The sequence below is a fragment of the Curcuma longa genome, chromosome 7 (assembly GCF_044706935.1).
Source record: "Curcuma longa cultivar G26 ecotype Majalengka, Jawa Barat chromosome 7, ITB_CL_G26_1.1, whole genome shotgun sequence".
In the NCBI taxonomy this organism is placed as follows: domain Eukaryota; kingdom Viridiplantae; phylum Streptophyta; class Magnoliopsida; order Zingiberales; family Zingiberaceae; genus Curcuma; species Curcuma longa.
The window spans coordinates 12,040,508-12,184,686 of record NC_133867.1 but is presented as its reverse complement, the minus strand read 5'-3'; the positions used below and the strand labels follow the sequence as shown (position 1 = coordinate 12,184,686).

Genomic DNA, 144,179 nt, shown 5'->3' with positions numbered 1-144,179 from the left:
GACCAATTCTAGCTCCTTGGCCTTCAGTTCGGCCACCTGCCTCTCCAAAGATTGGAGATCCCGGAAGTTGCTGGGCATTCGGTTGTGCATTTCCAAATGTTCGGCTAGGGTCTGCACCACATTCGCCGAGATGGTCAGTTTATGGTGAGAAAGAACATAGGAGCATGAAGGGACTTACCCGAACCAGATTGTAGACGTTGCGGCTCGACAGGTCCGAGAACGTCAAGGGGGCATAGTACGCAAAGCCCCGAAGCGCACGAGTGCATTTGAAGACCTCATCTAAATCCTCCCGCCTGAATGGAGCGTCCGCAGCGATAGGGGGCAGACGTGCATCGGCCGGAGGAAATAAGCCTCCCGGATAGATCCCCGCTGAACCGAAGGGGCAGTCGGCTTCTTGATAAACAACCGAGCGTGACGGAGCCTTCCCGGTAGAACGACGGCCCTGCTTCCTCGACGCCGGACGTGGATCTGCAACAGTGACCTCATCCGACGCCAGTGTGATGAGGGGAGCAGATAGCATTGGTCCTTCGGGCGCCATTTCCGCAAGCTCCTCCTCCTGCGCCTCTTCATCAGGACCTACCACAGGAGCCGTCGAAGGCTCCTCCTCAACATTTACTACTGGCGCCCTCCCTTCAGCCCTCCCTTCAGATAGCGGCTCTGAGGGCGCCGGCCTTGACTCCTCTGGAGTCACTTCGAATAAAGCCACCATGGCCTACAGGGTGGGTTTCGCATCCGGCATGGTAGCCGGCTCCACAGTTGCTAAGACGGGGACTCCGGTTGGCGCCCCCGAATCACCATCTGATCCGGCCACGGGCCGTACAGCCGGCTCGGCCCTCTCCCGGGACGTCTGCGACGCCACTCGTCCTTCCGCCTGCCAGCTCAACTCGATGCCGGGTGTGGCCTTAGGCGCCTTAGCTGGAGGTGGCTGCTTCTTCTTCTTCGCCGGGGCAGGTGGTTCAGGCCTCGCCTTCTTCTTCAGCTTTCCCTCCTCGGCTACAGGGGGACGCTTCTTGAACGTCATCTCTTCAGAAGGCTCGTTGATTGTTAGAGCCTTAGTCTTGGGAGCCCGCTCTCGTCGCTCCTCCGATTGAGACCTCGTTTCGGATCCGGCCGCGGCCGAATGGCTACCAGTTGAGGACGCGGGCACAGGGGTTTCCTCCTAATGACTGGGCGGCTACAGCTTCTTGAAGGACGCCCAGTCCCACTTCACGAACTTGTTCATTGAGGCAGCGAACCAAAGATCCTCTGCGTAAGACCGAGACGCATAAAATTAGCTATTAACAAACTAAGGTAAACTTAATATCTTACCGAGTGGCTGTGACAGCTTTGCAGCTATCGGGCTCAGGCCCGCCCTGAAGAGTAGACCTTCCTCGCCGACTAGCCGCTCGACGTTGAACTGCAAGTCGTCCAACGCCTTTGAAGCCAGAGAATAGGCAGTATTCGTCTTGTAATCCCTCAGGCGGGGCGGAATTGGGAGCTCGTACTGCCACTCGGATACACGTAGCGGAGTCGGGGAGTGGACAAAGAAGAACTTAGTCTTCCAAAACTTGTGGGAAGTTGGGTACTTGTCCAAAAGGTTCAGTCCGGCTCGGGCAATGAAGTAAAAAACTCCGTCTTCCTTCTTCTTCGGGTAGAAGAAATAATGGAAGACAGTTGGGTTTAAGGGGATCCCGTAGACCTGAAACACTATGGCAACACTGCAGAGAAGACGAAAGGAGTTGGGGGCTAATTGGTTTACAGAAATTCTAAAATACCCCGAAACCCTTAGGAAAAACTCTGGGATAGGGAATCGGAGACCTCCCTCTAGCTGACCTTGGAAAAATGTCTGATAGCCATCTGGTGGCAAGTGTGGCGTGGTGACTCTCAGGGACCTTAATCCCATATGTAAGGGGGATTTCGTATCGGAGTCGCACCGCCAACCTAGAATCCTTATCAAACGCCGACACCATGGACTCAAACCATAGACCCTCAGACTCCATTCCTACTAACCTAGGACCTGAACTAGCAAGAAAAAACTCAGAAAGGAAGCGAAGAAGGGTGGAGCTTGTTAGAGTATACTGAAAAGCCTAGCTCTTTTGTATATAAACATTTTATGAAATAAAGAATCATGTTTTGGTCAAATGATTGCAATAGTGTGTTTTGCAATAAGTCCTCTTAATTTACATTGTAGATGACATGGTGTCTGTGAGACACAAAAGATCATGATTATCAGCTCCTTGTAAATTATAAACTAAGGCTCACAACCAAGATGACTTTGGACAAACCATCGGAACGGTTGTAGTGTAATTTGGTGTCAGTCTATTTTGACTGTAGAATTACACTAGTACACTTTGTGTGTATTGAGTAGGACCATTGAGGTTGTTCAATTTACACTGACTCACAAATTGAACAAGACCTCTGTTATTATACTTATCCACTCTTAATCCCGATATAATAAACGGGCACATATATTTAGTAATCATCACTTTGATTTACCAATGGGTGAGATCTTTTCGTCAGATCAAATATTCTCGGTAAGTTGGGTGGTGTTGCTATTTATATAGTGTGTCGTTAATTATAGAAGGAATCCGTGTCCCAGTAGGGCTGATGATGTCCCCTTGAAGAGCTCATAAGGATTGTCTTGTCAAATCTTGCAAGTGGACTTTGTCCGACAAGATAATAAGGTTGAGTGGTACTATTCAAGGACATAGATGTCGATTATTGAGTTGTCAGCAAACTCATATAATTGATGGACATACGATATCTTAAACACGGGGAGCAATGCATAAAATAATAAGAAGGAACCCATAACGTAATTTGGGGATTGGATTGGTAGTGCAATAATGATCCTCTAGTGGAATGGATCGTTATTGACGGATGTAGGTGTGTATTCGGGGTAGAATACGGGATCCGAAACCCATCAGAAGGCCAGATCCAATACCTCCTCGAGGTCCCTGCTGTAGCCTAAAGACATCTCCAAAAGATGCAACCAAACGGATGAGATTAGTTCTCAGCCGTCGGATTAGATTTAATCTCGACCGTTGGATGAGATTGGTTCTCGACCGTATGATGAGTTAGTGGATGAGATCAACTTGTATCCATGGGATTAGATCAAGTTGCATACGTTGGATCGAAATAAATAAAGAGCATTGAAAGAGATTATATTAGAACCGTTGGATGAGATCAAGTTGCGTCCGATGGACGAGATCTCTTCGGTTCGGTTTTAAATCTCTTTAAATGCAAAAACTAGTTCACGAAGTGAACCAAGGTTGGTTCTCTATAGCCCACGCCCAAGCCATCTGATTGTAGCCGTTGGATCGGAGCAATCAAGTTGTATTAAAGAAGATTATATTAGAACCGTTAGATGAGGTTAAGTCGCATCCGATGGATGAGATCTCTTCGGTTCGGTTTTAATTCTCTTTAATACAAAGTTTGGTTCACGAATTGAACCAAACCCATGGAGTGGCCGGCGCCTTTCTAGATAAGGATTGGAATTATTTTTTAAACCAATTCCAAAAGGATCTAACGGTGGGAAACCAAACAAGCCAATCCAAGTGTGGGCGCCTATTACAAATAAGGAAATTGGAATTGGTTTTGGAAACCAAGTCCAATCAATTCCTAATTGATAGGGGGCGGCCAAGGAAAGGGTTGGGGCGTGGGAGGCTATAAAAGGAGGGGAGGGGGGGGGGGACGGCAAGAGCACTCCAAGAAGAATAGCATACGAGATCTAATCGATTTCGCAATTGCTCTCTTTTTCTTTCTCTCTTGTGGCCGGCTACTCTTCCCCTTCTTCTTCTTCTTCCTCTGTTGTTTTCTTCTTTCTCTCTTGGTGGCCGAATCTCCTTCTAGTGGTGGTGGCCGGATCCAAGGTGGAAGGCAAGGAAGAGCGAAGTTGCTTCAAGAAGAAGCAAGGCGATCCAAGGCGTCATCCAGTGGTGGTTGAAGTTTCTTTGCTCCCGGAGGATCGTTGCCCACACAGCGTCCGGGAAGGAGATAGGAATACAACAGAAGATTTCGAGGTCTAATTCGGGTTCGGGTATGAATTTATTTTCCGCAGTTTTTTTTCATACTTAGAATTAGATAATAAAATCATAGTTAGTAATTTAGAATCGGCGATCCTGTGGATCGATTGACTTAGTCTTTTGTAGACTTTGTCAATTGATCCGGGCGGGATAAAATTTTTGTCCTGTGGAGTTCTATGCTTCTCGGAGCGGATAGAATTCAGAACATAAGACGGAGATCCAAAACGCCAACAGAGCTTACACGAATAAATCGCCGGAGAAGAAAAGGGTTGGAGAACGGAGTGGACGGCGCAGACAGCAATGCAACACTCGAAGACGAACGAAGCAAATGTCTCGCCGCTGTCTTATACCACCCGTATATATACATAAACCCTATCTAGCCTCAGCCGTCCGATCAGGCGGCGGAGAAACGGCGGGATTCAACGACCGCCGTCTGATGATCACAACTACCCAGACCGATTTGCTGACGTCACAAAGGCGATTCACAAATCCCGTCGATCAGCACGCCTCCTTAAATGCCTGCCTCGGAAAAGACAACGACCCCTCTCCGCGCGTGGCCACCGCCATACCACGCCGCTGACGCAACCAATAACGCATCACACGTGTCCGCCGACGGTTAGCCTATCCCCCTTCGATGACATTACTTACTTATCCGGCTCAACGGACCAGACTCGAGCCTGACTCGGTCTAGTCCGTCCGACTTCCTCTCCACGCGACTAGACTAGCGGGACGCTTAGAGAAGCCACCGATTAACACTTCCTTCGGCCCGGTATGAATAAGCCGCCGAATCGCCCACTCGGTTCGCTCACCAGTCAGTCGCCCATTCGGCTATACGCCTCTTCGGCTATACGCCTATGTGGCTGTACGCCTCTGCGGCTATACGTCCATCCGGCTATACGCCCTTACGGTTACACTACCCTCAGAATATGCCGGTGCACCAAACTTAGTTGTTGTTCAAGCAAAATTCATTCATTAAAGATAAATTTATTACATCCATTACACCTAAGGTTACACTGTTGAAGAAAATAAACGCTACTCCTGGCTGTCAGACGACTCCTCCTCGGAAATAGGCTGGATTGCCTGCAGCGCCGATTTTACATCCCAGGATAGCTTCTTCAGGTAGTATTCAGCTGAGGACAAGGATCCCTCCACGTGCTCAGCTATGACGCTATCGCGTTGCGCCATGTCCCTTATAACAGCCTGCAGCCGCTGATTCTCCAGTTTCTCTTGGACTACCACCGCTTCGGCCCGTCATGCTCTCTCTTCCGCTGCCCTCGCCCGCCTGTGAAGCACAGTGACTAGGGTCTCCATCTCCCTCAGCGGATCGGGGTGAGAAGTAGACCCTGTGTCAGACCCGCTACCCTCGCTCTCCATGACTACCTTCTCCCTTGGTAATAACCCTTTGCACGAACACAAACTAAGGAGAAGTGCAAGACGTTCTCCTACGGTCCTTCTCATCTTTATTTATACTCCGCAACCAGGGATCATTAAGGGTCAGATCTTACCCTTGAGAAGGAGCCAATCCCAATACACGCTGGCGGGAGGAATACGAAGAGTTTTTCAGCGCGTCCCTCAAAGCAGATACGCCGCTTGAAGGTGATGATTCTCCTGTCCCATCGGACACCTTACCGGCACGTCTTCCTTTATGACGCCTCGTAACTAACTCCGCCACGTCACCAACACTTGATGACCTTGATGACACAACGAACCACGAGGACTGCCAGCGGGATCGCGTGTAGCACCGCACGCGTAACTGGACTCCAACTTGACTTATGCTCGCTCGCTGCAGATGCCGGTCTAGTCAGTCGACTGGTCTGCTCCTTCGACTAGACTAGCGGGGAGGCTTAATGTTACGGAGATAAGCCCTTAGATCCCCTGGTTCGACTCAAGTTCGACTTAAGTTCCACCCCAAGGGTCCATCGGCTGGCTTGATTGACCAAGTACCCCCCAATATGGTCCTCAACGTGAATGACCGAATGGTCTCCCCACTTGGTTGGTGACAAGTTAGCCGCCGAACCGCCATCCGGATGCGCACCTCCATTCGGTTCGCCCGTCAGCCGAACTGCTATCCAGATGTGCACCTCCAGTCAATTTGCCCGTCCGCTGAACTGCCATCCGGATGCACACCTCCATTCGGTTCACCCGTCAGCTGAACCGCCATCCGGATGCACACCTCCATTCGGTTCGCCCGTCAACCGAACCGCCATCCGGATGCGCACCTCCAGTCAGTTTGCCCGTCAGCCAAACCGCCATCCGGATGCGCACCTCCAGTCAGTTCGCCCGTCCGCCAAACAGCCATCCAGATACGCATCCTTATTCGGTTTGCCCACCAGCCGAACCGCCATCCGGATACACACGTCCATTCGAAGCGCCTGCCAACCGAATTACCTTTCGGTTATAGCCTTATTCGGCGTCCCCCTTCGCCTGAATCGCCCTATAGTGCCCTGGCATGTCCCATCGTGACTTCTGACAGACCCATACGCTCATTTATTATCGCCATCCCTCTGACACCCACGTGGGCTACAACAAGATTGTTACTTTACCGTTGATAGAACAAGGAACTTGATTGTTCCTGACATCTCCTTAACTCTGATGGGACATTCCTTAATGATGACGTGACAGATATACACGCTCATCCCTCCTTATAATGACCACTCCTTCCTCAGCAGGTAAGTTTTTCCTCTTCTCTTCAACGCTCAAGTCCCTTTACTGTTCATCTCCTTCTCCCTCTCGCCGTTGCTAACTTGAGTGTCGGAGTGGTCGCGCCAGGACACCCCCTGGCCTTCCTACTGACGTTTCTGTGCTTTCAAGCGCCTCAGAGCTAGCAGCATCACCAAATCCTCTTCCTGCTTCATCCTCACTCCAGCTCAGGTCCGGTGATTTGTCCAGGAGCCCGTCTCAATCGGAACAAGTATTATCCAAAATGATTAGAATTGATGAAGAAAATTAAATTATCATCACAGCTATGTAGTTGTTGATGTGATATATAGGAGAAGTTTGAGAACAATATAAGGCTAGCTAATTTAGTTGCGTTTGCTTTTGATGTTGTAAATGGTCTTATTGTATTTTTTTTGTATCTCGTATGCCCATATAAATATCATCTATTTTTGGTTCACGTATTCTAGGTGCATGCATATAAATATCATCTGTTTTTGGAAGCTATATACTATAAACTTAAAATAATTTGTCCATTTGCTTTACATGCAATAGTTTATCGTCCATTGAGATGTAGAGAAGAAAGTAATTTTTGTTAAAAGAAATTATTTAACAAAACACTAAGCCTGTTTACCAAAGCGAGCCTTAAGATCCAAGTACAACAGAAAAAAAAAATCCATTTATAACAAACTATCACATAGCATGCATATATTTCTTAATTAGAATTTCTTGTAGACTGAGCGTAGAATTTCATGACTTCATGTTAACTTAAGACAAAGAGAATAAGCAAATCTTGTATTCAGTATTCACAAAAGATTAATAGAGATTAAATAAGCTTCTAAAATTATGAGCATAAATCTACGTACTTGGGAGCAGGTGGCTTCTCATGAGCATCAGTGGCCTTGTTTTCTTTCTCGGTGGACACTAATTTTTTGATCATTGACTTTGACCGTTGATTTTGATCAGACTTAGACTTGACGTGGCTTTTGAAAAAAAAAAGAAAATATAATTAAGTTTTTATCTTTTATTATAAAAAGATAAATACTTAATAAAATTAATTTTTATTAAGGATAATTCTCTTTATCTTTTATTAAAGATAAAGGTTATCCTTATTTAATCAACGACTACGGATCAAAGCCTATCTCCGATCAACAGTTAGGATCGTATCAACGGATCAACGATCCAGATCTATTCTCTTGGGCTATAAATAAGACTTAGAGTTTTAAAAGTTAGATCATTCAATACATTCTATTTCTTTTCTCTTCTAAGTCTGTGAGCTGTAATATTCTGTAAAAGGCTTCTCCGCCTTCAACGAAGGAGATCGTCATATTGCGCTTCAACCGCCTTGGATCTACAACCATCTAGGTTTAGACCAAGTAAACTCCGGTGTTAGTCTTTTACTAGTTTTAATTATACTCTTTCAATTAATGTTTGTTTTAAACATGAAAATTTTTTAGGTCTCATTCCATTAGCTTTACAAAATCTACCCCATTGTTTCATCATAGATGGATGAGACCATAAATATGAAATTGTGATTTTAATTGGTTTAATATAATTTTCTAAAAGTCTTAATCCATCTTAAACACATAAATTTAAAACATGACATACACAACGAATATGAAAAAATAAACCACCAATAACAGATTGGCAAATAAATTTTAGTTCATCTATAGAAGCGGTATTAGAACTAGCATTATCTAATGATATTGAAAATATTTTATGAGTTAATCCATATTCTTCTAAAATTAAACATAATAATTGTACAATGTTATAGGCAATATGTGATTCATCAAAAATTCTATAAGCTATCAACCTTTTTTGGAGGATCTAAGAGCTATCAATCCAATAGGCAAGTCACATCCATATAAGAATGAGTTTGCCAATGATCACTCCAAATATCGGCACATAAAGAAACTTTATTATTTAATTTACTAAATTCATCAATTAAATTCTTTTTTCCTTGTTTTACTAATTTTTTAATTGTACGAGTAAGTGTAGTCCTAGGAACACGTTTAGCACATGGATTAAGAGATTCTTTACAAAAATCTTCAAATGTGCATTTAAATCCAAAACTAAAAGAAAGATGTTCTGCGGAAATAAATTTAGCTAATGACTCTCTTAATTTATTATCAAAATATAAAAATAAATCAGAATCAGTACTACTACCGCTAGAAAATCTAGATAATTGTGTTTGAGAACAGTCGAGTCCATATTCTGTCGGGTGCTTTGTTTCTACATGTCGTTTTAACGATCCATAGCCGCTGCCGGCTTGGAATTTGTAGGAAACATTGCAATGCTTGCATTTTACACTCATTTCTCCCGATGGAAGAGTGACCTTCTCAAAATATTTAGTGGAAATAGAAGATTTTAGAGGAGGATGTTCCCGAACCTTAGAAGTAATTGCATCAGTATTTCCTTGTGTTTCGGGCGTCGGAAGGTGTTGGGTCTCGGTCTCATCATCAGTGGATTGAATGTGGGGGTCCTCGTGCGCTATTTCTTTTCTCCTCCGAGATCGATGTGAAGAACTTCCACCACGGCCTCCTTCCATTGTAGTCGAAAGAGGAGTCGGAACTCGGAAACGCGTAGAGATTAGAGAATGCGAACTTGCGAAGTTGAGAATGAAAGTTAGAGAATAGAGAAAGTATGTGGAAATGATGAAATGAACTCCCTATTTATAGAATTTGGATCATAACGGACACTAAATCATAGTCATTGATCAAAAAATGATCAAATGATCTTAGCCGTTGAAAAAAAAATCAAAAAATCAAAAAAAACCCCAACGGCTCCGAACCTTCCAACAGGAAAACGAAAAAATTAAAATTTTGAATCGGCGGTTCAACCCGTCGGTTAACCGGCGGGCTGCCGATTTCACACCCTCTTGAACCGGAACCGGCCCGGCATCCTGCCAGGCCGGTTCTGATCAGGCCCGGCTAACCGAGTCAACGGGCCACCCGGCCCGTTGACCCAGGCCGAGTCCGGGCTGGACCCGACCCGTAGTCGGGTCTACTTGGAGAGAGTCCAACAAGCTATTTTTAACTATAATGGTAGGTAGCATGTATTGATTATGTATCACGTATACATAACTATCACATTATACTATCAACTAATTGAATGGTCGCATAAACATCGGGTTGTTAACACATTAACACATATACATCGTATGTATAACACCCGACTTCACCTCTATCCGCATTAACCTTGGAGAGAGTCCAACAAATCAACGCTTCAAGTTAAAGCCAACCCGATAATCGTGAGATCATATCTCGATGGTTCTAATATGTTTAATTTCAAGTCGGGCTTGGAGAGAGTCCAACAATCCAAACAAGAAATTAAACTCCGGTTCTAACCATATTATCGGAAGGTGTTAGCTTTAATTATTTGTAAAGGGATTTCAGGTCTCATCCTCTTTTCATGCAAACAATTAATTATCTACATGACATGACAATAAATGACATGACATAATTAATACAACTAATCATGGCAAATTATATGACATGACATAATTAATGCAACTAATTATGATTATTTCTAGCTATAGTTATCGTAAATCTAATTTAATAAAATATGGTAAAGAATCTGATATCACAAATCAAGATTCTTTAATTAGATTAGGAAATAAATCTCCTTATCTAATCACATATTTTATTTTTAGAAAATATAATCTTTAATTAAGAAAATCTAATTAATTAGAAAATAAATTTCCTAATCGAAATTTCCTAACAAATTAGGAAATTCTAAAATTAGAAATTCAAAATTAAATCTTAATATTTTCTTTTAAGAATTAATTTTAACTAAGAAAATCTAATTATTTAGGAAATAAATTTTCTAATGCGAAATTTTCTAACAAATTAGGAAATTTTTATAATTAGAAATTCTGAATTAAATTATAAAATTCCTCTATTTTAGGAAATAAAATTTAAATTAAGAAAATCTAATTAATTAGGAAACAAATTTCCAAACAAATTAGAATTTTCTATAATTAAAAATTCTAAATTAAAATCTCAAAATTTTCTAAATTAGATCCACGACTAACTACTACGCGTAAACAATTTTACACGGCCTTGCACGACCTAGCTCTGATACCACTGTTGGGATCGTCCCGGTGCAATGCGCGTGTCTACACGTTTCGTAAACGTGCGCAACAAAAATATAACAAATAATTACAACTAATTATTAAACAACACACGCATGGTAAACATGAAATAACATGTACAAGGCATGACAGGAATTTAAAATTTTATAGAATAAAATTATTCTAAGTGCATAATCAAAATTTGCAGAAAATTAAATTCTACGCGTACCTTTCCGATGACGTTTGAACAGTATTGGTATCAATCGAGCGGTCCTCGTCAGAGTTCCGCCTCTACTGATGATCCACGTCAAGCTCCCATCTGGACGGCTTCGGAAGCCACGAGTCGCGTCATCATCTTCGGTACTAGCCGATGATCGATGACAATCGAATCGAGAGAAGCCTTATTTCGAAAATCACGCAACAACGTGTGTCATGATCATTCCGGGATTTTCTGACTATCATCAAGAATCGTATTCTCGATGTAGTTTCGATGGTCAATCATTGATCGCCGATTTAGGATAAATTATTAGAACATTTCCGATAAAGATGGAATAATATCCGAAAGCTTCGTAAGTTCCCGGTTTTGGCAAATCCCGATACCAAAATAAGCTAGTGTCTTGTGACGGTTGTTCCGACAGCGATTTCATAAATCGCGGGAAAGAAAAACAAAACAAACCTTTTCTCTTCCTCTCCCATACAGTCACAACCTAAACAAGAACTCACAAACAATACCATACAACCAAAACAAAGATGGCACAGGTAACATCAGTAAGCTTCCTCCGGCAAACAACCAGCAGCTTCGGCAGCTTCCGGCAAACAACCAGCAGCTCTGGCAGCTTCCGGCAACCAAGCTAGGCTTCTCTTCCTTGCTCTCCAGCGAGTTCACAGCCAGCCACAGAGAAGCAGGGATCGGGTGAAGAACACAGAGCCAAGGTTGTCAAACTCGCGATTCCAGTGTCGACTCGGTTAGGGGTGCACAAACTCGTATCGTAAATTCGTATCGTAAACTCGTACGAGTTTACAGATAATCCAAAAAAGAGTTATAAAATGTCAAATAATATATATTTGATCATAACTTCATAAAAACAATCACTATTTCACATATCTAATAAAAAAGTATAAACATAGTTATCAACAACATATTTTCACATATAAAAAAAGACTAAACATGAAAATTTAACATGAAAAGATACGAAATTTTCAAAATTTATATTTCAACATCAAGTTATAAAATAACAAATTTAAAATTTCATACAAAAATAGTCCAATAGATACACCAAATAAGCTTCCATTGTCCAAATTTGATAAAAGGAAACAACAAACAAAGATTTCCTTTGTTTACCGAGTTTGACCGAGTTGACTCGCGAGTTTACCCAGTTTACCGAGTTGACTCGTGAGTTTACAAGGGGCGTCCGATTTTAAGCTGATTCAACACGAAATTGAAATAATAGTTCATAAACTTGTAAACTCGCCGAGTTGACTCGCGATTTTGACAACCTTGCACAGAGCAGCAGTAGACTTCGGCTTCCGCACGAGCGGTGTGGTTCTCTTCAGAAGGTTGATCGGGAGAAGCTGGCATCGGGAAGCTCCAGCATTCAGCTCCAAACTGTCGGCGACGGCCGGCCTGATCACAGCCGACGGAGGCAGCTCAATCGTGGCCTATGGGATGCTACATCGTGGCCGGATGGGAAGCAAGAATTGCGGCTGGATGGGATGCTCGATCGCAGCCACAGGAGGCTAGATTGTGGCCAACGGAGAGGAAGAATCACGGCCGGTGTTGCTCTCGATCCAGCGACCGGCGGCGCGGCGGCGCGACGAGGGAGAAGGGAGACCCGGGAGGGATGAATCGCGGTGCCTTTTTGGAAGAAAATGGGCAGCCAAGCTATCTTCTTCTTCATCGCAGCCCGTCGTCGCACCCGCCCTAGGGTTTCCCTATGCCACCCACGAACAAGCAGGATCCCCTGCTTTTATCGCGCAAGGAGGATGAGGAAGGAGGATGAGGAAGCAAACTGTAGCGGCGTGTTCGGGTGGAGAAAACCGGAAGCTAAAACCCTAATCCAAGTGCAATACTGTAGCAAACCGAACCAGACCGGGTTCAAAACTTGATTTGCTCGGTTCACTAACCAAACGAACTCCGATTTGACCCAAACCAGTTTTGTCCATTTCATCTTCGCAAGACGAACCTCCTCATCGCATCCTCTCTGCCAAAATCTATTCCATCGCCAACCAAACCAAGTTGGTTCAATTCGGTTTAAAACTGAAACATTTTGTTCACTAACCAAACAGTCTCTGATTTAAACGAAGTCAGTTTCATTCGTTTCGTCTTCGTAATACGAGTTCCATCATTTTGTCCATTGTCTTGGTTCAATCAGACTTTATTTCTCTCGTTCTGAGAATCCAATTCTCAAACTCATTTTAAGTCCTTTGGAGAACTTGTTGTGCGTGTGACCCAATAGGTTCCCGGTTATGTTGGTCGTCCGTAATTAACTATTAATTACAGAACGATCATGAGTGACACCTAGTAGTATATCATGATCCCCAATTGATCAAAAAAATAACGATTAATTCCAGAACAATTCTAAACCCTTCAGCAGTTATACTGAGTCGTGCCTCATTCCTTTCACCGTCTTATACCCGCTTGGTTCAGGACATGGTCTATGTGTCGGTCCCCATTAGGCTGACTACGTCACACCTACCCCAAGCTGCTTTCTTGTCCTATGGATTCAAATTACTCATACACGTATCCAAGAGTATTGTACTCTTAACATGTAATACTTTGGCCAAAGACTTTTAGTAACAATCCTGACAAACGGCCGCAAGGTATATGTCTACTTTTCCAAAGAGCGGTGAATCCTCTGTGGGCTATTCAAACACCTTCGGACACTTCAACTTATACCCAATCATCTCGGATCCACACCTCCTCGGAGATGCTTACTTAAGATGTCAAAGTATAAGCCTCCATGACCAAGGTGACTTGAATACCGTAAGTCAAAGGAAACTCGCACTTAAGCTGCACTGAGATTTTCATTGACATATATATATCGAACCATATGAAGTCTCAAAGCAGGTCACTCTAATGAACTGCTTACCTTTAACCAGCATTCAGGTTTAACTCTCAACATCTAATGTCGACAGTAGTGAGATCAGCTGTTTGGCTAACCAAGGAGTTCAAAACGTGCTAGTCTCGATAGAATCGATGACGTCCGCGCTCATCAATTCCTCGACTAGGGATAATTTCAATACGTTCATAATTACATGTGTAGAGATGCTCACTAGTTGTGATCTAATCATAAATTCTCTCATGCTATGAATCATATTGCGGATATTTAGTATTTGAGTTTAAGATCCAATCAAACATATACGGAATGTGCACTCAAATAGTGAATTGCTATTTATCAAATAAATAGTATAACCGTAAGGTGATTGCCTTAGAATACCCCTCAAATTAATAGCACGGCCATGCCTATATTACATAAAAATGTCTTCTCCAGGTCGTGCCTCATAAGGCATGGTCGTGCCTCATCTTGCCAAGGTCGTGCCTCACTTTTCCAGGACCTGAACACGGTCATGCCTCATTTGGACAGTTCTGCAGACCAAAATTAAAATGGGTATAACTTTTAGCTTCGATGGAACCAGGGTCGTGCTACCTACCACAATGAAGATAACTTCAAGATCTACAACTTTGCTTCGGGGGGTGCAGAAAGAATTCCTCCTCTAGGCCATACTAAAAGGCACAGTCGTGCCTCACTTACAGAAAGCCTCCTATTTTGGGTCGTGCCTATTTTGCAGAGGGGTGCTTGCTCTTGGCCGTGCCAAAGAGGCACGGTCGTGCCTATTTTGTAAAGGGGTGCCTTCTCTAGGTCGTGCCTTGAGACACGGCCGTGTTGCAGGGCTGCTTTTGAGGGGTATAAAAGCTGAATTTTATCAAGATTAGGGTATTCTTCTCTTTGGACCTGATCTAGGGGCTAGCCGCCACTTTCCTTTCACCGTCATCATCATCCACACCCATCACCACCGTCGGAAAGAAGTCAAAGGGATATTTATCTTCAAATCTGACCATCTTCCATCCACCAAGGAGTCAAGGGGATTACTTGTTCTTTCATATCATTTCACCTTCTGCTTTAACCACACAGAGTTTGCATCGGAGTTGGGGGTTTCATCCGTCGCCGCATCCTTCCGTGGAGTTTTGCCGCTTCGCATCCACCTTTGGCCAGAGGCATTGGGAGAGTCATTTTACTGTCCATTTATGAACTTAGATTCAATTCTGCACATTAGATGTTTGTTTAAATTCCCCTTACAGTTTTGGATGTTGATTGTTCTTAGTTTTCCTTTGTTCACTTGTTGATTCATTTATTTACTTTGTTGACGCACTTCCTTACTTCGTTAATGCATTTAATTTATAGCACTTTCATATTTGCAACTCTATTTACAATGCTTAGTGTTCTTTTTGTTCTTTAGATTTAGAACTCAAAACAATAAACTCCCATCCAATACAAAAGAAAATCTAAATCTCCAATTTCAATAACATCTAGAATTGTCGTACATCGACTACAATCGTTTGGGAGACGACTCGAGTTACCATATATTGCTTAGTTAGGGTATTCAGTATAAATTAAGTTGACGTGCTCATTTTATAATAACAATCTGAGCACGCATCACTAACCTAGTTCTCTAAACTTGTTGAACTTTTGCTCAGCATCTGGCCCTCAGCCCTCAGGACTTCCACCGCTAGACATCCGATCATCCAAACCCGCTTAGACTTTCTCGCCTAATGCTTTGATCTACCAAGTCTTCCTGCCCAATCTTCCTGACTAGAATTTTCTTGCCCAGTCTTCCAGACCAAGCCTCCAGACTAGGACTTCCTTGTCCAATCCTCCAGACTAGGACTTCCTTTACCCAGTGCAACTAGGACTTCCTTGTGCTACCTGCACACTCATTTCAGTTTATTAGTCAACTTCACAAGCTTAACTTGAACCCATTGCTATTATCAAAACCCTAGTTCGATCATCTGGTATTCCCTGCACCAACAATACCCTCACTATAGAGATGAACTTAGGCAATGATCCGACTAAAAGGTGTACTCAAATTTTGAAGTCAAGATCAGATAATTGATTAATTGTCTAAAATCGAATCTGCATATGTTATATTGTATCCAGATAAACCTCAGCAGCTGATGTGGCAGAGGATCAGGCTAAGCAGACTCAAATAACAAATATGGTAATGCTGGATTTGACACAACTAGTGTTGGTCTTGGGGGCACTAGTGCTAGTCTTCAGTTGGTGCTAATATTGCAACATCAACACCATAAGCAAGTGTTGGTGTTGATCTTGGTGATGTTGGCATTGGTTCAGGATTCAGTTGTTGTTGGTGCTAATCTTAAGAAACTAGTGTTGTTCTAGAGTCAAGTAAAGTTGTTGGTCGATATGAACACAGGATAAGGCTAACTCAGAGATAAGATCAGATCTAAATTCATATGGAAAGCCAACCAAATCATATAGAAAGCCAATCAAAAAATTCAATGAGGATCCGGATATCAAAGATTAACCAAAGAACTCCAAGATAAAGTAGCTCGATCAAAATTCAAAAAAAATAATTTAATCGAATACACAAAAGAAAAAAACTACAATCATCTTCCTCGAGTGATCAAGAAATCTATCTGGCGATTTTGTGCTCTTCGACAACCTTCAACCTACCTTGAATCTTAAGTTGTCAATAAACTTTATTCTTTGTACATTCATTTCAAAAAGGGATGGTAAAATATTATCGAATCCCTACATTTGTAAGAGGTCTTCTCCGCCTTTGAAAAGTCTTTTGGAAAGGAGAGTTCTAGTGATTACCCACTTAAAGTAATCAAAAATCGAATGACGAGCCTTGGAGTAGTAGTTCAAATAATTGTGAACCAAGTAAAATAAACTTGTGTTTTTGCTTTATTTATTTCTTTTTTCTGTTGCTATAAATTTGATTTACGATAAGAAAAGAAAAAGTTTTAAAAGAGAATTTTAAAAATGATATTCAACCCCCCTCTTCTATCATTTTCTCAATCTTTCAAATGGTATCAGAGCGGGGGCATTTAGAATTAGGATAACCACCATTCAAGCATTGTCTTCTTCTTTTATTTATACGATTTTTATTTCCAATCACACCGTTTACCCAAGACCAAGTCTTGGAATAATTTATTTTTAGCTCTATTTTTGCAAGATACTGATGGCTCATCAAGAAGGCTATAGCACAGTTTATCCACTCGTATTCAATGGAGAAGACTTCAGTTATTGAAAAAGACAGATGAAGTGCTACCTAAAAATAGAGATTGACATGTGGTTCAGCATCAAGAAGGGACACACATCGGTTGATGATCTTAGAGAACCATTAGATCTAGAGAAGTGGACTTCAAACATCAAGAAAAGAGCATAAGCCAATTTTAACGCTATGAACACATTGTAATATGGACTAACCAAGTAGGAACTCAATCGAGTCAGACCCTTTGAAATTGCTAAAGAACTTTGGGACAAGTTGGTCAAACTTCACAAGGAAACCAATGATTCAAAGGTTAAAGAGATCTCTTATTAAATCAACATTTAATTGTAAAATGTAGGAAGGTGAGATCACAAGCCAACTACATACATGGATAAAGGACATAATAAATAAGTTTCATTCGATCGATCATCAAATGAAAAATTGGGATATAATCAAGCATGCATTGAAATCATTCCCCCGAAATTCTTTGTGAGCATCTACGGTAGATGCATACAAAGTTTCTAGGGATCTTTCCATTATAAAGTTAGAGGAAATATTTTGCAAGTTTGAGTTACGTGAGCATGCTAACTTGAGTCAAACTAAGAAAGGTATTACTTGTAGGGATCTTTTATGAAAAATAATAAATAAATGCAGTGGAACAAAATTGATCCCTTTAGAGATCCATATGAATGTAGTATACATGTATGATCGAGTTGTCACCTTTGTTGCGTGAACGGAATAATCTCTGTTGGATCTCTTGGACATCGGCTAGAGAGGGGGGTGTGAATAGCCGGTCACACTTTTCCCTTTTCTTGCTTCGTCTTCGATTAATGCAGCGGAATGAATAATCAGAGAACACGAAGACTGGAATCAGCACGCTAACACAATGATTTACGAGGTTCAGAGATGATGCTCCTACTCCTCGACGTGTCCGTAAGGTGGACGATCCCTCGATCTTTCGGCAGATCAGACCCCGGTAACACCGGCTATATCCATTCTCCTTCTCGATGGAGGAACCTCTCCACAGCTTTGTCTCAACAGATATGAAATACAGCACAAGACAAGGAGAACTAGAATGACTCAAAAACTAGGAATCAGAAAAACAACAAGAACAACTTGCAGCTCAAGCCTGTCCCTCCAAAAAATCAGGACATTGCTCTTCTTCTTCCTCTTGCTTTGACTTTCAGATGAAGCTCAAAGTTTTTTGAAAGCGCTTGCAGAAGGATGGTGATTCCAGAGCTCAAAGAGCAAGCGTTGAGAAGAATTTGAGAACTGTTCAAAAGTTGTTCCTCAGCGTCTTTTCTATCTTCTTTATACTTCTGCTTGATTCCAGTGCTCAACGGACATCTGCCAAAAGCTGCAGCTTCCATTCCCTGCCACCCGCAGTTGCTGCCACCAGCTTGCATCCGTCGATTACCTGAAATTCTTTTTTCAGAAAGGACAGCTCGAAAGTTGCCTTGGAACTTTCATTGTTCATTTGAATTTTTCCCGCAAACTTGTCATGTATACCTGCACACTCAAGAGCAACATTAGAACATTCCAATATCAGGACAGAATATGGGAAAAACCAATGTAATCGTTATGCTCATAGTAACAGAACAACCCGATCATTTTCGGCAGTCGACCACTTGGTCGATCACCAACAATAGTAATGGGTAATTCCTTAGTCCCGAGCCTAGCTACCAAAGCGTTCTCGGACCAATCAGGTTCTGAGCCACCAAGGCTCCCTGAACACTCAGCTGAGCCACCAAGGCTCCCTGAGGAATCTGGTTCTGAGCCACCAAGGCTCCCAGAGAAATTCGGTTCAGAGCCACCAAGGCTCTCGGACTGTCCCAGGCCATCAGCACCAAGCTCCCGGCCAATCAGATTCTGCGCCACCAAGGCTCCCTGAAGAATCTGGTTCTGAGCCACCAAGGCTCCCAGAGCAATCCGATTTAGAGCCACCAAAGCTCCCGGACTATCCTGGCCATCAACACCAAGCTCACGGCCAATCAGGTTCTGAGCCACTAAGGCTCCCTGAAGAATCTGGTTATGAGCCACCAAGGCTCCCAGAGCAATCTGGTTCAGAGCCACCAAGGCTCCCGGACTATCCTGGCCATCAGCACCAAGCTCCCGGCCAATCAGGTTCTGAGCCACCAAGGCTCCCTGAAGAATCTGGTTCTGAGCCACCAAAGCTCCCAGAGCAATCCGGTTCAGAGCCACCAAGGCTCCCGAACTATCCCGTCCATCAGCACCAAGCTCCCGGCTAAGTTTCCTTCACCTCAACCCAAACCAAGCATTGAGTGGTCGACCATGTGGTCGACCACAAGGACTTGGTCGACCACGTGATCGACCACACAAGGTCTGGTTGACCACGTGGTCGACCAAGAGGACCATGGTCGACCATGTTCTTTCACGGGTAAATGTTAGGATAATTTCCAGGGTTAATTTCTCCCTCTCGCTCCTGGGTAAGCTTCTCTCTCCAAGCCAGGGTAAGCTCTCGCTCCCGGGTAAACTTCTCTCTCAAAACCAGGGTAAGCTCCTGTTCCTGGGTAAGCTTCTCTATCCAGGGTAAGCTGGCCAGGATAAACTCCTGTTCTCGGGTAAGTTTTTCTCCCGGCCAACCTTCTCTAGACTCGGGACAAACTCAACATAATCAGTTTAATCATGGCCAAGCTAGGATAACCATATCTCGGCCAGGCCAGGGTAAACGTGTAAGGTGTTCTCTTGGCCAAGGTAAAACTCTCCCGCGAAACTCACCATATAACCCTGGAACTAAACGAACTGCTCGAAAATCAGCTATCCCGGGCAAGTTGTCAATTATTACCAAGGGGTTTTGGCTAGCCTGGGTAAACTTCATCTTACCTTGCCTAGCCCAACTAGCCCGGATAAAACTAAACTTAAATCTTTTGCATTTAATCTGACTTTACTTGTCAAACAACAAAACAGACTCAAATCTGATCGGATCAGACTGCATTAATAATCTCCCCCTTTTTGTTGTTTGACAACCCCTTTAAGTTTAGCCTGGGTAGATCTTTGACAACCCGATTAGCCCGGGTAGATCTTTAACCAACTCTCCCCCTTATCTAAACAACTCTCCCCCTTTATTATGCTTAACTAACTCTTCCCCTTAAAGATTCAAGTTTAGCCCGGGTAGAACCTTTTCTAAACTTAACCAACTCTTACCCTTTGTCAAACACCAATAAGACTCGCGTTGGTGGGGAGTAGTATAAAGGTCTTCAGTAGGAGAATTAAAATCCTCCCCCTGAATCTCAGTTTCATTTTCTTCCGGACCTACTCTCTCCCCCTTAATCTCTCCTGGGTCAGACGACCCACCTAACAGGTCGACTCGGGTCAGCCAAATCAACGTATGGGTCGGGATTAATATCTTAACAGAAAAATAGTATCACAGAGAGAAAGCACAAAGTAGGAAAATGACTATATATAATCAAGCTTCCATAACAAAAGGGTGGACATAAAATGAAAACAAACATCACACAGTCCTAGCTGCTCTACTGCATATAGTCGGGAGGCGGAGGATCATCACTGGGAGGAGCACTCTGACCAACCATCCAAGACCGCATTATGTCGTACATCTCTATCTGGCGGGCCTCGAATGAGGTGAAGCAGCTCTCGAGCGAGGTATAATGTCCTCGCAACTCTGCAAAGCCTGAGTCCATGCGCTCCCCCAGAGCCTGGATCTGCGCCCATATATCTGGATCCTCCTCGTAGTCGGGGTCCGCAGCATCCTTGTCCTCGGCATCAGCCGGCTCCTTAGGATCCTCAAGAAGCTCTACTGGAGCAGCAACCTGTCGGGGCAGCTGACCTACAGCCCTGCCGTCTGTCCACTGGACTCCCCCGTGTCGAACAACTATCTTGGACTTCACAAACGATGAAAGTCCAAGTCGGAAAATTTTTTTGGTCAAGCGTTCTATCTTTCCCTGTGTGATATCTACCCCGACTAACTCTAACCACCTAGTAATGACATTCCCAAAGGGCATGTAGACTTTCTTATTCACGGGTTGACTATGATGGATAATGGAGGAGTAGACATGCTCTGCGATATCAATATCCAGACGCTGATGCAGAGCATACAGTATGAATAGATGGGGAGGTCGGATAACGGCTAGTCCTCGGGTAGTGATCGGTAGGATACAGTGGACTATGACCTTATACAGGACATAATTAGCTGCAGACATAGCCAGAGCAGGAAAGGAAGATGCAGAACCCTGAATCCTATCAGGGCGGGGACGGTGAAAGAAATGCTGATGCATGAGATCAATGGTAATATACTCAAATGGAGGTGGAAGCTCTGCGGGTAACTGGGGAAAACAAGTAAAATCTACCACTGCTAGTCGGCAGCCCAGTAATCACTAAGAATAGAGTAGGTAAACTCAAGTGATTTCTTGGCTACCCGAGTCCTAAAGTTTACCCCATTAGTGGTATGTAGGTTGTTATAAAATTCGGTCACTAAGTCAATGTTGACGTCCCTCTCACAGTAAATTAAGGAATGCAGCCGGTAGTACTCTATGATATCAAAGGTATTAGGACAGTAGTCATGCATGAATTTTTTGTCAACATACCGCGGAGTGATAGTCTCAAAGGAGTGATTGCTGAAGGATCACTCAAGGAATGCATTGGGGAATCTAGAACTAGATGGTGGTTGACACCTAGAAGGAGACGTAGGCTAAGCTCGGGAAGATCCTTCCCCCTGCCCGGCCTTGGATTTCTTCCTATGGGTGGTTACAAGCCAAAGTCGGCCACACACACGGGCAAGAAAAACACAAATACATAAGTAGATGGGTTAGTAAAACAGATAAACACCATAGGATGAAGTTGGATGATATACCGAGGTGCCATGCGCACGATGACGGCCAAGAACTCTCGGTAGCTGAGGGAGTTGTACTGGGAAGGATGGATCTTGTGCTACCACTTGGCCTGCCGAGATGAACTGGAGAAACAGCAGACCAAGCCGAGAAGGAGAAGCCCTCTTGGTAAAGTAGCTGAGGGAGATACTCAGGCTGAGAGGTAATGTACTCAGCTGTGAGAAGCCGGGAAGGAGAGAGGCTCAGCCGAGTAACAAAACACTCAACAGAGAGACACGAGCTGGCAGAGGAAAAGATTTGGTTGTGAGGAGGAAAGGTGACGGCCGAGAGGAAGAGGAGGTAGGGTTTTTTGAAGGGGAGTACCTAGAGTTAGGGTTTACCAAGGTTAAGGATGAGAGCTTGAGCGGAGCGGCTTAACGGGGGTTAGAGTTTAACTAGGGTTAGAGTTAAGCGGTGAGATGCTGTGGTCGATCACGTGGTCGACCACAAGGACATGGTCGACCACGTGGTCGACCATGGAGAGGCTGGTCGACCACGTGGTCAACCACGGAGCCTGGTCGACCACGTAGTCGACCACAAGTTCCTGGTCGACCACCTGGTCGACTAGGGCTTGGTTCCATTCCTCCTCCTAACCTCCTACTTTTCCTAAGGTTTAAACGTTTAATAAGAGTCCTAACCTCCTACTTCTCCTGAAGTTTTCTTACAACGTATAAAGATTAATCCACATTTAACAATGAAATTCCAATCAATTTATTTGATTAGAATGTATAAGCATGATCTAGGAACCAAATATACATGAATTATGCATTGGTCTTCCTCATGCTTGATTATTAGTGTATCGTCAACCTTATTATTCAAGGGATGCATAATATATTTTGAATAATTCGGTTGATCCTAACATCTCACCCTATCTCTAGAAATACAAAAGTATTTTGTTAACCCTTATAGTTTGTGTGAGATGTTCCCGGTTTCCTAAAATTTTTCCTGTTTCTCTTGTCATGTTTAAAGTCCTTAATGATCTCGGAGGAGCTTATTCTTGTGCAAGACACATACCTAATTCTCTCCTTAAATGACTGAACTCAATTTCAGGGAGAGATTTTGTGAAGATATCGGCTAGGTTAGATTTTAACTCAACATGGTTGAGCACAATATCTCCCCGAGCCACATGATCTCTAATGAAGTGATGTCTCACTTCAATGTGTTTTGTCCTAGAATGGTGGACTGGATTTTTGGTTAGATTAATTGTGCTTATGTTGTCACACAACACTTGCACACCCGTGTAGCTTAAACCATAGTCCTTCAATGTATGTATCATCCACAACAATTGTGATACACTCTCTCCCATTGCTATATATTCAGCTTCAGTTGTGGAAAGAGCAACATAATGTTGTTTCCGACTTGACCAGCTTACTAAAGCTGATCCTAAGAATTGGCAACCCCCACTTGTGCTTTTCCTATCCAACTTGCATCCGGCATAGTCAGAATCGGTATAGCCAATTAAATCAAATGACTCAGTTCGGGGGTACCACAAACCAACTCGAGTGGTGCCTTTCAGGTATCTCAGAATTCTTTTGACTGCAATCAGGTGAGATTCCTTGGCACACACTTGGTATCTTGCGCACATACCCACAGCAAATAATATGTCAGGTCTACTGGCTGTGAGGTAGAGCAGACTCCCTATCATACTCCTATACTGCTTCAGATCTACTGGTTTGTCATTTTCATCTTTGTCTAGATGAGTGCTCACGGCCATAGGAGTGCTAACTTCCCTAGAGTCATTCATTTTGAATTTTCTGAGCATCTCATGTGTATACTTGGTTTGATGCACATAAATTCCTTCTTTGGTTTGTTTGATCTCGAGTCCGAGAAAGAAAGTCAGTTCTCCCACCAGACTGATACGCCTCCCGCAAGTATACGGGCGTCGTCAAGTAATAAAAGATCGAATCCACAGGGACCGTGGAATTAATTACTATAGCTAGCACAAAAAGAGTGGAGAGAAACTTTAAGCATTGGTTTGTGTGGGGGAGATCGGAGTGTTCGAGAGTACTTTATCCTAACGTCGGAGATAGAAGTCGACTGTGACAGTAATGGGTGAAACGATCCTAGGACTTCGGACTCCTCGGGGTATTGATTGATTGACTTTGATCCTCTACCATTCCTCAATAATTGCACAATTGTAGGGACTCTAACCAAAATATCCAATTAGACCTCGTCAAGTTTCCTCGGAATAAATCATTGGTGTTCCTACGTCACTATTGTTAGATTGAGATGATTCTAGATAGCCTGGTTCAAGGCATTCCCGCTGTCACTCAGGCGCCCCAGAATACTACTAGAATCCTACCCTCTGTCACAGGGTATCTTTTTACGGACCTCACTCTAACAATAAATGACCGCTAGCTATCCCTCATAAAGACTAAGTATGATTTAAGTAATCCCTCGGAACTCGCCCGGTTCAAGACATTCTTCCTGTCACGAAGCGCCCCGGTGTACGGCCTAAGAATTCCTCAAATCACAAATAATCTCTACCCTTATAGATTTATACCACAAGCATATCATCAAATATAGCACAAACACAAATCCACAAGGCAAATGCACAAGACATATCATAGAACATGGTAGATTAACAAATCTCAAAGCACAATCATCCAATACACTCGATTTATCCTACATCCTAGAATCTAGGGAACTACTCCATATCGGGGAGTGTACAATACAAGGAAGAAGTGAAAGAATACATCCTAATCCAAAGAATCTACAAAGAAATATAGGAAATAGGACTTATCGCTGAATATCTTCCTCCTCGGACTGTAATCTCCTTGTAGATGATGCGTAGATGGATGGAGTGCCCGGACGGATGGACGGATCGTCGATTCTCGCTCCGAAATGAGGCGTCGGTGGCTCAAGACAGCTCCGGTGGCTCTCCAAGGTCTCCCCCCTTTGCTAGGGTCTCATAAGGGGCTATTTATAGCTGCTGTCCGACCTAGCAGGCACGCCCCGTCACACGGCCGTGTCTATGAGACACGGCCATGTGTGGCCGCCCAGCTCTGGAAGAGGCACGGTCGTGCCTGTGAGGCACGGCCATGTGCAGTAGCTGCTCTGTTGGGCGGCACGGCCGTGCCTGTGAGGCACGGCACGCTGCTCTGTTGGGCCACGGCGTGCCTAGAGGAGTTGTGGTTCTGTTGGAAGGCACGGTCGTGCCTGTGAGGCACGGCTGAAGGCAAACACTCCTCTGTTTCGGGGGACACGGCCGTGCCTGGGAGGCACGGCCAGCAGCAGAGACCCTTCTGTTGTGAGACACGGCCGTGCCTTTAGGGCACGGCTGGCAGTAGCTGGTCCTCTGGTGGGAGACACGGCCGTGCCTAAGAGGCACGGCCATGCCCTTGCTTGGCTCTGTGGAGGAGACACGGCCGTGTCTGAGAGACACGGCCATGTCTGGCTGCTTCAAGGGGAGGATGTTGGCACGGCCGTGCCTGTGGGGCACGGCCTAGGGCTTGTTGGTCTTCTGTTTGTAGGCACGCCCGTGCCCTTTGAAGCACGGTCCAGGAGGCTAGTAGACACGGCCGTGCCTATGAGGCACGGCCCTGTCTTGCCTTGTCTTCAATGGTTCTTCCGTTTCGCCTATTTTGCTCCGTTCTCCATCCTGAAACACATAAATACAAGAGCAGTCCTCCGAACTAGGAAATGTAGAATATGATGCCTAATGCACAAATAAGGGATGCAATGCACGCAAGATATAACAATAAAACCAGAAAGATGTGCAAATAAAGCATAAATACAAGTATCAACCCTACGCACATCACACCCCCAAACTTAAACATTTGCTTGTCCTCAAGCAAAAACCTAGCGTCTAGATTCAGATTAACTAATGCAAGCAACATAGATATCAATAGTACATCAATCTAATCTTATCAAACACAAGCAATGGTAAGCATGATATTTGAAGTCATTAAAACATGGCCTAAAAATAGTTCTCCGTGCTAAGTGCAAAAGTGACCTAAATCTAATTGGTATCAAAATCCTTACTTCTAGTCAAGTCGTCATGCTACCGAATTCCTAAATGTTCCCGGCCCTAGACACTTACCTGCCACAGGCTTGGTTCATATCTTCCATTGCACAAGGTCTCAAAGGATTGCCTCAAAATCAACGGAATCAAATTATTTATTTCCCCAATAACCGTTTTTGGTCTCAAAGGGGTAAATGAAACGTTTTCACTCTCGAAACTATTTTTTTCATCCTTTAGTTTATATGTTTTGATTTGCAATGTATTTACATTATTGTAAATAGTAGTTTTTTTTAAGGATGTAAGATTTTTCCAAAAGAGCTTTACATGATTTGAGTTGGTCCAGTAACCAAAATGCAATGGAAGATCACTGATAAGCCCTAAACTAGGTGTCACGATAAGGCTTCAAATTAGAATTTATAATCGAAAACCCTAAGCTCACAAACAAATGTAATATAAGGGCCACGAGTCTTATTTTTCCAAGGACTAGTAGAGAGTTTATCTGAATCAAGCTAAGATGTCGTTATTTTTGGGGTTTTCTATGTAAATGGGGGTTTTGGTGTTTTTCAAATAAAATGTAATGAGAATTCAATGTGTTAATGACAAATGCATGAAACCAAGCAATAAAACCTAAACTAGCTAACAATGAAACTTATCATTCCCTAATTATGAAATGCAAGAGTTAAAATACTTAGATTGCAAGAAATCAAAAGCTAAAGCTAAAGAACCCTAAATCAGCAACATGAGATTATTCTTAAGTAATGCAATTAACTAAATGCAAGACAACAATTGAATCTATCTTATCAAATGCAATTAACTAACAACAATGTATAAAACTAATTGAGCTAACCATCTGATACAAGATGCAGTTAAATCTGATACGGAACAGTATGAAATGGAACAGTAATAAGTTCTAAAGAAGCAGATGCAAAGTTAACCTGAAATTTGCAAGTATCAGAAATAGGAACTACAACTAAACAATCACTAAATCACTCCAGAACAAAATTTAAGAAATCAGAAATCAGAATGAATTCAACAATTGAAAATCAGAACTGAGTATCAATCAACTGTTGGTGCAAGATGCACTAAGATCTTGCCTAAGAGTTTCGATGTTTGACAATACACCTAAGTCTGGTCAGTTTGACCAAGGGTTGATCCAAACAGGACGTGATGTTTGGATATGTGGAAGTGAGTAAGAAGATCTAGTCGGTTAGACTAGACAGTGGAAGTCCTAATCTGGAAGATTGGGCAAGGGAAGTCCTGGTGAGAGAAGCTGGGCAAGATAAAGTCCTAGTTGTAGGCTAGGCAAAGGGAAGTCCTGATTTGGAGGATCAGGCGGAAGTCTTGGCAGAGTCAACGTGCACTAGGCAAAGACCTGGACTTGGTCAGGAGGACCAAGTTGCGGAAGGTTGGACTTGGTAAGGAGGATCAAGTTGCAGCGGAGGACTGGACTGATCAGAAGGATCAGTTGCAGTCAAGTAGAAGAGTGGACTGATCAGGAGGATCAATTGCATTCCAAGTCCTGGGGGGCAACGACAGAGCCGAGCACAAGTCCAATAAGTCTGGGTGACTTGGTTGGCACAAATTCTCCAGAATGGAGTGGGTCAGACTAACCTAGGATTTTGGGAGAAATCTGAAGTTAGACTCACAAGGTAAAGTTAGGTTTGCTTCTTTGTATGCATGCTGATTTTTTCAGAAATCATAATGTAGGCTGAACTTCAAAAGGCCATAACTTTTGACTCGGATCTCAAAACGAGACAAACTTAAATGCGTTGGAAAGCTCTTTCAGAGATCTACAAAAAATATTTTTTGAGTTTTTTCGAATTCAGGCTGGAGTCAACCCAGAATGCCACTTGAGTCGACTCAGGCAGCAGATAACGATAAGGATCAAGTTTTATCGCTGGAGTCGACCCAGGAGCAGTATAAAAGAGCATCAACGTGCAAAAGCCACTCATTCAAGTCAATTAACCTCCTTGCTCAATTAGAGGTGCTTCTGAACGTGAACGGGGCCAGACGCTTGCAACCGGGGAAGATCCAGGAGGAGTACGCGGTGCTCGGACTTCCAGATCGGCTGCGTTTTGTTTGGTCATTTCTTTCTTACTTATTCTTGTTATTACGTTTGTATTGTTATCTTTGGACTGTAAGACGGGTTCCTCCGCCTCTGAACACGATTCAGAAAGGAGACCATTAGTGGACGGGCGCCTCCCGTGATTAGGCCTTGGACGTACTAACCCTGGGGGGTTAGGAACCAAGTAAAAATCCCGCATGTCCCCTTGCATTTATTTCTAATCCGCTGCTTAGTGTTTTTAGTTAATCGAACGATTTCGACAAAAATCCATACGCGTTATTCACCCCCCCTCTAGCGCGTATCCCGATCCTACATCAACATGTATCAGAACAAAAGTATAGAAATGAAACTGCAGAAATGAAAAGAACAGAACAGGAATCTCGGTTTCTTCCCTTCACAATCCCAATCCAATCTAGTCGTCACACTAGATCTGGTCTATGATCAGAATTTCAGGAAAACAATGCCAATTCTCAGCTCAATTTCATCTAAATTGCATCTGATCAGCCACAGAAACCCTCCGTGATGAAGCAGAACAGAGACAATCAAGAATCTGAGCATCAAGCTGTGATTCTTCAAATCTCTGGTAAGTTAAAGCTCAGGAAACTTCAATAGCCTTCGACGAACCCCATCCGATGACCATGGTAGCTCCGATCAGCCTGGATTTGAAGATTACAGCCGAAATTTGATCGCGGATTAGAAACTCGGAAGAAACCTCCTCAATGGTTCTGATCGCAATTCATGCCGAACTGATGGTTGAATCGCTTCCTAGAATCTGGAGTTTGGATTGGAAGAAGAAGAACCCGAAGATCCTACGCTAAACCTAAGAAAAACAACGAAGAAAAATGTCGCGGGGACGAAGTTGCTACAGTGTACAGGAGTCACGATTTTAAGCTACAGTGTTTCTTCTCTTTATAACGTGGATTTGAATTCAGCCGGTTCACTCCAATTTAAACCCGGTTCAGCTCCGGTTTGGATCCGGTTCAACTCCAATTAAGCTTGGTTCAGCTCCAATTCAACTCCGGTTTGACTCGAATTCAAATGGGTTCAACTCAAATCAACTTGAATCTTGATCATGATGTATAGGTCAACAGAATTTATCAATCTTGGCTTGACTTGATCCTAATTAGCTTGACCATGGTTCCACTCGAGTCCTACAAAGATTAAAATCAATTAATACCAAATTAACCATCAAAATTATAGAAATTAAATCAATAATCCAATTATACCACATACCACAAATGCAATCAAATTATATCGATTAAACACTTAATTGTTCACACAAAAACCCAAATTGAACCAACAAAATACCATAAAACCCTGGCTTATCAATCACCATGGAAACACTAGTACTAAACAGGTCTCATGAATCATGACTAAGTTCAGAAATCTATCAACCTCCTAGATTAGGTATAAGTGTAAGAGATCCTAAGACCAGGCCAAGTCTCAACTCATTCAAGATATCATAGCTCACTTCCTACTTATGAAGATAAGAAAAGATATAGTCTAGGATATCAATTACTAGCATCAATCATCTTCATCTTAACAAGTGTTACTGTTTTTACATAAGGACAAACATAGAGTTTCTTGGTGACTAATGACATGTTATCTATCGTGCATAAAGCAAATTTCGAAACAAATTTCATAAACAAATTTTAAAGCAAATTTCAATGCAAATTGCGAAAGCAAATTTCAAAGCAAATTACGAAAGCAAATTGCGAAAGCAAATTTCAAAGGTAAATTTCAAAGCAAATTGCAAACTAAATAATGAAAGCAAAGTTCAAAGTAAATTGCAAGATATTTACACTATTCATATTTTTTTTTAGATCCCCCAGACTTGAATTTTTCTACCTCCTTTCGTAATCTGGAGGATGTGGTGGAGGACGAGTCCCAAGAGAAAAATTAGGAAGTCTAGGTAAGTTGCCTAATCTTTCATGGTACTGATAAAGTGCGGCAACTTGTTGGCGAGTTGATTCCATGGACTTCCTAAATTCCTCTTCCTTATTCCACTCCTCATATTAGTGACCCACGAACTCGTTCACCCTAGAATAGAACTCATCTGCCCTGGCATAATGACCCTGTATCTCCTGGTTCTGCTCCCGAGTCATTGCACTATAATCCCCCAATTGACGTTGGTATGATGAGTGCTCTTCATGGAGCGTACCCAAGGCGATACGGAATTCTGAAAAATCGTAGGCTGAGCCTGCCCCACCATATGCAAAAAATTGCCTTGCAGGCTCAGTCTTAGGGTGAGATAGTTCATGGTAAGTTGTTTCTTGGTGAACCGAAGTCTCGTGGGTGTGTTCTAGTTCTGGTTCATGAGAGGAGGGGGAACGACTAGGCACTGGGGCATGTAAAATCCAGTTCTCGGCCTTTCTAATTGTAGTTCTCGGGTGAGGTAATGGAAAAGGAAATCAATTTGGTAAACAAAATCCATACCCACTTTCAATTTTAACTATCATCTTCATCGCTAGGCAAGTGTCAATATCAATCTTAGTGTTGCCTAAAACAACCTCTGACTTATCCAATTCACAACCAACGGCTAAAGCGATGACAGTGATAAGGCCTCCTATGACTATTACCCCAGTAGAAGATTTGGAGATTTTGACCAAGTTTTGTAAAAAGTGAAACCCTGTATTAAATTTGACTTGATGCAACATTGCCCAGATACAATAAAGTACTAACTGTTGATGCAGTCTGACCCTAGTCAGACCCGAGTCAGACCTGAGTCTGTTTTGTTGTTTGACAAAGTACAGTCAGATTAAAAGGATTTAAGTTTAGTCTTACCCGGACTAGTTGGGCTAGGCGAGTCAAGTTGAAGGTAAAGGCACTACCATGAGTTAACTTGATTTCCCATAACATGGAACCATGTTTTAACGATTTATAACAAGTTGTAATAAATTGTTATAAGTTTATTAATTGTAAACATGAAAACATGAAATCACGTTTGAATGCATTATAACAAATAAAATTATTATTTATTTATTTAGAAAATCAAAATCTTGGTCGACCACGTGGTCGATCAGCTTGGTTTGGTCGATCACGTGATCGACCAGGTACATTGTGATAGCGCCTTCTTGACCGGGGAGATACTCCGCTTGGCCGGGGAATTACTACCCGGGAAAATAGTATCTTGGCCAGGAAAGTATCAGGTTTACCCGGGAAGAACTTCATCCTAGTCTAGAGTAGGTTGGCCGGGAAAAAGAGAAGTGAAGAAGAGAAGTAATGTCTGGAGAAGAGTTTCTCGGCCGAAAGCAACAAACTTGACCGGGAACTCGACCAGGAGAAATAAGATCTTGCCCGGGAGAGATATTTCCTAAGTAGTTCGTTTAAGCCCCGGGCTATATGATGAGTTTCCCGGGCAAGAAAACATTCGAGGAAAGTCCCGGGAGAGATGGTTTTAGCTAAGCAGGGGGAATATCGGACTTACCCGGGAGAGGGTTACACTGGTAAGCTTTTGCCCAGGAGAAGTCAGATCATGCCCGGGAAAACATCTTCTTGGCCGGGAAAAATAAGATCTTGCCCGGGAAAGGAGATTACTTACTCGAGAGAAATGAGACCGGGAGAGAACATATACTTAGTATTTATTTCTTTAACTTGTCAAAGGGTGAGATTTATTCGTTAAATCAATAGGTCTGATGAGTTGGGAGATAATACTATGTATATGGTGTGTTGTTGATTATAGAAGGAATCTGTGTCCTAATTATTTAGGCTGATGATACCCCCTTGAGGAGCTCATAAGGATTATCATGTAAACCCTGCAGGTGGACTTAGTCCGCATGATAATAAAGTTGAGTGGTACTACTCTCGGAAATAGAAGTTAATTAATTGAGTTATCAGTAATTCAATTCATTGACGGACATACGATATCTTAAACACAGGGAGATTAATGCACTCATAATAAGAAGGAGCCCATATTGTAATATGGGATTGGTGTGGTAGTTCAATAATAACCCTTTAGTGGTATGAGTTATTATTGATGAACTTGAGTTGGGTGTTCAGGCTGAACACAAGAAGCCCAAGCCCATCAGGAGGCCTAAACCAATTCCTCCTCTAGGTCCCTGTTGTAGCCTCTGGATAAAGTCTTGTATCCATCCAATAGAATTTTTGTTAATTCTGTTATCCAGCAGAATTATGTTAATTTTGTTATCCAATAAAATTCTGTTAATTCTGTTATCCAACAGAATTATGTTAATTTTATTATCCAATAAAATTCTGTAGTTTTTTCCTAAACTTCCTAAGGAGAAAAGGCTATAAAAGAAGAGGAGAGGGGCAGCTAAAGAATATCTTGTGATCTTGGTTCTTGCTAGGGTCAGCGCCCATCTCTTTGTTCTTCTTTACCTAGGGTCGGCGCCACTCTCTAGCTCTCCCTTGTGTTCTCTTCATCTAAGGTCGACGCCCCCTTTGGTGTCTCCCCTTGGTTCTCTTCTCTAGCTAGGGCCGGCCTTCCTTGTCCAAGAATCATCTTGGTGGTCGCCGGTTTGGAGAGGAAGAGAGGAAAAGAAGAAGCGAGGAAGAAGAGAGGAAGAGAGGTGCCCCTTTGCCTTGGTTCTCCTTTGGTAGCCGGCGGCTTGGAAGCAAGAAGGAAGAGGGTGGTTTCTCTTGGTAGATCGTCGTCCACACGACGTCCAAGAAGAGGAGAGGAATACAACAGAAGATCAAGAGGTCTTCGAGTACAAACATCTTCTATACATTCTACAAAGGAAAGGTACAACTAATTTATTTATTCCGCTGCATAAGTTGTTTTTCTTTGTATGGATCCTGAATACCAACACAAGAGTTCCATCGATCTTATGCTTCGATTAAGGTGTGCTTCGATCGGTCAAGAACTTGCTTGATCGATCAAGCACATGTCTGATCGAAGATGTAGGTTGCTTGGAAAGGTTCCGTCCCTATAAAATTTTTGTTTGGCAGAAATTGAATAGGACGGAATTACAGGCACCTTCAATAATGACAATCATTCTAAATGAGGATTTAATAGAGAAAATTTACATGAAATAACTTGGGGGATTTTCTATGTTAAGACATGAAAATAAGATTTGTAGATTGGTGAAGTCATATATGACTTGAAATAAGCTCCAAAGCAGTGGCATGAAATATTTGATAATGTTATGAAGGAAAATGAATTTAAAATCAATGAATGTGATAAATATATCTACATGAAAGACATAGGAAATGACTATGTCATTTTATGTCTTTATATCGACGACATACTTATCATTAGGAGTAATGATAAGATAATCAAATCCACTAAAGATATATTGAACTCAAGATTTGACATGAAAGATATATGCCTAACTAATGTGATTTTAGGAATAAAGATTCTTAAAATATCAGAAGTACTTGTTCTGAGTTGGTCCCATTATATCAATAAGATTCTTGAGAAATTCACTAAAGATGATATTGCGTTGACACGGACTATGATAGATATGACTCAATATCTATCGAAAAATCATGGAGAGAGTATATCTTAAATAGAATACTCTAGAGTAATTAGAAGTCTAATGTACTTGATGAGTTATACACAATCAGACTTAGCATAGGCAATGAGTGAACTGGTTAGATACATGAGTAATCCTGATGTTAAGAATTAGAAAGGGATAACGAGAGTATTGATGTACTTAATGTATACTCATAGTTATGGACACTATATGAGATATCCTGTTGTAATCAAAGGATACAATGATAAAAAGATTCTAAGTTTATGAGTGGATATATATTTGCTTTAGAAGGTGCAACCATTGCATGAAAATCTTCTAAACAAACTGTAATAACCAGATCCACTATAGAATCTGAGTTTATAGCTCTTAACAAATGTGGTGAAGAAGTTTAATGACTATGATAATTTTTAAAAGATGTTCTTAGATGACTGAAACATGTGTCAACAATATGTATACATTGTGATAATCAATCGGTAATTGATTAGACATAGAGTTATCTATATAATGGTAAGTCTAAACATATACATCATAGATATAATATCATTAGACATCTACTCTCAATGGGAGTTATCACTGTTGATTATGTAAAGTTAAATAATAACCTAACAGATCTACTAACCAAAATGTTAAACAACGAGTTAGTTGCAAGTTTATTATGAAGAATGAGCTTGATGTCAATAGAAAAAATTGGTGCCAAGGAAACCTAATCTGTACAGATTGGAGATCCCAAGAACTATGTTCGAATGAATAACCTAACTACACCGACTAAATAGTTCATTGTGAGGGAATGACCCAAAGGATCAGTGAAAGGATGAAGGTCAAGTATGCGACTTTTAATAATTTGATGGAGTAATATAAAATACTCTTGAGAGATCACTTATGTGAAAATAATAAGATTGCTTCGAAGAGAATTAAAGACACAATTCTTAGAACTTCTCACAGAATTAGACATATTCATGATCGAGAATAAACACACCCATGAGAATTGAGTTGTATTAGGGAAAGTCATGGGTAAGATATATCAATGCTTATATAAACAGCAGAACAGTTTAAAGATATCATGTCTACTGTCAACCAATAAGCAAATATATTTTCACAAGGGAAGGTTCAAAGGGTAATACCTACCTATCCTATACATGAATAAACTATTGAATGCTATCACATACTCTGTTTTCATTCATGTGGGGGGATTATTGAAAATAATGTGAATGAAAAAGTGGTGGATGGGAGGAGACTCCATTGTGAATGAGACTTTAGTCCCACATTGAAAGTTTCATGGCAATGAGATTGGTTTATAATGTATCACAACCATTGAAGTTGTGAACATATGCATGGGGGAAGACTCTTTCACATGTGCCTGCGTAAGGGATACAAATCTAGGACCCAAATTACATTAGACCAAAGGTGACTTGAGGTTGAATGTTAGACAGGTCGGGATAAAATTTACCCAAGTGAATGAACTAATATTTTGTCATTTGAGTCAGTATTTTGCTTGCTCAAGTATAAACGGATGAATTAATTACTGATAATGGAGAATTCGTAACCGTCGAGTGAAACAACCAACCATTAATGGTTGATGGTTGACATTTTTATAGCTGAGCGAGTAATGTCCTTTATTCCAGTTATTGTTGCCTCCTATATAAAGAGGCTACGATATGGACAAAGCAAGAGTAAAAGCAATAATAAAAAATCCATCCATTTCGTCCCCTAATTCTTCTTCCTCTTTGCCATGCATTTCCATTCTGTAGAATCATCGTGATAGTGTTCGGGTACCTATTCGCCACGATTGACCCATGCATGTGTTGGCGTTCCGGAGGCTTCTATCCACTCTGAAAAGCATAGAACTCCACAGGACAAAAAATTTTCCCACCTGTATCAATTGACAAAGTCTACAAAGAAGACCAAGTCAATTGATAGCATTCTAAATTACTAACTACGGTTAAAAATCCATGATAATAAAATGCGGAAATTAAATCATACCAGAACCTTATAGAAGACCTCAGAATCTTCTGCCTATCTTCTTCCCGGATGTTGTGTGGGCAACGAACCTTCTTCACCGAATGAAGCTTGGATCACCTTGCCTTCTTCTTGATGCATTTCCATTGGCCAAAGAAGAAGAGAAAGGAAGAACAACGAAATCGATTTGATATCGTAATCATCGTGATACAAGTGGGTCTGATTTGTATTTGTTTCGGGTACAAGGACTTGGCTTTAAAATCGTTTCGCGCCGGCCACCTCAAGAGGGGTTGACCCAACTGCATGTGTTGGCGTTTCACCTCGTGAACCGGGTTTTACATTTAAAGAGAAATAAAACCAAACCGAAGAGATCTCGTCCATCGGACGCAACTTAATCTCATCTAACGGTTCTAATATAATCTCTTTTAATGCAACTTATTAACTACGATCCAACGGATGCAACTTGATCTAATCCCATGGATACAAGTTGATCTATCCACTCTTATCCTGCGATTGAGAACCAATTATTTCATATAAAATGTCTTTATACTACAAAGGGACCTTGAGGAGGTATTGGATCTATGGGTTTCGGATCCCGTATTCAAACCCGAATACACACCTACATCCATCAATAACGATCCATTCCACTAGTCATTATTGCACTACCAATCCAATCCTCAAATTGCATTATCCTAACAGCATGGTGGTGACCTCGATCATCCATTATATCTTTGGAATAGACATCCCACGTAACTTCGAAGCACTATCGAAGGGGACGAATCTATTTTAAGGAAACTATGTCAAACATTTTCTTTCTTGACTTGAAATCGCTGTCTTGACTCGATATAGTGATCCACTTGGGCTTGGAAAATATTCGACAATCGGATAATTAGTTTCTCGACTCGACTTTCTTGACTTTGCATTCGACAGCTTGGTAGCACTCGACGTTGATCTAGAGGCAATTGGCTTCCACTTAGAAGCACTTGACGACTTGGTAGGTCGGGCACTCGATCGACTTGATTGACTGGTACTTTACTGACCTCACACTTCACGACTCGGTAGCTTGACTCTCGGTTTCCCATTCGGGCTCGGGAAGCACTTGGGTCACTCAGACATTGCGATGCTTATAACCACTTGGGAGCACTCAGTTTTGCTTTGTGACATTTCACTCAAACTTGAGAAGTCTCCTAAGAAGCCCAACAGAAGGCGACTTCCCACTTAGGGATGAGAAGCACTTGGGAGCAGTCCAATGACATCTCACTCGAATTCGAGAAGTCTCCTCGGGAGCCCAACAGAAAGTGACTTCCCACTCAAGGACTAGAAGCACTTGGGAGCAACCTAACGATTTTCCACTCAGACTCAGAAAGCACTCAGAGCAACTCATTAGAACTAGGAGCTAGCCTAACAGGGTGAGATTATTCGCTCAGATTATTTTGTAGATAAGTCAGAAATTGATTTATAATTTCAATTCAATAAAATTTTCTTATAACTTTGATAATAATCATGTGGAATAAATTTCAACACATGATCCATCTCCACGTCATAACTTTGGTATGATAAATATAAGATATAAATATGCTAATCTAAATTCTTTAGAAGAAAATACGTAGGCAAAAAGTTCTAACTTAAATAACAAACATAATTTATTTTTTAAATTCTAATATTAAAATTTAACAATTATGTATATGAAATTTGAGATGAAAGATTAACAATTAAATTATTTGGATGTATGTAATATTTAAATTATATTATACTTTTTATTGTGTTAAAAATTAAATCAACGATATAAATTATAATATTATAAATATTTAGTTGATAAAGTTTAACTTTATTGATCTATTCAGCCTAAGTCTTACTCATAATCTTTTAGGATTAACAATTATAGTACATTAAACTTGTTTTTTTTATTTTTAATAAAAAAATTCTATTTTTTTTAATAAAAGGGAAAGGTAAACTCCGTAAATACTCCCAGAAGCCGATTGCAGACCAATATTTGCACTCCGCCGCCTGAATCCTCATTTATTTTATTCGACACGGCGAATTGGTCCTCTCTCACCGCCGCTGATCTCTTTCTTTAACAGTCGTCTCACGGCGGATCTTCTCTGCGCTGAATTCCACTTTGCTCCTCTCGGTTACTCAGGGATACTCTTCCTCAACACGCCCTTCGCCCTTCGCCCTTCGCCCTTCGCCTTCGCCTTCGCCTTCGCCTTCGCAATCTCATAAAGGTTTTTTTTTCTTCCATTTATCCCTCGTTACTCTCCAAATCATGCATCTTTATCTATATTTTCCTCATTGTTAATCGTTTATCGGAGCCTCTTTTGAAGCCTCTTTCCGAGATTTGATCTTTTAGTTTGCTTCGTGAGAGTTGTATATATATATGTCTTGAAATTATTTTAGTGAACAGTTTTGTTATGTTCAATAAACAATTTGGTAGAGTTTTGCATGATGCCAGTTATCTTTCGCCATATTACCATCTCGATCTGGTTCCTTATTTACATTACTTGTTGGGATCTGCCTGTAAATTCATAGCAAGCCTGAGGTTCTAAATTGATCGTATGGATCTTAGGTAAGATTTGTAGAGACTTGCACATATGATACAAATATTATCATTCAAATCACAAATGTTATTCAATTCATTATTCATTTTTGATGCAACCTTATGCTAATACTTTGTAGACTCACATGACCATGCTGCAATAACAAATATCACATGTAGAAAACATTTGGGGTAAAAGTAAAAAAGACGCCCTTGTTTTACCGAATCACTATGTTGATTTTTATCAAAAGGGCACCCACCCCCTTGTAAAATGATATAATTATCCTCCAATACTGTTTTATTTCCTTTCTAAATCCTAAATTGGTCAGATATGTTGTAGCAGCTATGAAGCCGCAACTACTACAATTGAGCTGCCCCACAGTTGTAGCAGCTATGGTTTCGCAGCTACTATATAGTTGTAGTAGCTATGGTTTTGTAATTGCTACATAGTTGTAGCAATTATGGTTTCGTAATTGCTACAATATGGAAAAAAAATTTGGGCAAAAGTGAAAAGGGCGTTCCTTTTGACCAAAATTGTTTGGAGCCTCCAAAAAGGCTTTAAATGATATTTTTTTAGCCTAAAACTTGGCCATTATAGGTTATGTCCTGTAATTAATTGTAGATCTTTGAACGAGCTTCGATTTGATATATTGTGCGTCCCGTGGTTCAACCTGAGTCAAAAGTTATTATTTTTCAAAGTTTAAGATGTAACATTCACGTTGTAGCAGCTATGAAATCATAGCTGCTATAATTGTGTAGTAGCTACGAAATTGTAGCTACTATAACTGTGTGAAAGCATAGTTGTAGCAACTATAACTGTGTGAAAGCATAGTTGTAGCAACTACGAAATCGTAACTACTATACAATTGTAACAACTGTATAGGTTCGTAGTTATAACATGAATATTAAACCCTAAACTTTGAGAGATCATAACTTTTGATTCAGATTGAACCAAAGCTTGTTCAGAAATCTACAACTTGTTACATGACATAATCCGTATTGGGCAGGTTCCATGTTAAAAAAACATTGTTTAAACCTTTTTTGGAGGCTCGAAACAATTTCAATCAAAGGGGCACCCTTTTGACTTTTGTCTAATTTTTTTTTCATGTTGTAGTAGCTACGGAACCGTATCTGCTACAACTGTGTAACAGCTCAGTTGTAGTAGCTACGAAACCGTCGCTGCTACAACTGAGCTGTATTTCGTAGCTGCTATAACTGTGTAACAGCTACGACTTCATTGTTGCTATAACGCACTGGATCAGTTCAAGATTTAGGTGGGAGATGAATAATATTGGAGGATAGTTGTGTCAGTTTACAAGGGCGCGGGGCGTCATTTTGATTAAAAATCAGCATAGAGCGCATTATTGACGATTCAGTAAAAAAGGAAACTTTTTTGACTTTTGCTCAAATATTTGGGTGTCTGTGTCCTTGTTTTCATTCTCACATGTTCTTTTTATCATTTTTTATAGGTAAAGGAGGTTGTCTCAGCAGATCTTGGGTAGGCTCATGGCGAATTTTCGTTCTGTTCTATTGGGGTAAGTGACACTACACTTACATTCAATTATTTCAATGCAAACAATTACAAGGTTCAATTATTTTTGATAAATATTTAGTTACTGCTAGGAAGGTAGAATGGGTCTATTAGCTAAGTCAATGTGTTATTATTATTCCTTTTATGTTAGGTGCAAAACCCACTATTTTTGATACAGTGGGACTACAAATTCTACATTAAATTATCAGTGTTGGTATCTCCTTGAGATACTCCTTTTCCCTTCTTTCCTTTCTTGTCACGATATCACTAACTACAACATTCCATCCCATAGTATGCATGATGGTAGGGGTGGAAAACACATGATTCACCAAGAGAAGCTTTGTATTCTAACTTCAGAAAGTTGTGGAGAGCTCTATATTCCACCTTCACCAGTTTTATACCATCCATCACAAGTCTACGACACTTCGGCACCAAAAAATGCCAACCAACTTCAATGCCAATCCTCTCTGCCGCACAACTACTCTAGTGTCTCTCAATAGAACTCAACCTTACACATGACGGATCAAACTTTTACATGGCAATAGTGATATACTACTGACATAAAAGATCGTAAAACTTTTCTTATTTTTATGCTGTGAAATCTAACACAAGTGCCTTAAACAATTTATTAGCTACTACATTCAATTGGTTGTTTCTTGATCTGATGTCCCATTGCATAGAAGCACCTAGCTCTGAAGGGGTCTCTCAGAGCAGAGCAAGTGTTGGATGTTGCTTTTGTAAATCTGTCCCATGGGTCATGATGACATGTATGCATGATTTAAAAGAGAAATAAGTTGTATGATCTTAAAAAACTGCAGATTTTCAACCACAAACTCATTCAACTTGAGCCTAGGATAATGCTGATAATTTCAACATATTACTCCAATTAATACTTTGTTTATCTTAAATAACATAGAGTTGTCTATTTCCTAAGTCAAAATTTTCATTGTTATTCCTTTTATTTAGAGTGCAAAAGTCTATATATAGCATAGTTGTAATTCAGGAGGTTATGAATTAAATTCCTGATCGGATATGTCTTAAGAGTATTCTTTTCCCCTTGTTTTTCCTTGTTGTGAGATGCTGTCTCACTCTCACATTTGTTAGTTATGATGAGTCGATTTATGTGAATAATCAGATAAGACATTTTTTATGTTATTTTATTTATAGACACCTATAAACAACAACTTCAGCTGTTTGTCTTCAATCTTTTTTTATTTGTTTGTAAATGGTGATAAAATGTCTTTAGTTTCAGTTTTCTGAAATAAATATCTTATGGTGCTAGTTTTTTATTAATAGTTGTTTGACCATATTTTGAAGAGATAAAAGTTGAATAGGAAGATGAATTGAAAAATGTGCTTTTACTATATTGAAATAGATTTAGATTTCCAAAAATTTGAGTACAACTGTGAGAAGCTAAGAGATATTTGTTTTGAAAGTTTCTGACTGTTGAGAAGCGAGCTGAGGGAAGTTGTATGCATATGAAATAAGGGTGGAGGCTTTTTGTAACTGTGTATATTCTCTTATGACTGAAAATTATTGTTGGATTTTTATCACTTGGCTAGTTTCCCATACCAACCTGTACACATGATTCACACACAAAAACACACGGTAAAGGGTGGTCCATGTGTGAATGTTTGTGATGCAACACAAACAGATATAATGAATGTTGGAAGGTTTGCAGAGTAGAAATCTAGGATTAAGTGGTAAAATATTGTAGAGAGATTGTAAAAGCTTAGGTATCACACGTAAGGGTTCTCAGGCATTACACCATGGGAGATTGCATCACACAATTTAAGAGAACTCTCAAGAAACTCAAAATCTATTTCATATCCTAGCATTACAATAGTATACATATTTATACTAGTAGATGGACTCATCAAAAACATAAAGGACTCATAAAGACACATAAGAAACATGAAAGACTCATAAAAATGTTACAATATTCCAAGCATGGGAGTTAATGCAGATTGGAATTGTTGGACATTTAAAGCTGACTTTTTGACTTCAACCCTTTGGAATTGATGAACTTTATATCATTTCTCAAGTAGGTTTTTCATCTTCCAAGGTATGCAAAATTAATAGTTGTGTTTTAGAATTCTTTTTCTGCATTTATAAACTTTTAATGGAGATTGCCACTTGTCTCCATAAACTCTTCCTAGGTGAGAAAAACTTGTACTCGACGAGTTAAAAACATAGAATCTTTCATAATGATCTCAATTCAGCTATTGAAATTCATCATCAATAATCCATGTGCATTCAGAAAGGGGTCGTGCCTTCCATTTGACAAGATACTTTTGATAATTGCCTTCCTTTTCTGATATAACCTGGTGATCATTTACATCTTCAATTTCTTCTTTCAATATTTGAACTGATGGCAAACGAGCATTATGTTCATTACATGCCATAACATCTTCATGTTTAGAATATAAGGCGAGATCCTCAATGTTGAAGATATTGCTAATATCTATGTCTGCTAGTAGATCAAGGACATAAATATTAGAGCATATATTTTTTAAAAATTTTAAAGGGACTAACATTCCTAGAATGAAATTTCTTATAAAACACTTTTGGTTATCGTTCTAGCCTTATACTAACCATAACCATATCACCTTTCTTAAATTCAGCTAATTTTCTTTTCAAATCAGCATGTGATCTATATCTTTCATTGGTTAGAGCAATTTTCGTCTAACCATTATGTATATCTTACCATCATGTATATCTTGTATGTGCTTGCTAAAAGCATCTGCTTCAGCACATGGTCTTGTCTCCAATAGTAAAAGAATCAATTCAATTGGCTTTCTAGGAAGCATATTTGTAATAATTTCAAATGAGTTGCATCTGGTGGATCTATTCACCGAACTATTATATGCAAACTTGGCCATAGGAAGAATTTGATCCCATGTGATAACATGATTTCCAACCAGGCAACGAAGTAAATCACCCAAACTATTATTGAATATCTCTATCTATCCATCTGTTTAAGGGTGGAAAGAAGAAGAAAACTTCAGCTTTGTATTCATTAACTTCCATAAGGTTTACTCGAAGAAACCATTGTTAATGGCAACCCATGAAGACAAATACCTTCCTCGAAGAAAAGTTTAGCAATGCGAACATCTGAAATTTTTGAGCATGGAATGAAGTGAGTCATTTTTGAAAATTGATCCACCACCACAAATATAGAGTCATGTCCTCTAATCATTCTAGGCAAACCAAGCACAAAATTCATGCTTAGATCTTGTCGTAGTTTGTGTGGCATAGACAGTGGCGTATAAAAAAAAGTATTTTTCTTCCTTCCTTTGGATAATTGGCATGTGCGACACCGAGAGACAATTTTAGCCACATTCTTTTTAAGACTAAGCCAATAGAAACTATTTTGAACCATAGCAATAATTTTATCCCTTCCAAAATGACTTTCTATGTCTCCAGCATGTAATTTCCATGCCATTTGTTCACGAAGAAAAGTATTCAGTAAACAAAGTTGGGTTCCTTTAAAGAGATAATCATTATGTAGTGAAAAATATGGGAATTCTCCATGAAGTCCAGCAATCAAAGCAGCAAATATATTGTTGAAATCTTTGCACAAAGGGTAGTCTTGCTTGAGTTGCTCAAATCTGACCACTTGTACGACCATATAAGAAAGAATATATACCACTCTGCTAAGTTCATTAGCTACTTTGTTTTCAACATCGGATTTGTGTTTAATTACGTAGGTATATTCTTACAAGAAAGAGACCCATTTCTCATATCGATTACTTAGTTTTTGTTGAGAGTTGATGTATTGAAGAGCTTGGTGATCAGAATATAGAACAAATTCTTGTGGAAGGAGGTAGTGTTGCCAATAACACAAAGCTTGAACTATTGCATAATTTTTTTTATTATAAGTGGAATACTGTTGTTTATTCTCATTCAACTTCTAATTAAAATATGCAATAGGATGCCCTTCTTGACTTAATATGCCTTTGATTCCAACATTCAATGCATCACACGCCATTTCAAAAATCTTTGAAAAATGTGGTAGTTGAAGTATTGGTGCTTTAACCAATCTTTTTCTTATTTCTTGAAAAAGCTTGTGAAGCTGTGTTGGTCCAAGAAAATTGATTTTTATTCATACAATCAGTTGTAGGAGCTATAATAATGGTAAATTTGCCCCCAGGGGGTAACGCAGACGGTGGAGAAATTGAGGAAGCTTTGGTAGTAGATACTTCTTTGGATTCTTTGATTATAAGAGCATATATAACAGAATGTTCTTTCCTCTCTTGTTGAAAATTTTTCTTGGTCAGAATGGGAAGAGAATTTTCATCATTAGCCGCATTCTTTGCTTTCTCTTGCTTATTTCTTCATTTTAGTAGTTTGCATTGGTTTCAATAATACTTTCTTATTGTTGATTATAAAAGTGTATGTGTTCTCCTTGCCACAATGATGCACATCTCGATCATGCAGCTAAGGGCTCCTAAGAAGTATGAGTTACATTCATAGCGATAATATCGCACCAAATAGAGTCACTATACCTTTCACAAGAAAGAGAAATAAGGCAATATTGTGTTATCGGAATAGACATGCTATCTATCCATCCGACTTTATATGGGTGGGGATGTAGTTGCGTAGGAAGTTTGAGGCGCTCCATTATAGATGTTGAGACAATATTGATGCAACTTCCTTCATTAATGATAAGCTTATGTGCTTGATTCTCACATCGGACCAACATATGAAAAATAGATGTTCGCCACCAATCTTCACCTTCAACTTTTAGAGTAGTAAGAATACACTTAACAATAGTTGTTGTCTTCATCTTCTTTCAAATCATCTTCAATATAAACTCTATAGTTAAAATTTTTTTCATCTCCTTCATCTCTTTGATTTTCTACATCATTTTCATACTCTACTCCAATATGTAAATTCTTTTTAGGACAATTATAAGCCATGTGGCTGGGCTGTTGACACTTAAAACATTTGTTGCCCTTGTTCTTTAACTTGGATTGTTTCATAAATGGTTTTGAGTCACTTTACTGATTAAATGGGTTGACCTTCTGAGATCCTTTTATTCATTGTTGAAACTCCAAGCTTTTTACCAAATGGATAACTAAGTACTCCATATCCAAGGCAACTAGAAAAGCTTGTTCCAGGCTGTAAAGTGGTTGTCTGAATAATTCTCTTTTGATTTCAGGTGTTAATCCAGCTTTAAACCTTGCAAGAGTTTGTCTCGGATCTTCAACAATTTGACTCCTTGTTTTTAACTCATTAAACTTCTGCATATACTCAGTTACTGATAAGTTATTCTGCTTTAAACTAATAAGCTGATCACATAATTTATCATAATAAATTATTGACAAATACTTCTCTCGTAGTTTAGCTTTCATCTCCTGCATGAGTTGATTGGTGGATGCCACAATCTTCTTATGTTTGCTTCAACACCAGTATACCATAGTTTTGCTAAACCCATAAGCTTCATTTGAGTAAATCTTGCTTTTTGATCATATGTCATGTCATACCAATTAAAATTTTCTTCTATTGTTGTAAGCCAATCGACAAATAAAGTAAGGTTCACTTTCCCTCTAAATTTTGGATATTTCCAATAACATCTTGGTAATTGTTTTCCGCTTCAAGAAATCTTCTAGCTCACTCAGACAAAGATTGTTGTTGTTGAAGTGTCAGAAACCCTTCTTGATAGGTTGTTGTTTGCTTGAGATGTTTCTCCTTGCCATTTTGGGGCTTGATCACCTTTAGATTGAGAAATCATGGCTTCAACACCATTTAGACGAATTTGCTTGTCATCAAGTTGTTCCATCATGTGAATAAGTATCTCATCACGTTGACTATTAGTCAACTTTCCTCTAAAGCTTTTCCCAGATCTTGTAGACATAATACCAAATATGATGCAACACAAGAAGATAGACTGAATACTAGAAGCTTTAGGGAGTAGAGACTCATAAAGACATAGCAAACATGAAAGATTCATAAAGATGCTATAATTTTCCAAGCATGGGAAGTCATATTGGAATTGTTTGACATCTAAAGTTGCCTTTTGACTTCAACCCTTTGGAATTGATGAACTTTATATCATTTCTCAAGTAGGTTTATTACCTTCCAAGCTATGCCAAATTAATAGTTGAGCTTTAGAATCATTATTTCTGCATTTATAAACTTTTAATGGAGATTGCCACTTGTCTCTATCAGTTTACTTAGACCAATAAATACTGACTGCTGCCCTAAAGTTACCTATCTCTTTTTTTATATCATTATCCAATCAACTTAAGTTATGAAGTCGAGGCTTGTTTCTGCTATTAATTCTAGAAACTAAATTTAAGACATAAAAGAACTTAAATTATATAACAAATTACAAGTTTTATTATGCAATTATAGGGTGTTATTGCAAAGGGAAATGTATCGGGAATAGAAGTAAGACTTACACATGATATTCATTGACTTAGAAAAAGTTTACGATAGAGCTCCAGGGGAAAGTATAGAGAATTTTAGAAAAGAAAGGTGTTAGCATAGTGTATATTGAATTAATTAAAAATATGCATGAGCATGTAATGACGAGAATGAAGATTTCAGGTGGATTAATTGAAGTCTTTTCCCATAAAGATAGGGTTATATCAAGGATCAATTTTAAGTTCTTATCCTTTTACATTAATCATGGACGAACTTACTGATACATCTACGATACAATATCATGGTGCTTGTTTGTAATTATATTATTTTGGTAGATGAGACACATGAAAGAGTAAATACTAAATTTGAATCTTGTCGGAAACGTTAGAAGTAATAGAGTAAAGATAGAATATATGAATTTAATTTAGTAATATTAGACGTAATGAGATAATTATTAAGATAAGAGATGATGAGTTATCTGTAATTGAGAGTTTTAAGTATTTAAAATCATTTTTGCAAAAGAACGGAGAGATTGAGAGATATTTTATATAGAATACAAGTAGGATGACTGAAATGGAAGAGAGCGTCAAGTATTCTTTGTGATATACTTAAGGTTTAAAAGGATAGTTTTATAAATGATGGTTAGACCTGCTATGTTATATGAAGTTGAATGTTAGGCTATGACTCGAGCACATGAGTAGAAGATGATAGTTACAAAGATGAGGATGTTAAAGCGGATGTACGTACATACAAGGATGAATAAGATAAGAAATGAAAATATTAAAAAGAAAGTCGAGATTGTACTTGGTAAAGGGAAACTTCGGAAGACACATTTAAGATGGTACAAACATTTATTTAGATGACCAATAAATGCTTTAGTTAGGCGATGTAAAATTATGAGAAATATGCACATCAAATGAGGAAGAGGAAGACAAAAAAAGACTTACTTAGAAACAATAAAACAAGATAAAATTTATTTAAATATAAATGATGATATAGTAGGAGACAGAGTCCAATATCGTAGAAAGATTCATATAGTCAATCTTATCTAATGGGATAAGACTTGGTTGTTGTTGTAGAATGTTACTGCTAATTTTCATATAACTTTGGCTTAGATACAAGTGTGTCCTAAGATACTTTAGATTAACAATTATCTCTTTTAGTCTTTTATGAAATCTCATATCGTTCCGGATGAAACAATCGAAACGTATCGTTTCGGTAAATCACCGAAATTTGATACCATCTACACCGATACCACTCTACACCGATGTTCAAAATTTTGAGTCGTGTCATAGTTTCGATTTTTGACTGGAACTAGTATCATGCCAATGCTGATGCATGGTGTTGGTAGGAGATTGGAGATTGGAAGGTGAAGAAGGAAGGAGATGAAACAAATGAAGGAGACATTATTTGTACCGAATGGTATCGAGAATGATATATTTCGACCTTTCGCCGGACATAGTATAAAATTTAAAACCATGTTCCGCATAAACAATGTCTCTTTTCTATGTTTCACTCTTTCAACTCCAATCTATTATTGGCACCATGCATCGAAACATCGGTATGATATCGAAATAGTATTATTAATTTGAGATTTTAAACCTTGCTTTTATCTCTTCACAATTTCATAGGAGGCTCAAGAGATTACAGCTAGTTTTCCTATAACTTATCCTAGATACAAGTGTCTTAAAGATATGTTACATTAATAATTAAATGTGTCTTTCGTCTTTTCTCAATTCCTTAGGAGTCCCACAATTCTTTGCACCACCTTTGGATACCATCGATCTACCATATACAGCACATGATGACAAATGATGCAGTGACTAGCTGCCTACCTCCTCTTGTTCTATTACTTGCTTTTCCTACTCTCATTCTCTCTGCATCTTCCATCAAGGAGCTAGACGTAATCAACTCAACAAAAAATAAATAATAATCCCCATATTTTTCTAACAATTGAACAATTTGGACTAAATTTTGGTTGATGTCTGACCGATTTCATTATTTTCCTGACTACACTAATTGTTTATATGTACAGGTTAAATGACTTTTCGGTCTCTTTGATTGTCTTTTAAGTGTAATACTTGTAAAATATATTATTTTGGAGAGTTTGGAGGAATGCTTGCATTCAACATCCACTCCATTTGCTACTTCAAATGTTTTGATCAACATTTATTAGTTTTGATCATGTGCTGAGTCCTCAGATTGCATTCTTCTCTTTTTTATTACTATTTAGTTCTCCACAAAATTTCTTATTATTTTCATCTATGCAATTTTTCTAATTCAATTTCAGTAAATATTCTTTGTTTAAAAAATATCAATGCCAAAGTAATAATATGTAAAAATGGTTCATGGTTAAGGCTTTAATGTTATGTCTACTTGGGAGGACGAATTTAAGAATTGAGAAAAGTTTTTTGCATGGAAAAATTTCTATTTATTTCATTAGAAGGGATGATTACTTGTCCTTTTTGTTCTTTACATATAAAATAATGAACAGACGGAAAACGACTTTCCATCTACGGATCAATTTTTAGCGATTTTGTATTCGGTTAAAATTAGATGGAAGCGATTTTCCTTCCTCTCTCGCATCTCCGCCCTCAACCTCGCAAGAACCACGAGTGGCCGTAGACCTACACAGTCAACTCGCACGGTTGTGCAGAGCAACTCTGCGCGGTTGCCTCACAAGGGTGGCCGCTTAGGCGACCTTGCACTACCGCCCCATGCGACCCTAAGTCGTGGACAACATTGCATGTCCGTTGATGATTGATTACATCCTCTCTCTTTTTCCTCTTCCTCTCCGTAACTCTCCGCAGGATTCTTTTCTCTTCCCCTCCTTTTCTTTTCCTTTCTCTTCCCTTTAATTTCTTTCCTTCCTCAATCCGTACCTCGGAGTAAACAAAGCATAAATGTTTAAGCATTACCTTTTTGATAGGTCATTTGCTTTAGGTAAACATACTGTTTGAAATTAGTTCTCTACTGTTTATGCCCTTATTTGCATATTTTATTCTTATCTAATTTACTTGTTTTGTTTCAATTGCCTATAGGTTGGCACGATCAAGGAGTCATTTTAATTTTGGCATTGGAAATTCTCCAAGGTATGCACACTTAGAAGCTGACAGGATTTCTTTGTTGGATTATTTCTTGTTTGGGGTTTATCTTGCTCATATTGTCATGCCTAATAATCATCAACAAACTAAAGGCATCTTTTATAAACATTTCCAATCAAATAATCTTAGTTAATTGATATATTGTCAAAAGGAAGAATTTGTTTAATAATATCTAGAAAAAATACGATTTTGGATGCTTATTCATGTTACTCGAAACGAGCAAATTTTACTATTTTGACACAGGACTAGCATCAATATCCTATTTACATCTAGATGAGAATTGCAACCATCCTCGCATGCTTGCTGTCGGAATGGAGAGCGACAGAAGAAATCGATTCCTTCTGTCGATCACGGGAAATTAGAAAGAACAAAGTGAGAATAAATGATTAAGGCTATCAATTCTCAAAAATTTACCCATCGACAATAAGTTGATCGGTGAAGGAGAACAACAATGGCGAGGGCAGATGACGACCCTTTGGCTCAGACTAATGATGCATAGGTAAGATTGAGATGCAGTCGGAGAAGAGGAGAGATCGTTGTCAGTCTCAGCGGAAGAGATCGCCAATGGTCGTTGGCCAAATTGCGATTGCTCGACTATATCGCAGTCAGCGACAATAAGGGAGGAGGAAACAACGAATGAAATCGCAAGGCAAAATTTAGAAATTCGTGGAGAATTTTTTTAATATTACGATTTTAATTAAAATTATATCAGTGATATAATTAATTATATAATTGTTATAGGGGTAACAATGTTATAAATCTGTTATAACCTCTAATAATATAATTAATATATATTTATTATATGTTATGTAAATTATATATATAAATATATAAATTTGTAATATGTAATATTTATTATATAAAAAATATATATAAATATAAACTATAACTATAAAAATATATATTAAATGAATTAACAATTAATTGATTAAATTGATAATCAATTAATAGAATTATAATATATAAATTTATATTTTTGTTATTATTTTTATATCAAATAAAAAATGAGAATAAGTTTAAATAAAAAATAAAAATATTTGAATTGAAAATTTTAAAATCAATAAGATTTAATCAATTTAGGATAATCTTCAATTAATTTAAATTCATTAGAATTGATTAAATCTAAAATTAATTTTAAATTAAAAAGAATTTAAAAATTTTAAAATAATTTACAAATTTAAAAATTAATTTAAAATTTTAAAATAATTTTAAAAATTAATAAATAATTTCAATTTTGTTAAAAATTTATATTCTTTTTATGAATTTTAAATAATATATGATATTAAATGTTTAGATTTTAAAAATTATAAAATTTAAAATATTTTTAAAAAATAATTTAAAGCTTTCAAATAACTTTATATATGATGAATAATTTTTAAAATTATCCATGACTCCGTAGAAGTTTTTTAGAATAATATTTGATCTCTTAATTTTATTAATTTCTATATTTATAGACGTAATGAACTTGAGAAAATTTTTATTATATTAGTTAAATAGTTATTCAGAAGTTTTAAATAATATTTCTATATGTAAATATTTAACTAGTTATTTAATATTTTTGTTAAAATTAAATATCCTTTTTGTTAAAATTAGGTGATTAGTGCTTCTTTAATGTTGAAATTTAGTATAGACAATTCAATACTCATTTCTCTTAAAAGAAGAGTACTATATACTCATTTTATTCCCATTGTACTTTGCTCTTGTGTTCTTTTGGAAGTCCATAAAACTTCATTCTTGTAAAGATGAACAAAATGTGTTGATGGTTGAAAGTGCAAAAGGGGGTTGTTTATACTTGTTCGTTAAATGCTACCATTGAAAAATTTATTTATCTTAACTATGGTCATGCAACTCCAACATAAAACAATTTATACTTTCATCATAGTTCCTAAGAACCAAATAAACTTGAAATTGAGAGATTAGACAAGTTTGAGAGATTCAAAGAGAATAGATGGGGACTAGGAGACGAGGTGGGAGGGCCTTATATACACCAAAACATGTTAAATAAAGAAAAAAATGGCTAAATAATTATTTTCTACAAGAGCTAAGGAATTAAGGTCTTGAGATTCTATACTGGCATGCATAGTGTATATGGTGGTATGCTCAGTGTCAAGTTGCCTCAAATTGGGTAGTTTGTTGACTCGGATCAGCACATACTGCCTGTACTACATGGTACATATTATGAAATTCTAAACCTTGTTCTCCTTATAATTTACTTGGTTGTAATAATTGATGTGGCTCATGCTAATTAATTGTCTACATTGTTTTTGATTGCTATTCTCAATGTATAAAGATGTTCGGCACATCCAAATAGACCTGCCCATGGGTTTGGTCCTAATCGGACCTAGCTCGGGCTTATAATCGAGTCAACGGGCCCAGTTGTCGGTTGACCCAGGCCTGTAACTGGGTTAACGAACCGGTTGCCCGTTGACTCGAGTCACCGGGCCTGAATCGTTATCGGCTCAGCAGCAGGGCCGATTACTAGCCATCGATTTGGCAAGTGTTTTTTTATTATAGCCGTTGGAATTGCCGACTGTTGGCCATTGAGGGGGATGACTGTTTTTGTATTTTTTTAACAGTTGAGATTATTTGATGATTTTTTGATCAATGGTTACGATTTAGTATCCGTTATTCTTTAAATTTTATAAATAAGGAGCTTATTTCATCGTTTCTATACCATCTTCTCTACTCATTCTCAATTTCGAAATCTCGATCATTTTCAACTTCAATTCTACACTTATAATGGAACGAGGAGGTTCATCATCTCGATCTCGAAGGGACAAGGAAATAGTCAATCTGAATAAGGATCACGATATTCAATTTATCGATGATGAGCCAGAGCAAGTTTCGACACCTAAGACACAAGTGCCGATGGCAATACTTCTAAGGTTCTGGATGCTTCTTTAAAATTGTTTATTTATACTAAACATTTTGAGAAGATCATTCTTCTGTCCGAAGAATTGCGTGCAAAATGTAAGCATTGTAAAATCTCCTGTAAATTTCAAGTAGACAGCAACTATGGGTCATTAAAACGACATGTCGAAACGAAGTAGTCGACAGAATATGGAATTGAACGTTCTCAAATGCAATTGTCCAGATTTTTCTCGATTAGTGGAGATACGATTCCAATTTATATATGGTTTCTGATACTAAATTAAGAGAATCATTAGTTAAATTTATTTTCGTAAAACATCTTTTTTTAGTTTTGGGTTTAAATGTACTTTTAAAGATTTTGTTAAAAATCACTTAATCCATTTACTAAATATTAGTAAGGCAAGGGAAAAATGATTTAATTGAAGAATTTAGTAAATTAAATAATAAAGTTTCTTTATATTATGATATTTGGATTGATCATTAGCAAATACATTCGGATATGTATGTGACTTGTCATTAGATCGATAACTCCTGGAATATTCAAAAATGTTTGTTTGCCTATAGAGTTTTTAATGTATCTCATAGTGCTCACAACATCTTTCAATTATTATGCTTAATTTTAGAAGAATATGGATTAACTTCTAAAATATTTTCAATATCATTTGATAATGTTAGTTCTAATACTACTAGTATTGAACAACTTAAATTTATATGTCAACTGTTATTGGTGGTTATTGGTTTATTTTTTTACATTCGTTGTGTATGTTGTGTTATAAATTTATGTGTTTAATATGAATTAAAATTTTTAGAAACTCATATTAAACCAATTAGAATTCCTATTTCTTATTTATGGTTGCATCCTACTAGAATGAAATAATAAGGTAGATTTTATAGAAGTAATGGAATAACAACAACAACAACAACAACCAAGCCTTATCCCACTAAGTGGGGTATAGAAGTAATGGAATGAGACTTAAAAAATTTTCATATGATATGCTAATACGTTGGAATTCAACATATTAATTATCACAAGATTCATTTCAATATAAAGAATTATTATATTCAAATTTTGCACAAAATACTAACACTAATATATATTTATTTTTACATCAATGGAAAATATATAGTAGTATTTGTGAAATTTTAAAAATATTTAATGATGCAATCGAACAATTTTTCGGTGTTTATTATCCTACTTCTCATTTAGTTATGGTGAATTTTTATAGTATAATGTTAATTTTAAATGAAGTATGAACGCTTTTTTATCTGTTTGCGTATTAACAATGAAAGCAAAATGGAAAAAATATGTTTTTTATATTCCGAAATTTATTTAGTTGTATTTGCTTTAGACCCTAGATTTAAATTAGAAGTTTTATAGGAAATGCTAATTTTGTATTATGATACTTTAATTTCATTTAAAGATGTTTCTTCTCCTGATCCTGCTAGTATTGTACATGAAACCAAAAATAATTTATATGAAATTTATAAATATTATATTATAAAATATGGATTAGAAATTAATATTTTTGAAACATAAAATATTAGTACTTGTAGTAGTAGTTCAAAAGTTACAAAAGTATAATTTTTATTAAAAAAACGGATGAAACGTGCACGAGGATCCTCAAGTTCCAGATAGGAACATGAGAATTATTTTATGATTTTTTTTGATTTTAGTGAAGCAGATAGCGAGTCGGATTTTGATATTCTACAGTGGTGGTCATAAAAAGCCTAAAGTATTCCCATTCTCTTCATCATCACAAAAGAACTTTTAGCTTGTTCAGTGTCAACCGTTGTCGTAGAGTAAATGTTTAGTTTTAAAGTAATATCTTGGATGAACGACGATTTACTTTGTCTCTCAATTTTTTGGAAGCTCAAATATTACTTGATGATTGGATGATTGGACGAGAGCAGAAAAAAAATCCAAATAATGCAACTTTTAGATAATGAAGTAGAAATGAGAAATGGAATTGAGTAACAACGCTACTTCATAAGGTAAAAGGGTAAAAATGTAAGTGAACTATGTGAGTTTTGATTCCCTATACAATACAGGGATACGTAGATACCTTGAATAAGTGCAAACCTTTCTTTATTTTTTTTGTAAATTTATGTATATATATATATTTAATAATAATAATAATTTTAAACCATGACGAATCGTGAACCGACGGTTCTGAACCGTGAACCATAACTATCTTGGATGGTTAAGGTTAAGGGTTGATCTGCCATGAACCGTCGAACCGTCGGTTCTGAATTGTGGTCGGGTTTACATCCAAAGCCAATTTAGCAAATAATTTATTGAAATTAATTTTTTTAAAAAAATATATAGTATAAAAATGATTTAGGGTGTTTATTCTTTTTCTAGTAAATGCCATTACATCATTATTAGTTTGTTATATGCCTTAACAGTCATTGTTTTTTTATATAATCTTCAATACATTTTAATGATACGTGAAAATTTGGCAACTTATTTGATAAATTATTGTTTATTTAGGAATTCAACATTATCATCCGCTAATGGCCTCCTTGCATATGTTTTTGCTGGAAAGGTTAGTTAAGTTATCATTTGTGTATATGTTTGATTCTGCCAAATTTTCATTTGTCCTTTTTTTTGTTGCAATAGTTACTTGTACGAGCTCGTTTGTTCTCATCTACAGGTATGCTTACTGCTAATATCCTCCATGATACATTTTACCTTTTGAAGGTCATCCATGTACTTGTATCTTTGTTGATTTTGTTTTGATAAGTTAAGAGGGATGGAATATTGTGTTGTTGTTCTTGTTATTATGGAGGGATATTACATTTGTAGGTCTCAACACAACTCCTCTAATGTGGGGTTAAACCCACAACACATAATTAACAGATTTGATTTCCCAATAATTTGAACATCCAATAACTCAATAGTTCGGACACTCTTTCAAGTTGGAGTAAAAATATTTTGTATGTTCATGATGCAACATATACGAAAACCAAAACTCAAGAAAAATAAAATTATATTAAATGAAGACTGATGAAAAAGAGGGATTAGTAAAGACCCAAACAATGATTTGCTTGAAAATAACTAAGCTATTTCCTTACAAACTTTGTAAATCTAACTTGGTTTGTCTAATATGTTCAGAGTTCCCAATTCACCGCCTCCATTCAACACACTTAGCTTGATCTTTCACCCAACATACTCATTTTGGTTGGTCTGCTCAATAGACATCCAATCCGTCGTACTTGGTCCATTTGACTTGAACAGCTTTGCCGTCATTACCATCACAACCTATCAACTTGATTTGCCTAGCATACACATCTTGTTTGTCTACACAACTCAATGGTCATTATAGCTTTATCAATTGGTTCACCCGACCTACTCATCTTGACTAGCTCACTCAACTTGACTAAATCACTTTGCACATCTCAATTGATTGGCCCACCTATCCCATTGGGAACCTAGTCAATTGGACCACTTTGCTAGATTTTTTCGCTTGGCCTGAGTAGTCCGACTAGCATTTCAACCCAATTGTCATCCTTTTAATTGCAATACAGTTAAATTTTTCTATGTCTTTTGTACTTTCTCAGATTAGTTGAGTGCTATTCCTGTGTTGTGCTAATCTGGTATTTAAATCCTTTGAAATGTTAATTCCTTAGGAATGCCAATTGCTTAGGTTTCTAACATGTTAGTCTCTAAAGCATATCAAGTACATAGCTCAATACATTGAGTCACCTAAATTGGTTCCCTTGAGTGAGCAAATTCTATACTAAGGAAAAGTACTTGAGATCACCTAAAAGTTTAAATTGAAATGTTGACGGAGATACTTCTTTAATCATGTGATTACAATATTATAATGTTCACATAGGCAACAAGAAGGATACATCTCGACTAAGAGATGATGTAAACCAATGAGTGATCTATCCCACTTTTGATCATGCCATATTGGAGAAGACCGGAACTAAAATTTTCAAACTGAACCCTTAGATTCACATATAATGATTTTTTTACCTTGCATATTAGGTTAATTGCTCTATAAATGGATCAATGAAGAGGTTGAGAAAGAGGTGAACTGTAGTGATCCTTTGGCGGGAATTTATCAAGGTAATTTACATTATAATTGGAGCTCACCCCTTAGCCACCTGATGAACTTTCAACTAGTCTATAGTATAGTTAGGGAAAATCATAAAAATCCACTTGCATCCCTTGCGTCTGTTGTAGACTTCCTAAGAGAGAGAGAGAGAAACCAACTTCTTAGTTCCTTAAAGTGGAGAGCATCTGTCTCATCGATCCTAGCTTATTGTTCGACTAAAATTTAAAATGGTCTTTGAGATATTTTGGGGAATTATGACTGTGAAGGCACAAAAATTTGAATGATAATGACATAATATACTAAAACAGGAGAAAATAATTGTGAAGTAAAACACTTCCTAAGTAACTTTATGAAAAGCAATGGTGTAGTCTACATTAGAAGCACGATTCAAGATTGTGGGAGGCAGTTGGAGGGCTTGAGAGTTTCTAGAAAGTGATGGAGAATACTCATGTCTTAGTATTCATTTCTACACCTAGTAACCTACAAAAGAAGATTGTCAGGAATGGAGACCTCAATAGTAGAAAGCATGAGAAGTGACATTGGGATAGGAATGAGAAGAGCTTCCTGCACTAACTCAAATGGAGAGGGCATCGAGTTAAAGAATGGAGTTTGACTTGAAAGTCACATCAAAAGAGATACACATGATGAGACTTATGAATGTAGCATTGGACATGAATAACTAAGGAAGACACTTGGCATACTGTGGGAATAACTTATCTTGTTCATCATATACTAAATAGACAAATAGCATCCTATTACATGATAACATAGTTCACATATTGATAATGGTATAGGGATTAGTTGAGTAAATGAAGCAAATAAAATCTGATAAAAAATCTAAATCTTACTAAAAAGTTATTACATAGTTATACTATGATATAACAAGCTACCCATGGTGCCTTATATTTATGAATATATTATAAAAATTAATAATCAAATAATTTTTAGAATATTTTTAATAGATGAAAAACATAATGAGAAATAACCAAATATAAATTAGGTTTACAAAGGAAAAAAAAGCAAAAATGAAGTATTAAGATCATTTTAATAATAAACAAATGATGATATCAATACAACAACAATCAAGTCTTATCCCACTAGACGGGGTTGACTATATCGATCCTTCTGCACCATTAGACTCTATCCTCTACTATATCATTATTTATATTTAAATAAATTATTTTATTTTATTGTTGCTAATATAGTCTTGTTTGGTCTTCTTTTTCATTTGATATGTACATTTGTTATAATTTTGCATCGTCTAACTAGAGTATTTATTGGTCGTCTAAGTACATATTCGTACCATCTTAAACGTGTCTCCTGGAATTTTTCCTAAATAGATTCAACTTTGACTCTCTCTCTAATATTTTCATTTCTTATGCTATTCATCCTTTTATGTCTATACATCTACTTTAATATCCTTATGTCTACAACTCCTATCTTTTGTTCATGTACTTGAGTCATAGTCCAACATTCAACTCCATATAACATAGCAAGTTTAATCGTCATTTTGTAAACTTTTCATTAACTCTTAGAAATACTTTACAATCACAAAGAACACCTAATGTTCTCCTTTATTTCAACCATTCCGCTTGTATTCTATATAAGACATCTCTCTCAATCCTTTTATTTTTTTGTAAACGTGATCCTAAATACTTAAAACTTTTAGTTATAGATAACTTGTCATCTCCTATCTTAATAATTGTCTTATTACGTCTAATATTACTAAACTTAAATTCTATATATTTTGTCTTTATTCTACTAAGTTTGAAAGCTTTCACTTTAACATTTCTTGTTGAGATTTGAGTTTAATATTTACTCCTTCACGTGTCTCATCTAACAAAACAATACAATCTGCATACAATATGCATCGTGGTATCGTATCTTAGATATGTCTAGTGAGTTTGTCCATGATTAATGTAAAAAGATAGGGATTTAGAGTCGATCCTTGATATAACTCTATCTGGAAATGATTCAGTTAATCCACTTGAAGTTTTCACTTTTGTCATTAATCTTCATACATATTCTTAATTATACAATATATACTATATTAACACCTTTCTTTTCTAGAAGTTTTCATATAAATTTCTTTGGAACTCTATTATAAGTTTTCTAGGTTGACGGATATCATATGTAAGTCTTATTTCTATTCAAGATAATTTTCAGTTAGTTGCATGAGAAGATGTATAACTTATATTGCCGATATTCCATGTATAAATCCAAATTGATTTTCGATCAGCGTGGTCTCCTTCATTAGTCTTTTTATTCTATTATTCTTTCTCAAAGTTTCATGGTATAACTCATTATTTTAATACCCTTATAATTAGCATAATTTTGTATACCTTTATTCTTGTATAAGGGAATTAGAGTATTTACCCTCTATTGATCGGATTTTTTTTAGTTTTCAATATCAGGTTGAATAACTTTGTAAGTCATTCAATACCTTATTTCCCTAGATACTTTCATACCTTTATCAGAATATTATCTGGTACAATTATTTTTTCATTTTGCATCCCATTTAAAGCCTATTCTGTTTTTGAAGTTTGAATTCTACAATAAAAATTAAATTTTTATACTCATTTGACCTACTTAAATTACCTAAGTTAAGATGGTCACCTAAATCTTCATTAAAAAGTTGATGAAAATACCTCTTTCATTATTCATTTATTTTCTCATTATTTACTAGTACCCATTGTATTATCTTTAATGTATGCTATTTGAATAAGATCTTTTGTCTTCCTCTCTCTCGCTTTAGGTATTCTGCAATTATCTCTCTCTCATTCTTTTGTATATAATTTTTGATATAAGTATTCAAAAGTATCGTTCTTAGCTTCATTCCTTTCTTAATATCTTTTTTGACTACTGCATATTTTTTAAAGTTTTTTCGTTATTACAAGTATATAATATCTTATAGGATGTTCGTTTTTCCTTTACTTTCTTTTATACTCTCTCATTCCACTATCAAGATTCTTTACTTGGTGGTATACATCCCTTTGACTCACCGAATACACTTTTAGCTATTATTTTCAACTTTGATATCCTCTTATCCTATATCGTATTTGAGTCGTTGTATATTTCTCTTAATACTTGTACTCCTATCTTCTTCTTAAATTTGTTTTGCTTCCTATCCTTTAACTTTTACTATTTAATTCTAGGAGTCGTGTATCTTTTCCTTCTATTGATAATATAATTGAGGTGTATATCCAACACTACTCATATATTGGATGCTTAAGTTTTCTACAAGGATGACATTGCAATTTTTATAAATCTTTCTATCCTTCTTGCTAATCATAATAAAGTCAATTTGTGATTTATTATTCTTAATTGTGAACGTGATCATGTGTTCTTCTCTTTTCTTAAAAAACGTATTAACTAGTATAAGATGATATACTATTGTAATATCCAATATAGTTTTCACTTCTTTATTTTTTATTCCAAACCCATAACTCCGTACCCTATCATATTCTTCATTTTTCACTTCTACATGCCTTTTTAGATTTTCTCCTATTAAAATCATTTCGATTGATGGAATATTTTGTAATATCTCATTTAGGTCATTCCAAAACTAGATTTAGTGTATTTTTTAAATTCTACTTGAGGTGCATATATGCTAATTACATTAATAGTTTCTTTCGCTGCCGCTATTTTGAGAGCTATTATTTTATCTTTTTTTCACTACAACTATCCTTTAGCGAACTATCGATAACAATACTACTTCATTTCTTATTTGACTCATTCATGTGTACCATAACTTAAAATCCTAATTCTTTACATCTTTGTCTTCTTTCTTATCTATTTTGTCTCTTATACATACAAAATAGTAATCATTGGTTCTCTTATTTTCCTAATTATTGTATCTACTACCTTCATTGCTTTACCAGTGAGTGTTGTTATACTTCATGTTTTAAATTTTAGATAATTAGATTTCCTATAATATTTATTCTTATCCAACTTATGTGTGAGAATTCTTGCATATTCAATACTATATCCAAGTTCTCATGGAGATGTAGCTGTCCTTGCTAAGATGTTACAGTCGGACCTTGCAACGCGTTTCTTCCCGAGAATATTTTAGCATTAGCACAACAGTTTGATGGATCTATCATTGAACATTTATCTAAAAGTTCACGTTGGCTGATAACTTAATGCACAATCCTCGTCCTCTTGAAAAATAAACATCAGATCATTACGACGCTATTGAACCTATGTTAAGCATTATTGGTTCAGACAAATAGTATACAATTCACCAATGATGTAACAATATTCACATGAAACAAATGTTATGGTATTCTACATTGCCTTTGATTGTATAACAATGCAAGGAAAGAAAATGGTGACATGGGATAGGAATTTTAACTTCAATTGGAAGGAAAATGGGTGACATAGGGTAGGAATTCAACTTCTCATCCCTACTTTGCCTTTAGGGTGGGTTGAGACAAGCCAGAGTGGGTCAACATGAAATGCACAAAATGTTTGATATAAAAACTTATATGTAATTCTTTTATATTTTATCTGAGGTAATATGGGCAAATCAAATTAGTGCACAAAATCTTTGCCCTCTAACCCCATTGATGAAAAAGGCTGGTGAAGCAGCCCAAGTGTAGGCAAATTGAAACAGGTCATATTGGAGCGAGCTAAATTGTCATCCATAGTTTTTAAGCTCTCTTGTGTAGATCAGTCTGTGAAATCAATATGGTGGATGAACAAATAGCTAGTATTTGATTTAAGCAGAGAAATTTAATTACATAAAGTTGAGCTTTGATTCAATTTTGCCTTATAGCAAAACAATTTAGTTCAGTTTAGGTTGGTCAATTCCAATATTGTTTTTGTAAATCTAGTTAATAAAAATATTAATTATTGAAAATTTGATATTAATATTTAAATTTATTTATGGTTGTTTATGAATCAGTTTGATCTGAGTTAAACTAAATTGAATCACAAAATTAGATAAAAAAAGATAGCCCAGTGCACGAAACTCCCATCAATGCAGGGTCTCGAGGAAGGGTCAGATCACATTGGAGTTATTGTACACAATTTTACCCTACATTATAAGAGACTGTTTTCGCGATTTGAATCTGGAAACAACATCTTGCAATGTAGAGTAAAACTACGCACAATAAACTCAATGTGGTATGATCCTTCTCTGCATTCCGCATTGGCGAGAGCTTTGTGCTAAATTAGATTGATTTTCAATTTAATTTATATACTGATTCAATTCAGTTGGATTTCTGAAAAATCAATACAGAAAAATTCATTTCACTCTGAATTGATTCAATTTAATTCACTTTGAACAAATGCATCTACCAAGTAGATTGAATTTCCAGATAAACAATAGGATATAAGAAATAAGAATTGGCTAAAATACACTAAATTAAAATGAATTTTAATACTCCTCACCCTCATGAAGTAAGGATGGTTTTTTAAATTTGTTCCACATGCACAATCCAGTCAGACCCATAAAGACACAAGTTTCAGTCTTATGTATATGTGATTGTTATACCTGTAATTAAATGTAGTTAAATGAATGATATTGAATCAAGTATGTGTTAATCAATGTTGAGTAAATAATTTTTTATGAAGTGATGTAAATGTGATAATTAATATTAATATCTAATAAAAAAAATGGAATTATCTGTAATATAACACATATGATTATGATCCTTGACACAAGTGAATCAATCTAAATCTAATTATCTGATCATCTACATATAAGATCCCTAGTAAACATCTTATTCCCCTAGTACCTTATTCAATCATTCACATAAAAGCCCTTGTTGCATCACAAATGGGTCCACCATGCCAATGATTTTGATTTCAATTCAAATATTGCATCACTAAATTATGACATGGTTTAGTGATGTAAATGGGAATAAAGTATGTGTCAATCATATGTTGAGTAGATAATTTTTTATAAAGTGATGTACATGTGATAATTAATATTAATCTCTAATAAAAAAATGGAATTATCTGTGACATAGCACACATGGTTATAATCCTTGACAAATGTGAATCAATCTAAATCTAATTATGTGATCATCTACATATAAGATCCCTAGTAAACATCTTATTCCCCTAGTACCTTAATCACTCGATGCATAAAAGCCCCTAATACAACATTGTTGCATCACAAATGGGTCCACCTTGCCAATGATTTTGATTTCAATTCAAATATTGCATCACTAAATTATGACATGCAATAACTTACCAACCGAAACCCTTGATTAGATCAACAACTATAGTTAACTTTGTTACACATTAAGAGTCGAATATGAAGAGATTAGAACAATCACATATAACCTAGACTACCCTTTGAAAATGAAGGTTGCCCTGTACCCCTGCTTAAAGGACTCAACTGACTATTATTCTAAGGGAAAGTCAACATACAAAAATAAATCATTAGAACGATGGAACAACCAACTCTATATATTTAATTATTAAAATATGATATTCCACCTACAACAATACTTGTAATCTTAACCTAGTATACCCTTTTAAAACTTTGACAAGAAAATATGCTTAAAAGTCTTATGTTGAAAACAATGAACAATCTAAAGTAATGTTTTGAAAACCTTAGATCACACCTAGAAAGTTAGTGGATTGACAATTTCAACAACAACAACAACCAAGTCTTATCCCATTAGATGAGGTTGGTTATATGAATCCTTCTACGCCATTGGATTTTATCCCTTACTATTATTATTTATATTTAAATAAATTTTACCTTGTTTTAGTACTGCTAACCAAGTCTTTTTTGATCTTTCTCTTCCTCGTTTGATGTGTACATTTGTCATAGTTTCACATCGCCTAACTAGAGCATCTATTGGTTCTCTATATACATATTCGTACTATCTTAAATGTGTATCCCTGAGTTTTTCCTCAATGAGTGTAACTCTGACTTTCTCTCTAATATTTTCATTTCTTATTTTGTCCATTTTTGTATGTCCGCACATCCACCTTAAAATCCTCATCTTTGTAACTTTCATCTTCTGTTTATGTGCTCGAGTTATAGCATATCATTCAGCTCCATATAATATAGCAAGTCTAATTATTGTTTTGTAAAACTTCCCTTTAAGTCTTAAAGGTACTTTATGATCCCAAATAACATCTAATGTTCTCCATTTTATTCATTCCACTTATATTCTATGGAAGACATCTCTCTCAATCCCGCAATCCTTTTGTAGAAATGATTATAAATACTTAAAACTTTCAATTACAGATAACTCACCATCTCCTATCTTAACAATTGTCTCACTACGTTTAATATTACTAAATTTAAATTTCATATATTATATCTTTACTCTATTAAGTCTAAAACCTTTCACGTCTAGCATTTTCCATCAAGATTTGAGTTTAATATTTACTATTTCACGTGTCTTATCCACCAAAATAATATTATATGCAAATAACATACACTGTAGTATCATATTTTAAATATGTCTAGTGAGTTCGTCAATGATTAGTGTAAAAAGATAGAGATTTAGAGTTGATCCTTGATGTAACCGTATTGTTATAGGGAATGTTTCAGTTAATCAGCCTGAGGTCTTCACTCTTATCATTACATTCTCATATATATCCTTAATTAATTCAATATACGCTATGCTAACATCTTTTTTTTCTAGAATTCTCTATATAATTTTTCTTGGGACTCTATCATAAGTTTTTTTAGATCGACGAATACCATATGTAAGTCTTGCTTCTGTTCTCGATATTTTTTAATTAATTGTCTAAGATGATATATAACTTCTATTATCGACCTTTTAGACATAAATCTAAATTGATTTTCGATCATCGTCGTATTATTTCTTAGTTTTTTTCTATTACTCTTTCTCAAAGTTGCATGGTATGACTCATTAGTTTAATATTTCTATAGTTTGCATAATTTTATATATCTCCTTTATTCTTATATAAGTGAATTAGAGTACTTAACCCCCACTGATCGGATATTTTTTTAGTTTTTAATATCAGGTTGAATAACTTTATAAGCCATTCAATATCTTATTTTCCTAGACACTTCCATTCCTCTATTGGAACATCATTTGGTTCAACTGATTTTCAATTTTGCATCCCATTTAAAGTTTCTTCTACTTTTGAAGTTTGAATTATACGATAAAAATTTAAATTGCTATACTCATTTGATCTACTTAAATTACTTAAGTTAAATTAGTCACCTAAACCTTCATTAAAAAGTTCATGAAAAATACTTCTTCCATCGCTTTCTGATTTCCTTATCATTTACTAGTACCCTATTGCATTTATCTTTAATACATCTTATTTGAATAAGATCTTTTGTTTTCTCTCTCTCGCTTTAACTATTCTGTAAATGTCTTGTTCATCTTTTTTTTTATATTCAATTTTTTATATAGATGTTCAAAAGTTTCATTTTTAGCTTAGTTACTACTTTCTTGGCCTTTTTCTTAGCTATTATATATATATTTTAAAATTTTTCTTGTTTTTACAAGTATATAATTCCTTATATCCTCTTCGTCTTTCTTTTACTTTCTCTTGTATTTTCTCATTCCACCATCAACATTTTTTACTTGGTGGTGCATGTTTTTTTGACTCACCGAGTATACTCTTGGCTATTATTTTCAACTTTGGTATCATCTTATCCTATGTCGTATTCGAGTCGTCGTATATTTCTCCTGATAGTTATACTCCTATCTGCTCCTTAAATATATTTTGTTTCCCATCTTTTAACTTCAACTATTTAATTCTACGAGTTGTGTATATTTTTCTTCTATTGATACTATTTTGAGGCCTATATCCAACATTACTAATCTATGTTGGATAATTAAGTTTTCTCCAGGGATGATTTTGCAATGTTTATAAATCTTTCTATTCTTCTTCCTAACTATAAGAAAGTCAATTTGTGATTTATTATTATCATTTTTGAATGTAAAGTGTTCTTTTCTTTTCTTAAAAAATATATTAGCTGATATAAGGTTATTTGCTATTGTAAAATAATAAGACAATGGATTTCTCTCTCTGTCTATTACAAGATATAAGCCCCTATTTATACATGAATATAGGGACCTATTCTAGGAGAATTATTCTAAAAAAGAAAAATAGAATATTTATCCTTAACAGAATATTTTAACAATTCCTAAATATTCTAACACTCCCCCTCAAGCTGGAAGATATAAATTATATGTACCCAGCTTGTTACATATGTAGTCAATTCGAGGATGTCCTTTGTCTTCATACAAAAGACCCTTTCCTGGAGCACCTCTGATATATCGGATAATGCTTGTTACAGCATCTCAATGTTTCTTGCATGGAGAGTTGACTTACTACACTTACTGTAAATGAGATATCCGGACGAGTAACAGTAAGGTAGCTTAGTCTCCCTACTAATCGCCTGTATCGTTCAGGATCTGAAAGAGACTTCCCCTGATTTGGCATGAGCTTGACATTCGGAGAGCTGGAACTTGCTAGCTTGTTGCCGTTACTGGAAGAGGGCAGCGGAGAAGAGAGGCGCACGACCACAGGAAGAGTGGCGTCGTGAGGAAGAAATAGGAGCGCGCGACCACGGGAAGAGTGGCGTCGCGAGGAAGAAATAGAAGCTCGCGACCACGGGAAAAGTGGAGTTGCGAGGAAGAAACAGGAGTGCGCGACCACGGGAAGAGTGGCGTCGCGAGGAAGAAACAAGAGCGCGCGACCACGGGAAGAGTGGCATCGCAAGGAAGAAACAAGAGCGCGCGACCACGGGAAGAGTGGCGTCACGAGGAAGAAACAGAAGCGCGCGACCACGGGAAGAGTGGCGTCGCATGGAAGAAACAGGAGCGCGTGATCACAGGAAGAGTGGTGTCGCGAGGAAACATGCTGCTCGTCGCATCGTGGAAGACGCGCGACGAGGAAGCCACCGCGATTGCTGCGTCGCGACGAGGAAAACGCGCGACGAGGAAGGCGGCTGACAGAAACGCACGCGAGGAAAACGCGTGGCGAACAAAGAGAGAAGGAAGTCGTTGCAATTGCTGCGTCGCGACGAGGAAAACGCGCGACGAGGAAGGCGGCTGACAGAAACGCACGCGAGGAAAACGCGTGGCGAACAGAGAGAGAGAGAGAAGGAAGAGGATTGGTTTGGGCGGATAACCCTAAACCTAAGGAGGGAGGAAAACCCAAACCTAAACACGAGCACACGCGAGGAAAACGCGTGGCGAACAGAGAGAGAGAGAGGAAGAGGATTGGTTTGGGCAGATAACCCTAAACCTAAGGAGGGAGGAAAACCCAAACCTAAACACGAGCACACGCGAGGAAAATGCGTGGCGAACAGAGAGAGAGAGAAAGGAAGAAAAATTGCTGCTGCTGCTGTGTTGCTGGAAAAGCAGAAGGTGCTGGAATGGCGTCGCGATTGCTCTCTGTTCGCGGTGGACATCGCGAACAGGGATGGAGAGACGCGGGAGGCTGCCTTCTTGGGCAGTGCGGCGTCGAGGAGGAGGGACTCGATGGCCTCGGGGCCGCGGTTCTCCTTGCAAGGGTCGAGATCCTCCGGACCGGAAGCGTTCGTCGAAACCTCCCGGAGAGGCGGAGGAGGAGCAGGAGCCGACGAGATCTTGGCAGCGGAACCACCGTCCTCGAAGGCGGCGTTGTCCCAAATCTGAAGGCTCATCTTCTTCTGAAGAGTTGCAGCAAGCTTCATGATCGAACGGGGAGAAGTTTGAGTAAGCGACAGGGAGCTCGCTACGACATCCAACTCATCCAATTCAGATCCTTGGCTTCTCTTATTCGCCGGCATCGCCTCCATCTCCCGATCCATCCTCTTCAAAGCGGGCGTACACGGATCCATGAACTTGGCCGGCACGATCCTCCCGCGCGGCCGTCCCCGCGCGTCCCGATCCGCCTTCTTGGCCCGGAGCGCCTCCAGCCTCGAACTCAGCCGTGCGATCATCTCCTCGATCCTCACGATCTCGTCGTCCAGCGAGATCTCCTCGACCTCGGCGAAGGCAACGCGGGAGGCGACGGCGATGAAGAGAGAGAGAAGAGAAAGAATTAGGGTTAGGTGGATAAACCTAAACCCCTTCGCTCTGATACCATGTAAAATAATAAGACAATGGATTTCTCTCTCTTTCTATTACAAGATATAAGCCCCTATTTATACATGAATATAGGGACCTATTCTAGGAGAATTATTCTAAAAAAGAAAAATAGAATATTTATCCTTAACAGAATATTTTAACAATTCCTAAATATTCTAACAGCTATTATAAAATTCAATGTAATTTTCCCTTCATTTCTTGTTCCAAACCCTTAACCCTCATGCATCCTATTATATTTCTCATTTTTTACTTCTACATGCCCATTTATATTTTCTTTTATTAAAATTATTTTGGTTGACGGAATATTTTATGATACCTTATTTAGATCGTCCTAAAATCTAAATTTAGTGTGTTTTTTTTAATTCTACTTGAGATGCATATATGTTAATTATATTAATAGTTTCTTTCGCTACCACTATCTTGAGAGTTATAATCCTATCCTCCTTTCTAACTACTATTATTTCATCCTTTAGTAAATTATCGACAACACTATTCACTTCATTTTTGATATAAGTGTTCAAAAATTTCATTCTTAGCTTCATTCACTGTTTTCTTGACCTCTTTTTTAGCTACTGTATATTTTTTAAAATTTTTCTCGTTCTTACAAGTATATAATATCTTATAGACTATTCTTTTTTATTTTACTTTCTCATTCCACCATTAAGATTATTTACTTGGTGGTGCACATTTCTCTAATTCATTGAGCACACTTTTGGTTACTATTTTCAATTTTGATACCTTCATATACCATGTCGTATTATTTCTTCTAATACTTGTATTCCTGTCCTCTTTTTAAATATGCTTTGCTTCCTATCCTTTAATTTCCACCGTTTAATAATAGGAGTCGTGCATCTTTTCCTTCTATTGGTACTATACATGAGACGTATATTAAACACTACTAACTTATGTCGGATAGTTAAGTTTTCTACAGAGATGATATTGCAATTTTTATAAATCTTTTATCTTTCTTCTTAATCATAAGAAAGTCAATTTACGATTTATTATTCTCACTTTTGAACGTGATCAAGTATTCTTCTCTTTTTTTTAAAAGCATATTAGCTAGTATAAGATCATATGCTATCGTAAAATCCAATATAGTTTGTTTTTCTTTATTTCTTGTTTCAAATCTATAACCTCATGCATTCTATCATATTCCTTATTTTTCACTCCTACATGCCCATTTAAATTTTCTCCTATTAAAATCATTTCGGTTGACAGAATACTTTATCTAAGTCATCCTAAAATCTAGATTTGATATGTTTTTCTAATTCTACTTGAGGTGTATATATGCTAATTACATTAATATTAAATTATTCTTCAAATCATCGTATATACTACTTTCATATGAAATCTTGCTTTATTACAAGAGATAAGTCCCTATTTATACACGAATATAGGGACCTATTCTAGGAAAATTATTCTATAAAAAAATAGAATATTTATCCCTAACAGAATATTTATCCCTAACAGAATATTTATCCCTAAATATTCTAACACTTCCCCTCAAGCTGAAGAATATAAATCATATGTACCCAACTTTTTACATATGTAGTCAATTCGAGGACCTCTTAGTGACTTGGTGAATATATCTGCTAGTTAATCTTGTGAGTTAACAAAAATAGTAGATATTTCATTAGATATGACTTTTTCTCTGACAAAGTGACAGTCGATTTTAATATGCTTTGTCCTTTCATGAAAAATTGGATTCGAGGCGATATGCATGACGGCTTGATTATCACATATAAGTGATATTTGTGTAACTTCTCCAAATCTTAGCTTGTGAAGCAATTGTTTGAGCCATATAAGTTCTTGACTGACTATGACCATAGCTCGATATTCTGCTTCTGCACTGGATCTTGCCACAACATTCTGCTTTTTGCTTTTCCAAGAAATAAGGTTATCTCCGACAAATATACAAAAATCAGAAGTAGATTTTTTATCAATGGGAGATCCTGCCCAATCTGCATCAGAATAGTCTACGACTCGAGTATGTCCTTTGTCTCCGTACAAAAGACCCTTTCCTGGAGCACCTCTGATTATCGGATAATGCGTGTCACATCATCCCAATATTCCTTGCATGGAGAGTTGAGAAATTGACTTACTACACTTACTACAAAAGAGATATCCGGACGAGTAACAGTAAGGTAGCTTAATCTCCCTACTAATCATCTGTATCGTTCAGGATCTGGAAGAGGCTCCCCTTGATTTGACATGAGCTTGATATTAGGATCTATAGGTGTGTCAATTGTCTTTTAGTTTAACATGCCTGTTTCTTCTAGAATATCCATTGTATACTTCCTTTGGGATATGATAATCTCATCTTTGGACTGTGCTACCTCTATCCCCAAAAAATATTTGAGTTTGCCGTGATCTTTTGTCTGAAAATGTTTGAAAAGATGTTGTTTCACCTGTGAAATCCCGAAATGATCACTACCTGTGATAACAATATCATCAACATAAACTACTAAGTAGATGCAACCAGTAGATGAGTGACGATAAAAGACAGAATAGTCAGTCCCACTCTGAGTCATGCCAAACTGTTGAATTACAGTACTAAATCTACCGAACCATGTTCTGGGAGACTGCTTGAGGCCATATAAAGATTTCCGCAGACGACATACAAGACCAAAATACTCCTAAGCAACAAAACATGGAGGTTGCTCCATGTAGACTTCCTCGAGCAGGTCACCATGTAAGAAAACATTTTTGATGTTTAACTAATAAAGAGGCTACTGTCGAATTGCAGCAATGGACAAGAATAAACGCATAGAGGACAGCTTGACAACAGGAGAAAAAGTGTCCCTATAATCCAATCCGAAGATCTGAGTATATCCTTTAGCAACGAGGCGAGCCTTAAGCTGGTCAACTTTTCCGTCTGGACCAACCTTCACTGTATATACCCATCGACAACGACAATTGACTTCCCTAGTGGTAGAGGAACGAGGTCCCAAATCCCACTGCTCTGTAAGACACACATTTAATCGAGCATAGTCTGTTTCCATCCTGGATGGGCAAAGGCATCACCTGCAGTCTTCGGAAGAGAAACAGACAACAAGGAGGAAAGACAAACAAAATAGGAAGGAGAAACACGATGATAACTCAAAGAAACATAATGAGGAGAAGGATTACGAGTGGAACGCACACCTTTCTGAAGTGCAATGGGAATATCAGACTCAGAAGATGGGACCGAAGGACGAGGTTAAAGACTTAGCTTCAAAGATGTGTCCATGACAGTGTCAGTGGTGGTCGGCAGCAAAGTAAGACGAGGACGATGTTGATAAACCTACAATGGAGATGTCTCCGGAGGCGACAGAGACTCCTTGGAGGATAAAAGATAGCCATTGGTGCAGGCGTAGAAGGAGAAAATTTAGACGGAAATCCGTTAGGCCCAAAAAATGGAACCGAATTAAAGAACGTGACATCAGCAGAGATGAAGTACCGATGGAGAGTAGGGGAATAACACTTGTACCCTTTCTGAGACCGTGGGTACCCAAGGAAGACACACTTATAAGACTGGGGAGAGAGTTTGTCAATGTCAGGATCGAGAGCATGAGCAAAACATATAGAACCAAAGACCCTAGGTGGTAAAGGATGAAGAAACTGATGAGGATAAAGAACATGATGAGGTATTTGACCTTGTAGAGTGGAGGAAGGCTTGCGATTGATGAGATAACACGTAGTAAGTACAACGTCAGCCCAAAACTGAAGAGGAACATGAGAATGGAGAAGAAGAGTCCGGGTGGTCTCAAGAAGATTACGATTCTTGCGTTCAGCAACTCCATTCTGTTAAGGGTATGAGGATAAGACGTCCGATGCAACACACCATGAGACGCCAAGAAGGTCTGAAATGGAGTAGATAGATACTCACGTGCATTATCACTTTGTAAGGTTCGAAGAGAAATACCAAATTGAGTTTTAATTTTATAGAAAAAAGATTGAAAACGAAAAAATAACTCCGAACGATCCTTCATCAGATCCAAGTGCAACGGAAAAAATCGTCTATAAAGGTAACAAAGTATCGTGACCTCAATGTAGAAGAAACACGATTCGGATCCCAAATATCGGAATGAACCAAAGCAAAAGGTGACGTAGCCCGACTCACAGTGCGAGGAGAAAAGAACTACGAACATGTTTTCCTAATTGACATGATTCACAAGATAAAGAATCTAAGTGAGAAAGACCAGGATGTATTTGTTTCAATTTATCAAGACCTGGATGTCCCAACTGAGCATGAATAAGAACAGGAGATGTCGCCGCCGAACCAACAAGAGAGGACTGTTAAAGCCGATATAGGCCATGAGATTCATATCCGAAACCAATCATTCTCCCCGTACTCCGGTCCTGTAAGAAAATAGAAGATTTAGTAAACGAGATGACATAATCAAGAGACCGAGTAAGCTGACTAATTGATAATAAATTAAAGGGAGCATCGGGAACATAAAGAACATTATAAATAGAAAGAGACGGAGAAGGATGAACAATACCGACACCCTGGGACTGAATTTGAGAATCATTTGCCATGGTGACAAAGGGTAAATAACTAGAAGTAGAGAGAAAAAAAAGTGATCTATTACCAGTGATATGATCGGTGACCCCGAAATCAAGAACCCAAGAACTTGAAGAGCGAGATATGCCAGCAAAGGAATTACCAGTGAGTGCAACGGCAACAGGGGAATCAGAGACCTTTCGATCCTCGTACCATTTCAGAAAGTTGTTATAGGAAGGTGGTGGGGTCGGATTTGGTAGCAATTGTGAAGTGGAAGCTGAAGGAGCGACAGAACTCTAGACGATCTGCGTAGCACGGGAAGGTCGACCATATAGACTCCAACATTTATCAATCATGTGTCCTGGTCGGTGGCAATGATCACACCAAGGGCGTCCTTTGCCACCCTTACGAAGTGGAAGTTTGTTGTTTCGAGAGACCAAAGTCGATGAGTAGGGAAGCGTACCGAAGGCCTGTTTCACCATCCAAAGCATTCACGCGCTGTTTGCTCTCTTTTGTATTTGCTCCTGGCGGCACTGTGGTTGCCGAGCGTCCTGCGGCCCAATGTCGATGTGGCCGCCGCCGAGAGATGCCACGCGAACCCAGGGATGCGGTGCAGGAATACCACCGATGAAGCAGCAGAACCGCAGGACAGATCGGGAATCGCGATTGGGAGGGATCGCGATTGGGAGGAATCGCGATTGGGAGAGATGCTTCTGGCCGCCGATGAAGCAGCAGAACCGCAGGACAGATGCACTCGGTCCTCTGTTGACGGCGAGACAGAGGCGTGATTCGGTCGACGCCGCGATCCGAAGGAAGGAGAGGAAGACTCCTTCGCGTGGCGCCGTGCTCCAAACGTTGAAATCAGAGGCGCTTGGTTGACGGTGAGACTGAAGCGCGGGACGAGGAAGGAGACGCCGTGATTCGGAGGAAGGAGAGGAAAGCTCCTTTGCACGTGGTGGCGGGGAAAAAAAAAACCTAATCCCGCGCTGATACCATGTAAAATAATATGGAATTTTGCTTTATTTAGACCCGACCACGGGCCGGGTCCAGCCCGGACTCGGCCCGGACCCGGCCCGGGTCCAGCCCGGACTCGGCCCGGACCCGGCCCGGGTCAACGGGCCGGGTGGCCCGTTGACCCGGTTTGCCGGGCCGAACCGGAACCGGCCCGGCAGATGCCGGGCCGGTTACGGTTCAAGGCCTGTGAAACCAGCGGGTCAGCCGGTTAACCGGCGGGTTGAACCGCCGGTTCAACAATTTAAAAAAAAATATTTTTTTTTGTTTTCCCGTTGGATCAGTCGACTGAAGTGGTAAGATCAGTCGACTGAGGTCAAAATCAGTCGACTGATGAGAAAATTCAGTCGACTGGATTTTGAATTCTGACAAAAATCAAGTGTGATTTCAGCAATTCAGTAGTCGTTTTCTTGGTTTGACTAAATCAGTCGACTGGGATGGTAAATTCCTCGAAGTGCACTTTTTTTAATAAATTTTAAATTTTAAATTTTAAAATTTTTAATATAATAATCTCGAACTGTCGCGAACAGTGGCGAACCGTGAACCGGCGGTTCCGAACCGTGAACCGTAACCGTCTTGGGCGGTTAAGGTTAAGGGTCGACCTGCCATGAACCGTCGAACCGGCGGTTCCGAACCATCGAACCGTCGGTTCTGAACCGTGGTCGGGTCTAGCTTTATTACAAGAGATAAATCCCTATTTATATACGAATATAAGGATCTATTCTAGGAGAATTATTCTATAAAAAAGAAAAATAGAATATTTATCCCTAACAGAATATTTATCCCTAAATATTCTAACAGGATCTATTAATTTAAGTATTATAATTAAACATTAAGTTTTTTAAAACCTAAAGTTCGTTGTCGTTGTTTTCTCCTTTCCTCATGCACCCCCTCACTATGCTCGAACTCCGACACCGTCCATGCGAGCAGTCGACGTCGGTGCTGCACCCTTTTTCTCCCCACTGCTATGGTCATCCCTTTCCTCTACGCTTGCGCGTCTCACCATAGAAGTCGGAGAACAACCTTTGTTGTAGTGCCCTCCGTGACCCCTGCGGAGGATGTTGCCGGGTCGCAATGCCTTCCGTGACCGCGCGACACCGTCATGGGCCCGCACCCCTTTTCTATCCACTGTTCCTACCACTCCTCTCCTTTGTGCTCGTGTGTCCTGCCATAGAAGTCGGAGAATAGCCTCCGTAGCGACACCCTCTGCAACCCCCACGGAGGGACGTTGTGGGGTTGTAGCTCCTTTTGCGACCTCGTGGCACCCTCGCAGTAGCTGTGCAAGTGCCGATCCTGTACCAGAACGGTAAATACCGTCCATTTAGGATGACACGATACGAAATTTCAAAGCTTGGTGTTCCTTACAGGGAACATCTTAACATTAACACAATAATTTGATGGATCAATTCATTGAATATTTATCTATACGTACAAGCTGGTTGGCAACCTAACGCATAACCTTCGCCCTTTTTCAACTGGGCTTTGGATCGGCTTGATGGATTATAATGGATTGGCAATTTGACCTATTGCATTAGTGGATGTGGAAATAATGGCATAAATATAATTTATGTTTTAATTTATATCAAATATTTTGTTTACGAGTTTAATAAAAATAGTGAAAATTCATGGTAAATAATATAAAATTATATGAAGTTATAATTAAATATATTTAAAATTATTCAAATTTATTTAATAGCAAAACATATTTTTAAAATAAATGAACTCAATATATAATATTATGTTTCCTAAGTACATTCTCGAAGTTAATTTGTAACAAATAGACTAATATATATTAATTTCTAATACTTTGCTGGTTCCCATTTCTACCATCATTGAATACAAGGGATATATCATGATCATACTTTTAAAGACCGGTTTATCCCTTCGTCTAAGCAAATTAAACGTGTCTGCATCGCTGCCTCATATGACATGCAGTCTACTTGTGTAATTAAAAAAAAAAAATCTTATTTGTTTCACTTGAACCAATTTATTTGGAACCCATTTCAAAAAATGACTTGTTTATACTTTGATCTCGTCTCAACTTTCTTGAGAACCAACACTTCAAGTTCATGCTATGACTTGGTATGTGCCTACTCAAGTAATCAACTCGTAACATAAAGTCAGTACTAATTGCTAGACTTTACAACTTCACCCATAACACACATCAAGGCGAATGCATTTCCTTGAGATAAAAATTCTAAGAAACCATCTCTCATTTTCTGTCTTAGTAATCACTAGCACCATCCTCCCCCCATATTTCTCCCTTTGACACATAATAAACCACTAATCTTCTCCAACACGACATTATAGTGTAGACAAACTTACAGATATAATCAAAATTGGGTCATCAAAATCACAAATTGATAACTTATGCAACACAATGAACAATCAAATTAAACTGATAACACGTTTTTGAGACTAATAAGTGGTATTATTATTCTATCTCAAGTCACAATACTCCCATTCTAACCTGGAACCTAGTTCATAAAGTTACCAGGACTATTTCTAGTTATTTGTTCTATTGTTATTTGTATAATTGAGACACTGATTCTTGCCCTTTTTACTTGTCAAAATTGAATTTTTCATTATTCATGTATGAGAATGATCAAATAATCGTTGTCCAATCTTTGATATCTAGCATATGCTGAATAAATATAAACATAAAATTCAGCATGAGGAGGACGTCTACTTGATCAATTCATCATTAGGACCTTTGTGAACCAATATAATCAAATATATAATATGGCATAGTGACTATTTTCAAATCTAATACTTGGATAGTTTTATTAGTGAATAAATCACGAAATGCTATGGTTTTGCATACAATTTTTTAATTTATTCAGAAGAAATTCATTGAAATCATGCACTTTTTCTATTTCCCCTATCCCTATAAATACCATAATTAGATGGATGGATCCATCCTATTCTTGAAATAAACAACTCACACACACTCCCCTTCCAAAATAAATCAGTACACCAAGCACTACCTACATTTATTGCTAAACTATTGGTAATAAACCTGAAACTCCTGGTGGATGGCCAGTTGCCCAATTAGAAGTAAGAATCAATTATATTTTTCGTATATTATTCTTTCTTTTGGATAGGACTAACAAAGAACAGAGTTCTTCTTGTATCACTCCGATCACCCTTAGCCATTTGATGCCATTCTGCTACAATATTGTCTTGTTGAACATTTTCATATTCAACCATTTTTGTTGATGTAGGACTTCCGTCTCATATAGTACTTGAAATGCCAGCATTGTCTCCAACAATGGTAACCAAATGGCCACTCCTTGAAAGTCATTTAATCTTTTGTATTCTATTTGTCTATTCTTTATTTGCTTATAGTAAAATTGATAAGACAACCTTTCTTAGAATCAAGGTAACATTGCAAAGTGGAGAAAGAAAGAAGGTGATAAGGTCAGGGATACCACATTCGCAAAGCTATTATTGTTAAGACATTACATTTACTATTCTACTATATGATGGCTTTTTCTTGATTTTATTTCATCCACTTGCTTTGAGTTCTAGTTGCTCGACATATGTGCAGATTAATGTAGGTGATGTTCTTTGTGAGATAGAGACAGATAAAGCAACTCTTGAATTTGAAAGCATGGAGGAGGGGTAATATATCAATTTAGAACCAAAAATGATTTATTTCTTATGCTTTACACTATTATTCTTTATGATTATATTTTTACATATTGAAAGAACCTTTTATTATACATCACAATAATTCGTGATTGATACTTAGTTATTGTTAGATAAAAAATTCAGGTATTTCCTAGTCTAATATGCACCTACTTTATGCTTAGCCTTGGGATAGAATTAGTTATGGCTAGGACTACAATGCATGAATTGCAAGTTGCAATTTTATTCCAATAAAAGTAATATCATAATGAAATATTTCTCCTTTCTCCATTTTCTATATGGTATCAAAGTCACCCTTTTAGGGTTAGATTTTCTAAAAGGGTATTCCTGTGATGGGAGATCATTTGCCTCACCTCATCTTTCTCCTCTCTTTGTTATCCTAACTACAATTCTATATGAATCATAGGAGGGTTTCATATGATCTGACATCTTCATTTTTAGGCAAGAGAGTTTTTAACACCCTCTTTGTGTAGCGATCCCTTCCTGTAAACAAAAACTTTCAAGTGCATGAATATTTAGGGAAGTTCTTTGCATAATCTTCTTTTGGCATGTGTCTGCCCCTCTGTATCAAGACTCTTTTGTATAATTGCCTTTCTTGTGATGCCATCTCTTGTAAGCAATCAAATTTGACAAGTGATATGCTTCTGTGCAAAAAGATAGGGTTGGCCAGTGCCTATCCTCCCATGTGATTCTCTCTACATGCAATTATTGAACCTATAGGTGGGTGGTCTGCAGTGGGATCTTATTTCCATATATGGTGAATTTTATGGCAATGCCTTTTGTGCTTGATGCATGTAGGGACATTCAAGGATTGAAATACCATGCCGTGCCGTTCGAAATGGACGGTTTTTATTGTTCTGACACGGGACCGGTACTGGCACAACACGCGCGACAATTTCGCTTGCGTCATCATGTGCGTTATGCTATGTGACAAAAGGAATCGGTGAAGATTTACCTTGAAGCATCCGCGAAGGCAAGGCGACTAGCAAGAAATTAGTAGTGACGACGAGGCAGTGAGGCGGTGACCACTCTTTGGAAGAGGCGAGATGTTAGTGGACGAAAAAATTGTGCGGAAGGGAGGAAGGAGGCGGCGTTATCGCGAGGGGAGAAGAAGAGACAGAAATTAGAATTGCGAGGAATTAGAAAGTAGAATTTTATTAAAATCTAATATAATGGTTTTAATTAAAACCGTTATATTAAAATAAATTAAAAATTTGAAATTATAATCAGTGGTATATAATTTTTTATAAAATGTATTATGTAAATTATATATATAATTTCTAATTAATAATCAATTACTATATAAATTATAACTACAACAACAACAACAACCAAGCCTTATCCCACTAAGTGGGGTCGGCTATATGGATCCTTTTACGCCATTGAACTCTATCTCCTATTATATCATCATCTATACTTAAATAAATTTTATCTTGTTTTATTGTTGCTAACCAAGTCTTTTTTGGTCTGCCTCTTCCTCGTTTGATGTGCGTATTTATCATAGTTTCACACCGCCTAACTGGAGCATTTATCGGTCGTCTAAGTACATGTCCGTACCACCTTAAACGTGTCTCACGGAGTTTTTCCTCAATAGATGCAACTCCGACTTTCTCCCTAATGTTCTCATTTCTTATTCTGTCCATCTTCGTATGTCCACACATCCATCTTAACATCCTCATCTCTGCAACTCTCATCTTTTGCTCATGTGCTCGAGTCATAGCCCAACATTCAGCGCCATATAACATGGCAGGTCTAACTGCCGTTTTATAGAACTTTCCTTTAAGTTTTAGGGGAACTTTACGATCACATAAAACACCTGATGCTTTCCTCCATTTCAACCATCCTGTTTGTATTCTATGTAAGACATTTCTCTCAATCCCTCCATCGGCTTGCAAAAATGATCCTAAATATTTAAAACTCTCAGTTCCAGACAACTCATCATCTCCTATTTTAATACTTGTCTCATTACGTTCAATATTGCTAAACTTAAATTTCATATATTCTGTCTTTACTCTACTAAGCCTAAAACCTTTCTCTTCTAGAGTTTCTCGCCAAGATTCTAATTTAGCATTACTCTCTCACGCATCTCATCTACCAAAACAATATCATCTGCAAACAACATACACCATGGTACGGTGTCTTGAATGTGTCCAGTAAGTTCATCTATGATTAGTGTAAAAAGATAAGGACTTAAAGCTGACCCTTGATGTAACCCTATCTTTATTGGAAATGCTTCAGTTAATCCGTCCGAAGTCTTTACTCTAGTCGTTACTTATACATATCCTTAATTAGGTCAATATATACTACGCTAACACCTCTCTTTTCTAGAATTCTCCATATAATTTCCCTTGGGACTCTATCATAAGCGAATACCATATGTAGATCTTGCTTTTGCTCTCGATACTTTTCAATTAGTTGCCTGAGAAGATGTATAGCTTCTATTGTCGACCTACTAGGCATAAACCCAAATTGATTTTCGGTGATCATAGTCACTTTCCTTAATCGTTTTTCTATTACTCTTTCCCAAAGTTTCATAGTATGACTCATTAATTTAATACCCCTATAGTTTGCACAATTTTGTACGTTCCCCTTATTCTTATATAAGGGAATTAGAGTACATTACTCTCCATTCCATACCTCTATCGGAATATCATGTAGGATCGGCATTCTCTTTGTTTTCAATATCATGTTAAATAATTTTGTAAGACTAACATTCAATACCTTGTTTCCCTAGGCACTTCCATACCTCTATCGGAATATCAAGTCTATTTATAGTATTAGCAAACAAATCTTGATCGTAGATTATTGATAAGATTCTTCAGAGCCATTGATCTTCCGATGCAATCTTGACGGTTGATTAAAGATAAATTTAAATCATAACCATTAGATAAAAGGATAAATATGATCGAAGCTTAATTTTTGGCCAAATCACTTATCCGTTGGCTGATGGCATGCGAGACGTGTGCATGAAAGTTTTGACCAAATCTTTTGGTCAAAGCTTTAACGTTTTATTAAAAACGTTATAAAAACTTTAATTGGATTAAAGTTTATGAAAAGCTTAATTCAATTAATTGAATTAAAGCTTTAAAGTCAATTTGGTTGACTTTTTGTAAGTAGATCTTCTGAGTGATTTCTGACTAACCGGAGTTAGGCTCGCTCGAACCCGACTCCGGCCTTTCGCCCCTCGAGCGTGTTTCCTCCCGGCTTCTTGTCCCTCGGACGTCACGTACGCCCTTCTCGCTCCACCGGTGTATTCTTCCGCAGCTTTCGCGTCCCTCGGATTGCACCGAGCCCGTCGGCCCATTTCCCCGTGCAATCCTTCTCACCCGCTACGTCTTACGCTCGACTTCCTCCGTACCTAAGCTCCTGCACACTTAGCAGAGGGATCAGAAAAACAACAGGACCTAACTTAACCTAGTTGACCACATCAAAACTAACCGGGGCACCAATCTAGTCCAACGACTTTTCCATTTTTCATCCCGTTTAAAGCTTGTTCTACTTCTGAAATTTGAATTCTACGGTAAAAATTTAAATTTCTATACTCATTTGACCTACTTAAATTACCTAAGTTAAGTTGATCACCTACACCTTCATCAAAAAGTTGATGAAAATATCTTTTCCACCGCTCTTTTATTTCTCCATCATTTACTAATACCCTATTGCATTCATCTTTAATACATCTTATTTGGCTAATATATAAATTATAACTATTATTATATAAATAAATAAATAATTAAATAAACTGTTAATTAACTATTATAATTATAATATAAACTTTTATATTTTTATTAAAAATATAAAAAATTAATGTAAAAAATAAAAATATTCTAATGAAAAATTTTAAATTTGTATTGATAATTTATTCAAAATCAAATCTTAAATTTTTTTTATAAATTAAAAATAGATTAAAATTTTAGAAAAATATTTAAAATATTCAGAATAATTTTAAAAATTTATAAATAATTTTAGAATTTTATAAATAATTTTAAAAAATTTTAATTGTTAAAAAAATTAAAAATATATAAATTTTTAAAATAAATTTGACTTTAGAATGCAATATCAGCTATATATATATATATATATATATATATATATATATATATATATATATATATATATATATATATATATATATATATATAAACTATAATATTTAATATACATATTATTCAAAATATTTATAGACTATAATTATATACATATATATTATATAAATCAATAATTAATTAAATGAACAAATAGTTAATTTATATAATTATTATATATAAATTAGGATCTTTGTGTTAATCCCCATAACATAATAAAATATGTAAATTGATGGGACTGTCCTGGATAATCAACCTAACCTTCCTCTAGTACATGTTATTAGAGCTCAAATCCTAATGAACTATTTTCCCCCCACTTGAAATCCTTTTTATAGCTACATGAACAAGGATGTGCATGAGAGCTTGATTATCACAATATAACTTCAGAGTACATTACAACTTATCGATTAGCTTATACATCACATTAGTCATAACTCTTTTTTTTTGTCTCTGCGCTAAACATAGTCACTATATTTTTTGCTTAACAATATTAAGTTATTCAATAATTAAGAACTATATAAAATCAATATACAATTTATTTTTAAATTATACACAATAAACATATTTATCTAATTATTATTATATATATAAATAAAAAATATCAAAACCGTATCTGCATGATACGATACGATATCAAAACCATATCGTTTCGGTCTCCGACCGAAACGAGGGCCGTAAACAAGCCGAGCTGAGCCAAACTTTAAGGTGTTCAAGCTTGTTTGATAAGGTAACCAAGTTAAAGCCGAGCCTAAAATGAACCGAACTTTTGAAATGATTGTTCAAGCTTGGTTTGGTTTTTTTATGAGTTTGAGCTTGATTCAAGCTTGACTTAAGTTTGGCTCGTTTAGATATTATCGAGCTCACAATTCAAGCTTGTTTGATTGTTTGAAATTTTTACATTTTAAGTTTGTTTAGTTGGTTATTGAACTTGATAATACAAATTTATTTGTTCATTTTGAAACTTCCTTTCTTTATTTAGCATGTTAATAAGAGTTTTATTGATAAATATGTTTTACAAATATTGTTCACGAACGTTGTTAACATTATTCACAAACATTAACACGTGTGTTTAAGCTTGTTTGTTTAGTTTAACGAGTTGTTCAAACTTGTTTATTTAATTGATTTTGTGTGTATTGAACGAATATAAACAAGCTCTTATTAAGTCGAACATCAAACTTGTTCACGAACGTTCGGTTCATTTATAGCCCTAACCGAAACCTCGGCACGGGTTGAAATTTTAAACCTTGGAGACATCATGAAGTTTCATTTTTTTTTGATCGATTGTCATCCTCTTTGGCTCACATATAGCTAATATTCTCTTATCCACATGAACAAGTCACATGCGACACTAATCCTCATCTCTTGTGCATCCAATTTAGTGCCAACAGGATTGTTCTCTCATGACCAAACAACAATGCTTCTCCTTGTTACATAATCCTTCATAGACAGCCTTCTGCATATGCCTTCTGCAATACCTCAATAAATCACCAACGAACAGAGATCAGCCTTTATGCGACTCTGGCACACTCAACTCCCATTTCAAGTTTCAAATTCTGTTACACAATTCATATACCATCCTTTAAATCCAATATTAAGTTCTTTGTTTTGTTCTTTCAAAATACTTTGTATCCTACTATTAAATTCACATGCTATTGATGTGCCATTTTGACCCTAGGGCCCTCATTCGAAAGATTTCCTTTTCCTTTATTCAGTCTTTATAATGCTGCCTTTTCGCTGTAGGGTAAAACCCACTCTTAAAATTTGTCACATAGAGTCTCATTCTTTTCTATTTTGTTTGTGCACTGCATATATGCTGTTTAAGAGTAAGTGAAAACCTGAACTGAGAAAATATCATGTTCTCATGTTAGCAAATCTGTTAAATGGTCAAATTATTCTTTCTATCTATATACATATCTATCTTTTCATATGCTTGAGTGTTTTCCTTTTCCTGCATGTTGATGTTGATGTATTTGTTGCTTTAGGAAGAAGTTCACAAGACATCTTTTTCTTTTATCAATTTACTAATTTGATGTTGAAGATATAGATGATTGGTTCTGGGATCACTATTATCTATGTCCAAAGCTTTGTTGCTAGATCATTAGATGAGTGCTCCATTGACTTTTGTATTACTTGTGTGTGAATATTTTGTTGGTGCAATTATGAATGAAAAATTTAGAAGAGTGTCATTAATGATCTGCAATGGTTAGATACCTATGAGATATTGATGGCCCAAGCTGGTCAACTGAAGCAGTTGTTTTGGCACAATAGCATGACAAAATCAAGTCATGAATTGACTAAAGGATAATCCAGACTGATTGCGGGCTAGAAAAGCAGATTGAAGGCTGAAAAGGAGCTTAAGGTTGTAGCTATCGATATGAGCTTGTGAAGGCACGAGAAGACTACCGAAAGCTTACATATTTTCATTCTTAAGTCTATTGTATTGTCTTCTTTGCTTTCATTCATTTTTACTCTTGCGCTTGTATTTAAATTCTAATTCTTATAATAAGAGTGTAAGAGTTTTCTTCACCTTTGATAGCTTATTGAGAAGGAGAAAAAATAATGGCGTTGCAAGGGGTGATCCATCGAAGGATCATAGGTCATGGAGTAGGATGTTATGTCAGTTGTTTCGTTTGTGTTGATGATTCCGTTTGTTCTTTTCATATTTTCCGGTGCACTAGTTTTATTTGTAGAATCAAGCATGAAGTGCAAGCGATCCGGTATTCACCCCCTTTAGCCTCTCACAATCCGACATTTTTACTCTACATTTTTACTTATGAGAGTCACACGTCTATATAACAAGTACAGAGAGAGCATTTATGCTCTATCTTGAGTGATAATATTTGATAAAATATTAGATATAACATATGTAAGGCATGCTTAGTTTTATGCCTAAGTTTAGGATATAATTAGTTATTTTAGGTAGTATAAATACATGCGTTCCAACTGTATTTGAATAACAATATTGTAATACAATATTTCTTCTTTCCCAAAATTCTACAATTATATAACCATTTTTCGACATTTTTATTCGCTCTGATTTATTGTATAAGTTGATCATAGTTCAACACTGATCTGTTTTGGCTATAACAAGGTCAACTTCCTAATGTGCTTAAAATAACCATAGTGATAGTTTTATAACTTGGTTGGATGTTTGACATTTTTCAGAAGCGTTGCTATCCTCAGATCACGAACAGGACACCGCTTTCCTCTATGTTGTCTTCTTCCCACTCAAATTTTGTTAAGAATATTCTATGCGTGCTAATCCTCTGTCCTACACAGTAGACATTCCTTTATTTATATGAATTCAAGTTTGTCTCAGTCAAACTGTTAAACTAATGAAATCATTGAAATCTTATACCACTACGAATCTGCATGATGAATATTGTGGTTACGACTTGCCTTAAGATGCTGCAATATGCCCTCCTACTTCCTCATTTGATGTACTTTTCTAAACCTTTTTGAGATAAATTGCATCATATTTTATGTTCACTCTGTAGGTTCTTGGCAAAGATATTAGCACCTGAAGGCTCAAAGGATGTGCTTGTTGGACGACCTATTGCTATCACGGTATGTTCCCATTACCATCCAACTGTTCTAACTCAATTGTAGTCCATCACACGCTTGATCTTACCAGTGCCAGCACGGAAATCTTTTCCCGTGTGTCTCCAGTCATACTTGTTTTGCTGCATTTATTTTTTTCTCCTTGACATCGCATTTGTTATTACCTCAATATGCTTAAAAAAGCTTAATGTGGATTCTAACATTCTGGTTGTTGAAGGTCGAAGATCCAGATGAAATTAACAATATACCTGATGATTCATTCAGTGGACTGGAGCCCAAAGATGAAAAACCTACTGATACATTGGCCAACTCTGCAGAACCGAAGGTGGGTACTTCAAATGTTAACGGGAAATAATCCAAAAGAAATCTTATTAGAAATTAAGAGATACAAGCCCCTATTTATATAGGAGTTTTATGGACCTATTCTATGAGATTTATTCTAATAAATATAACCAATACTCCAACCTCCCCCTCAAGTTGGAGCATAGATATTAATCATGCCCAACTTGTTACAAAGATAATCAACTCGGATCCCATTCAAAGCTTTTGTGAAGATGTCCCCCAATTGTTCTCCAGTTTTTACATATCCTGTAGTAATCAAGCCTTGTTGAATTTTCTCACGAACAAAATGACAATCAATTTCAATGTGCTTAGTTCGCTCATGGAACACGGGATTCGATGCAATGTGAATAGCAGCTTGATTATCACACCATAGTTTTGCTGGTATTGAAATTTTGAGTCCTACTTCAGTCAACAATTGATATATCCACATTATTTCACACACAGACTGTGCCATAGCCCTGTATTCTGATTCTGCACTGGATCGTGACACAACCTTTTGCTTTTTACTCTTCCATGATACTAAATTTCCTCCAACAAAGATACAATAACCTGAAGTAGACCTCCTATCCATTTTGGAACCTGCCCAATCTGCATCTGAAAAACATTCAATATGAGTGTGCCCATGATTTTTATATACAATACCTCGTCCGGGTGCACCCTTCAAATAACACAAAATTTGTTCTAATGCTGCCCAATGATGAACCGTTGGAGATGACATATACTGACTAACAACACTAACCGAATATGCAATATCTGGACGAGTCAAGGTAAGATAATTCAACTTTCCAACCAACCTTCGATATCTCTCTGGATGTTCAAATAATTCTCCATCTGCTGTAAGATCCACGTTCTGAGTCATTGGAGTACTACAAGGTTTTGCCCCTAACTTTCCTGTCTCAGTTAATAAGTCAAGAACATATTTCCTCTGAGATAGAAATATACCATTTTTACTCCTCATTACTTCAACACCTAAGAAATACTTTAGCACCCCTAAATCTTTTGTATGAAATTGAGTGAGAATGAAAGATTTGAGAGATGAAATTCCCGTAGTATCACTACCAGTAATCACAATATCATCCACATACACAACTAACAGAATAATACCAGCTCCTGACTGCTTGTAGAACACAGAATGATCAGACTTGCTTTTCTTCATACCAAACTTTTCAATAACCTGACTAAATTTTCCAAACCAAGCACGTGGACTTTGTTTCAAACCATACAAAGTCTTTCGAAGACGACAAACTCGCCCCATCTCCCCCTGAGCAACGAAACCAGGAGGTTGCTCCATATACACCTCCTCTTGAAGATTACCATGAAGAAAAGCATTCTTGATATCAAGTTGATGTAAAGGCCAATGATGAGTAGCAGCAAGAGAAATAAATAACCGAACAGATGTCAACTTTGCAACAGGAGAAAAAGTATCAGAATAATCCACACCATATGTTTGAGCATACCCCTTAGCCACAAGACGAGCTTTTAGTCTGGCAACTGACCCATCTGGATTGACTTTAACATTAAATATCCATTTGCATCCAATAGCTTGTTTTCCTGGAGGTAGATCAACCAAGTCCCATGTATCATTATCATCCAAGGCTTTCATTTCCTCTATCATTGCATCTCTCCAACCATGATGAGATAAGGCCTCACGGACAGTTTTAGGAACAGAAATAGAGTCAAGTGAAGCAATAAAAGAACAAGAAGAGGATGACAAGCCATTATTAGAAACAAACGAAGAGATAGGATAAGTACACTGACGTTTACCTTTTCGTAATGCAATAGGAAGATCATCATTCGGAATTGGATCTGATGACGAAGTAGTAGGTGCAGGACATGAATCAGGAGGTCGACGCCTGGAGTATATTTCAATAATAGGAGGCTTGACAAAAGCCGATTCTGAGACAGGTGTAGAGGATGTAACAGAATATACTAATAAATCATCATCTTCCTTTTGAGAAGTCGGGATATGTGAGGATGAGAAATAAGGTGTGTCTTCCATGAAAGTAACATCGATTGAAACAAGATATTTATTAATACTAGGACAATAACACCTATAACCCTTTTGAAGACGAGAATAACCAAGGAAAATACATTTCAAAGATTTGGGATCTAATTTAGTGACTTGTGGACGGACATCCCGAACAAAACAAGTGCTACCAAATATCCTAGGGTTAACAGGAAACAATGACTTGTTAGGAAACAAAATTTTGTAAGGAATCTCGCCATGAAGAACAGAGGATGGCATACGGTTAATGAGAAAACATGCAGTAGAAACTGCGTCTGCCCAAAAAGACTTGGGAACATTCATTTGAAATAAAAGAGCTCGTGCTGTTTCAAGAAGATGTCTATTCTTACGTTCAGCCACACCATTCTGGGATGGAGTATCAACACAAGAGGTTTCATGAAGTATACCATTCTGACTCATATAAGATTGAAATAGACTGGACGTATATTCTTTGGCATTGTCACTTCTTAAAGTACGGATGGACATATTGAACTGAGTTTTAATTTCCGTACAAAAAGCACAAAATAAAGAAAATAACTCAGAACGATTTTTCATTAAATATAACCAAGTTACACGAGAATAATCATCCACAAAAGTGACAAAATACCTAAAACCAGGTTTAGACAGAATAGGACAAGGACCCCAAATATCAGAATGAACTAACTCAAAAGGACTAATAGCACGTTTATTTATCCTTGGACTTGAACTAAGACGGTGATGCTTTGCAAATTGACATGACTCACAATTTAATGAAGACACGCTACTATATTGTGGACAGAGTTTCTTGAGCAATGGAAGGGATGGATGTCCTAACCTACAATGAGCCTCAAAAGGAGAATTTACACCTGAACAAACGAGAGATCTTGGGGCAGGTGAATCAAGAATGTAGAGACCTCCATTTTCATGTCCTTTACCAATAGTCTTCTTCGTCAAAAGATCCTGAAATAAACAATGATCAGGAAAGAATGAGATGCAACAGTTAAGATTACGAGTTAACTGACTAACAGAGAGCAAATTAAATGATAAATTCGGTAAATGTAAGACAGAGGATAAGGAAAGCAAAGGAGTGGGATTGACAGTGCCAGACCCACGAACGCAAGATGAAGACCCATCAGCTAAGGTAACAATAGGAGTGTTGGATTTATGCGTGAAAGTAGAAAAGAGACTAGAATTACCTGTCATATGATCCGTGGCACCAGAATCAATGACCCACTTAGAGGATGAGGAAACAAGGCATGTATTGTGGTTACCTGAATCAGCAATAGCAGTGATAGAGGAAGATGAAGACTTAAGTGATTCCTGATATTGAGAGAACTTGGCAAATTCTTCTGCAGAGACAAGCACCGATTTATCAGAGGTATCATTAGTGGATGCAATATGAGCCCGATGTTTTTGCTGATTTTTGTACTGAAGCTTTTTGCACTCAAATTTTGTATGACCCGGCTTGCGACAATAGTTACATATAATACCACTAGAATTTGATGTCCGAATTTCAGAAGCTTGTGAGTCTCCTCCTTTGTTTCTATTGTGAACAGTTGATCTTTTTGATACATAATTATTATTATAACTCACCAAAGCACCACTAGGTGGAACAGGTGTGGTATTTTCTGTACGGAGAATGCGGCTAAACACTTCTTGTAATGAGGAGACCTCAGAGCTAGATAGAATTTGTGATTTAGCAGATTCGAAGTCAGGTGATAAGCCAGCAAGGAAACTCATGATAGCCATCTGTTCTCGTTGGCGTTGTTGAACCTTCACATCAGGACTAAAGGGTAGCAACATATTAAGCTCCTCATATGTCTTTTTGAAAGCCATGAAATAATTAATCAGAGGCTGATCTTGTTTTTCCACACGATAAAAAGCTTTGCAAACTTCATACATACGGGTGAGATTTCCTTTTCCAGAGTACAGAAAATCTAGATAATCCATCAATTCTTTAACGAATTCACAGTGATTAATTAAACCAATTACCTCATTGTCAATACAATTCCGAATCTGAAGGAATAAGCGAGCATCTTCTCTAAGCCATGTCTGTTTTGAATCATCTTTGAGGTGGATCATCAGTCAAATGTCCATCCTTGTCAATACTTCGTAGATAAAGACGGACAGTTTTACTCCAATCCAAATAATTTGAACCATTTAACTTATAATCCGTAATTTTAGATACCACAGGCACCATATCCATCACGATAGAAGATTTATGTTCGGCCATAAAATTTGATTCACAAAAGAAATCAAATAACTTTTAGTAGCTGTGAGATGAAGAAGAATACCAGATTCCAGACCCTTTTGCTCCAGGGATGGTATTATTCTGTTGAAGCAGTGAACACTCTTAGTTGCCTTGAAAGCTCGCTACAGGATCAGACCAGTTGCTACAGGACCAGACCAGATGAAGCCGATTTTTTTTTTAAAGCAGGAGTCCCAAATCCGGTTACCCTCGACCTGTTCGACGAATCCAGAGCTCTAGGCTACGCCGTCGTTGCTATGGCCGAATCGAAGAGGGAAGGCAAAATCAAAAAATCGAAGAGCAAAGAAACTCAGCCGATCGAAGCGAAATAGCAAGCCAAAGATGATCGAAGATGCGATCGCCTCCACTAAATTGGCACCGGGATCGCCGGGTGATCAAGCCAGCGTTCCTTTTCTCTAGCGGACGCACAGGTGGTGGTTCTCGTGAGAACCAGAGGGCGGCGTCGCGAGAAATAGGAAGAAGAAATCGCGATAGGGAATCGCGATTCTCAATACCTTGCGGCGGATGTGGAGTCGGCGCAGCCTAGGGTTTCCTCCTTCGGCGGCGGCGCTTGCGAGAACCCAACAACCCTAAGCGGTAGGGCAGCGGAGGGGCACTGGCAATCAGCGTCGGACGTCGGTGATTGCGCTGCTTTCGCGATAGGAGAGGAGAGCGATCGACTGTCGCGATGAAGAAGCGTTGGAACGATCGGCCACTTTATCAGCGGTGTGGGCGGCAGGCGGCAAACGTGATCGCGATGATGGAAATCGCAATCGCCGAGAAAAATCGGCGCCGAAACAGATAACCTAATTTATTTGCTCTGATACCATGTTAACGTGAAATAATCCGAAAGAAATCTTATTCCATTAAGAGATACAAGCCCCTATTTATATAAGAGTTTTATGGACCTATTTTATGAGATTTATTCTAATAAATATAACCAATACAATTGAAAAAATTGGGGAAAAAATAATTAAATAGGATTTCAACAGAATCCTGCTTCCTTTCTTTTCTCGTTTTCTTTTATCTGCCATGTGAGGATAAAGGGACATGAATGCAGTGATACATGACTACATTATTAGGGCTGGAACAATGTTAAAAATGTGTGCCCTGCCCAGTCAAACTAAACAATTTACTATAGTAAATTTATCGTATGTAGAGCTTTGTCTTTGATCAAATGAGTAACTCCATTTAAAACAATGATATGAAATAGTAAGCAGTGCTCTTAATGTTGTCTATTTGCACCACAAAAAACTCATTAAATTTTATTTTCAATTACATCTTGATATTGAATTGAATTTGTGTGTGTGATTTTGTAACACTAATATTGCAGCTATTTTGATAACAAACCTTGTCCTTGAGCACTCGAAAGATATAGCACATGCCAATTATTACCTTGTAGGAGAATTTAAGATTGGCTCATTACCACTCCAAAATGGATACTAGTCTATTCATATAGAGTTAACATAGTCTTTGTTTTTACATCAATCTTCTCTATCTTTTTGAATTTGATAAAAGCGTTGAATGGTTAGAACTTAATATTCCTTATCCTCTAAAAGATCTAAGCTTAGTTTCTGCAATATATTCCTTTCTTTGATTAAGAAACTTTGATTATAGGAAGACTGTTGCTTTATAAAATTCTCATCTGCAACTCCTTTTCCAAAATTTCTTGAGATGACAAATATATGCTTTAATCATTGCCTATAATTATCATCAACCTAAAAGTCAAAAAATGTTTGTTTACAAACAAAGGTGCCTTGGAAAGTAAGATGATCATCCTCATATTGTTACACCCTAAAATTTATCAAATCAGCAATGAAATGAATAACCTAAGAGTGATTATTTAAGAGTATAAGATGAATTCCTGTGCTGACATGCTATTAGAAATACCCCTTAGCTTCAAATTTTTTCTTTAAATCTGTTTTGGAAGATCAGTAGACACCATTTAAGAAATGTATTTTAATCATCGAGTCGAAAGAGAAATTGAATGGATGACAACTTTGCCACTGAATAAATTCAACCAAAAATTAATTCATAACTTTTCTTGTAGAATTGATTGAGCCATGAGGAGATACTTTCATTCTGCTCTCAACAACCATCCCTGACACTGTTCAAAGAAAAATAGCTAAGCCCAAGTTCTATTTACTAGCAAAGCATTCATGTTCATAAACTTTGTTCTTTTCCACTCAGGGTAAGACACACCTTAAATTTGTAGAAAAGAAAAAAGACAATGTAATGATTAAACAAAGATAAAAGATGCAAAAGAACACATGAGATTCTCATGTAGAAAGAGAAAACCATTAAGTAGTGTTGGAAGTCGTGTGGGCTAGGAAGTTAATCAGCTTGGTCTAGGTCAGGTTGTTCTTATTTTATTATAACAAAAGATATTCAATAAGAATCTCAACCAACGTTTCGAATCTTGTTCTAGGCTTGTGTTTTAGTCCCCAACTAGAATGAGATATATTGGACGACACAAGTGTTCGTGCCGACGGTTGTACTCTTGTTGGGGAGGAATAGGTAGAGCAAGAGTAGACCTAACCCAAGGGAGAAGTAGGTAAAGGAAGATTGCATACCTCTTGGAAGTGTCATGGTACATTCAGAAGCCTTGTCATGACTCACATCATCTTGGCGTCTTCGCATAGTGGGAACTAGGTGATGACGAAGGAGGAGGCGAGTTGTCATCACATATGCTAAGGGAGCCTTGGGAAAGTCTCACATGAAGGCTTGCATGGTCACCATTGAGGAAGTCAGTGTGGAGTTTCTTACGATGAAGAATGCACAATTCGAGCTTTTTCACTACAATAGATGAGATCTTGGTTCGGAGCTTCTCATGATGAATGGTTCAAAGCTCATCACTGAAGACACTAATGATGTAATTTGGGGCTTATGAAGGCAGCTTGCATACTATGGGTTCAAGGCTTCTCACGTGTCAATTGATGATTAGAGTGAATTATTTTGCCTGTGGCAACTAGTACAGAATGGTAGTTTAGTCTGTGATCTCAACAATTGGAAGCATCCTTGGTTCTTAGGATCTTGCCCTCACTATAATAGATGTCGAATTATATTCGAGAATCTTCTTTGCTAGTTTGCCCACCTTTTTATAGATGAAATTTAACTATTGTTCTCATTATCGGTATCTTATATATGGTTTGAAATCTCGTATCGAGTTGGATAAAATATTCGAAATATATCATTTCAGTAAATCACTGAAACTCAATATCACTCGGCACCAAGATTTAAAATCTCGAGTTATGTCATTGTTTCAGTTTTTGACTAGCAAGATACCGTTTCAGTATCATGTCAACGCTCCGATGCATGGTGCCGGTGATAGTTTGGAAGTTTGGAAATTGAAGGAGGAAAAAGATGAAACAAAGGAAGGAGACATTGTTTGTACTCAGTAGTATTGAATTTCTGTAATTTACCGGAATAATATATTTCGACCATTTCGTCTGGCATGGTACAATATTTAAATCCTGCTTGACACAAACTCCTTCCTGTATTTCATCTCCTTCTTCAACTCCAATTCATCATCGATACCATGCATTGAAACATTGGCATAATACCGAAACAATATTGTTCAGTTAAAGATTGAAATTTTACCATGGCTCAAAATTTTAAACTCTGATCCTTTACAATTTTTTTTTGTTTTAACTTCATTATTAATTTCATGAAAGTTAAGACTGAGTTAACATTTGTTTCCAATTAATAATTACTAATATTGTACATGCTTTTATGGCTTGATACAAGCAAAATTGATATCTAGTCCATAAAGAATGATCTTTATTACTTTTGTTTTATGTGGATGCCCTACTATATCCAAATGCTTGAAATCCTTATCTTTAATGAAGGAATACATCAAAACGTAACATGGTGATCTTTAAGGTTATTCATAGATGTTCACATAGCAAAATGTAATAATAAATTGATTACCCATTCATGGGAGAGATTGGTGTATGTTGAATTACTAGTGATGTTCAAATAGAATTTGTTGATCATTTCTCTCATTCTAATCAAAGGGTTGTAGTTCATGAGTTTCAATCTTGTGACAATCTTGTGGTGTTGAGTTGAGAAAATTAAGTTGGAATTTGGGAGAGCAAAGAAGATTCTCTTGCTCGCTCATGCGCGTTTCCTGGGGTTCAAGTTGGGATTGACAAAAAATTGGCTAAATCCTCAAGTTTTTGAATTAATGTAATTCAACTAAATCTCAACCAATCCCATCCATTTCATTCTTGATTTAGCCAAATTTTCAATCCTTTTCATCTATTTTCTAGAAGAATTTAACCCAATTGTTTTTGTGAGATAACCAATTTCTCATGAAGGCTAGATTGAATTTTGCCATTGCAAATTTAACTTTGTCGATCCATATTGGTATGAGCTAATCTTGACAACCAGTCTCAAAGGAGGATCATTCATCTATTTGATCTATTGTTAGCTAGATTAAATTGTAATTAGCCATATCATATGAACTATATTGAGCTGCATCTTGTGACATAATGATATACTATAGTCTTTGTATGTTGACTGTAACATTTTATTCTGCCTTTTAATTGGAATGTATTATGACATTGTATAAAATATTATTCTGTGTTGGCCATCATGACTGGAACATGCTGTTTTGCCAACCATCTGCAAAACTCATCCACACTGTAAATTCCAATCTTGCCATTTAGAACCTAGATTACACAAAGCTTCTTTGTTTTGCTTAAAGACAAACACTCCTGCCTCATCTTCTTATTCCGTTCCACATTGAGACACACTCCATCCTTGGCTTCTTATTCCTTAAAGTGTTGAGCTACAAAGGAAGATCTCATCAAGAGACAATTAAAGGAGTGTTCATCAAGATTCCCATCCTAGCTTTGTCATATTCTCTTCTCCTCAATTCTTGTCAAGATATAAAAGAAGGTTCCTCATCGTGACACCCCCAACCTTACTCTTCTTCATTTTGTGTTGAGACACCTAACCTTATTCACTCTATAGAGCTCAACAAGCAATTCTAGATCCCCTCTAGAAACACTCCAATGCAAACAAATGTTTTTAGACTCCTAGGATCTACTACCTAAGTCAACCTACCAAAAGGCCAGTTCCTCCTACCTTCAAAAACATAGTTTTGAAACCTAGATTGTCTCATCTATGCCGCCTTAACTTCATATCCCTTTTGAGACATAGCACCAACAATGCTAGACTACCTAAACCTATCTACGCCACCTAGCACTTAATTTTACATTTGTTCAATTTCCAAACAAGGATGTATGGCGTCCAACATCTTTTGTAGGTAGGCACCTTTAAAGATAAATGATACAACTTCATCCAGAAACACTACTAAGTGCCAATTATGCTCCAGATATATATAGCTTTCTAGGCAACACACCATTTCCTAGATACCATCATCATATTAACATAAGGTGTACCTGAAAGAAAAAATGATACAACAATCATTACTTTGGTATTAGACTAATTTGGTAGTCTTCAAGCTTAATGTCTTCATTGAGGGAGAATCCCCACTTAGCTCCACACTCACTCCTTTTAAACACTTTACTCAAATTTTCCGCATGAAACTTATGACACATAAAGATAAAATTGTAATAAAGCTTATAAGTTCAAAAGTAAATCATTCCATCAAAATCTTCCAGCTTAAACTCAATGTTAAATATCAAAAACTGTAATTGTTTAACTTATCACACCCAACATAATAATATTTTCTATGGTGCCACAAACTTTGATAATTTCTGAACAGCAGCAGTATAAAAGGGAAAAAACATACTACTTCAAAAGAAAATGGTTAAACACTAACCAGAATTCTAGTATAGGCTCAGATAATTAGACACTATTTAATTTCATATTTGGAATGTTTCTAAGTGTAACTTCTTGGGATGCTTTTGTATAGTTAAATCCTCTAGCATGTGACACTTTCCTGTGATGAGGTATGTTGTCCTGCTTATTAAAAAATTGTTTTTTTAAGGATTCTTGTTCGAGAAGCACTTTTATAAGGAATGTGACAGTTGCACATGAACAGTGCAACTAATCTTCATAAGAAGTGAATGAATCGGTATACTGTAAATGAAATCTAGTTTTTCAACATAAATAACTAGCAATAATCCACTTTGTTGTGTTGTATCCTTCTATCCTTTTTTCCTTGTTTTATCTCTCTCCTTTTTCCATAAATGCAGGTTATAGCAAAACGATTGCTTGAATCTAAACAAAGCATTCCACATTTATATTTATCCTCAGGTTTATCATCATCTTTATTAGTATTCTGTATTATATATTTATCAAAAGATGTTGAACATCTTGTGTTTGCAGATGTCATATTGGATCCTTTACTGGCATTCAGAAAGGAACTTAAAGGTCCATTGTGATCTCCATCTTTGTCCTTATTTACAATTTTATTTTTTGTATTTTGGTTTGTGATTCAACACATTTCTTTTTATCTCTCTATGCAGAACAATATAATGTGAAAGTCTCAGTTAATGATATTGTTTTAAAAGCTGTTGCACTTGCATTGAAAACTGTACCTGAAGCAAATGGTAAGGATTCAAAATATTATTCTTATAGTTACATATGATGCAGAAACTTCAAATCTGAGGCATACCATTTTGTACAAGTATTATATAGGTACACTTTGTCTTTAGCATTTAAAATTTCGATTGTGATGGGTGGTGCTGGTTCCAATCAAGGTTCAAAACTTCAGTATCAATATAGGTTTTGGTCTATAACCATAAAAATACAACATTGATACTAACTCATATTGATAAGTGTCAAACTAGTCTTGAATCACTCACTTTTGTAATTTTCTCCCACGAGACTTATTTACATAAGAAACAAGAAATATGTCTATCTCATATTTAATTAACTTATGTGGAAATAACTTGATTATTTTTTAATACTACTCAATTCAATACTTATTTGTTACTGCACACATGCCCATAGAGTTATGCTTCACGTTTGTGAGATGAAGTGAGTGAAAAAAAGTAATCACATGATCTCAACATTGACCAAAGAATGAATGAGAGCGCAAGGATAGGATAATGTGGCAGCGATTACACAATTGCTACAATGCACTGAACATGAGAATAAGATCCAATGAGGGGTGATCATGGATCAAGCAGAATACAAATATTGAGAGAAGGGGAAGAGAAATAGGAAGTGGAAGTAAAAATAAGAAGAATAAAAGAAGGAAGAATACTTAGTAGTTCGTGTACCTTTTTTAATGCCATTATAATCCATCAAGTCTATGCAAGCTAGAATGAAGGCATGTATTTCTTGATATGAGTAGTACGTAATTGGTTCTAGGCAACACATTGAAAACTGTAAAATAACTCAACTTTGTTTGTTTAAGAAGGATAACTAGAGCTCGGTGTAAAATTTCTAGTTGTGCCGATAGGCATGGATAGAATTTACCATTCTGCTTGTCGACTAGCACTGGACGGAACCGCAAGGCCTCTTGTGGTGACCTTGTGACCAGGCGAGACCGCTGTTGGTTGAGGCCGCCACAAGGCCTCATTGCCTCACGGAAGTTGCCGCAAGAGGCTTCATGGCCAAGTGAGGCCTCTATGAGATCTCGCGGTCTCGCGTGACCTTCGTGAGGCCTCGCGGTCTCATGTGACCTTCATGAGGCAATGACCTGCCACTACGAGCCTGCAGCACCATGCCACTACATTTTTTTCTTATTTCAATTTAACTAATTAATTCTTTTTTATTTAAGTTTTTTTTCTTTTCCTCGTATTTCCTTTCCCTTCTTAAACCTAAAGACTAGAAAAAAACTTTTTAAGGATGGAATTCATTTTCCTTTGTTAATTTTTTTCTCTCAATCTATCCACAAGGATAAATATAGAAATTAAGGGAGAAAAAAGATATCTCTTTAAGGATAGAGAGAAAAATACCCCTTTAAGGATAGATGAGACAGATTGTTAGAAAAGATTAAAAAAATAATATAATTCCTAAATACTACTTCATTAAACTAAATTATTCTATATATAAATTTAATTTGATTTTAAATATATCAAAATAAATTAAATTAAATCTAATTAAACCTATTTTATCCTAATTATCATTACTACTTGGTGAACTCCAATTAACCCTAAATTGACTTTTACTCAATCTTAAATTTTAAAATATTAGTTTAATTTAATTTAATTAATTATTTTATTTTAAAAAAATATTTAAAATTTGCAGTTTTTAAAGAAGATAAAATTTGATATTTAAAGATTTTTTATGTTTTAACTTTTGTGATGTCAATAAATATTGAGAATTAAAGTCATCATTCAAGAATTATAATATACATATACTCAATATTTCAATCACCATCCTTTTATCCTTTTATTATACAATAGAAAAATTTATATAACATTTTTACACATTCTCAAAATAAAAAATTACATTAAACCATAAATAATGTAAATTTTTCAGATAAATGTAACACAATCAATCCTTAAAATCATTAAAATATATTTAAAGATGTCGTCGAAGATCATGACTATTATAAATGCAAGGTCTTAAACTTGATGCCTCTGCAATAAAATTATAATCAAGACTATTTAATTATGTGCAATAATAATAAAAATATAAATTTTAAATTCAACAATTGCAAAAGATTCAATAAGGATAATATCAAAATTTGAACTCAATATTTAATATCTTAAATATGACCTAATAGTAAACATTTATAGCAATCAAATATTAATAAAAATATTTTTTAATTAATATATTTTATATTTAGAAAAGTACCGTATCAAAACCATATCATTTCGGTCATAAACTGAAACTTACGTATGGCTCGAAGTTTTAAACTTTGAATTAGAGTCTAAAGATGTAAAATCCTTGTATAATCACTTTTTAAAGGATAATGTAATAAGGGTTATGACTAGCTGGTTGTGCAATTTGAAATTTAATATTATTGTGTAAAGATGTGAAATGTGTCAAAAATATTGGGCTGCCAACATAACCAATCTTCTGCTTGTAGATGAAGCAATTTCAAACTATTCCAAGTGAGTTCCATCATCCCTAGCATTTGTATTTAGCCTGACAAACTCATGAAACAAGATAAATGTTTTTAATTTACTTGTCATATGTTCTTATTGCTTTCTATACATTCTTAAAGAATATTTTTGGTGTTAAAGTTTTGTGATGACTAGAATTGCTACTTAACTATTTCCTGCTAGCATTGTATTAAAGTGTATTTTTAGCATTATTTTTCCCCTAAACACTGTCCTATCAAGTAGCTGACCTACTGTATTCTGGCAAGTTAATCATAAAATATTGTGTTTTTCTTTCTTTACGATTCTGGTTAATAGTAATGATTAACATGAAGGTCATTCCTTCATGTTCCGAGTTCAATGAATTCAGTTAGCTTGATGGATAAGTTATTCATGTTTCATGTCATTATTTTCTATGATTACTCTTTCTGATAACTAGGTTCTTCTTTTGCATGGTGAACAGTTTACTGGAATGATGAGAAAGGTGAATCTGTATCATGTGACTCAGTTGACATATCAGTAGCAGTTGCCACAGAGAAGGTATTTTTGAAGGCTACTTGGATAATCTACATATTGGTACTGTTAGTCTAAATTCTAAGGTCAGTTATATAACTGAGGTACAGGGATTGATGACTCCTATTGTCAGAAATGCAGATCAGAAGTCATTATCAGCGATATCCTTGGAGGTGAGCAGCTTCTTGTTTCATATTGAATTGATAACTAGGTGTGACAATACATATAATCTGCTATTGAATGCAAGATATCTGAGATAGGATAAGGTGACCTTTTTCTAATTCCTCTAGGAGAGCAGTTTTTTTTTGATACAATGTTTTCAATGATTTTTTACAAGATGTATCAAAATGACTTAGCCAACAGTTTCAGAATTGGTTGAAATAGACCTCTCTTTTTGTTCTCTTTATCTTTTTTGTTTATTAAGTTGAATAGGGTAGCTCAGTGCACAAAGCTCTTGCCAATGCAGGGGTCTCGGGGAAGGGTCTATTATACGTAGTTTTACCTTGCTTTGCAAAGGTCTATTGTTTATTTAGTTGAATATTTAACAATATTTATTCTCCAGCTTGAGGATGTTAGAGTTAATAGTTTAGTCCCATTTTCTTAGACCAACTTTTATATGTTGTGTTTAGTTATTTTTACATAGATGTAATGTTCTCTTCTTTGGGAGTCTTGGAGCAATAGTAAAGTTGCTGCTGTGTGACCAAGAGGTCATGAGTTCGAGTTTCGGAAACAACCTCTTGCAAAGTAGAGTAAGGTTGCATCAATAGATCCTTTTTTGGGACCCTGCATTGGTAGGAGCTTTGTGTATCGGGCTGTCTTTTTTTTAATGTTCTCTTTTTTTAGACAAAATTGTTCTATCACTTTCAAGAGTTCCGGTTTACATTTTATGGACATGCAAAGAAAATTCATTTGCCCAAGAGAGCACCATATTAGTTATGTGCTTTTGTAAACATGCATTCATTTTCTTAACAAATGTAACTTTCCACTGTTTTAGTTATGGTTTTAATCATTTTAATTTATCAGAATTCAATGTACTTATCCCTAAAATTACTATTATGTCTATGAGAGCTTTGTAGTCTAATCAGTTCCCTCCTTTTATTTTGTATGGCTAAATGGTTGTATTTCAAAACAATTGGTAAGGTAATATATTAGGTTGTTTGCATAAGCTCAGGTCGCATTACTTATTTCTGATGTAACAATCAATCATTTGGTTTACTGTTTGCAAAGTCAAAGTTTGGTGTCCTATTTTATTTTAGGTGTCAAATGGGTTGGGTTATACTCGCTGCAACATGTGTCGTAGGTCAGTGCTCATGTGGGTCTCTTGGATCACTATCATACTCGTCCAAAATGACCTGCATGTTGACTAGCCCAGTCCATATAAGCTCAAGCTATAATCTGTTAATCTATTTCTTATATTACCCCTTAGATCCCTGATTATTTTTCTAAAAATTGAAATTTTCATAAATTTCTCTTAAAAGTTTACTTCTTAAAAAATTTTCTTCCAGTGTGCCAGTCCTGGCACAACTTCGCCCAGGCATGTGCTAGGCCATGGTAGAACAGCCCCAGACTATGTTGGGAATGACCCATTTGGAGCCATGCTAGGCCCAGTATAGCACACCCATAGCTAGGCCAACTCAGGCTCCAGCATGGACAAGATTAGTTTGCACTTCTAGAACTTCAGCATGGACAAGATTAGTTTGCACTTCTAGAACTTAGTACAGTGGTAATTGCAAGGAATTATACCAATCAACAAAATTAGATATGATTTGTACTATGGCTGACATTTTTCTTTTAGTCTTCATGTTTTCTTGGAATCTGTTATGCTCTCTCTATTTTATTAATCAAAGTGAAACAGAAAATTGTTCCTAGATTTGATATATGAGAACAATCATAGGTCAAAGAGTTAGCTGAGAAGGCACGTGCTGGTAAACTTAAACCTGATCAATTCCAAGGTGGATCTTTCAGGTAAGTTAACGTATCATCATAATATCTTTTACCATTCCTCCTACTTAGGCAATTTTGTTTTTGGCAGCATCACAAATCTTGGCATGTTTCCCGTGGACTATTTCTGTGCCATTATAAACCCGCCTCAGGTTCTCTCTCTTGGATCATTGCTATAATTTTGATTCTCCAATATTTTTGGCATTTGATTTTAATCTCTTTCAATATTTTGGCAATCATCAACTAAAAATAATATTCTTTTGGGAACAATCCCCCCAACACACTCTCTTCTGCCATTAAATTTCATTTGGCATGGTTCACCTATGAACGTGTAAGTACACACCTCTTGAATTCAAGGATCAAAACCAAGGATTGAAATTTCGAGCCGTATCGCGTGATACGGATGAAAATTTTCATTCCGCCTACGGACCGGCACCTACACAGCACCGGCACAGCGGTTCCGGTCGGGAGATGCCTCCGGAGGCGTTGCGCGGCCTCGGCGACGCCATCGGAGGCACCGCGTGGGCCCGGCGACACCTCCACATGCGGGCCGCGCGCGATCGGGAGCGAAGCAGTCACAATTTTTTGGATTTTTGGATCTTTTAACTTAGGTTTAATCAGGGATTAAAATCTCGTGCCGAGCCGGTCGAAACGGGCGAAACATTTCGTTCCGCCCGCCGATCGGCACCGGTACGACCCGACACCAGCCCAGCCGCCGGAGGGATCGCGTGACTCCTCCGGCGAGGCCGCCGGGGTCATGCGACCCCTCCGGCGCCGCCGCAGGGGTCGCGAGACCCCACGGTCGCAGCGCCAGGAAGGATCGCGCGACCCCTCTGGCGCCGCCGCGGGGTCGCGCGACCGCGGCGGCCTCGCCGGAGGAGTCGCGTGACTCCGGCGGCCTCGCCGGAGGAGTCGCGCGACCCCTCCGGCGCCGTAGGGTTGCGCGATCTCGCGTGCCGAGATCGAGCGCGTCGCGAGGAGAAGATTAGGTTTAATTAAAATGCTAACAATTAACTTAATTACACCCTAATAAAATTATTTAATTAATTATTTATTTTATTTAAATTCTAATAAGTTTTTATTTATTTTCTTATCAATCCCAAATCTAAATAAACAATCAACCCTAACCTAAATTAAAAATTATTTCAAAATTTTTAAATAATTTTAAAAATTAATAAATATTTTATAAAATAATTTAATTTTTAAAAATAATTTATAAAATTAAATATAAATTTAAAATAATCTAAACTTTAAAAAAAATATAATTCTTAAACATTTCAAATAAATTTTTTAAAATTAAAAATTTATAAATACATTCAAAAAATAATTTAAAATTTTCAAATAATTTTATAATTATTTTTAACCTTTCAAATGATTTTATAATTTTAAATTTAATTTTAAATTTTAACAATTATTTTTTAAAAAAATAATTTTTATAATAAATATTATCTTATCAGAAAATATTAAAATATAAATTCAACATTTCAATATATAAAATATATTTAATAATCAAATATTAATAAAATTAATATACATTTATATTTAAAATTTAAAAAATACCGAAACTATATCGGCACGGCACGATACGATACCGAAACCGTATCGTTCCGGTCCGGGACCGAAACCTCGGCACGGGTCGAGATTTTAAACCTTGGGTTTAATTGAGGTTTTAATAATTAATTCTTAACTATAGTTGTTGATAATTTAAATAGACTTTATTATAATCTATAAAATTATCTTATTATTTTTTAAAAAATATTTTATTTTTTATTTTTAAATATTTAGATTAATTTTTTATTTTAGTTAATATATTTTATATTTTAAATATACCGAAACTATACCGGCACAGTACGATACGATACCGAAACTGTATCGTTCCGATCCGGGACCGAAACCTCGGCACGGCTTGATATTTTAAACCTTGATCAAAAACCTAAAATCAAATGGCCCAAGGGAGCAAATGATGAGGGTATTTTTTTTAGATACTAAAGGTAAGATGTTTCTAATCTTCCTCGTATGATTAGAAATATAGTCTAGGAGGAAGGGAAGAAATCTCAGATCAGAGAACAAACAAGTTCTCAGAAGAAACACACAGAAAATGAAAGAATCAAAAATTCTTGAGTTGATCTCGAGATGGCTTCTTTTATTTCTTCCCGATATCAGTCGACTGCTGGCAGGGCCAGTCGACTGATGGGCTTCAACGGCAACAAAATCTGCATTTAATGCTTGCCTTGTTTTGCCCAACGTTTGAATTTCAGTCGACTGATCCAAGACCAGTCGACTGGCATCAGTCGACTCTTCATACCTCAGTCGACTGCCCAGTCGACTGCCGTCTTCCTCTGGCTCGACTGAACTTTCTGTGTGGTGCTGATTTATCATCAGTCGACTGCTGGCAGGGCCAGTCGACTGCTCTAAGCTGAAAAGTCTCATTTCAACTTCTCTTAGCCTTGACCTCGACCTTCAAGCACCTCCCTCAGCCTCGTGCCTCTCTTAGATGCTTCATCATCCTCGCACTAGCTTGAGATGCTTCCATCGGCTTCGTCCGCTAAGTCCTTTGCCAAGACTACGCTTGGACTTCTCCTTTGCCAAGACCCATGCTTGGACTTTTCCTTGCCAAGACCCACGCTTGGACTTCTCCTTTGCCAAGACCCAGCTTGGACTTTCCTTGCCAAGACCACGCTTGGACTTTTCCATGCCAAGATCACACTTGGACTTCTCCTATACGTTGGTTGTGATCATTTGATCTTCAAATTTTATCTGCATCACGCCATTGATATTTTCATTTTCGACTCCATCTCAATGGTCACTGTAGTAGTAATCAACTAGACTGACCCATTAGTCAACTGCTTTGAATTTAATCGACTGCCCAGTTGCTTCTTAACTTTTTTTTACTCCTTATGTAGGCTCTAGTCAACTCAGAATTTTTTCATTTGGTTGTCACAAACCTACATCCTTATCCATTAGTCGACTGACATAACTTGGGCTATTCGGATTATTAGTCAAACTTACCCATTAGTCGATTGATATAACCCTAATATCCCAAACATACCAAACTCGGGGTATGGAACATTAGTTGACTGAATCTTATCCAACAATCGACTAATGTCCTTAGTTCGACTAATTATAAAGTTGAGTCCACCTAAGTTTCCTTTCTATCCTACGACCCATGTCATATCATTCCACCCATCTGACTTGGAGTACCTTGAGATCTTCTATCATTAAGCTGCGTCCCTTCAATGCTTTTGAGCTTGTGGCTCCTCAACCATCCCTCTTGTCTTTGCTTATATAGATATTCCTCATCTTGCAGTCCCTCGAATGTGCCATCTTTTTTCAAATATATGGACATTGAGCTATCAAACCCTCATAGCCTATATACTTACTAGACCCTGCACAATTTAGCACACACATCAAATAATCACAAAGCTAATTTAAACCCTTTTTCAATATCATCAAAACCATCATGGATGAGAATCCTAACAAAATGATCCAAGCTAAAGATGAAAACTTTGCATTTGTCTCCTTCCAATCACCAAGTTGCTCTTGATAGGAATTGTTATCTGTCACTATGGCACTTGGCCCCCTTTAATAGGTTTGGAGCCCACTCCTAGCTTTGCCAAAGTCGACATGCAGCAAAATTCATGGCTCCTGCTTGGTAACTTAGCCTTGGCCCAAGTCTAACAGTTATTTTTCCATGTGGCACTGCTAACCTTATTTAATCATGTAGATTGCTCTTTTGTTCTAACATAAAACATGATAGATAAGAGACTTATACCATTCAGCCTAAGCCTAGAATGGTGGGACAATTAAAGTAATCGTCCATTAACTCTGAATACTATATCTACTTCTATCTACTAGAGAGACTTGGGCATCATAAATTTGGGATAGTGGATAACGGGATACTGTGTATTATACTCACAACAGCAATCACCCTCTGTTTATTATCTTGCATAAGTGACATCATTAATATGAGTAAGTTATGGTTAGCATCTTGAATCAGTTTCTATGAGATGTTTTCTTATCCACATGATGTACCTTCCTGCACCGCTCCTGCAAATTTGCTTCCCCAATATATGTTTACCTAATATATTAAATATATTGGTGCAATGGTAAAGTTGTTGCCGTGTGACCTAGAAGTTACGGGTTCGAGTTTTGGAAATAACCTCTTGCAAAATAGGGTAACATTGCGTACAATAGACCTTTCCTCGGGACCCCCATTGGCGGAAACTTTGTGCACCGGATTGTTATTTTTTTTTTTATACTAAACATATTGACAACTGCATAACCCCTAAAAGTGGAATTGTGGAATTGAAAGGACTGACTGAATCACTTAGAGTATTTACAGGGTGATAAATCAAGATAAAAAATGTTAGTAAATATATAAATTTTCAACTACAAAATAATATGTAATGCATCCTAAATGTTTGAATATTACTTGCTTGATCTGATTGCAAATATATATTTATCTTAATATAGTAAATATATGGTGTTATGGATATGGATGCATGTAAACTATGGGGGTGTACTTGTAATATTCTATATTTATTAATATTTATTACAAGCAGTAAGATATTACCTAGGGCAGTATATGGAATTATTCCCCCCTCATCCTCTCACTGAATAACCCATGGTCAGCTCCACTAGTTCCTGTACATGTGTCATTCGATTCATCATTAGGTCTAATAGTTTATTGTGCAATGAAGGCACAAGGACTTTAGGTGGAAGGCATTTAGCTACACTAGTATACTCTCAGCTTTGTCACTGCATGCATCTAGTATGTATCTCACTCTCTTGATGTCCTCCATCGAACTTCCATTGTTGGCTTGTAGCTAGTATACTCTCAGCTTTGTCACTGCATGCATCTAGTATGTATCTCACTCTCTTGATGTCCTCCATCAAACTTCCATTGTTGGCTTCGTTGATCTTGAATCTGCCCAACTCTCTGAGCAGTTTTCTTAGCTTGCCCACCTAACCCTCTATAGTTGGCACCTCCTGGGACCCTAACATTGTTTAACTTATCTTGAGATCCCACATGCATTTTGACCTTATGCACTTTACTTAGTGAGATAAATTAAGCTTCATGTGGTACCATTGATCTTCATCCATTATACTCCAAGCATTGGCTACTTGTCACTAACGTTCAATGAATCTACCCATCAAGATCAATGTCATGAATAGGAATGCCGCCACCTTATTCAATACGCAGCTCTTCACCAAATCCTTATCCTAGTTCTTAGTCGATTTAGTTAATAGTAGGCTACAACTTCCACAATGTTGCAATCGACTCTTTAATAACCTAACTCACATTAGTGGTTGATTCAATTTGAGCAAAAGGAGGCTAATAGTGACTCACATTGGTGGTTGATTCAGTTTGAGAAAAAGTAGGCTAGTGGTGATATTGATGGGGTTGCTCTGTTGTAACATTGAGCATGTGAAGGTTCCTTTTAGTCATTCATCTACATTTGTAGCTTAGCTAGATACTTCCTCACTAGCTCAGTCTAATTTCACTATTGTTCATATTGTTGGTGCAATCATACCTTAAATGGTCGGGTTCAAGGTTTAAAATATCGAGCCGTGCTGAGGTTTCAATCTCGGATCGGAACGATACAGTTTTGGTACCATATTATATCGTGTCAGTATAGTTTCGATATTTTTAAAATATAAAATATATTAACTAAAATAAAAAATTTAATCTAAATATTTAAAAATAAAAAATAAAATATTTTTTAAAAAATAATAGGATAATTTTACGGGCTTTAATTAAGCCTATTTATATTATCCTCAACTATTGCTAGGAATTGATTATTAAAAACTTATTAAACCTAAGTTAAAAAAAATGGAACCGCGACTGGCTACACGCAATGGGGGGGTCCGCGCAAACCGCACGATGCCTCCGGTGGGGTCATCAGGCCTGGGCAACGCCTTTGAACGGTATCCTGGTCGGAACGCTTGTGCCGGTGTTATTCTGTTGGCGAAATGAAATTTTCGCTGGTATCGCGGGATACGGCTCGAAATTTCAATCCTTGGTCAGGTTTAACCTTTTTTTTGGTCGGGATATGGCTCGAAATTTTTTTTTTGATGTGTGTGTTTGAGTTATGCAGAAACTTATAGGACACATATGAAGCTTAGAGAGCTCATGACTCGATAAGGTCAAGCGATATGGATGATGACATAACGTGTCCAAGTCAACACACTCAATGACTTGGAGGTTTACGAAAATCGAAGAACGTTGTATAAGACAACTAAAGAATCATAAGATGAGAGCATTGAGATGGTATTAAAGTAGCTCATGGAGCAGGACTCGATACGGCCAAGTTATTAGCTCAATGGTTTGAGACCCATATAGGAGATTCGAGAGACAATAGGATGAGGAGAATTGAGGGTAGCATTAATGACAATCGGTGGAGCGATACTACGTAGGGGAAGTGTGAAGGACGACACGAGGAGTAAGTCGAGAGCTTGGTGCGTCTAAGGGATGAGTAACTTGATGGGAGACGACCATGGTGGTGAAGTTAAGTTGAGAAGGTAAACTTTAATGGGTTGTGAGAGTTGTATATAGGGGCAAGGGTAGTTTTTGACAAGATTTAATCATTACGATGATCATGGTCAGGCTCGGTTTAAGGCATAGGCCTTAAAGGCATGCCTAGGGCCCCAATTTTATTGGGGTCCATTATTTTTAATATTTAATATTTATATTTATTTAAATTTTTTAAAAGAAAATGTTCAATTTGGGATTATAATTTTTAACATTTTAAATTTATTTTTATTCATTTTTAATAAAATTGTTCAATTTTAATATTAAATTATTTTTATTTCGTTTATCATAGATTTTTTGTAATTATTATTATTATTAATTATATGCTATAAGATCTAATCAACTTTCCTTTTTAATATCTCTTAAAAACTTTAGCCCTCGATGGTCTCGTAATTTTTCTCTCTCGTCAATGTTCAACGCCCTTTTCCTTCCTCATCAGTGATTTTGTATTAACTATATTGATCATGCTATTTCTTCACTTTAAAGTAGGTTTAACAATTTAAAATATACAAAAATAAATTTAATTTTTATATGATGTAGAAAAGTTAAAATTGCTTGATAATGATTTTTTTTAAAAAATGTTTAAATCGTAAAAAAATTTTAACACATGATATGTTATCTGATATTGATGGTTTAGATTTATTTTTAGAATTACATGTTTTAAAAGAAATAATAAATCTAAAATTAAAAACAACACTTGAGATATTGAACCTTTTTAAAAAATTAAATTCTTTTCCCAATGCGTGGATAACTTATAGAATACTATTGACCATACATGTTAGCGTAGCTTCAACATAAAGAAATTTTTAAAAATTAAAATTAATAAAATCTTATTTACGTTCAACATATCAAGAATGATTAAATAATTTAATAATTTTATCAATTGAAAAAAATTATTATCAAAACGTGAATATAAAAATTTAATTAATAATTTTGCATCCCAAAGAGTCAAAAAATTAGATTTTCTATAAAAATCTATTTTTCAAAATTAATATTTTAATTTTAAAAAAAATTAACTCCGTCATTGTCGATCTTAAGTCCAAATAAAAAATGGTTAGGGAATTTTTTTTAAAAAAATGTTAAAGATCTAAAGTTTTTTTTTTTTGCCTAGGGCTTCAGACAACCTTGAGACGGCCTTGATCATGGTTGAACTTTTATTTGACTAGAAGTCAATCTAGCCGATTGGAGAGCTAAGTTGATTAAGAAGTCGACTCATTGTGATCAACTAGCGAACAACATATTTTTGTCATGACTTAGTCAATTGGACAGTTGTTTGATCTATAGTTAGTTGGCTTATGGTAAAATCTAGTTAATTGATAGTAAGATCTAATCGATTGATGCTACAGTAGGAAAGTCAAAAAGAGTCAATAATCAAATAAAGTTGCACTACAACAGTTAGATGACCTAAGGGCCCCATTCGATTAATGGCGGAATCCAATTTACTCGAGTAGTCATTTGCAAACTTGGGTTGAAGCGATTAGAGGAAATATTCGAGCGATGGATGGTTCTTATCAATTAATCAATGAGACATCAGCATAACAAGTGAAGAATGAAGGGAATGAAGGCTATAAGGAGTAAGGTGGAGGCCTAAAGGTTGGCAAGATAGTGATTTGTTTAATCCTATTAGGCTTCATCTTGTATTCTTAATCCTTCCTCTTCTAGGCTCTTGTAATTGGTTATGCTATAAGAGGTTTCTTCACCTCCGATAGTTCACCTTGAAAGAGAAAGTGGCTTTTCGGGAGTGGCTCGCTGATGAGTCATAAATCGTGGAGTAGAGGTTTGTGTTAAAGCTTGTGGTATGCTTGCATTTCTATATGTTTAAATTCTATTGCTAATTGACTTGTGTGACCTTCCCAAGCATTAGCAAGAATAGTTAGAATTGTTGGGCAATATCCTCCTCCGTCGTGGCCAACTGCAGTTTCTCGATTTACCTCCTCATAGATGGTCGTGGGGCCGACCGTGTGGGGCCGCTGGGTGGTGGATTCCACCTTTTGCATAAAAGAATAGTTAGAATTGTTATTTGTAGGTACCATCACTATAAAAAGAGATAGGAAAGTAAAATTCATGAAGGGAATGAAGGTTATAAAAAGGAGCAAGGTGGAGACATGATGGTTGATGAAATAATGATTGATTTAATCATATTAGGCCTCATCTTGTACTCTTAGGCCTTCCTCTTCTAAGTTTTGTAATTATGAGTTTTCTCCACCTTTGGTAGTTCACCACGAAGGAGAAAGATAGTGATTTTCTAAGAGTGGCTCATTGACGAGTTATAGGCCATGGAGTAGAAACGAAGGTTCTAAACAACATAAATTCCCATGTTTATAATTGTGGTATGATTACATTTCTTTGTGTTTTATTCTACTGCTAATTATTTTGTGTGACCTTGCTAAGCATTAGTCATTTACATGTACAATTGCTATCCATTCTCCTCTAGCTAATCTAACCATCACACCATCATGTCGCAACAAATATCAGAGGAGTATTCAAGATTCCTCTAACTCCAGAATGATGTGTGATTCATACTAGCTGACCATCTCACCTGCTTATGGAGGTTTCTCCATTTCACCCTCATGTCCCAATGGATGTCAGAGGAGTATTCAAGGCTTCTCCGGCTCCAGAATGTTGTGTGCACTTTATTCTAGCTGACCATCTCACCTGCTCATTTTATTTGGTACCTTCTGTTGTTTCCCTTCATCCTACACTATGGAGCCTCTAAACATATCTCTATATACTCTCACACCACTAGCATGATACCAATGCCATAATAGCTAATACATTTCACTCTTCAGTTAAGTGGCATTGAAGACGTTTCACTATTACCTATGTTATATTTATCTTCAGTTAAGTGGCATTTTATATTTCTGAGTTTCGGTTAGCCCTATAGTCTATTAGTAAACCTATTAGATCCATGAATGTTCTATTACCTTTGACATTACTTCTTTCCATTCAAGATATAAGGATGTGTATCTTAATTGGTGACGTGCATGGGTCTCTGGGTTGTAACAACCTCCATTAGCTTCAACTCTCTTAGCTAGCCTTCACACCTCTAAATTGATGGTCACCTAGGTCATCTCTCTTAAATTTTAAGGCAAATGGTCCTTATTCAATTAGGTCATAGTTATTTAAGGCATGAGGCATCCAAAAGTGCATAGGTGCTATGGAGTCTGAGGCCCACGATGCAGTGAGGCGCATGCCTTATCGAAGTAAGGTGTTCTAGGTATAAATTTTTACAATTCAAATATATATAGAGAATTCTACCATAATATTTCACTAACAAAATTATAATCCATAAAATATCAAATAATAATGTAAATATAAAATTCACTAGCAAATAAATACGATATGCGTATAATTCAAATTAACACAGTGGGATGCATCAATCAGTATGTTCCTCTCTCTAGCTGCTATCTCCACTGGCCTCTTCATGGGCTTGACATTAAGAAAGCATAGTTATCTTTCTGGGTTTCATATGGAGCAACTTCTGGGTTTTTTACTTACGGGGTGCTGGTTTTGTGTTAATTGGAGAAGTTCAATATTTGAGAACTTATTTGAAAATTTTAGCTCAACTCTTGTTCAGTACGCCATGACTACGAGTAGGCTCATAGTCTAGAAGGTATTCTTCTTACTAGCTATGTGATTGACATTATCATTACAAGTGAGATGGCGCCACCAGAACTAGACAATAAAGAGACAGTGAAGGATTATCTTTATAAACAACTTCCAAATTAAAGACTTGTAAATTTCAAATCTTAGATATTTTCTTGGTATAGAGATTGCTCGCTCAAAGGATATATCTATATTTCACAACACGACTAGATACATGACATACTTAAAGGAAGCTGGCATACTAAAGACTAAATATACTCCTATTGATCTAATGTTAAATTTGTACCATGATAGTGGAAACCACTAATTGACCCTAGGAAATATAGAAGGCATGGAAAATTGAATTATCTTGTAGTTGCTGTACTTCACATATTATCCTACGGATTCTAATGTTAAATTAGTATTAGGATAGGAAGAGACGCAAATTGACCCTTGGAAATTAGGTTTGTAGGAATAAAAAAACTTATATCATAGCCAGATCTAAAATCTCATTTGCAAATCCATATCATGACCATCGGATAGCTGCTATGAGAATCCTGCATTACCATAAAAGTGTTATAGGGAAAGATATTTTATTTTGTGATCAAGGTCAACTTATTTTGTGCAATCTTCATCTGGCTATTATAGGGATATTGTGTTCTCTTAGAGACAACCTTGTTTTGTGCAAGAGCAAAAAGCAACCAATGATGGCAAGGCCAAGCAAAAAGAATTTTAGAGCTATAGCTCAGGCAACATGCGAGCTCATTTGCGTTAAACATTAAGTGAGATAGGATATACCCTTACCGAGCCGTTGAAACTTTATTGTAGCATTCAAGTTGAGATGCATATAACCTCAAATCCCATGTTTCATATTTCATGACAAATAAAGTATATAAAGATTGATTGTGACTTCATTAGAGAACAGGTACAATATAATGAGATCATTTCTTTTGTTAGTTCTACCAATGAGTTAGAAGATGTATTTACCAAATTTCTACCTATCAGTTAGAGATTTATTGACCAAATTACTAAGAGGATATGCATAATCAGCTGAGTTTTTATCTTATATTTGAACTAATTTGAGGGATATTAACCCATGTGTAAATCTATAGATTGTGATATTTCATATTCATTAATAACATTTATATATAGGCAGTTGGGAATTACCTTGGATAGAATGTGTAATAATTCTTCTAAATCTTAATGTATGGTATGATCAACCAAGAATATATACAATCGCATTCTTACTCTATTGTGAACTTGTAGTAAAGTACTTTTCCTCTATTTGGATTGCATATAATATTGAACCAACACTATATTCCCTGCAGCATAGGCAAATTTTCTAGTACAATGTTTTCTTCCTGCTCGTCTTGTACCTTCCCCTGTAAGACTTCAAATGGTTTGTTCCCAGCGTTTGCATATTTACCTGAGATTTTCTGATCTAGTGTTTTATAACTGCATAACCCATGTAAAATATTTAAGTTGTGGCTTATTGCTGAAAGTCAATGAACTTTCTGATCCTGACATAAAATGGTTTGCTTGTAGCTAGTTGCCGTTGCTATTTATGTTTCCTAATCAGTTTCACATAAACTTTATCAAATCTTCCAGGCTTGTATTCTTGCTGTTGGTCGAGGCAACATGGTTGTCGAACCTGTCATTGGAACTGATGGTATAGCCATTTCAAATTGAAGTTTCCACTTGTGAATTTTGTTTGTGTTCTAAGATACATGAACTATTCAGGAGTTGAGAAACCTGTAATTGTTACAAAGATGAGCTTGAAACTATCTGCTGATCATCGTGTGTTTGATGGCCAGTTGGCAAGTAAGTTTCTCCATTAAATTCATTATCATGGAACAAGCGAACCTATTATTCTTTTTATCTTCTTGCAGGCAAGTTCTTTTCGGCATTGTCATCAAATTTTAGCAACATTAGACGACTACTGTTATTATGAAGCATAGAATGAGCATATTCCATCTCATGAAGATATGACTTCAAACTCAGAAGGGGGTTAACCCAACTGGGCGTATAATAATTTATTTCTCATTAATAAGATTACTAAAATTGTTTTCTTCAAGAAATTGATTTTCACAAAAAGCCTGAAACATTCATTCTTTTGCCCCCAGCTTGCCCAATTCCTTGAACAAAATTTCCGAGTGATCTACTCGGACTCATTTCTTGCTGATTTTGTGGCTTGATGTGAAGTATTAAAGTAGAGATGAGCAATGATGCGTGACATAATGTTATCAATATTACAATGGATTGATGATAAAATATTAATATGTATACTTTGATGTATGATTATTCTAGTGCCATAAATCTGGCATCTATTAAAAAACAATCCTAAAATGATCTAACGCCCTATTTACCAATCTGTTGATCATGTTCCTTGCATTTTCTGTTGAGCGTGCTACCAATTTGATTTCGTATCGCTTTTTAGGAGCTTGAATTTGCTAGTGAATGAGGTTTAACGAAACTATCTATCTTTTATGATCAAATTTTATTTTTCCAGTTGATCTCTTATTCGCTGAAATAGTTGTTTTTGGTTTATTATTTGCGTGTGGATTGGTTTGTTTGTTATTCTTTGCTGGATTGGATTTGTTCTCCATTTGGGATTACTCTCAAGACCGATGCATGTTAACATTACATTTATTTTTCTTCTCAAATAAATATTGTTAAAGCTATTGGATTTATTGTGCCTCCCTCAGGTGAGTAGTGAATTTAGTTCTAATTTTTGTACTAAATTTAGATTTTATTTATTACGAGTCTATATATATATATATATATATATATATATATAAAATTATATAATTAATGCTCTGCCTTCCTCACGTCTAAAAGCTGCGCTGCTAGCCTACTGAGGGGGATGCTGCTACTATTGGTAGATGGTCTATCTGCCATCTCACAATCACTCTTTCTCTTTTCAGTAAAAAGATGAAATTTATCTATCTTAGTAGTTTCAGATGGTCTGTCTGTCACAATTGATCATGAAAGAAGTTATTATTTCGATTTCATCGAGATTTAATCTTTGTCTATTTCATTAATTCTGTTTTATCATAATCAATTCAATTAAGTTCTAGAAATATATTTTAAAAATTATCAGACGGTAGAAAAATCACTTTCTTCTCTGCCGTGATACATAATGGAGCATTGTTGTAATTATAATATTAATATCCATTCCATTAAAAAATGACCTCTACTCTCCTACACCCATGGGCTGCGACCACCCCATTGCTCGGTATCGAGCTGTGCTTGTGTCCAGGCCGGACATGGCATAACTCGTGCTTTTAGGCGATGCGGGGCCTGAGAGCATCATTTGAAGTATTCTTGGTTCTTCTCTTTTGCCATATTATCTATCCTTCACTCAACTTTATTCTTCTTGCTCTGTATATCTCTTGCACTCTATCTCATCTCATGCAAACTTGTACATGCTATATATCTGCCTAACTATCCTTTAATGAGTTCATCTTCTCCCCTTCATCTAGATTTTTTTTATTCCTTTTCTTCCCATCTTTTTACATACTCCTTTCCCTTGCTTCACTTTATAGGCAAATAATTGATATATATATATATAGCTTTTATATCTCTAAGTTGATTGTGAAGTTAAAATTTAATGGTCTATGCAATATATATAGACAAATCAAAAAAGAGAAAAAAAGAAATACATGAAGATATATTGTCAAGAATTAGAAGGTGCAATATCCAGAATTTACACATTCACAGTCCTCAATATTTGCAAAATAGTGAAACGCTTGAAAAGAACATGCATACATACAAAAGGGGGGGAAAAAATGCCACAAGAAATTATACACTATGAAAAATCTACGTGTCACAGAAAAGCTACCTTTTCCTGTACATATGTTCTCTCGTTCAATCACCACAAGCATCATATGTCCAGGACATGGCAAGTTGTTCCTCCAAATAATTGCATCCATGTTCTTTGATATGAATGATACATCCTTTGGAGGATAGATTGATAACCTCTTCTCAATACATAGTTTCTCAAGTCATCGCCTATAGAAAGATGACCATGTTAGTTATGGATCATAGATTGATAACCTTTCCTCTTAATTGGAGTAATAATATCTGTCCATAGCAATAAGTCAATTGTTATCGTTGGTTATGGATCCACCTTCATATAGTTAGCAATATACTCAATATATGTAACTCTTCAATGGGTCATCCCATAAGTGTTAAAGCATATCAATTCCCAAGTAAGATGACCTTGACAAATTCAAGTCAATGGACTATTGAAATAGTTTGATATAGTTGCAGACTGAAGTCTCTCTGGAGCAACAATAGCAATTATTTTTATAGATAACATGCAATTCTCCAAGTCTCCTTGGGGTACGATGCAGTGGTAAGAAGGAAGGAGGATTCGAATCTAATGTTGGATATTTTCGAATATCTGTGAAGTTCAAATCACTTGTGACACCGAGTGTTATGCTAAGATCCATCTGTGCTTTTTGGATTTATCTGATGGTCGATTTGTGGGATCAGACTGTCTACTTCTAAAATTAATTAGATCGTAAGAATTAAATATCTAAATTAATAAAATAAAAAATCATACCAATTTAAAGAAAATGAGCAAAGCACTTTTGCTCACACCTTCGTGGAAACTACGCAAAGATCTACATGACTAACGCTGGTATGTATGGAATGAGGGAAGATGGACATTGGAAATGGCAACTTAACTTTGACAATGCCAATGGTGTTAGCGTAAGTGGGTGAGAGAGTGGCTAGGGTTATGCCGTATACTGTGACATCAAATTAGATCTTATCAAGGGGTTACTCCTACACAGAAGATTGGATCTAACTGATCAAAGATGAGGAAAATTAGAAGGTAGCCTCATTTTGTTTCTCGACTAACAATTAATGGGAAAAATAAAAGATTCTCAATCTTCTAAAATTTTACAATTCTTATAAAATAATTTTAAATTTTTGCTTCTCCAAATTAATTGGACCAATTTTGTATAGATAATTTGGACCCTTTAAAATCCCAATTAAATTTAATTAATTTTAATTTGACACTTTAAATTCTAATTGCACAAATTAATTCAACATTTCTCTCTAATTTAATTGAAAACTTAATTTATTCCAATTTAATTTTCTATTAATTAATTTTTTTGGATAATTACCTCTAAATTATCTGTAAGTCCTTCCATTGCTACATTCATATCATGCCAAGGGCTTATTATATGCATTTATGCAGGCTTAGGTAGATTTGTTGGTGCTATCATGCTTAGCTTGGTTCTATTAGACCAAGAATTTGTATTTATATTTGGGAAATATGGCTGACTTTGAGTTAGGTTGACATATCAAGTAAGTTAAGATTGAATAGACACTTAGTTCAAGCTGATCATATTGACTAGACATTTAGTAAAGATGAAAGTTCAATGTGTTGGGATACAAGAAAGTCCAATAGGTGTTGACAAAGGAAAAAATCCAACAAATTTTAGCATGTGGAAAGTCCAACAGGTATCAAGTAGAAAGTCTAACGAGTGTTGACAACTGAAAAGTCCAACAGACATTGGAAAATAAAAAGTTCAACATTTATTGGTAGTGGAAGTCTAGGTAAATCAAAGTTGATTGGATCTTTAACAATTGATGAAGTTAAGATAGATAGGTCAAGGTTGACTAAGGCCCAATAAATAAAGGAAGTCTTGACAGGTTATTAATTGAATGCTAAGCAAGTGGAAACTCGAGAAATTAGGCCTCTAGTCCTAGTAGGTCAAGATGGACCTAAGGTTAAGCAAATTAAAGTTTTAGTGAGTCAAAGTTGACTAACACTAGATAAGTGGTGAAGTCCTAGAGCTAGGCCTCTAGGCAGTGAATGCCTTTATAAGTTAAGGTTGATTGATGATAGATAGATAAGGAAGTCCCAATACGAGACCTTTAGGAAAGACAAGAAAGTTTCAGAAGTGTGGGCCTCTTGGCAAGGAAGTCCAAGTGAGACGACCGATATGAGTGACTTGTACGTTAGGTTTCAAGTAAACTTAGGCGAGAGCTCAACCTTTGAGTTGGTTGGAATCAATATTTCATTAACTGATAGTTGAGTCAACTTGGTAGTCAATCATGCTAGATTGCTAGTGAATATAATGTTTATGCTCATGGGTTAGTCGACTAGGATGTTAACTAACTCAAGAACAATCAATTGATAGGAAGGATCGATCGATTGCTAGAACACCAAGAATCTAAGAAGAGAATCGATGATTTGACAAGATTGGTTATGACCGTTAAGATTACTTATATACTATAACAAATTAGCTTATTGGATGAAAAATCAATTAACTCAAGTAGTTGACTACATGCAAATTTAGTCAATTAAGCTAATGCAATCATTCGACTAATGTAAGTAACTAGTTGACTAATCAAGTAGATTATAGCATATAATTATTGGAAATAATAAACCTATAAGAAGCAATTTAAAGGGAGAGTCATTAATATAGGAAGAGAACTACTGATCAATCGATTGTTGGAACACCATCAATTTAGGAAGAGGGTTGTTGATTTAACAAGATTGATTGTAATTGTCAAATGACTCAGATCCTTTAGATCAATCAATTACATTAAAGATCAATTGACTCAAGTAACTACTATATGCAAGTATAATTGACAGTCAATCAGTCGACTAAGATAACAATTAATTGATTGGGTTGATTACAACAAGTAGTTGTTGGCAAAAAAAAAAAGCATATAAGAAGCGATTCAAGGGAGATTTTGGCAACATTCTTGATCAATCAAAAGCACTAGAGCAAGTAACCACCAGTGAAAGCTAGCCAAAGAAAAACCTCAGTCTTATAATCATTTCTTATTATTGCAATTCATTATATTATCCTATTTTACCTTTTTGATCATTGTAAGATTGTAAGAGATTTCTCCATCTACAAAATATATTCAAGGAGAAAGTATAGAGGGATTCTAAAAATGACTTACTGATAAGTTATAGGCTATGAAGTAAAAAATCAAAGGCTCTGAACCATGTACATAATAAGTGTTTGCTTATTGTGTTTTGTGTTAATGTTTATATATTTCTTTTGCACATTAGCAAGATTGTATACGTAAGTAAAGTGAATGAGTGATTAGATATTCACCCCCTCTAGCTTCTTAATGATCCAATAAGAATGACACTACATCTAAGTGATCAAACTCTTTAATCTTGAATGAAGACCTCTCTTCGTTAGTTTTATTTCACAAGTCTTGATTGGCCTTTCAAGCCGACTCACTATTTCAAAAGTGGCGACTTCTATGAAAGCCCTTTTTTTAGCTTAATTACCATGTAATATAATACTCTTATAATCTTATATCACAACATGCCTCGTGGACTTAGATTATTGTTTGTTATACAAGAATATTAGCAAGATTGATGGATGGATTCTTGAGTCCATCTGATTGGAGATGAATAGGAGGCACCCCTCAATTGAATTCATATGAAAAACACAAATAATGAAATATTAGATGTGAGTGTTTGTTTGTTTGTTTGTGTTAAGAGAACAAATATGCGATGGTAATATATAAAATAGATAAACTATTAAGGATCGGTGATGTGATCGAAAGGATAGGGGATGGTGAATAACGTCTTGACCTACAAATATAAATTTTGCATTCTCTTGCACTTTTGCAAGGCTAATAAACTCATTAGCAATTTGTGTAGTGCTCATGTGATTATTTTATGTTAGAATAAGAACTACAGAATAATAATAATAATAAACAAATACACAAAAAGAGAGTAATGCTTAATAGGTGTTGGTGCAATCAATCTGTAGAATTTCGATGTTTGATAATATGTTTGAATATGGTCAAGGTTGACCATGTAAATATGTGTGAATCTAATCAAGGTTGATCAAGTAATTTGATCAAAATTGATCAAAGGTTGATCTAAGAAGGTCAAAATTGATCGAATATTTAAAAATAAGTTGATAAAAGTTTAAGTAGGTCAAGAATAACCAGATATTTGATAGTTGAGTAAAAGTCTTTATGGTATTTATTTTATGCTAGAGGGGAGTGAATAATATATTCTACTTTATTTGTCTTTCTTATATATCAGAGTGTTAGTAACACAGTGAAAATAATAATAAATAAAATAAAACAAGAAAGAATACTAACTTTTAATGTAGTTCGGCAATTCCAGGGTTCTTATTCCATTTATGTCTCAATTGTGAGTACTAAGATTTTCTCCTTTTTGGAAACCTTCCAGTGATGGAGAAACCTCTTATAAGCTTACAATTGATGACTACAAGCACAAAATATAAGATTAATAATTAAGCATAAGCATAAAATGAAAACAAACTCATGTTTGATTCGGATCGCTTGAACATGAGAAGATTGCTTATAATTGATTCGATTGATGATGAACTACCTTGACTCCCCTTTTATAGAGCTCGATTAACATTCTTTCGGTCACTTGGAAGCTCCTCTGATAGATTGGACCTTCACTAACTCAACTCTAAGATGCTTTTGTGCAACCATGCTAACTAAAAACTCCCTAAGTCCTTTTATAAGTTATGTTCTAGTTGTTATATTTGAGAGGTATTCTAAGACAATCACCTTAGATAATGTACTATTATTAAATAAATAAAATTAATATTTGAGTGTACATTCTCTACTTATTTGATTATATCTTAAACTCAATTAATGAGGTCCACAATACAATGTATAACATGAGAGAAATTATAATTGATTCACAATTAATGGATATTTCTACATGTACAATTAAGTACGTATTAAAATATTTCTTAGTCGATGAATTGATGGGACTGGACATCATTGATTCTATAAGACTAGCATATGTTAGTTCATCGGATGTGACTTGTCATGAGACTTCATGTGATTCTATACATGTCTATAAAGATCTCATTGTAGCTCGAGTGCAAGATTCTTTTGACTTGAGGTATTCAAGTCATCGTGGTCATGGAGACTTATACTTTGACATCTTAAACAAACGTCTCTTTGGAGGTGTGGACCTAAGATGACATCTTAAGCAAACGTCTTTACGAAGGTGTGAATCTGGGATGATTAAGTATAAATCGAAGTATCCGAAGGTGATTGAGTAACCCATAGAGGAGTCACTACTCTTTTTATTAGGAGGCGTATATCCTATGATCACTTATTAGGATTATTACTCGTAAGCCTTTGGCCAAAGCAGAAACACAGCAAGAGGATGATCTTTTTGGATAGATATTTTGAATAATTGAATAATTTGAATCCGTATGACAATGAACTACTGCTTGGGGTAGGTATGACGTGTCAACCTAGTGAAGACTTACACATAGACCATGTTTTAAACTAAGTGAGTATAAAATGAGTGAAAGGAACAAACGCATGAACAATTGTAATTGCCAAAGGGTTCAGAAGTAGTTCTGAAATCAACTGTGATTTTTTGATTAATTGAGGGTCATGATTTACTATTAAGTGTCACTCATGATCGATCTATAATTAATGATTAATTATGGGAGGCCAACATAAACTAGAAATCTATAAGTTGTAGGATCGGTGGGATGTAATAGAGGGGTGAATAACGCGTTTGTCATTCGTTCATTTTTTCTATCAAAACACTTGCAGCGGATTAAATAAACAAGCACAGAGACTCACGGATTTTACTTGGTTCCTAACCCCCAGAGTTAGTACATCCAAGACCTATGTACGAGAGGCGTCCGTCTACTAGTGGTCTCCTTTCCCTTCGTTCAGAGGCAGAGAAACCTGTTTTATAGTCCAGAGTAATAACAAAAATGATAAAGGACAAGACAGTAATAAAAATATCAAACTCTTGTGTAAGCCATTCTGCAAATCCTGAGCGCAGCGCACCCTTCCTGGAGCTTCTCCGATCGCATGAGCATGACTCTATTTGCGTTCAGCAGCACCGCAGGATGAAGAGGATGGTGTAGAGAAGTTATCTCTTGGTGCTTCATGCTAAGACTCCTTATATAGCCCCTTTCAAGCGCCTGGATTGTTATCTGGGCGCTTGGATTGTTATCTGGGCGCTTGGATTCTTATCCGGGTGCTTGGATAAGATCTGATCCGATCTAATCTCCTCGATCTTATTTGGGCCGATTCTTCTGGGTCCAGGCGCCTGAAACACACAGGAGCACTTGGAATAACATCCGGATGCCCGGATCCAATCAACTCGAGTTTGACTTGAGTTGACCCCGAGCTTGATTCGGGTGCTTTTGTATGTTCCTCTTATGCTTCCTTCATCTTGCTTCCAACTCCTAGTTCCTGCAAGATAAGCATATAAACATGCAAACAACTTAAGCCTACCTGTAGTCCGTTTAACCTATTAGGCTTACCTAAGTCTTACCACTCTTACCCTGTATGTCTAACCTATTAGCTTACTCGTGCCTAACTCCCCGTTAGGACTAGTTACTTCCATAGATAGACTTTCCACCTGCCAAACATCTAGTTTGGGCTTTCCCTTGCCTAACCTCAAATTAGGACTAGTCATTTTCCTAAGTAGACTTTTCACTTGCTAAACATCCAGTTTGGACTTTCCCTTGCCTAACCTCTAACTAGGACTTCTCTCTTGCCTGGTTTAACCGACTAGGACTTCTCGCTAGTCTTCTGGTCAAACTGACCTGACTAGACTTCACTCACATCCAAATATTAGGTCCTGTTTGGATCAATCCTCGGTCAAACAAATCAGATCTAGGTGTACTGTCAAATATCGAAACTCTATGGTTAGACCTAGTGCTCCTTACACCAACAATCTCTCCCTTTTTGATGTTTGACAATTTCTTAAGTTAATTCAGGTCAGGATTTAACAATCTAGGAGAAATCTAGATTTTTAACGTCTCTTCTTCCCCTTTGCCAACATCAAAAAGATTATTAATTTTAATTTTGCATTAATAATCATGGTAAAACCTATGGTCACAACTTAGTCTTGACAGTTCTTGAAAGACCATAGTAGTTTTCACAAATAATTTTATAAAATAAATTTTTAAAAATGATTTTCAAACCAAGTTTTGAAAGCATGTTTTTCGAATAAAATTTTCAAATATAAGTTTTGAAATAATTTTCAAAATAAGTATGCAAAGAATTTTTTTTAACTAATTTTTAAAAGTTTGTTTAGAATAAATTTTGAAGGGATTTTTTAAAATAGTTTAAAGTAGTCTTTTAAAAGTATTTTTAAAATAGATTTGAAATGATATTTAAGGTATTTCTAAAATAGATGATTTTTAAAAAATTAGTAATTATTAACCTTTTACATCAGAATCTTCCCTTTAACCTGACACATCGTTAGGGCTCTTTGTTATCCACAAAGCAATCTCCCTACATATCTTAGGGTTTGACTGAAAGCAAAAGGATAATTAATAATATTCAAAATAATTTTGAAATAGTTTTGAACTATGATTTTGAAATATTTTTCTTTTTTAAATCTTTATAAAAAATAATTTTTGAAATAATTTTGCTCATTCGATTTGGACCTCCCCTAAATCTGACATTTCCTTAGGGTTCATTATTAACAACAAGGCAAACTCCCTAAGTGTTTTAGAGATAAATCTAAGTCAATAGAGCAAATAACTTATAATTTTTTAAAAATTTTAAAAATATAATTTTTAATTAAACTTTTAAGTTTGGACTTTCTCTAAATCTTACACTTCCTTAGGCCTTCTTATTGACTATAAGGCAATCTCCTTCTGTGTCTTAGGGGTTGTTCCAAGTCAAAAGCTCAATTTTCAAAACATTTTCCAACACATTGTGTTTTTAAAAAATATTTACAATATAAGTTTTCAAATAAGTTTTAAAAAATATTTTGAAAATTAAATCTTTCAAGAATAACCTCTCCCTCAACTAGACACTCTTCTTAGGGCATTCTTGTTACCTACAAGGATTTTCTGTCTATGTGTTTTAGGATTCTTAGACATAGTATTAACCTAGAAGTTTGTATCCAAGTGTTGGTCAACTAATTTTTAAAAATATAATATTTTAAAAACTATAGTATAGATACACAAAACAAGCATGAATTTCAAGTAAATATCAATTTTTTTGAAAATAGTTTTAGAAAATAGTTAAATAATTTTTGAAAATATTTTTTTAAAATTTATACTTTAATTATCCTTATCATCTCACCCATTCTAAGTGCCTCAATATATGACATACAATGGTTGCCTTATGGATTTTGTGAGATGATTATCAATTTTATCTTTATTAATTTTAAGTTAAGTTCTATTGAGCGCTTGACTTGTGTTAGATTCAGGTTTAACCATTAGTCAATTAAATCTACATTTCATAAATCGACTTCCAGGTCATGGTGAGGCAGGGGCCTTCTTGGTTATCGGAACAATGACTACTTCCTTAGACAAAGCGTTTTAAAAAAATTATGACTTTAATCAACTTCTTGAGAAACCTTGGTCTAACTAGTCTAAGATGTGGCGAAGTAGCTTCGGTTAGTTCCACTTAACTAAGCGGACCAAGTAAGGTACTCCTTACCCCACTTGACTACCTAGACCAAGTTTCCCTAACGTACTATTAGTTTGCCCTACCTTGATACTATATTGGGCAAGTATCAAACAGTCATGTATCCTTCACTAACCGTTTTAACTTAAGTAATAAATAAACATCATGACATGACATATTTGTGCAAAGAAAAAAATTAAAACATATGCATGTACATGACAGTTATGCATGAGTCAAACCAGTTAAGTAATTTTTAATAATGTATTAAAATTTTGATTTGATACATTTCGTGTGGATCCGACTTTGACTCATTTTGAATTTGAATTTTATTTTATTAGATAATATTTCAACTTAGTTTCATAATTATAAGTATTTTATTATAATTATATTCATGGATTTTAATTCTTTTTTATTTAAATTATTATTAATTTATTTTGAAATTTTTTAATTTAAATTTCAAAATTTGAATTTAAAATTTAAAATTTGAATTTTTTAAAATTTTTTTTAATTTTTAATTTTAAATTTGAATTTGAATTTTGCATTTTTTATTTTTTAATTTAGATTTAAATTAAGTTATGTTGCATAATTAAATGGAACATAATGATAATTAATTCTATTATTTCAATTTGAGTTTTTAGCATTTGAAATTGACTTGTTAAATTTCATAGAAATATTTCCTTAAATTTTAAAATTTAAATTTAATTTTAAATTTTTAAAATTATTCATTATTTCATAATTAAAAGGTACACGGTAGTAATTAATTTTATTATTAATTTTAAATTTTTAATATTAATATTTGAATAATTATTTTTGAAGTTTAAAGATTTGTTGTAATAATTTTTTAGATTTAATTTTGAATTTTTTGTAATAAAATTATTAATTTTCTTAATAGATTTTGAATTCTTCTTATTATTAGAATTATCTTAAATATTTAATTTTGAATTATTAAGTAAATTTGAATTATTCAACTTATCTTGATTGTTATTAATTTTATCTTATTTAGTTAAAATTTTTTATTAATTTTTAGATTTATTAAATTAATTAAAATTGAATTAGTCAATTGTGAATTATCTTAATTGAATAAGTTAAAGAATTGATTTAATTATTTATTTATTTATATTAAATCTAGATTAATTAAATTTAAATTATTAATTATAGAATTATTTAAATTATTCAAATTTGACTTGGTTAAATTATTTAAATTTGAATTATTTGAATTGTTCAAGTTTGAATTGGTCAAATTATTTAAATTATTTAAGTTTAACTTGGTCAAATTATTTGAAATATTCAACTATGACTTGCTCAAATTATTTAAATTTAAATTTTTATATTTAAAAATTTAAAAAATTTAAATTATCTATATTTTATTTTTTAAATTAATTAAAAATATTAAATTATCTAGATTTAAATTTTTAAAATTAACTAAATTTTCTAAGTTATCTAGATTTGAATTTTTAAATTAATTAAATTTTATAAATTATCTAGATTTAAAATTTTGAAATTTTCTAAGTTTAAAATTTTTAAATTATTTGAATTTGAATTTTCTAAGGTTGAAAATTTTAAATTATTTGAATTTGAATTTTTTGGATAAGTCAAATTAATTTATTTTATATTTTTAAATTTATTAAGTGTTGAATAGTCAAATTAATTAATTTTATATTTTCAAATTTATTAAGTTTTGAATTAGTCAAGTTAACATTTTCTAACTTATCTAAATTTTTGATAAAATTATCTATATTTTCAGAAACATTAACGATAGCATGTAAAATTCTAGAGGTATTTTCGTAAATAATCAAATTTACTGGAATCGCAACCCCTAATTTTGGTTTCTTCTCCGCTGTCTTCCTCTCCGAGCACCGACTCTTGTAATGTCTGTGTTTCTGACACTTGAAGCACTTGATGTGCTCTTTGTCCCTCCGAACTCTTAGCATCGATTGCTCCTTTGTCACTAGTGGTGCTGTTTGATTCTTACGAGTAGGGCACTGATTTTTGTAGTGTCCTTTCTCCCTGCACTTAAAACAAATTATATGAAATTTAAAATTAACATTAAAAATTTTACCTCACTTCTTCATTTTTGCCTTCTTGCTCCTGTGGCGGTTAGTCTAATCAAGAGCATGTCTGCTCTAATACCAATTGTAGGATCGATGAGGTGTGGTAGAGAGAGGTGAATAGCGCGTTCATTGTTCATTCATTTTTTTCTATCAAAGACACTTGTAGCGAATTAAATAAACAAGCACAGGGACTCATAGATTTTACTTAGTTCCTAACCCCCCAGCGTTAGTACGTCCAAGGCCTATACGGGAGGCACCCATCCACTAGTGGCCTCCTTTCTAAACCTTCGTTCGAAGGCATAGAAACCTGTCTTATAGTCTAGAGTAATAACAAAAATGATAAAGGACAAGATAGTAATAAAAAGATTAAACTCTTGTTTAGGCCGTTTTGAAAGTCTTGAGCACAACACACCCTTCCTAGAGCTTTCCTAGTTGCACGAGCTTGACTCGGTTCGCATTTAGCAACACCGCAGGATGAAGAGGATGGCATAGAGAAGTTGTCTCTTGGTGCTTCACGCTAAGGCCCCTTATGTAGCCCCTTCTGGGCGCCTAGATAAGATCTGATCTGATCCGATCTCCTCAGTCTTATCTGAGCCGATTCTTCTGGATCCAGGCGCCTGGAACACATAGGGACGCCTGGAACACATAGGGGTGCTTGGAATAACATTCGGGTACCCAGATCCAATCAACTCGGGTTTGATCTGAGTTGATCCTGGGCTTGGTTCGACTGCTTCTATGTGTTCCTCTTATACTTTCTTCATCTTGCTTCCAGCTTCTGGTTCCTGCAAGATAAGCATACAAGCATGCAAGCAACCTAAACCTACCTGCAGTCCATCTGACTTATTAGGCTTACCTAAATCTTACCCTATAGGTCTAACCTATTGGCTTACCTGTGCCTCCATAGGTAGACTTCCCACTTGTCAAACATCCAGTTTGGCTTTTTTCTTGGCTATCCTCCAGTTAGGACTAGTCACTTCCCTAGGTAGACTTCTCACCTCCTAAACATCCAGTTTGGATTTTCCCTTGCTTAACCTCCAGTTAGAACTAGTCACTTTCCTAAGTAGACCTCACTTGCCAAACATCTAGTTTGGACTTTCTTCTGCCTAGCTTCCAACTAGGACTTCTCTCTTGCCTGGTCTAATCGATTAGAACTTCTCGCTAGTCTTCTAGTCAAACTGACTTGACTAGACTTCACTCGCATCCAAATATTAGTTCATGTTTGGATCAACCCTTAATCAAACAGACCAGATCTAGGTGTATTATCAAATATCAAAACTCTAAGGTCGGACCTAGTGCTTCTTGCACCAACATAAGTCACATGCACTATGAGATTATCCAAGAGACATAACGAGTTTGAGAATTAGATTCTCAAATCGAGAGAAATTGAGTCTAGTTGGACCAGATGAAGGGCAAATATGGAAGATATTTTATCAAAACGGAAGCATGAATGAGTCACGTCTTAATGAAGTGAAGTCGTCTCGAGGAGATCCCGATGTGGATACGAGTAGAGTCAATCTTTTTGAAGGTTGCTAGTTGATGTCGTTTTCACTTTGCGTCATTCAACAGGTATAATTTATTTATGTCGTCTTTTCTATGATTATGTCTACATGCGTGTGTATCATTGTGTGATTTTTGATGCGCATATTGTAATAAAATAAATTATTATGCTTCCACTGCTTGTTTAGTAGAATAAAATTTTAAAACGCGCATAGAGAAACCCAACACTAGTAGACACATTTTTTTATTCTTCTAGTTGACAAAAATAGCCTTAGGTTAACTACTCGAGCAGATGTTACCATTGAGCCACCAAAGACTATATATTGGCAATTAATTGTTCAAGCCTCCAATCGACTAAAAGCCCTATCTAGATGATTGTTACATAAATAGAAACTTCTATCACCCAAACTTTGCATTTGGTTGACTCATTGATTGATTCATCTAGTCAACTGAATCTTCTTGATGATCCCTCCTTAACTAGGCTTACATTCTGGTAAGCCTTACACCCTCGTAAGCCTAAGAAAAATCCCGATATTGACTACGGACTTATTGTCCCTTAGTTGAAGGTTTTAACCAAGCTACAAGCAATCTAACTATACCTAGCTAAACATGACATCCCTAATGATGATACACAAAAGCAAAAGCCCGAGATTATATCACTCTCATAATCTTTCACAAACCTTTTACTCCATGTCTTCAACCTTTGCTTGTGACATTTGATCCTCCTCGCACATGATTTTGCCTCCTCCATTTTCTACAAAAAAAAAAATCAACGGAGTAGAGTTGCAGAAGAGGACAAGAGTTCGAATCTCGACGATACCCTCCTCCGTCGTGGTCAACTGCAGCTTCTCGATTTACCTCTTTATAGATGATCGTGGGACCGACCGTGTAGGGTCGCTGGGATGGCGGATTCCACCTTTTTTGTAAAAAATTTTGCCTCCTTTAAATTGCCCTAGAGTGGAACTCAAATTAGTCCTCCAATTAATCAAATATACCAAGTTCTCTAACCTTGCTCCATGTCTCATTTGTTCTTCCTTGCCTTTCGAGTCCACTTTGCATCATGCTTTGATCAATGCCCAACCTCTTGGGAATCTGCTGCGTACCTAATTTACCTACTTGTATCTCGTTGTAAGATCGACGATACTGGACCGTTTGAGGTAAATGAAATTACCTTTTGTTTCCTTTGATCCATCAACCTGCTATCTTCAATCACACCTACAACCACTCATTTCTCCTCATTTAAAGTGTCCTTTAGACTCCCTGAGCCTCAAGACTCACCATAGGTTTCTAAGACATTAAACACAAATCAAGTTGACCACCTAGAGTCATCAAGCTCTATGTGTATTATTCTAAATCTCTACACCCTCACCGGTTGGCGCAATTGGTACCTGCATGAGTGTTCGCCACAGTGGGTCTTGGGGTCAACTCACAATGAGTGTAAAATATCTCACTGGTTGTCTGACCTCCCTATACAAAAGCCCTTGGATTTACCCTCTTCCCGAGTGTGTAGGGTCACCTTGGAAGGGTTGCTAAGGTGACATCTTCACGTTAATTAAACAATTAACTAAGAGTTAGTTATTCTAATTAATAAATAATTTATAACAACAATAATAATCAAATCTTATCTCACTAATTAGGGGCAGCTATATAAATCATTTTACGTCACTGGATTCTATTTTCTACTATATCATCATCTATATTTAAATAAATTTTATTATTACTAAGTCTTTTTTGATCTTCCTCTTCCCCGTTTGATATGCACATTTGTTGTAATTTCACATCATCTAACTGAAACATTTATTAATCGTCTAAGTACAAGTCCTACAATTTTAAATGTATCTCTTAAAATTTTTCCTTAATAGATGCAATTCTTACTTTGTCTAATATTTTCATTTCTTATTATGTCAATCTTTGTATATCCGCATCTCCACTTTAACATCATCATCTCTGCAACTCTAATCTTCTGCTCATGCGCTCGAGTTATAGTCCAACATTCAACTTCATACAATATAGTAGATCTAATCATCATTTTATAAAATTTTCTTTTATATTTTAAAGATACTTTATGAACATAAAGAACACATGACACTCTCTTCCATTTCAACTATCTCACTTGTATTCTATATAAGGTATTTCTCTCAATTCCTCCATCCTTTTATAAAAATAATCTTAAATATTTAAATTTCTCAGATAACTCATCATCTCATATTTTAATAATTTAATTTAAAAAATTAAGTATTAATTTATTCAAAGAAATCTTAATTACAAAATTAAGGATTAATTTTTTTGTTCAATTAAAATGTGAAGGGTAAATTAATTAAGAGTTGATTAAAATTTTTTAAAAAACAATAGCAAATAATCATGATTAAAATTTTAAAATAGAATTTAGAGTTCAAAATTCAGTCATGATTACTTATTATTATTATTATTTAAAAAAAATCCTAGCAGGACATTTTCTATCTTTTCCTTTTATCTTTTTTAAGTTTAAACAAAAATATAATCAATTAATTTTATTCTATAAAATATCTTGGCACAACTTATATAATTGAAATAAATTCTTCCAAAAAAAAGGTAAAAACTCTATTTCAATTTAATTAGTAAATCTATTTCAAGAAAAAACATCAATTTATTTTTTTAAAAAATAATTCAAATCATCAAGCTTTACCAAACAAATTGATATGATAGGAGCTAATTAATTTTACCCATTTTTGAAATTTAAAATACAAGTACTTAAAAGATTAAATGGACGCCAATATTTTAAAATATGAACCATTCAATTCAATCAATTTGAGAACCCCTTCATGTTTTATTTCTTAATAAATATAAAATTGAAATATCTATTTTAATTTAATAGCGTGTTTGCCTAAATTATTTTTTTTAAAAAAAATTATCTGATTTCAATCCACAATACTATTTTATCAAAGAACTTGCTGAAATAAAATCAATTAATCTCTACAACAAAAAGATAACAAAAGTAGAGGTTGACAATAAGACTTGCCTCGATTGATAGACGCCCCTGCTGTAGCTGAAATGGATTATCTGAAAAGCACAAAAGTAGAGCAAACAAATCCTTACTACGGAGATGTGGACCCATAGAATTAGGCATTACATCATGAAAGAAGCATTTCACCCACATATCAGCACCAGGCTTCAAGGTGAATTGTGCTGAATAAAAGTTAAAAGCAACACACCTCAAACCTTGTTCCTTAGTTTGGCACTTATATATCATTCAAGAGCATAGCCATCCAAATGAGCAGCTTAGCACTCGGTACAGGGAACCTTAAAGAGAAAACCTTAGCAGCAAGATGAACCCACCAAGAAACTTGCATAAGTACAGTTCCCATGCTCAAAACAGTTTTGTGCACACGGAGGATATACAAAAACCAAATGACAGTTGCCTTTTGTGGTGCTGCACTCCTCACATATAGGGTGGCGGCAGCCGTGGAGGCGGCATATGCTGGAATCCATTCTCTGGGCAGTTTTGTGTAGCCCTTTCAGCTGTAGGTCTTTGAGTAAAGGTTCCTGTCTGTGGGTTTTGGTTGGGGTTGAAAGGGCCCCACCAATGAGCTTCGCCCTCGATAGGAATCCATGGCAGAGGGCTGATGCCCTCTCTACCTCCCCATCTGTAAAACTGCTCCATATGTCTACCTAGGCCATCACCTTCCTGATGGCTCCTGTTTATGGATCCAGAGACTGAGAAGCCATAGAACCCCCTTATTTCAGCAGAGGAAGGAGCTGCAACTGAGGAAACAAGAGTTAATCCCCTTGGTCTCATTCTTCTGATGGAACTGAATGGGGAGCCATGGAGTGATGAAGAATACAAGGATGGCTGATATATGTGATTCCCGACTCCACTATTGTGACCCCGAACCTCTCCTGCAACTGGTGGGACTAGTGATCCAGCTATATTGCTTCCACTGCGTGAAATGGACCTGAAATTGTCAGGACATTGATGAGAAAAAACCATCAACTTATATAGGGTTTCCACAAGAAAAGATACGTAGTTCAAATTGAAAAGGTAGTAGTAATTTACCCATGCATGAGAGAATTGGGATGCACAAAGGATCCTAACCTATGTTGGCTGCTGCCATCATTTCTGGACATCCTTGCACCATACTGGGATGCAATCTCTGTATTTCCTGATACAGGATATGAAAGAGAGTGGGGTTGCTGCCAATTATGGTTTTGTGGTTCAGTTACTGGGAAGCTATTGGTGTTCATCATTTCAGAAGAAGACTGACCCCCTAAGCTGATTGAATGCTGATGGAATAGACCATTATCAGGCAGAGAATCAGAAGTAATTGTTGCAGCACGCATGGCATTAGGAAAACCATGTAGAGCCAGATACGGGCAAACATGAGAGCTACTAGATGAATTTGAATGGTCTCGGAACATGGAGTTGTTCATAAACTCATGATCTTCAATGTAAAGTGGGAAAATGTCAATATTAACTACAAAAAGTCATTAAAGCTGGTGATAGTGTTAATGGGCTTACATGAAGCTGGGAATGATTCTGCTTCCCTGCATGATGAACAGATATTTAATTATCTTTGATTACAATCTGATATGAGAACAAATAAAAAGAACAAAAGAGCAACTTAATCAAGCAGAATCTTCCTTGAATTCTTGAGCAGGAAACTATAAAAAAAAGTTGTTAGAATCCAGAAACAGTCAAGGTTCAAAAGGATAACAGGCAGTGAGTGTTTTTATTCTCGTGCACAATCCATGGGTTATTACCAATATGTGCACAAAAGAAAGAGAGAGAGTCCACTTGATTTGACAGTAAACTGAAACATCTTTATGAAAATAACTGGTATGAGAATATCTTGATAAACAAAAAATTCCTCAAAAGTTTGAGCTAGTACAACAAAAGAAAGCAAGCCACAACTTTTGGCCTCTACACTGCTGTTACTTGAAATGCACGTGTAAGCTTTAGATTTGATTGAATTCCTGATGTGATTTGAAACAGTGATTCCATTTTTCAGCTTAAAAACTGTTTTGCAACTCATGAAACTTTATGAAGGTGCCTCATAGTTGTTGATGGCAAAAAGAGAACTATCGGAAAGAAAAATGTCAAGATGACTGATGAATCAATTGTTCAGATGCATGAAAGATGCAAAAGATTTGTAATGAACTTTTCACTATAGGTGCAAAAGGTAACAACCATGATATCTTGTTAAATGCGCTGAAAGGATTCCCAGACACTCCATTTTGGACTTACATGGTGCATGCATATCAATATTCAAAGATATCTGAATGTAAAATTGAAAACATGTTATGTACTATAAAGTTGTTGAAATTATCTTAATCAAAAAGAACACATGTACAAGGCTTATATAACCAGCATAACCCTAATACCACAAGAAGAAAAGACCTATCTACCTCTGCTTCTCACAACACTCCCCCTCAAGTTGAACATATATATCAAACATGTTCAATTTGCTAAAAACAGAATTAAACATAGCTTGGGATATAGCCTTCGTAAACATATCAGCAAGTTGGTTCTCAGATTTGACATAAGGCAAACATAGTTCTCCGAAATCAAGTTTTTCCCGAATAAAGTGGCGATCAATCTCAATATGTTTAGTTCGGTCATGTTGTACTGGATTATTTGTAATATTGATTGCAGCCTTGTTGTCACAATATAGCCTGAGGGGTACTTCTGTTTTTAATCCCATGTCTTCCAACAAAAAACACAATCATAACATTTCTGCAAGACTATGTGCCATGGCTCGATATTCTGCTTCAGTATTGGACCGTGCACAAACATTTTGTTTCTTACTTCTCCAAGTTACCAGGTTTTCTCCCAAAAAAGTGCAATAGCCAAAAGTGGATCTTCTATCATCTCGAGAATCAGCCCAATCTGCATCAGAATAACATTCCACTTTCAGATTACCACCTCCTTTGAACAATAAGCCTTTTCCGGGACATGACTTCAAGTACCTTAAAATCCTGTCAACAGCCTTCATATGGACAGTTTTAGGAGCATGCATGTACTGACTCACCACACTAACAGCATAGGTGATGTCAAGCCTAGTCATAGACAAATATAGTAATTTTCCAACCAACTTTTGATACGTTTCATTTTCCAGACTTGCAAGATCTTCCCCATTAGAACTAGTAAGATCATGATTTACTTCTATAGGAGTAGATGCTGATCGACAACCCAACTTCCCTGTCTCCTTGAGTAAATCCAACACATACTTTCTCTGACATATATAAATTCCTTCTTGAGACCGAGCAACTTCAATATCAAGAAAGTACCTCAATAATCCAAGATCTTTAATTTCAAATTTTGATGTTAACTTGGACTTAAGAGTCTGGATTTCAGCTTCGTCATCACCTGTAACTATCATATCATCAACATAAACCAAGAGAATGGTAGTTCTGCCCTCTTTCTTTTTAACAAAAAGTGTATGATCAGCATTTTCTTGTTTAAAGCCAAACAATATCATGGTTTTGCAAAACCTATCAAACCATGCTTTGGGAGATTGTTTAAGTCCATACAAAGCTTTTCTTAGCCAGCAAACTTTTCCTTTTGTTTCGATTCTAGGAGGTGGCAACATGTAGACTTCTTCATGAAGGTCACCATTCAAAAAGACATTTTTAACATGTAGCTGAAATAGAGGCCAATCATATTGAGTAGCAAAAGAAAGAATTACTCTGACCGAATTCAGTTTTGCAACTGGAGCAAAAGTCTCCAAGTAATCCACCCCATATGTTTGAGTGAATCCCTTGGCAACAAGTCTGGCTTTATATCTGACCACTTCACCCTCTAAATTATACTTGATAGCATAGATCCATTTAGAACCAACCAAGTTCTTCCCCTTTGGAGGATCAACTAATTCCCAAGTATCATTCCTGTTAAGAGCCTCTATCTCTTCATTCATTGCTTCCAGCCACCTAGCATCCTTTACAGCTTCATAATAAAAAGGTATAGCACGTTTTGATAATTGTGAAACAAAGGCATGATATAAAGAAGATAAACGAGAGTAAGAAACGTGATTGAAGATAGGATGTTGAGTACATGACCTGACTCCCTTCCTAACAGCAACAGGAAGGTTCAACTCATTCATATTTAATGACTGCTCCAAGGAATCAGGAGCCAGAGCATTTGATTCGGCTAGCCGGTCAGTAGTAGATCCTTGCTTGTGTCTTCGTCGCTTGTAAGTGATAATTTCTTGTGAAGACTACGAGCTCAGTGATGTATTTTCCATGGCATCCAGTGGAATAGGAGATGGGATCACTTGAGGTACATAAGGAGACACAGAAAAAATAATATTCTCTCCCTGAGGATGAGGCTGAAGAGAATAATAAGACTCGGACTCAAAAAAGGTAACATCCTTCAAGACATATCTCATCCTAGTAATAGGATCAAAGCACTTGTAGCCTTTCTGGCAAGTGGAATATCCTAGAAAAACTCCCTGTATAGAACGAGGATCAAGTTTTGAGGACTTGGGACCAAGAACATGAATAAAGCAGAGAGAACCAAAAACTCGAGATGTAAGGGAGAACAACGTGGTGCCAGGACGAAGAATAGTGAGAGGGCACCGATACCCGAGACCTTTGGATGACAATCTATACTTTCTCTCTTTTATTGATGATTACACCCACTGTATAGGGCTTATATAACCGGCATAACCCTAATACCACAAGAAGAAAAGACCTATCTACCCTACTTCTCACAACAAAAGTTACATAAAGGTTCCAACTCTACTCAGAAAGAAGGAAAAAGGTTATTTGCTTTTTGCAATGGAAGACGAAAGAAAGAAAAGAGCATCCAAGGTGCAACAACTATTTTAGCTCTTATTTAGATTCTGACTCTATGATAATGATAGTGGTGATGATGATGATGAAGCTTCACCTATCTTCTTCAGCTACCGGACTCTCATGGCTCTAACACATGATGAAGAGGAAGCTAGTTAGAGCAAAAGTTACACCTCATGCACTAAAAGTGAGAATGTAGATGAGGTACACTAGAACCATCTCAAAATGATATTTTAGACATGATTAGTCATGTTGCTAGAACCCTTACTAATCTAAGAAAAAGGATAGCATATTGAAAAGAACTCATGACAGAAGGTCAAAGAGGATTGACCTCAAGTAAATCTGAAATCAAGGTCTATTACTTATCTCGAAAAAACTTTGAGAAAAAAATGAATAATTAAAAGGACAAGCGAACGAGCTAAAAAACTCTTGAGAAATTCATGAAGAGTTTACAGATATTTTGATAAGATACTTGGTAGTCAACTTGCAATTTATAGCAAGGTCAAGTCTAGGTTACTAAGCCCAAAAAAGCCTACACATCACTTAGTTCAAGAAAGGAAAATATATCTCATCCTACTTCTCATGATATATTTCACAATCCTTTCATGTCTAAGCAAGCAACTAAAGGAATATTATCTAAAAGAATTGTTTAAGCTTGAGTTCCCAAGCAATATCATGTTAAACCTCATCATAGCCAATGTCTTTTGGGTACCAAAACAATTATTTTCTTGGAAATAGGTATACTTAAAAAGTAAACATGCTAGAAATAAATGAGTCTTGAATTGCAGATGCTACAAACTTTGGACCGATGATGCTAGTAAGTTTACAATTTTAAAATACAAGACAGAGGTAATATATCTTTGGATTATAAAGATAAATGCAAAATTATTGGGTATACACTATTGAATTCAATAACAATTTCATTAAAGTGTTATTAGTGGAAGGTGAGGTAACCCTTAAGTCAATTGTCTAATGTAGGTTATAGAGGTACTCTCAACCAATTGCCCCATAAAGCATTTTAATTTTGGCACCTTCATTCTTGAAGGATGTCGAAATTATCTAATGCTTATATATTAAAAGCTTCATGACAAAAGAAAGTGATAACTTATGACAAACACCAACACGAAGACTTGGCGAAGTTCAAAGACTTAGTGGAGTTCTTCCACAAACTTAGTCAACCAAACATTACACACAACAACCTACTGTTTGAGGTCAAGATCAGTATATGCTCATTGGACCAACACAGCCAAAGACTGGATGCCATAAAGTCCCTCAACTACAATGATAGCATGCAATGATGCCACCTATGCATGGTTGCCACATATCAAAATGTGCCACCTTCATCCACCTAGTGTTGGGTTTCCTCCTAGTTCGACTTCTACCACCATCAGTGGTACTAGCAGCAAGAATTAAGTATTGCAGCTCCATAGCAGGCAGGCATGAATCAACGATTGTTGCCACAATGGTGCACGTGACAAATGTCCAAAATTAGGTATCAGGTATAGCACTCCAAAGTTTAAAATTGTCAGTCCAAACAGAGATTTCTTTGCATCTATTTTCCAATGTAACCAACTTCTACAAAATGCATCCAAATGCACAAGGCTCCTGCTAATACAAGAACTGGTATTGGAAAAAAATATTGCTGTCAGCATAAAAATTTGATACAGAAATCAGGTTAACAAAACAATTGTGCTTTTTGGCATACAAATGGAAGAGACTAATGAAAAGCAAAGTAAATGACCTTTTGACTTTATAACATGCTTAGTAACTGCATTAATCACTACAAGAAACTCGTGAAATAGCGACGGAATTAAAATCCGTCGCTATAAATAGAGACGGAATAATAATTTCCGTCGCTAATTAGTGACGGATTTTAATTTCGTCGCTAATAAGCGACGGAATATTAATTTCCGTCGCTAATTAGAGACGGAATATTAATTTCCGTCGCTATTTATAGCGACGGATTTTAACGGAAATTAATATTCCGTCGCTAATTAGCAACGGAATTAAAATCCGTCGCTAAAGTCGCGATTTTAGGGCTCCGCCGACCCTTTTCTTCGTGCGCGCGTGTTTCTTCGTTCTCTCCTCTGGCGTTCTCTCCTCCCTCCGGCACTCTCTCGTGCACTCTCCTCCGGCGACATCCTACCTCCGGTGACTCTGCTCCGGTGCAATCGGTCTTCTCTCGCGCGGCTGCTCACGGCGCACACTCCCGCGGCCGGCGTTGTCTCCTCTAGCGTTCTCTCCTCGCGCGGCGACTTCCTAATTAGATAATGAACATTGTTAAAGTATATGTAATCATATTCCTTGTCTCGAACATAATTATACAAACAAGATGATGAATAAACATCCAATCTTGGATATACCTGTATATACAATACTGCGGCATTATTTATATGTGTGCATTAAAAATTACATAAAATGTAATTTAAATTATGTGTGCATTAAATTTAATATATTATTTTTTCAGAAGGTTACAATGTATATGAATAAAGCTTGGATGTACAATAGATTAGACGATGGATTTATCCGAGCTGAATTTTATACTGGAGTTGAAGAGTTTGTGAACTTTGCTAAGAGTCATCCAGAATGCATGAATGGTGCAGAGTTACGTTGTCCGTGCAATCATTGCAAATGCCGAAATAAAGCTTTTCGTGATGAGGATACCGTGAAAGTGCATATCTGTAAAAATGATTTTGTTCCAAACTACTACAATTGGTACTGTCACGGGGAGCCTTATGTCTCAGAACGAATTGGAACTTCGGCTGCTTCTTCATCTGGCACGAACTGTTTTAGAGGAATCAACATCTAATGATCATATGATGCAATCAATGGTTTATGACGCAATTAATGCAGTTGATCCATCTAATGTAGATGAACTACCAACACCTGCAGTTCAGCAACTATATGACATGTTAAAGGCTAGTGAAAGAGAAGTGTGGGAAGGTATTCCATCTGGTCATTCCCAACTATCAGCTACTGCAAGATTATTGAACATCAAAGCTGAACATCATTTCTCAGAACGATGTTACGATGACATTTGTCAATTGATGTCAGAGTTGCTTCCTGCTGATCACCAAATGACTGATAGTTTTTACAGTACAAAGAAATTGGTAAGGGGTTTAGGTTTGCCCGTAGAGAAGATCGATTGTTGTATAAACAATTGCATGATATATTGGAATGAAGACAGTGAACTGATTGAATGCAAAATTTGTGGTCACCCTCGCTACAAGCATCGTAGTCGCATTGCAGGGAAGAAAAAGAAAAATATTGCATGGAAGGTTATGTATTATTTTCCCTTAACTGCTAGACTTCAACGCTTGTATGCATCTGCCGCCACAGCTTCCCACATGAGGTGGCATCATCAGCATATGCACGAAGGAGGTATAATGTGTCATCCTTGTGATTCCCCTGCATGGAAACATCTTGATACAATATTTCCTACATTTGCGATGGAACCACGTAATGTGAGATTGAGACTTTCTGCAGATGGATTTCAACCATTTGGTCAGTCAGGACAACAATATTCATCTTGGCCAGTTATTTTAACACCTTATAATTTACCGCCATGGATGTGCATGAAAGACGAATTTATGTTTCTGACTGTACTTATTCCAGGTCCAACGAACCCGAAAGAGAAGATAGATATTTTCTTGCAACCTCTGATTGCCGAGTTGAATGAATTATGGAATGTAGGATCAGAGACTTATGATGTTGCAAGTAAAACCAATTTTACCTTGCATGCTGCTTTATTATGGACAATTAGTGATTTTCCAGCATACTCAATGTTATCAGGATGGAGCACAGCTGGTAAATTAGCATGTCCACATTGCATGACAGAGTCTGATGCATTTTCATTACCATGCAGTGGAAAGGTATCTTGGTTTGATAATCACCGTAAATTTTTGCCACTTGAACACCCTTTCAGGAGAAATAAGAAAAATTTTCTAAAGAATGTTGTAGTCAGAAAAATGCAACCAACAATGAAGTCAGGTGCAGAAATTATTGACCAAATAGACAGTTATGGATTTCTACCAGTATATGATCAAAATTCTGAGGAGATAAATAAATACATTGTCAGGATGTGCAAATGTGGTTGGAAGAAAAGAAGCATTTTCTGGGACCTGCCGTACTGGAAGTTTTTATTGATTCGACATAATTTAGATGTGATGCATGTCGAGAAAAAAATTTTTTGATAATATATTTAATACAGTGATGAATGTTCCTGGAAGAACTAAAGACACTGCAAAATCACGAGAGGAATTAAAAGGATTGGTTAACAGACCTGAATTACATCAAAATGAAACAACAAATCAATATCCAAAGGCTTGTTATACATTAGACAGAGAAGGTAAACAAGCTTTATGTAGTTGGTTGAAACAGATAAAATTCCCTGATGGGTATGCTTCCAACATGGCACGATGCGTGGATATGAATAGGTTAAAAATGTTTGGAATGAAGAGTCATGACTGTCATGTGTTCATGCAAAGACTTATGTCAATAGCTTTTCATGACCTTCTGCCTAATAATGTTTGGCAAGCACTTACAGAACTGAGTCTATTTTTCAGAGATTTGTCTGCCAGGTGTATTATGACGGCCGATATGCTTAAGCTTGAAAAAGATATTCCTGTCATATTATGTAAGCTTGAGCGTATATTTCCACCAAGTTTTTTTGATTCAATGGAACATCTACCAGTTCACCTACCTTATGAGGCACAATTAGGTGGTCCTGTTCAGTATAGATGGATGTATCCATTTGAAAGATTTTTGAGAAAATTAAAGAATAATGTTCGCAACAAAGCCAGAGTCGAGGGGTCGATATGCAATGCTTATTTGGTTGAAGAAGCAACTTCTTTCTGCTCCTATTATTTTGCTGATACTGTCAACACGAGACATCGCAAGAATCCCAGAAATTATGATGATACTCAGCCAATTGACCCTACATTGCTTTCTATTTTCAAGTTTCCTGGCAAACCATTTGGTGCTTCTAATTCAAGATGGTTAAATCAACAAGAATATCATGCTGCAAGAACATACATACTCTTGAATTGTGAGGAGGTCAAACCATACATAAGGTGAGTTGATTGATATAATCAACTACTAATCCCTGTTTAGTTATGTTTGATATCCCAATTATTTTTTAATTTCACTTTTCATCCATTTCAGCCTTTACGAACAACAACTTCATTATCAAAATCCATCCATAAGTCAAAGTGAAGTCGAGGAAAAGTTAGAGACAGAATTTGCACTTTGGTTTCAAATCTATGTAAGTTAAAGAATAAATAATTTTTCATACTGGAATATCAATTTTTTATCTAATTTATATCATATTTATTATTATAGGTGAACGATCGTAGATTATCAAATGTGGATGATGGAAGGATAATCAATCTTGCATCTGGACCTCTCCGTAAGATACAAGCATATTCTGGTTACTACGTTAACGGTTTTAAATTTCACGTGACACAACGGGAATCACAAAGAATGACCTTTAATTCTGGTGTTTATGTAAAAGGATCTATCAACAACAATAACTCAGAATTTGATTATTACGGGAGACTCGAAGAAATTATTGAAATTGAATATCCTGCCTTACCCATAAAAAGATGTGTGTTATTCAAATGTTGTTGGTATGATCCGACTCCCAGAACAGGAACCAGAATACACTCAAACTACAATTTAGTTGAGGTTAATGCAAACAAAAGGTTTAACAAGTTTGAACCTTTCATTTTTGCGGTCCAAGCGGGTCAGGTTTTCTATCTTGAATATCCGACGAAGGCAAGAAGAGTTAGTGAATGGTTAGCTGTTTGTCATACGAAGGCCCGTTCAACCATACAAACACCGAACTCCAACATAGCTCAACACCATGATGCATTTCAAAATGAAGAAGTAGAGACACATTTAGTAGATTCTCAGCTTCAAAATTCATCTGTTTTACTTGTAGATGCTAATGTAGCTTACCAGGAGATAGATGATGGAGAGATGTCGAGCAGTGAGGAGGTTGTTGAGCTAACTGAGTCTAATGAGGAGGATCAAGAAAATGTTAATGTTGATGATTAATATTTGCATAGCTTCTGTTAGAATATTTAGGGTTAAATATATTTTATAGAATAAGTCTCTATGGTTGTATATAAATAGAGGCTTAACCCCCTTTAATAAATCAGATCTATGATATTATTTTTTACATGGTATCAGAGCGATTAGGTTTAGGTTCAGGTTTATCCGCCGAACCCTAAACTAATCCACGATCCCTTCCCTTCCTTCCCTCTGTGCGCCGCTGCTCTTCCGAATCGCGCCGTCTCGTCGCGACACACCAGCCAGGTGCGCGTCTTCCTCGTCGCACCTTTTCTCGTCGCGACGCATCAGCGCGTACACGATCGGCCTCCTGCAGTAGCGACCGCCATGCCTCCGAGTCGCAAAGGCTTCAGCGCCGCGAAGGCTTCTCCGCGAGGCGCATTCGGCTCCCCTCGCGACGATCTGCTCCGCAACCGCCACGCCTCCGAGTCGCAGCGCCGCTGAAAGGCTTCTCCGCGAGGCGCAGGTCTTCTCCGCCTCGCTCAGGGGGAACCCTCGGCTGCGGTTCGCGTTTGGTGCTGCTCTCCGAAACCCTGCCGGCCGCCACGCCTTCTCTGCCGTCGCGCGTGAAAAAGGAGGCAGAAAACCCTAGAGAGCTTGATACTTCTTCTTCCTTCTTCTTCTCTTGGTCGCCGGCCACGATTCCCGGACAGAAGCGTGATCAAGGTAGGAACAGTGTTGAGATTGGTGTTCAACAGCAACTTCCAACAGTAAACACCAAGCAAACAGCAAACAGCAAATATCCAACATCACTTTGAACCAACCAATCACTTTGAACCAACCACATTAAGGAGCTTCGCGTTCTCAACTCTTCATGGCTACCTCCAGCAACTCAAAGTCGGATATCTCAATTTTTACCAACCACATCACTGCACCGCTCTCTTCCGAGCTATTGGATGGTAAGAATTATTCCTCTTGGAGCTCCCACATAGAACTTTGGCTTGTTGGACAGGGTTATGAAACACATCTCACCCAAATCGAAGAAGATATTCAAGCTGCCGAACGTCCTCTGTGGAAAAAGGTTGATGCTCAATTATGTTGTATTATCCGAGCCACCATCCATCCATCTCTTAGGGATGTCTTCCGCACTCACAAGACCTGCAAAGCTGTTTGGACACAGGCTCAACAACTCTTTACAAACACTTCTCGGCGACTCTATCAAGTTTGTGAAGATCTCATGACTATTCTCAGTGCCCATCAGATTAAGGATTCTATGTCAACTTATCTGGGTTCGGTCTCTCGCCTTCTGTGTGACTTCAATGAATTGCTCCCACCTGCGGCCACTCCTATTGAAGAGCTTGAAAATCGGAAGAAATTTTTTATGTCTTTAGCTCTATTTGGTCTGCCCACAGAATATTCTCATGTTCGTGATCAAATCCTGGGCAACCCCACAGAGGCTACCATGGACAGTACCTGGGCGACTCTCCTTCGTGTCCCTGCCAAAGTCTTGACAGTACCTCCTGCCACTCCTATTGACTCATCGGCTTTGGTCTCTCGGAACAACAGACCTCCACCTCGTAAGGGTGGCAAAGGACGTCCTTGGTGTGATCATTGCCACCGACCAGGACACACAATTGATAAATGTTGGAGTCTACATGGTCGACCACCTCGTGCTGCACAGATCGTCCAGAGTTCTGTTGCTCCTTCAGCTTCCACTTCACAGTTGCCACCAGATCCGACCCCACCGCCCTCCTATGACGACTTTCTGAAATGGTATGAGGATCGAAAGACTTCTGATTCCCCTGCTACCGTTGCACTCACTGGTAATTCCTTTGCTGGTATATCTCACTCTTCGAGTCCTTGGATTCTTGATTCCGGGGCCACCGATCATATCACTGGTAATAAATCTCTTTTTTCTTCTCTCTCTACTTCTGGTTATTTACCTTTTGTCACCATGGCAAATGGTTCTCAAACTCAGTCCCAGGGTATTGGTATTGTTCATCCTTCTCGGTCACTTTCTATCCATAATGTTCTTTATGTTCCTGGTGCTCCTTTTAATTTATTGTCGATTAGCCAGCTTACTCGGTCTCTTGATTGTGTCATCTCGTTTACTAAATCTTCTGTTTCCTTACAGGACCGGAGTACGGGGAGGATGATTGGCTTCGGATGTGAGTCTCATGGCCTATATCGACTTCAACAGTCCTCTCTTATTGGTTCGGCGACGGCATCTCCTCTTCTTATTCATGCTCAATTGGGACATCCTAGTCTTGATAAGTTAAAACAATTGCATCCTGGTCTTTCTCACTTAGAATCTCTGTCTTGTGAGTCATGTCAATTAGGAAAGCATGTTCGTAGTTCTTTTTCTCCTCGCATTGTGAGTCGGGCTACGTCCCCCTTTTGCTTTGGTCCATTCCGATGTTTGGGGTCCAAGTCGTGTTTCCTCTACATTGGGGTCACGGTATTTTGTTACCTTTATTGACGATTTTTCTCGTTGTACTTGGTTATATCTAATGAAGGATCGCTCAGAGTTGTTTTCTCTTTTTCAATCATTTTTCTTTGAAATTAAAACTCAATTTGGTATTTCTCTTCGAACCTTGCAGAGTGATAATGCACGTGAGTATCTCTCTACTTCATTTCAGACATTCTTAGCATCTCATGGTGTGTTGCATCGGACGTCTTGTCCTCATACCCCTCAACAGAATGGAGTGGCCGAACGCAAGAATCGCCATCTTCTTGAGACCACCCGGACTCTTCTTCTCCATTCTCATGTTCCTCTTCAGTTTTGGGGTGACGCTGTGCTTACTGCATGCTATCTCATCAATCGTATGCCTTCCTCCACTCTACAAGGTCAAATCCCTCATCATGTTCTTTATCCTCATCAGTCTCTTCATTCTTTACCACCTAAAGTCTTTGGTTCTACATGTTTTGCTCATGCTCTCGATCCTGGCATTGACAAACTCTCTCCCCGGTCTCATAAATGTGTCTTCCTTGGGTACCCCCGGTCTCAGAAAGGGTACAAGTGTTATTCTCCTACTCTCCGTCGGTACTTCATCTCTGCTGATGTCACGTTCTTTGATTCGGTTCCATTTTTTGGGCCAAATGGATCTCCGTCCGAGTTTTCTCCTTCTACGCCTGCACCAGTGGCTATCTTTTATCCTCCGGAGGAGTCTTTTTCACCTCCGGAGACATCTCCTCCATTACAGGTTTATCAGCGTCGTCCTCGTCTTGCTTTACCGCCGCCCACCACTGACACTGCCATGGACACATCTTTGGAGCCTAGTCTTTCGCCTCGTCCTCCGGTCCCATCTCCTGAGTCTGATATTCCCATTGCTCTTCGGAAAGGTATGCGTTCCACTCGTAATCCTTCTCCTCATTATGTTTCTTTGAGTTATCATCGTATTTCTCCTTCCTATTTTTCTTGTCTTTCCTCCTTGTCGTCTGTTTCTCTTCCGAAGAATGCAGGTGATGCCTTTGCCCATCCAGGATGGAAACAGGCAATGCTCGATGAAATGTGTGCCTTGCAGAGCAGTGGGACTTGGGATCTCGTTCCTCTACCATCAGGGAAGTCAGTTGTCGGTTGTCGATGGGTGTATACGGTGAAGGTTGGTCCAGACGGAAAGGTTGATCGGCTTAAAGCTCGCCTTGTTGCAAAAGGCTATACTCAGATCTTCGGATTGGATTATGGGGACACTTTTTCTCCTGTTGCCAAGATGTCTTCTGTACGTCTATTCCTGTCCATTGCTGCGATTCGACATTGGTCTCTTTATCAGTTGGACATCAAAAATGCTTTCTTACATGGTGACCTGCTCGAGGAAGTCTACATGGAGCAACCTCCGTGTTTTGTTGCTCAGGGGGAGTCTTCTGGTCTTGTATGTCGCCTACGGAAATCTTTATATGGCCTCAAGCAGTCTCCCAGAGCATGGTTTGGTAGATTTAGCACTGTCATTCAACAATTTGGCATGACTCGGAGTGAGGCTGACCATTCTGTCTTTTATCGTCACTCATCGACTGGTTGCATCTACTTAATAGTTTATGTTGATGATATTGTTATCACAGGTAGTGATAATCTCGGGATTTCACAGGTGAAACAGCATCTTTTCAAACATTTCCAGACAAAAGATCTCGGCAAACTCAAATATTTTTTGGGAATAGAAGTGGCACAGTCCAAAGATGGGATTATCATATCCCAAAGGAAATATGCAATGGATATTCTAGAAGAAACAGGTATGTTAAACTCAAAGACAGTCGACACCCCTATGGATCCTAATGTCAAGCTCATGCCAAATCAGGGGGAGCCTCTTTCAGATCCTGAACGATACAGGCGATTAGTAGGGAAACTAAGCTACCTTACTGTTACTCGTCCAGATATCTCGTTTGCAGTAAGTGTAGTAAGTCAGTTTCTCAACTCTCCATGCAAGGAACATTGGGATGCTGTGACACGCATTATTCGATATATCAGAGGCGCTCCAGGAAAGGGTCTGTTGTACGGAGACAAAGGACATACTCGAGTCGTAGGTTATTCTGATGCAGATTGGGCAGGATCTCCCATTGATAGGAAATCTACTTCTGGTTTCTGTATATTTGTCGGAGATAATCTTATTTCTTGGAAAAGCAAAAAGCAGAATGTTGTGGCAAGATCCAGTGCAGAGGCAGAATATCGAGCTATGGCCATAGCCAGTCAAGAGCTTATATGGCTCAAACAGTTGCTTCAAGAGCTAAGATTTGGAGAGGTTACACAAATGTCACTTATATGTGACAATCAAGCGGCCATGCATATCGCCTCGAATCCAGTTTTTCATGAGAGGACAAAG

General features: G+C 36.8%; 2 protein-coding genes across 2 annotated transcripts in view; one reads left to right on the top strand and one right to left on the bottom strand.

Annotated features, from left to right (window-relative positions):
* The first annotated feature begins 37,252 nt into the window (after positions 1-37,252).
* LOC141832647 (dihydrolipoyllysine-residue acetyltransferase component 1 of pyruvate dehydrogenase complex, mitochondrial) lies at positions 37,253-112,022 on the top strand. Its single transcript, XM_074720111.1, has 20 exons — positions 37,253-37,454; positions 39,235-39,300; positions 48,710-48,760; positions 54,135-54,189; positions 54,264-54,297; positions 75,462-75,511; positions 75,613-75,657; positions 75,788-75,861; positions 83,471-83,540; positions 83,752-83,874; positions 94,276-94,336; positions 94,409-94,453; positions 94,549-94,632; positions 97,544-97,620; positions 97,704-97,766; positions 99,488-99,558; positions 99,626-99,686; positions 111,260-111,320; positions 111,392-111,472; positions 111,541-112,022. The coding sequence occupies exons 2-20, from the start codon at positions 39,272-39,274 to the stop codon at positions 111,600-111,602; spliced, it is 1,197 nt and encodes a 398-aa protein (XP_074576212.1). The 5' UTR covers positions 37,253-37,454; positions 39,235-39,271; the 3' UTR covers positions 111,603-112,022.
* Positions 112,023-128,644: 16,622 nt separating this feature from the next.
* Positions 128,645-144,179, bottom strand: part of LOC141832128 (E3 ubiquitin-protein ligase IPI1-like) — a gene marked incomplete at its 5' end in the record, with an annotated part of 22,218 nt that continues 6,683 nt past the window's right edge. Inside the window, 3 exon segments of the mRNA XM_074719613.1 lie at positions 128,645-129,521; positions 129,623-130,007; positions 130,085-130,110. Coding sequence (XP_074575714.1) covers positions 129,008-129,521; positions 129,623-130,007; positions 130,085-130,110 — 925 coding nt within the window.

What these genes read in the sequence shown, in the direction of transcription:
- LOC141832647 (XM_074720111.1), top strand. Translation starts at nt 39,272, where the DNA reads ATGGCGAATTTTCGTTCTGTTCTATTGGG. An exon ending in CATATGTTTTTGCTGGAAAG is followed by an intron (nt 54,190 to 54,263) that starts GTTAGTTAAGTT and finishes TTGTTGCAATAG; the next exon opens with TTACTTGTACGAGCTCGTTT. An exon ending in ATTCAGAAAGGAACTTAAAG is followed by an intron (nt 94,454 to 94,548) that starts GTCCATTGTGAT and finishes CTCTCTATGCAG; the next exon opens with AACAATATAATGTGAAAGTC.